The sequence below is a fragment of the Zonotrichia leucophrys genome, chromosome 5 (assembly GCF_028769735.1).
Source record: "Zonotrichia leucophrys gambelii isolate GWCS_2022_RI chromosome 5, RI_Zleu_2.0, whole genome shotgun sequence".
Taxonomy (NCBI): Eukaryota; Metazoa; Chordata; class Aves; order Passeriformes; family Passerellidae; genus Zonotrichia; species Zonotrichia leucophrys.
In genome coordinates, this window is record NC_088175.1 from 11,453,706 (window position 1) to 11,576,433 (window position 122,728).

At 41.8% G+C, this 122,728-nt stretch overlaps 2 protein-coding genes across 5 annotated transcripts in view; both read left to right on the plus strand.

The window, feature by feature from the left end:
- Nucleotides 1–7,224: 7,224 nt before the first annotated feature.
- CCDC88C (coiled-coil domain containing 88C) lies at nucleotides 7,225–104,899 on the plus strand. Of its 3 annotated transcripts, XM_064713710.1 has the most exons (31): nucleotides 7,225–7,675; nucleotides 7,771–7,871; nucleotides 15,011–15,119; nucleotides 45,250–45,319; nucleotides 54,437–54,495; nucleotides 56,099–56,182; nucleotides 57,463–57,603; nucleotides 58,306–58,490; nucleotides 59,008–59,089; nucleotides 59,561–59,719; nucleotides 65,831–65,977; nucleotides 68,893–69,037; nucleotides 71,710–71,891; nucleotides 74,889–75,026; nucleotides 76,456–77,526; nucleotides 79,539–79,666; nucleotides 80,522–80,663; nucleotides 81,305–81,493; nucleotides 81,879–82,040; nucleotides 83,182–83,459; nucleotides 88,105–88,248; nucleotides 90,880–91,066; nucleotides 91,300–91,445; nucleotides 92,636–92,725; nucleotides 93,486–93,727; nucleotides 97,660–97,842; nucleotides 98,205–98,273; nucleotides 99,056–99,124; nucleotides 99,882–100,183; nucleotides 101,154–101,369; nucleotides 102,574–104,899. In XM_064713710.1, exons 1-31 carry the CDS (start codon nucleotides 7,616–7,618, stop codon nucleotides 103,585–103,587), a joined length of 6,294 nt encoding a protein of 2,097 aa, XP_064569780.1. In that variant the 5' UTR covers nucleotides 7,225–7,615; the 3' UTR covers nucleotides 103,588–104,899. The 3 variants fall into 3 exon arrangements, with proteins under 3 accessions (XP_064569780.1, XP_064569782.1, XP_064569781.1); XM_064713712.1 differs by lacking the exon at nucleotides 101,154–101,369; XM_064713711.1 differs by lacking the exon at nucleotides 99,056–99,124.
- A 3,809-nt stretch (nucleotides 104,900–108,708) lies between these two features.
- The window catches only part of GPR68 (G protein-coupled receptor 68), a 23,991-nt gene continuing 9,971 nt past the window's right edge, over nucleotides 108,709–122,728 (plus strand). Inside the window, exons 1-3 of one of the 2 annotated variants that reach the window (XM_064713606.1) lie at nucleotides 108,709–108,806; nucleotides 114,525–114,706; nucleotides 115,490–115,610. The gene's annotated coding sequence lies outside the window, so the exon portion shown is untranslated. Of the gene's footprint in view, nucleotides 108,807–114,524; nucleotides 114,707–115,489; nucleotides 115,611–116,884; nucleotides 116,986–122,728 lie in introns of those variants that run through there. The other variant, XM_064713607.1, reaches the window with a different exon arrangement.

A 122,728-nucleotide genomic window follows, 5' to 3' on the forward strand; every position in this document is an offset into this window, starting at 1 on the left:
TTCTAATGTGTGCAGAGTGTGGCTGCATTCAGGTTAACAGTGCACATAAAAGAGATCTCCTGTATCATGAAGGTGAAAGGATCTAAAACCTGGTGTATCTAAGCAGTGACTTGTTCCTAGAATGTGCTGTCTGTAATGTGCCTGCTTGGCAACAAAGATCAGGCTGTTCATTTATTTATTCATCGCTTATAGCCCACCCAGGTGAGGCATCATGTTCTCATGGAATTGCATGCCAAGTAGGCCCAATCCTTTTAATGTGCTGAGGATGGAACTGTTCAGATTGGGTTTGCCTGTGGTTTTGCATTCCTGCAGAGAGGGTTAATTGGAGCAGTGGTGGGGTGTTCTCATGCTGCTGCTGTGGTGCTGTTAGGCAGGCAGCTGCCTTTGCAGCCCTGCACAGTGAAGTTGGTTGTCTTGCTAAAGGATGTTTGCTGGCATCTGTAGAGTGGCCTCCCAAGTTCAGCCTTACCCCTCTCAACCATTCTACAGCTGCAGAGGCATCCTGGAGCAGTGCTGTGGATGCCAGAGCAGCGCTGCAATTCCCCTGCCAGAGCAGCCCTGCAGTTCAGCTCCCCTGCCAGAGCAGCACTGCAATTCCCCTGCCAGAGCAGCACTGCAATTCCCCTGCCAGAGCAGCACTGCAATTCCCCTGCCAGAGCAGCACTGCAATTCCCCTGCCAGAGCAGCACTGCAGCTCCCCTGCCAGAGTAGCACTGCAATTCCCCTGCCAGAGCAGCACTGCAGCTCCCCTGCCAGAGCAGCACTGCAGCTCCCCTGCCAGAGCAGCACTGCAGCTCCCCTGCCAGAGCAGCCCTGCAGTTCAGTTCCCCTGCCAGAGCAGCCCTGCAGCTCCCCTGCCAGAGCAGCCCTGCAGCTCCCCTGCCAGAGCAGCACTGCAGTTCAGTTCCCCTGCCAGAGCAGCCCTGCAGTTCCCCTGCCAGAGCAGCCCTGCAGCTCAGTTCCTCTCCCCGAGCAGCACTGCAGCTCCCCTGCCTAGAGAACATCATCTCCCATTCCAGGTAAGTTGTGACAGCAGGAGATGAGATGGGTCACCCACAGCCTACGTGTAAAACCGAGCAAGCATTCAAAGAAGAGAAGTTGTCCATGTGCATGTTCTCCACCACTCTGTCTTTTTGGAGTCCAGAAGAAATGAAGGAATATGCAGCTCATAGTTCAGTTCAGAAAGGAGCATGGTGTGCTGCAGATAAATGAAAAACTCCTGTGGGAGGGCCTGTAATGCCCACCTTCAGTCAGAGACATAATTGAATGTCTTAATACATGTGAGGGACACATAGCTTGCTGTATTTTAGGTTTGTCTTGTACAGAGCCAGGAGCTGGATTCAACTCCTGTGGGTCCCTATTACAGTGACCTTAGACGGTCACTGTGGTGAGAGAAGAATGAGAATCTTGTTTCCTGATCAGAAGGCCTGATTTATTTATATAAGATATATAATACATTATAACTATACTAAAAAGAATAAGAAGAGAAGTTGCAGAGAGCTGCTAAGCTAAGAATAGAATAGAAAGAATGCATAACAAAGTTCTGTGTCCAGGGAATCTGTCCCTGAGCTGTTCCTGTGATTGGCCCTTAATGGTACACATGGAAGATGAGCCAATCACAGGGACACCTGCTACATTTCACAGCAGCTGATAACAATTGTTTACATTCTTCTTCTGGGGCTCTGCTTCCCACAAGATGGACAAATGTGAAAGAAAGGATTTCTATGAAAAAATGTCTGCGACAGGTCCCTTCCAACCTGTGATATTCTGTGGTTCTGTTCTAGGTTTCTCTCATGATTTTCATCAGTGCCTGGCTACCTGATGAGCTGGTAGATTTGATTTGATACTGCTCTAGTTGCAACCACATTCACTGGACTATGAATCTTGTGAGGGTTTAATATAAATTAATAGAACAATTGAAAGCTGAAATGAACCCCTGTGGACTGCTGGAATAAAAAGCAATTAAAAAAGGGAGGGGGGAAGATGCCATCTTCTGTATCCAATTGTATGTATGAACAAGGTAAAAATAATATATAAAACAGCAGATAATGTTAAAAAAGCAGAATGCTACTGGCAAATGTTTGAAATAGCCACTGATTTACAGTGATCTCAGATCTATACCCGTGGCCTTGCTGTGCACTGTAGAATGTAGAGTATAAAGACAGGTAGGAGATGTGAATAGCCAAGTTCAAAAATGGGGTTTGAACAGTATTGTCGCCACAGGAGATTCCTTGTGTGCTCTGCAGTGAGTCTGCAGTCACTCCAGCATCTGTGAAATACCAGTGTTACAATGAAAATAACAATTCTCTAAAGCATCTGTAATTAAAAAAGTCTCACTTCTAAGGGAGTAAGTCAAGTCCATGTGATTTAAAGTCAGTTTCTGTCCACACTGACCTTCTCTAAATAACATTAAATTTTTATATAATTCAGCTAGAATTAAAGGCACCTTCTGTGTTTCTGCATTCAGTGCACATGATACATAAAGTACTGACCACCAATTTTTACCATAATCTTGTCAAACAACTATATCTAACTATCACTGGACAGCCTTAGTTTTGTGCCTTCTGTCACAACCCCTCAAAACTGGAGTCTTTCATTAGTTCCTCAAATTCTTTTCTCCACATCTGTGACTCTTGCACACAGAAGTGAATTTGGGGTGCAATTTGAGCAGGTAGCAGGGTCACAAATTTCCTCGCTGCCATATTGTTCACTGTCCCAAGAAATGGCTCTGCTCTTAGTAGGTATCAGAGATGGTGGTCCCAGCCCTGCTGCCATCTACCTTCCTGCTGAGGCTTTGGTAACTTCTCCCTGGAGTGTTTTCCTTCCTTCCAATTTACACTTTCCTTCAACTCTAGCCAGCCCAAGTATCTCCCAAAGCTGCTTATAAAACTTTTGGCTGTGCTTGCCTATTATTTTTACCTCACCCCCAGTGTCATTAATACAGATATTGATACACTCTTGTAAACTAAAGTGACAAAGCAGCAGTCTGAAAACCTAAAATTCCCAGAAGTGCTGGACCTTCAAAATCACATTCTGTTTTTATAAGGATATTTGCTAGTTATGATTGATAGGAATTGATACTTATGATTTCAAATATTTTCATATTAATAAAACATTTCTTCTCTCTCCTTGCAGGCCCATGGGAATTCCTCCACTGCTGTGACACTCATTGCCTTTCTGAAGGGTTCAATTCAAGGAGGTTATGTCACCATTTTGTGTTTGCCTGGGATGTTGAGTACTCCTACCTTGCTTTCAAGTTCATGCAAAGAGCCATAAACTGCTGGTGCCCCTTCATCTCCTCCCCATATCTTTTGCTTGTATTAACTTTATTGTTTGCCATGTGTATTTGAGTCTCTATTTATTTTCTATGGACTCAGAAGTTTATGAGATATTTATTCTGCCCAAACTCTCTCTGTATTTTAGATTCTGTATTATGTTAGTCTCTTCAGGAGCCCAAGCAGCTGGCTTATATTTCAGCACTGAACAAACATGTGCCGAAGGTTAATTCTAGGGGTTTTTTCTGAGAGTTTCTCTCTGAATGCTTCAGATACCAGCCATAGACTGTAAATCACTGGAATCCCACCCCCTGCCCCCGCATTCAGATTGATCCAAGGCACATTAGCAAATACTTCTAGGGGTTTATTTGTGTTTTGGTGGCACGTACAGATTTGTGTCTCATTATTCTCATTCAAATTTCTTTACTGCTTTTCTCTAAACAAACAACATTGAAAACAGCATTTCAGAATCGAATATTGAGAGGACCAAAGCTACCTTCTGACCACCTTCTTTTTCTCCTGGCACACACTGTTTACAGCTCCAGTCTCTACTTAAAGCAAACTTGCTCCATAGCTGAGAAGTTGGTTCATGAACAGTCAAGTCATATTTACAAGAAAGCTGCTTAACGACAGTCCCAAGCAAAGGAGGAGAAAAAGCTCTTTCCTGATTACAATGAGTTTAACTCTTGTATTGTAACCTCATGAATTCTGTTACTCCCATCCCTCAGCAACTTACACTTCAGACAGCAGATGAATGGTGGAGCTTTGTTGATGGTTGTACTCGTTGCTAGGGGACAGTCTCAGGGGGGTGAATCATGCCATTTACAGTCAGCCTAAAGGAACATTTGGAAATGTCTGAGCTTAGAAAGTTCCCTCTCTAGTCTGTCCTTGGAAATCGAGTGCTTGGTGGCCGTGAAAACTGCTTTAGAAATAGACATGATGATAACGAAGGCATTAAACATACTGGTGTCTTTAGTAGCTTGTAACTATGTCGGTATCTTAAATCACAATTCTGGTGCTTTTTAATTGTTTGATAATTATGTTCTTAGTTAAAAGCTGACCATGTGAAATGGTATCAAATCAAAATTATTTCAAGTCACATTAAAATTAAATACTACAAATTTTCATCATTGCTCTACTGTAAGAATGCAATTGCTTGTAAATGTCTGGATCTGAACTTTCTCGGATATATTCATTGGTATTTATTTTATTTTACCTGCTCTGGGAAGGCGGCAGCTTCAGGTACCATCAGAAAGGAGAACTTGACCTGTAGTAGGTGGGTGAGGTTTAACATGATACATCTCCGGTGGAACACAGGTGGGTGAATAAAAGTGCTCCCACTATAAATGCTAAGGCACAGTTTGGAGAGGACGTGGAGGAGGCACACACCCAGCTGGGGCTGACAGGTACGGCACAGAATTACCGAGGGGAAACCCCTCCGCACGCATTCTGGGGCTCGGAGCCAGGGTCAGTGTTTTGCCCAAGGCGGGCAGCCTGCCCTCCGCAGCCCCGCGCTGCTCCCGGCGGAGCTCCGGGCAAGCCTGGGCTCGTCGTGCCCGGGGCAGCGGCGCTCCCCGCCCGCGCCGTGCGGCCCGGGGGGTGCGGGGGGCTCGCAGCCACCCAGCATCTCCCGGCGTGCTCCCCGCGGCCTGCAGCCCTTCGCAGCAGCGCATCCCCCTTGCCCCGTGCGTGTTGAAGCAGTTTATCAGTGTTTTCCAGACTACATCAGCGCTCCCAGCGCGTTTCAAAGCGAGCCAAGTGTCCCTGCCCGCTGCTGCTTCGCTGTCGGCATCCGAGCGGAGCGCGCAGCCGCTTTCGCCGCCAGAGGGCGCCCGGCCCCCGCCCGCCGCGGCCGAGCTGGCGGCATCCGCGTCCCCGACCGCGTTCCCGATCCCGAACCCATGCCCGACCCCGTTCCCCATCCCAACCCCGACCCCATCCCCGTCCCGCTGCTGCTGCTGCACCTCCAGCACCCGCCTCCATACTGCCCCAGGCCAAATGTTTCCTGTAACGCAGGCAGTCACCTTGAATAACGCGCGAGCATGTGGCAGCTAGCAGCATCCCCAGGAACGTTTCCGGGATAAGAAATTTGGGGTTTATGACCGTGCTCCATGATGCGCCCTCCCTTTCAATTGTGTTACTACTGGCAACACCTGGATCGGACTATGCAGCTGTTGCTTCTTTTCAGGAGTCTGTCCTACAAATGAGTTGCATCCAAGTTGTGAAAAGTGGGTAAGCATTCTTGAATCTGTCTTCAGTGAATAGCTCTACATAGTTTTCAAATTCTAAGGTGTTTTGCTTTTGATTCTATTGATTAACACTCACATCTGTCGTAAGCACTGCAATAAATGCTTTGAAAAATTATTTAATAAAATCTTTCCACAAGGCAGGAAATCAAAAGGCTTCAAGAAATTAAAGTATGGCAGTGCATGTCTCTGAAGTGTTGAGAAACTATCAACCATTCTTTTTCTCTCCAAGGCTGTTACACTCAAAAGCATACTTTTTTCTCCATTCAACTGCAACACACGGTTTGCTTGCAAAACTTCCTTATTTTCAGGTCCCGAAATGACTGGAGTACATGACTCACATAGTAAAGGGTTAATTTAACCACTTGTGCCCTCCTGGTACATCCTCTCAAGAAACTGAAAACAAGCTGCAATTCACATGAGCAGGAGTTATCCCTCCTTGTCTACAGGGCTGCCTAAAATGAGGATCCTCATGAAGCAGATCATTAAACCTGATCTTTAGTGGGACAAACAGGCCTCTGCAATGAACACCAGTGTCTATCCCTCAGTAATTGTTTGCTTGCAAACTTCTCTGGTCCCTCAGGCACAACAACAGATGTCTCTCCCTCAGCCAATGCACAAGAACACATGTACCCAGCCCCTTACCAAAAATACATATCGAAGGTAGGTGGTTAATAATAACCAGAACTTCAGATGTCTCGCCTGACTGTGAAAGATCCAAAATTTATTTTGTGAGTTCAGTATGATTGAACAAGAAACAGGCAGAATGCACTAAGAAGTGACTGATGCACAGACTGATAAACGCCAGAGACAAACGATTACATCTGTGAAGAGTAGAGCAAACTGTCAAACAGAAACCCTGACACAACCAAGCCCCACTGTGTGACACCCTGCCTTACACTGTTCAGCTTCACGGCTAAATTATTTCTCTTCAAGTTCTGAGCCTGCGATAAATAAAGCAGCAATCATCCAGATTACGTGTCATTGTTTATTTTCCTAACTAAAGATGGGATAAATTCTGGCAGCCGGTGGGCGCTGTGGCAGACGGACGGACGGCCGGCCGGGGCTGTCGGCCGGGCTCCGCGGGCCCTGTCCCGGCGCGGGCGGGAGCGCCCTCACGGGCACCTGCTGCCGCTTCCTTCCGAGCGGGAGCGCAACAGGCAGCGCCGCTCGCCCTGCTCCGAGTTTCCCTCTTACTTCTTTGAGCTGCGCTAAGGGCTTTACGCGGCACGTCTGGAAGCGCTCCTGTGAATTACTTTGTGGGGAATTAATTTCGTGCTTTTTAAAGCGTAAACTTCGGACCCGCGCGCTCCCGCTCGGCGCTGGCGCCGTTCCCAGCGGAGGAGGGCGCGGCGCCGGACGGCTCCCAGCAGGTACAGCCGCCCCCGGCGCGGCCCCGCGGGCGAGTTTGCTGGCGAGGCCGCGCATCACCCCGGTTACAGCGGGAATGAGGCGCGGCCGCCCCCGGGGCCGCCCCCGCCGGGCGGGCAGAGGCCGCGGCCGCTCTCGCTGCCGCGTGCGGGCGATGCCCCGACCCCACACCGCGGCCCGCCCCCGCGGCCGCCCGGGGCTGCCGCCTATTGGTCGGCACCGGGCCCCTCCGCCCCTGCCATTGGCCGCAGCCGCTGCCCGTCACGCCGCCGCCGCCGCCCGGGTCTAATTGCCGGGGCACGGGCGCGCCCCGCCACAGGTACCGGGGCGGCCGGAGTGGAGCGGCTGCGGGGCTGCTCGGAGCTGTCCCGGCGGGGCTCCGTGCCTTTGCTCCCGGCCCTCGGGCATTCGCCGTGGCGGCTGGGGGGTTGAGCTCTCTCCTTTCCTGGCGTGGCTCGCTCTTGCCTGGGGAACCTCTTCTGCAGCCGCGGAGCGAGCTCGGCGGGGAAGACCGGCCTGTTGCCGTCGGGAGGAAGGACCGCGGCGAGCGGCCCCGCGTGTGCCCCCGGCGCGGGGCGGGGGGGCGATGAGCCGCGCATTGTTTGCCCTGTAGGCAGCGCCCGGCGGGCAGCGGGGCGGCGAGCCATGGGCTCCGCGCCTTTGTCTCCCGAGTGAGCCAGCCCCGCGCCCGCAGCCTCCCACCGCCGCCCGAGCCCCGGCGACATGGACGTGACCGTCTCCGAGCTCCTGGAGCTCTTCCTGCAGAGCCCCTTGGTGACATGGGTGAGCAGGGCGGGGAGCGAGGGGGCAGCCCTGTCCTGCCGCGGGTGGCTGGGTCCGGCCGCCAGCCCCCAACCCTGCTGTCCTTCCTCCGGCAGGTGAAAACCTTCGGAGACCTGGGGAGCGAGGACCAGGACAACCTCGGCGTCTACATGGACCTGGTGGATGGCGTGGTCCTGAACAAGATCATGTTGCAGATGTGAGTGGGGCCGGGGGCAGCAGACGTGAGGGGCAGCGCCGCGGGTGCCGGGCTCCGGCCCCGAGCTTGCCTCAGGCGCGGGGGCGGCCTGGGGCCCGAGCGCTTTTCATTGTGGCTGCTCTTTGAAATTTACAGAAAACAGTGGGGGGGGAAAAAGCCCTGAACTAATCCAGGTCCAGGGCTTTTAAACTTGTTTTTTTAATCTTTTTTTGCTTGGTATGTGTGTGGTTTTCGTATTTTCCTTTTTTTTTTCCTCCCAGGTATCTTAGTCAGTGTTACAGTGGAATGTGTGTGGCAGTAAAAAGAAGGAAATGAAAGTACAGTATCAAATAAAGCTTTACTGGGAGGGTTTCATCTGAACTTTGTATGCTCTTGTGTAAACTTCGATACTAAATACATAATTTAGGAAAACCTTTTAGTGCTGCCTCTTTCCGGCGGCACTGTAAGGCCATGTGTTTAGGAGACTTAGAAATTGGTTAAAAGATGGGGTGCTGAAAATACCCTGACACCCTGAATTGAATTGCCGTTAGGACTTGTGCTGTGTTTGTAACCACATCCTTTCCTGTTGCTGATCTACTGAGCTGCATGCAGAGCCTGCCTGTTTTTACTGTATTTTATTTAAATATTCTGAAATACATCTGAGAGAGAGTTTGTAGGGACAAGTGTCTGGCTTTCAGGGGAGGAGAGTTTGGAAGTCACTCAGTTTTGGCAGTGTGCTCTCTTAAGTGACTGAAATCAATTGAAGCTCGGCCAGTGGTTTCCAGTGCTACTCCTAGCATTTAAATGAAGAATTCATGTGAGAATCCTTTAAAATCTTGAGAAATAACATTAAATCTGACAATCAGTGCCTCACCCACTCAGATTGTGAAATTTTGTTATCTTCTGGTACCTGGCTGCTCCACATGAGAAGGTAATACAATTTTCTTTTGATTTGATGTTACCAGGAGTGAAAATTGTGAAGTGAAGCTGGTGAAAATCCATGATTCAGAACAGAGCCCAGATCAGCCAGCACACGGAGAGATAATAAACTAGTGGTGTAAACTAGCAGGGATAGAAGCCTCTGGTAAAGAGAAGGCATAATTTCCAGAATTTTTAAAGGAATACTTATACTCTAAAAAGATTATTTTCTGCTAATTAGAGCCTCAAGTATGAACGTTTAGGTCCAGGCTTGTAGCTTTCCAAGATGTGAGAAGTTAAATTTTGATTCCTGACCATTGTGTTTGGCACAGAGATGACCAACCTAACTATCAAAGAGCAGCAGCTGAGTTGGCTGCAGGTTTAACTAAACAGCACTGTTATCTAATATGTTTATATTATTATATGTTCAATAGTCGTCTCATTTCAAAACAAAAATTAACCAAGTTGTAGTTAATCATGAATTTATGAAGTGATGTGGCTTTTGAATGACTGTGGCATTGTTAGGAGAGTTTTATTAGGTGGTGTGTGCAAACTGAAATATTTGTAATTGGCCGTTGAACTATATCTAAGGAGTTAAGAGTTGGTAAACTCTTATTTGTTAAACTCAAGGGAGCAGCTCAACAATGATCTGGGGACAAGGAGACAATTCTAAGTTCTCATGGAAATAAGGAAGAGAAGCATACAGGCTGGCTGAGTGCAGTGACAGTAGCTGGCATTTTGTCTGATCTCCTGTGATGGTGAGAGGTGCCCTGCCACGTTTACGAGTTTTAAGCTTCTTTCTTTGTGTTTTCCCCCACAAACATCTCTGGCAGTGGTGCCTCAGAAAGTGAAGTGTTGGAGCCTTTTAGGCAGCTTTAGCAGTGCTTCTAATGGTGACTAAAGAGCTGGAAACCAAGAGCTTTGTACTGAGAGCCAAGATTGTTTAATACAGGAAGGATTGCAGTTTTATTTAGGTCAGTGTATCCTGACCTAGCAAGGTGCTCGGGAAAGGTGCTGACTGACCTTTACTTTTCCTTGATTTTAACTTTTCAAATTGCAATGCAATTACGGCTTACATGCAAGTCAGGCAAGTCTTGCAAGGTGTATTTCTGCCTCACAAAGCTTTCAGAATAATAAAAAAGTGTTTTTAAAAATTCTTCCTCATCACTTTAAGTCCTGGTTCCTGAAGATGGATTTCAGTGCTTGGCTGGAGGTTTCTTCCTGCTAAAAGCTTATTAATGAGGGCCTTTGATAAATCTGGAATTGGATTTGCCGTGCCATGATAGTGTTGATTGCTTGAAAGCACAGATGCAGGCATGCACACACATGTAGAGAGCAGGGGGAGGCATGGTGAAAGAGCTGGGCACTCATGTGGGCAGCTGCCTCATCACTTGTGTGTTTTTCACTTTGAATTTTTTGGTCCTGCTTGCCTGATTATGGGAACAGAAAGAACAGGGGCATGTGAGCTTGCATCTAAACACCAGGTGCGATGCAGTGCTCTGCTGCAAGTCAAGCTGTTTCTTCAGTGAAGATTTTGAAAGCCAGATTCTTGGGAAATTCATTACTAAAAATACAACATTTCTGCCCTGCAGCAAAGCAGAATTTAATTCAGGAGACAATGAAGACAGGTGGATCTGTGAAGAAATCCAGATACACCTGTTGAGTGGGGATTGCTGAGTGAAAGTAAGGCTTCAGCTGCTTGAGTCATGGTGGGGGCTGTAGGAGTTCAGCCAGCCCCTAATTTCTGCTGTAATACTTCAGGTTTTTCCAAAATGCTGTCTGGCAGCTTTGGGTGGAGAAGATCCCAGCTGCTTTGTGTTGCAGTGTCAACGTTTTTTAGATGGTGGGTTCATCTCAGCAAGGCAGCTGTGTCACCAGAGAGATGTGTGACAGCGATCTGCTGCTTTTCCAGCCTGCCAGGTCCCTGCTGGCTTTGTGACAGGAGGTGAAAATAGGGCTGTGCCCTAACTTCATCCTCTTCAGAAATGAGCTGCCCCTGGGAATGGCAGCCCAGAATGAAACGTGCTCTGCTCAGGCTTGCCAAATGTAGCCGTGGCACAAGGGCAGAGGGGGGAACCTGTAGTCAGTGGGACACCGGCTGTTGGGCTTGGCTGGTGATCCCTTTGCTTACTAGGGATCTCTAAACAAGCCAGACTGTTTCTAAGAAAGCTGAGCGCTGTTTGATTCCCAGTAAGGGCACCTGCCTGTTAAATTAATACATTTAGTAGCAAGAGTCAGACAGCAGTGTTTGGCTTCTTCAAATGTATTAGATTTTAAAACAACATTTATTATTTTTCAAATAATTCTGTTGTAAATGAATGCTTTCCTTTGCCTGTGTCCTGCTCAAGTGTATATCCCAACCTGATTGTGCATGAAGGACAATGTTGATTTCTGCAGACTTGCAGTACTGGCTGAATGCATACAAAATATTAATCTTCAAAGTAGAAATGCTGTGTTTCAAGCTTGTGTTGCTGATGGATTTATGTGTACCAGGTTAATGATATTCTCTGCAGACATACTTTAAAGAACTTTTTTCAGATGGCTGTGTGTCACTTCCTGGTATGGAATTAGCACGTGGTGGCACTGCAATGACTGCCTTCAGTGGTACAGTTGCAGCTGTGGCATAACATCTACAAGCATAAGCAAATACTTGCCTCATTTAACTTCCCAAATAAAACTTCCTGTAAGAAATTACGTGGAGGTTTATGCAGGCACATGAGTGTTTTCACTTTGGCTTGTTCTAATTATTCTATTTGAAAATAGACTGTCAGAACATTTAGCAAACAGGAGTGTGTGTTAGGCATACTGCTGATAATGCTATTTGTGTTAAAATCCTGTTATAACCATGCACAGTAATAGGTTTCTCCATTTCAATTGCTGTCATGGTTTGTGGTACCGTTGATGCGTTGTCTTTAATTTGGACCACATGACAGGAACAGCCACATTGTGAGTGCCTGCTCCTCGTGGTTTGTGCAAATGGCACAAATGCCACAAGATGTGTTAGAGATGTGCATCTGCTTAATATAAAATTCTAGAATGCTATGTAGTGGTGCATTCTTCCACCATTTTCTAGGCAATTTAGGAATCTGCCAGCCTTAGTAGCACCATCTCACTTGGTAGGGGAAGGAGTTAGACTAGCCCTGGTGTGGTGCGTTTTTGGTTACCTTGCCTGCAGAGCAAAGTGCCACAGGATGCTGGGCCACTCAGTTCCTTCTGGCATCTCATAACCCTTGGGCCTGGCTTGAGGGCTTTCCCCTTGCTCCTCAAAATGGCTTGTCAGAAACTGTAAGAATTGGATTGGTTTTTTTTATGGTTAGTTTTATGACTTAAGGGATTGCATTATTGTGCACTTGTGTTGGTGGCCTCACGCCCACTGAATTTGTCACTTGATCTGTGTCTCCTGACCCTTCCTTTCCTCTCTGTTCTTAGAAGACTTGAGCATGTACAAACCAGACAACTTCTTTAAAATATTTGGTTATATAGTGAGGTTTGAGTCTTTTTCTGTTTCTTTGGCTTGGGTGGGTTTTTACTGGTTTGTGGAGTACTTCCCTAAGTCACACCTCAGCCATTCTGTCTCAGTCTTATTAGGTAACTTTTTTGATCTTGACAAGTAGGTGGTTTTGACAAAAAAAAAAAATGTAGTTTTCATTATATTTGTGTGTAAGGGAAAGGCCAAACATCAAAGGACTGAAGAGGCATCTGAGGTGGTGTTCAGGGATTTTTTTTTTTTTTAGATAAATCCAGACATGAATTTGTTTTGGTTGCTTGGTTAGTGTTGGAAAAAAAAAAAAAAAAAAAAAACAAAACACCCCTCTCTCTATAATTTTCAGTGTGATCCTTAGAGTTTCTTTCTGTAAAATTCTTGATGAACAAATTTCACCATGCAGGCAAGGGCTATAATGTTCAAAGTGTAGTACCAACAGCCCTGTTGTCTTTAGGGTAGGATTGTCTTTAAGCACAGAAAGAAGAAACGGGATCTTGCTTGTTGAGGGGCATTGTTCCATTTTCCTGTGCAGACAATAAGCTCTGTGGCAGTTTGCAGTGTAGGCTGCACTGGATTTCCACATCTTGTTCAGAGGGTCCTCTCTGAAGTAAGCTGGGGTGCTTTGTGAAGCTGGTTACACAATGTGTTCAGAAAACATGTTTTTGAGCTACATTCTATTTCCAGAAAAGCTTTTCATTTTTTTGTGATGGAGAAGCGGCAGCAGTGCCGAGCTGTGCTGTGCTGCAGCTTGGCTGGAGGTTAAGAGGACCCTGAGGTCAGTGGCATTAAGGGCTCTTGGAGCAATCAATTACCCTTAACGAAGATGATAGGATAAAAGCTCTGGAATTGCTCCTGAGGGCCTGGTCCTGCTGGTGCTTATGTTCTTGTAGCACAGTCCCCGCTGTGCAAGAATGAGCAGGTCTTGTCTAGGAAGTAGCTGTTCTGTGTCTTATGTGCCTTTGAAAACATCCAGGTCCTGCAGTTCCACTGCTGCAGCTGTTGAAGAAACAGCCTCTGCTTTCCTGTGGCTGGTGCCCTCTGTTTAGTGGATTTTTGACCCATTTTTTGCAGTTCTGGGAAGGACTGCAGAGTAGTGACTGCTAGCCAGTCAGATGTCAGTTCCTGGCCACAGAGCTGGGGACGCTGCCAGACAGTGACCAGTGGCGTGGCACTGTGCTGCCTGCATGAGCTTTCACATGGAAATGAAAACTGCAGCCTGACCCTTGTGTTTGGCCAGCTTCTCTTTACTGAGTGCTTCTTCCCTTTTAGCTTCCCACTTTGTTGTCATGGCCTTGCCTAAAAGAGCTGTGTCCAAGAAGAAGCTGCTTCCTTTGAGGCACAGCATCTGCTCAGAGTGCACTGAGGGCAGGGCGCTGCCTGAGCTCAGGCCTGGTGCCGTTTATTCTCCTCCCTCAACGAGGACCCATCCTGTCAGAGTGTTACCAGTGTGGCTTCTGCACTCCTGTGTCTGGGCAGCAGTAGCATGGAATACTTACTACAGATTTTACTTCAAAAGCTTGTTGCAATTGCCTCTTTTTGTTCTCTCTTTAATAATTTATTATAGTATAAATGTGTATACAAAGTCTTTTGCTGCTGGAAAGCTGTGTAGTGTCTTGCTAGTTTATGCCAGTATTGGACATCTGCTGAAATGCATGTACATAAATACCATGTCAGATGTTACCTGCTGTCAAGGCAGTTTTCTCTCATGTCTGGAATGTCTGTGTATTTTTTCATATTTATTCACATAGCACTGCTTTCACTCAAGAGGTTCTCTGGACTGGTTGTGCATTTTAAAAAAAAGTAAACATTTATGTAAACTCTTTGACGTACTTATGTAAATGTTGGCAGATATATTTTAAAAATAAATATTGGATCAGTTCCTCTTATTTCCTTGTCAACGCCTGAGTTCAATAGTTGGCCCTGGAGGAGCTGTGAATGGCTTAATTACCAGCCAAGCAGAGCTCTGGGAGGCAGGTGTTTGGATTGTGTAGGAGTCTGCTGATAAGAGTCATTATTAGAGGAGAGACACAAATCTTTGGTCTGTGCTATTGGCAGATAAAGATTTTCGGGTTCCTTTTTTGTTTCAAAATTGTAGCATGAGTGTATGGAGATGATCTGAAGGTGTACATTTGCATGAAATAGTTTGCAGCTTTTTTTTCTGTCTTATTTTTTATTTTAGAAATAGAATTCCTTTGGGTACAATTTTGATTAGTTTTTAAAATCAAACCAAGAACATAGCATGTATGTTAGAGATCTAGTAAGATGGTATGGGGGTAATAAGTGCGTTATTTTTTTTCCCCTCCAGTTTAGGATACATCTGGTCTTTGAAGTTTTTACAGTGATCACCAATCAAGTATTAATACCCTTTTCTTGTCATAAAACTCCAAAGCTGAGGAAGGCATGATAGTATTTCCTAAACTTGCCTTTATTTGGATAAGGAAAACCCCATCTTATCAGAGACTGCTTTGATCTGTCTTGCACAAACTCTAGATATGCTCTTTTTTCAGGAAAATATGGGTAAGAAGGGAAGCTGACCTGAAATACTGTGTGGGTTGCAGTAGGGTACTTTGTGACATGCAGGAAATATTTCCAACTTACACATAGGTGCAGAGATAATGAGCTTATTCTATCATTAATTAATGCTTATGTACCCTGTATAATTCAGTATATTTAATTAATAAACTTAAATGTGCTATTGAAGTGTTAAGTCTTAACACCAGTTTAATTACTAATATTTTATTTTGTTCCTTTTTAATAGAGATCCTCGACCAACCAACCAGCGTGTCAATAAGCATGTAAATAATGATACCTATCTTCGGGTTCAAAACCTGACCATCTTGATCAGAAACATTAAGACTTACTATCAGGTGAGATTTCTGCTCTCTGCTCATTAATCTGTGGTGACTGCTGTCCTGTTTTAGCTTGTGCAGGGGCTGGGGGCTCAAAGAAGCTTGCTACAGGAAATGGAGAGGAAATTGTGTTTGTGTGAAGTTCTTTCAGCCATGCTTTTTCTTCTGAAAATGACAATATGGTTATCTCCATCTATTCCTCATGGCCAGAGGCTGCTTCCTTGCCTTCCTCTTTTTTTTGAAGAAGTTGTTGTCCTCAAAGACTCTCAGCATTTGGTGATGTAAATACTACAAGGGCTGTTTTGTGGTAGGGTTGTGTATGTGAAGGGGTTTACTGAAATGGAAGTAGTGTTTCTAGGTATAAGACCTTTTAAAAACAGGAAACCTTTTCTTTAAGGGGCTGCTAGAAAATAAAATATTGATGAAGAAATGTTTTTAACACTAATATATATCATGAAATGATAGGAACAATAAATCTTTGCTTAGCTTGAAGGTAGACTTCTTACACTCTGTACTTTGGTGTTGAAGCAGCTGTTTGTTCAGAAGTCCTCTAAGAGAGCCAAGTGCAGGAATGACTGCAGAGTCTCACTCTGCACTTGCTGGGTGTCATTCTTGAGCTGCCAGTGTTCCTCTACTGTAACTGTGCTCCCCTAAAACCAGGCTGGTGACAGCTGAGCACTTTTGCAGAGTTATGAGCATGTTGGCTGCTGCTGGAGAGCCATAGCATGAACTCAGTTACTCTAAATAGAATTTCTGTATGCTCACTGTTGTGTGTATTTCGACTTCTTACTGAGGAGGTAACTGTTCTACTGTTTCTAGGAGTCTTTTGCCAGATTTGAATGCTGTGCAGTATATAAACCAGGCTAAAACCACTTAGGATTGTTAAAATGTTCCTGTGTGTCTCAATCATACAATGAAGAAGCCAGCTAAACTGTAGGAGCTGATGCCAGTGTTTTACCCTGGACCCTTCATCTTTTCTGCATATATAGAAGAGACTATATATTGGTTTTGTCATCAAAATACAGAAGATATGTAGAGTAGTGCCTTTTCATGGCATTCTCTTCCAAAGTTCCATGCCTACTGCTCTTCCATGTGATTGCCACAACTCTGCTCCTGGACTTGCCTAGGGAAGTCTGAGAGAGAGGCACATGTGAAAAGTGACAAAGTCAGATGGGCTGTGTGACTCATCTGTGCAAGTTCCAGCAGCCTGCTAGAAAAACTACCTCAGGTTTGAGATGGTGTAGCAGAGCATATCATATGTTTCTGAAGATAACTGATCTGTGTCTCTTGTTGAGATCTGGAAATGCTGATGCAATGTGATGTCATTGCTGAGACTTGTGATTTCTAAGGGAAATTCCGTTTGGTCATAACTAGAGGCTGAAGTTTAACTGTATATGGAGTCTACAAGAGAGACTGGTCCTAACCTTCTTTCTCCTTGCCACCACAAGATTTGCTGAGAGTCTGGTCCTTCAGGTGTTGAAGCTTTCATGCACAAGCTTTTTTTTTCTTTTTTCTCTTTCTTTTTTTTTCTTCTTTCTTGAAGCTGATACTCTGACCTCTTTTAAAAATACCTGGAGCAAGATCAGAGTCAGGAAAAAAGAAAAGTGATTCAGAGTCATGTGTTATGTTGCTTGTTGACCTAGCTGTTGAGCTAATCCAATAAAGCTAGTAACAAGTAGAATAGTTTAAGACACAGAATTTTCAATGGGAAACAGTAGCTGAGGCTTGCAGTAGCAGCTGTAACAGTGATGTTCCTATTGTAGTCCAGAAATTGAATACTGTGCATCTTGCTGCCTGAGGACTGTATATACAGTATGTAAACAAGGCAGTCAGAGAGAGCTCATCAGTATTTGTGTTGGGTCCTGAAAATGTAATTACAACAAACTTTAAAATAAAATAACTTTTTTTGTGGCAATAAGATTATATAAGAAGCTTATTTTTCCTTGACACAATCATATCTTCAGGGCAGATCCAAGGTCTTGATGCTAATCTGAGATTCCCTTTCATGTGGTGTGTGCAGCCTCCAGCTCTCCATCATCTGGGGGTAGCTGAGGCCATCTATGCTGTAATTGACCTCTGTGTGAGATTGATGGGAGTATAACGTTACATCTGTACTCATGTCTCTGTTGGATGTTTGGAGGTTTTCTTGTTGTTTAGTATATGATTTAAGTAGGTTTTACTAGAGTTTTTTATTACATGCAACCACATAGGTGCTTTGGGATATCAAATATTCTTCTTAATAATTAAATGTTGTTATGCTACTTCTCTCCTGAGTAGTAGAGATTTTTTAAATAGGCTGAAGTTATGGGTGCTGTTTAATGAAGCAGTATAAATATGTTAGCCTAAGTTAAAGTGAGGGTAGTGTCTTACTGGCTGAAAACATGTTTGCAGACTGTGAGGGAGAAGTTCCTGACAAACAAAAGGAACACAAATTTTCTGCTTGCTCAAGAGAAACAAAAGCTCCTAAAAACATATTTGCCTTGACATTTTACATTCCTCTTTGCTTAATGGACTGAAGTCAAGTTTATGGCATAATTGCTGAATTTGGAAGACCAGATCATCTAGAATGAAGTGGCCTTTTCCTTCTCCTTTTTTGAAGGACATTGGTAGGTATGAAAGAATACTTGCCCTTCTCTGTACTGGGCAGGAGCAACCAAGAGTGTGACATAAATTCATGGTACTGTAAACAGTATCTGAGGAAGGTGACATAAGTGCCTACTAAAATTAATGCTGGTATTCAGAAGGTAGTTGACATTTCAGATCATGTAATTGTCTAGTCTGTCTGTGTCTAATATCAGATTTCTTGTATAGCTGTATCGCTGATCTCTTCATTAAAGCAAAATTCTCATTAATACAGGTAATGCTACTTCAGAAAACAAGGACAGGTCTGTTCCAGAAGCACAATTCCAAATATTAGTGTTTTTTCAGCACTTTTCTGATCTCATAAGCTGAGAGTTTCTGCTAGAGATATGTATGAGCAAGCCAGGTTATCGGTGGAATTTGGGTTTGATTTAAGCTTTCAAGATCAGCCCGTGTATGTGCTTCACCAGACACAACTTGGGAGGTGCAACGAAGAGGCCTTTTTTCTGTTTGAATAACCTCTCTATTTTAGAAATTTGCTAACTGAATTTGTTCATTTGCAATTTTCTGAAAAGTTGCCATCTTGCAGCTTTCAACTACATGAGACTTCATTGCTGGTGGCTACTAAGAAAAAGTGTCAGGACTCTTAAAATGGAGGACAACACTGGTTGTTGCTGGCTTTGGTGATTTTTAAATTTTTTTGTTGGTTGTGTAATACATGTTATCGGTGGTACCATGCAACATCTTTGCATTTCCAACTTTCTCAACATTTGTACCTTTGTAGGTTTTATTGTCTTGAGAGGGCCCCTCTTTTGAAACAGAGTGTATGACTCATTTTGCTGTGGGATTTTATGAGTGTTCAAGATAATGTCATTAATTGCATTTAATAACAGTTACACTACTGGTTCACTAGAGAAATGGCTGGTCATAAAACTTCTGGAATTGGTGCCATATCTTGGAAAAGGCTGAACACAGCAGAAAGTTTGCTCATAGTGTGCTGTTTATGTGACTCTTTTTGCTCTGAATTCTAAGGCTTGTCTGTCTTTAAACTGAAAGAAGATGGAAGAATGCTGGAAAATCAGAGGGGTGTTAGCCTCTCCCTTTGCTGTGTTGTAGAGAATGTTTAAATCCAGTAGGTGCTGCTACTTGAAGATTCCATGCAAGAGCAGCACCTGATATCTGCAGTGCTTGGATAATGTGCTCATACCTGTAGAGTTTTGGAAGAAGCCTGAGGCAGGTGGCAGGGGAGGCTTGAACTGGCTTTATTGAGCTTCTTCATGTGTCAATCTTTGGGTTTAGTGCTTTTTTCTAAGGAACAAAAAATCACTTTGATACCAGTAAATAAAAAAGTTTTATCAAAGGGCCTCTTTTGAAAACAGCTGGCTTCCTAACCTTCAAAAATGTGAGTAATCACTCCAACAGTATATAATGCACTCTCAAGCAAAAATTTCTTGCATTTACATGAAAAGCTTGAAGCTGATAAAGAAAAGAATGTGATCATCCCTTGGCTGTGCCTGGATGGGTATTATGGTCACATCTAGAGTATGTGGATGAGAAATGCTGTTGGAAGAAATGCTACAGTGTGCTGCTTATGGCAGTATTTTTGTTGCCTCTATTCCCTGCAGTTGTGGCCACTAAGTACCTAGCAGATTACCTTGTGTTTCTATAAGGTTGGAAATATCTCTTACTTAAGAAATAAGTTGTACTGAGGTGCAGTTCTGGTAAGAGTTGTGACTGTGTGGCATGTGCAACTTGAGTAAGAAACTCATAAAAACCCTTAGTGTTCTCATTAAAGTGAGGGGAATGGGTAAAGGGAATTCACTGAATTCTTACAGACTATATTACCACAAATCCTCCTGTCTCCCCCTAAATCACTTAGCTGGGCCCAGAGATCATGGAGAGCAAGGATGCCTTACTTCTAAGGCATGTTTCTTCAGACACGTGTCCTCCTTTTGCTCCACTGCTCTGTACTTGTGTAAAACAAGTGCAAGCAGCAGAGTTTTTATCAGGTGTGTTAAAGGATGTTAGCTGCCCATGAGTTGCTGAGGCTGTTTCTAACCTTTGGAATAGACAGGAATTTGTTTTCAGGGTGAGGCAAATGCAGTTTTTCCCTGTGGATCAGTGAAGGTCTTGCAATACCAATAGCTTCCAGATCAGTAAACACCTCCCACTTCTGTAGTTGAGGCACTGAGTCAGGTTTAGAGCCCTTAACTGAACTGCAAAGAGAAATTCCAACTTGGAGCTCCAGATTTGGGCACAGCTTAGGGACTGGCAACTGTACTCAAGCTATAAATAAAATTCTGGAAGTAGCAGTGTCCTCTTTTCTGAGCTGGAATCTTTCCCCACTAGGCAGGCTACTTCTAGTGGGCTAGTGATCTAGTCCTTAGCAAAGCAAACAGCAAAACACTAGAAATGCACACACCCTGAAGCCAAAAAAGTATTTTTCTGTTCTTAGGGGAAAGTTTGTACCTGCAGTGGCCTGCTGAAATGAGGTAAAACTGAATTGCTTTTTGCTAGTTTTGTCAGTTTGGTGGGTTAAGCTGTACTGTGCCTGAGTGACTGCTTTCCTTTCCTATTCCCTAGGGAACTGTTTTGGCTTAGGGCCAACCTTTCTTCATCTTGAGCTTTAAATTCCAAAATTATTAACTGAGTTTCAACTTTCTCATGAACAAAGATATCCATACAAAGGTATCCAAAGCTTCAACAGAAACTTTTTAATTCAAATGCTTTGTTGATGCCATGCACTCCTAAGTGCAGTTTTCTCCCTTTTCTGTACAGTTGAGTGGGCTGTGTTCATAGAGTCTCCAAAATTTTCTGCATTGGCAGTTGTGCTGCTGCACCTACCAGAGGCAGCGTTCATGCTCTTGTGGCCTGAAGTTACAGCTGCACAAAGCAACAACAGGGAGCAGCCATGAAGCCTCTGTTTTTCACCAGTCTACAATAAATACACCAAGCCTCTGTTTTTCACCAGGCTACAATAAATAAACCAACTCCTGTGACAAAAAGATATTTGTGAGGTGCTGTTGTAGGGATGGTCTGTGTTTCAGTGAGGCACTGGGCCTTTCAGGACTTGAGATTCTGCCACTGGCACGACCTGGAGTAGAACCTTATTAGCTGTGTGTTTGCTTCTGCTTCTGTTCATTTGACTTCGAGCTAGTTTAAACTTGCTACAGGCACAGACTGTCTACATGTATTTATGCAGTACTTAGCTTAATGAAGCTTTCTTGGTTCTGGAGTGGCAAAAATATTTTGAGTTAGGTTTTCTCTTCTGCTGGAGCATGATCATGAGACATGAAGGTTGCATGTAAGACTGGTACTGTCCACAGTGAATTGTGAAGACATTCACTTACCGTAGTGCTGTGTGCAGGGCAAGGGAGTGTCTGACCTTGGTGCTGCCATTTGGGAAATGCTGAACCAGTGATGTTAGCCTCTGTTTTAGTTCTTCAGCTGAAAATGGGTACCATTCTGCTGCAGTGGAACAGACACAAGAATCACAAAAATCATGATCATTTTGTATAGGTCCTGTTATCAGGTATTTCAGTGGGAAAGAGACAGACAAGTGACTCATCACTAGCAGCCAGACTGTCTGATGCTTTGTTAGTGAAAATGGTCTTGATCATTTCCAGAAGAACTAAACAAACATTTCTGCTTCAGAGTTGAAATAAGTTTCTGCAGAGGTCAGTTTTAAAAGTGTTTCCAGGCTGGTGAGAGGCACCATTCCAAGTGACTTAGTAGCAGGCTGTTGGACACCTGATTGAGATTACTGGGTTTGATCCAGGATGCATTTTGGCTGATAGATTGAGTTCTATCTGGAAGTTCAAGGGAGGACTGATTTTAGAGACCTGTTTTTTTTCCTTGAGGCTCTGTGTGCATTTGATTGCAGAATGAAATACTGACCTCAAACAGATGGAAGAGAATGGTTTGACTTTTAAACTACTTTTCTCCTGGAGCTAGAATATGGGAAAGGGCAGGATAACCTGACATGTGTCTGCAGTTGTGTCTTTGTTTTGCCTAATAGGCTAGAGGGGTGTGAATGTATTGTGCAGACAAATGAAGAAACTGAGCTAAGAGAGGAGCAGTGTCCTAACATACAGTGGCAGATGGAGGAGACCTGTAAAATTTTACAGTATGAAATAGCTGTTTGGTTCCCACACAGCAGCATTTACTTAACCTCTGACATGTTAATTGAGAGCAATTCTTGGGATGTCTGAACTGCAGAACACACCCTCAGTGTCCTTTATATGGCTTAAAAAGAGTAATGTGAGAGTGTGTGTGACTTTGCTTAACCAAAGCCAATGCCTGATGTTAATCTCCTTGACTGTTGCTGTTATTACCAATGCTAAAGCCACAGAGTATTTCAGTCCTCTACCACTTATGTATTTTTGGATATTAGGTTTGACATGTAAGTTGCTGTTCAGACAGCCATGTTCACTCCTGCTGCCTCAACTTTGGGCAAGTGTTCTATTTTTGTTAGCTGAAATTTTGCAAAGGGGTGAATTAAGTTTTGTAGAGCCTACCAATTTTGGGTAAGTTAGAAAACAGCCTGCGTGCTACTTACAGCTGAAAATAGCTTTGAGGTTCATTTTTTGAAATAAAAAATAAAAGCTAAAGATTATAAAAATAAAGATTACTTTATTGCCTGCTTCTGTAATGAGCTCCATATCATTAAAAACTTTTCGTTAAAAAGTCTTTAAAGAGAGAAGATGAATTCCACAAATGTACAAAGTATGATTGCCAAACAGTCCCCTAATTGCATACCAGTTCCCAAAGCAAATAACTTCTCCTTTGTAATGGCAGGTAGTAAAGGAAAGTGATTTATATCCTAATTTTATTGGCATGTTCTGCCTGTAAAAGTGTTACTTAATCCAGTGTCACATTCACTGAAGTTGTCACATTCTGTATTGTGATACACAGGGTTCAGTCCACAGCCTTGATTTCACAGAACTCTGACTCCAGATTGAGGTTTGGTGTCCAGGCTTGTTCCAGGCAGTGATCTGTGGAGCAAGCAAAGGTGTCTCTGTGCCTGGAACTCAGCTGGCCTTGGCTTTCCACTCAACAGCATCCTAGTTCAGCTGTTGGTACAGAGCTCTGACATGAACTTCACTTTTCTGTACACTGCTCTTTTTAGACCTGTAAGCAATTCTTCCGTAGTTCATTTTCATCTCAGGTACTTCAGATGTCTTTTAAAGCAGGCAGTCCTTGTCGTTTTGAAGGAGTATCGGGTTTCAGAAGTGGGTGGGAGATGATGGATCTAAAGCAGAGTTTTATTTACTTCTGAAAGCTTTTGTGGTTTGTGTTGTAGAGGTCTGTTTGAGTTTATGTTGACCTCCAGTATTTTGGCAAATGTGAGTGCTCTTGGGCCAAGAAATGGTGTGAAGGTTGTGGAGACACCTATCCTGGTTAAGAATGATGGGATTTATCCTGCTGAGCAGGTTTCTGCACCAGAGAGAGTCAGACCTAGGGACAGGAGGGAGTTTGTGCTAATTTCTTTGCTAAAGATAGCTCACAGGAAGGGGTGTATTTCCTACTTTACATGGTGCATGGACTTTACACCAATGCAAGTTAAGAAAGGCACCTGTTCATAAATGCACAGAAATTGAAATGCTGTCACTTCCTCATGCATGCATGCATCTCCCATTTGCACATGTTGGCTTTTGAAAAGGACTTAGAAAATGAGCAAACTTGAAGGAGCAAATTAAGCAGAAAATTAAAGTGTGTGCACATTGTATTTTGAGTAAGCAGAATGACTTTTTGAAATAGCTGTTCAATGGCTGTTCAGATGGGCTGTTTGAATATAAGCTGTGTGAGCTTGTGCCTCTGTTTTCCATTATGATTAAGAGATGGAGTTGAAGGAGAAGTGTTTAAATTCTGCTGGGTCCTCATATGGCCAGTAAATGTGCCTAAATAAAAATCTGCTCAGCAGACAGAAATGGCCCCTGTGGAGTTGCCACTGTCTGTTCTCTTTCATAATTAGCATTATTAAAAGTCTCTAGATGTTTGTTTAATTTGTTTTTTAGACCTAAAATGACATCATTTGTGCATGTTAGGTGATCAAGATAACAGTGATAGACATCTGCTCCTTTGGGAGCTGGTAGGAAAGACTTGTCTTGGCACAAAGGAAAAGTATTGTATGAATTCCATTTAAAAATTTTCACTGGACAGGAAGATATTTATTTAGTGGGTTATTAATATTTTTAAACTACAGTATGTGATGCTCTTTCTCTAAAAAAACTTGCCTTTATTTACCTTACATTAATGAACTGACTTCAGAAATGTGTAAGTTGTTTGCTGTATGTTTAAGAAGCAGAAAAGCAAAAGAAGATAAGTTCCCTCTGAAACCTTAGAGTTCTTGGCTGTCTTGGTTTTTTTGATTTTGTGGGGTTTTTTGGGTTTTTTTTTATGGTGCTCCTATTGCAGTATATCCACTGGAACAGTATTTGCAAGGGAGTGGAGCATCAAAATTATATTTCAGTAAGACCTGTTAGGTGTGCAGTGTGTGTTACAGGGGAGGGGAGGTTGGTGCTGAGTTTAATGCCTGGTTCATTTTGGAGCAGCTGTGTTACAGTAAAGCAAAATTACTGGGGTCCCAAGGAAGGCATGAGCATTTACTGGTAGAAACTGGAAGGAGGTCAATTTCTTTTAGAAGTTTTTGATACTATGGGCAGAGCCACTAAGTCTGTTAAAATGGTCATTTGTCAGGATGAAGTTTCTGAAGAAAGTGTCAGTCCTAAGAAGCAGTTACTCTGAAAGTAAAATACACTTCACTTAAAAAAAACCAAAGCCAAGCAAGCATTAAAAAACATAAAATCAAAAATTATGAAGAACCCCAAGCAAAACCAACCAACCAAAAACCAACAACAAAAAAAAATCCATCAAAAACTGCCGTCACCAAAAAAAACCCTACAGTCAAGAATCTTCTAGTTTCACTAGTAACCTGTTTGAGTTAGTTGGAGTCTCTCAAGACTGTGTAGTACTTCAAAGCAAAACAACAATTCATCTACAAGGAGCTGCCCCTTTAAGGTAATAAATGTCTTAAGGCCAGTTCTTCAATGTTGATATTTTAAAAAGTGAAAGAAACCCCCAACAACTAGACCAGAAAAGCCCCACTCTGTGTGTTTGTTCTGTGTTTTCCTGAATATTCAAAAGCTGTGTATCACTATTGAAAGCTTTCTCTTTTTTTCAGAGTTTGTGGCAAATGCTTATCTGAATGGCATGTGGATGTATCTTTACAGTTTTACATGCAGAAGGAATGATTCTGTAGTAGAGGACCACAAAAGCTGCCATTATTAGAAGCCTTGCTTACACTTCAGTGCTCTGGCACTTAAGCTAGCTCCCAGCTTCCAGTCATGCAGAAGGAACTAAACCAGAGTGCTCTAATTCTCAAACTTGGTAGAGCTGTCTCACATTTCTTCCAGCATGCACTGCCTTTGTAGCCTGAGCCAAAATCTTGATTGGAGAGGTGATTTTCATGCCCCTTTTTTCACTTAGCCCATTCTCTTTTTATGAATTGCTAGGTCCAAATTCTGTGCAATTGAGGATTCAGATTTCAAATCATTTGCTGTTGCTTGAAGATTTGTCTTCCCTTAGATGCAGCTGCAGTTTGGCCTTTTGTTTCCTAAAGCATTTCAGTTAACTTGCAATTGTCCTTTCTTTGTGTGGCATAGGACCTGATTTTAAGTGACACTGACTTGATGGACTAGAGGTGCTGAGCATCTTGCATAGCAGGGTCTTCAAACAGTTTTGTTTTGAAACCCTTGGGTATTGTGAAACCAGAGCTGTCTGCCAGATCACAATTTGTTTTGGTTCTTCTTGACATATTGCAACTTTTACCAGTGCAGAGGTATGTATCACACTTGATCAGCACTTAGAGGTTTTGCAGTGTTTATGGCAGCTGCTTGAGTATCCAAAGATACACTGGCTTGCTTTCCAATCTAGAGCTTAGCAGGGCACCTGATTTTGGAGGCTTTGCTCAGCCAAACCTGCTGTAAGAGAGACACACTGAGATGGGAGAGCTGAGTTGGCATGAGAGTAAAAAGCAGTTGTTTTTATAACCCAGTAAATTGCTGTGCTCTTCTAGCACACAGACTTTGCAGTCAGGCTTGTCCTGTCACCCATTTGTAAAGGACAACTCATTTAAAGCTGCTTCTTTTCAGTAGGCTTTTAAACAAGTGGAAAATATACTTATTACCAATAACTCTATATCTACTTAGTTATAACTCTTGAGACTGTGAAGGAATAATCTTAAATACCAAATACATGAAAAACTTCAACAATGAAAAACCCCAAACCCACAAGCCACTTTGATCTTTCTGATACTCATGCAAGTCTCTCCCTTCAGGGTGCATTAATCTTAATTCCCCTAAGTGTTTTGTAAGTTAAGAAAGTTAATGGTGAAGAGTGATTTATTTTTAGTTGGTTAAATGCCTCTGAATGGTGCTTAAAACACAAACAAGTTCCTGAACAGTTGCTTTTTCTGTAATAGGTTAATAGGTAGCATATAATTCCCAGCTCAAAACTTCAGCAGTAACTCAAGTAAAATACTTCAGTCACTTCCACCAGCTATATTTAATATGCAAAGGAGGTGAGAAGCAGATTGGCCTTCAGCACATTTGTTTTAAATAAGCTTTTCTATGTGTGATAATTTTGAATCAGTGAATCTGGGATTTTAAAGCAGCTGTCTGACTAGTGTGCCAAAGGAGGTTACCAGGTCAACACTAGATTTAAGTCATTATAGTTGTGGGGGTTTTCTGTTCTGTGTGTGGGGTTTTTGTTTTTGTTCTGTGTGGGGGTGTGTGTCTCTTTGTTTTTGATATATAGTGTTGCAGTTTGAGTAGTTTGTGTAACTGGTAAAGAGGTGCTGAAAGCTATATCTGCATAGGCAGAGGCTGGGAAATACTCAGTCCTTGTTTATCATCCCCAAAACAAAGCCATATTGAAAATGAAATCTCACACACACTCTCCTCCCTGCCCATAAATTTATAACAAAGACTAGCTTTCTGAACTGTGGGCTTCATTGCATTTGTGTGTGCAGTTTTTGGGGTAGTTGGTTTTATTCTTAAGAAAGAGTAAATGCACACTGCTGGTATGTGCTGTGACCTTGCAGTTGGTTCCCTGTTTATCCTCTCTGGTGCCTGTGGTGGGGAGTGTTTGGCTGCCACAGTGTCCTTTTGTTGGGATGTGTGCAGCCTTTGTCTTTCCTTTGCTGAGATAAGGAATGGGTCCTGCCTGAGCTGGTACCAACAAACTGTGAAAGGGACAAGTGTACAGGTCTGCAGATACATACCTGAAACTCCTTCCTCTCCAGAAATGGAGTTTTCTGGTACTGTCAAGTTAGTCTGAGAGTTACAAGGAAGGATGCTTGAGTGTAAAGAAAGGGAGATTAAACTGCAGAAATGTACAGTTCAATATTTCATACTGGTCAGTTCAGATGTGTTTGAGGTGTCAAATGTAACACTTGTTTAGTATTTCAAACATCTGTTTGATTCCACAGCAACAAAAATTATGTATGAGTTTATAGGATGGATTTTTAAACTATTTTCATGCAGTGTAATAATTTTGTTTTCATTGTTGTCTTACTCCACTTTCAACTAGGGTTCTGTTTTTTAAAAAAAAAACCTTTTTCTACTTTCTTAGCCGTCAGATGAAAGTTTAACTTGTCCCAAATGAAAGATTTCAGGCTGCTTGTAAGAAAAGAGATAGTTTCACAAAATGAGGAAAAGTGGTATTAAAGTACATCTGTGTAACTCAGGTGAGATAAGAACATGAAATAAATTAAATGGAGCAGTGGTCAGAGGAGAAGACCCCAGAATATCTGCACACTAGATATTGATAGATTTACCTGGGAGAGGGGGGACATCTGAGATACAATGCCATTTGTTGGATTTGAACTTTGAAATCTTTGCTTTATTGCCAGGTAGATATGCTGGTGTTGATGGTGACTTTGACTTCCTAAAGCATGAATCTGTACAGACTGAAGGTACAGCTTCCCACATTCTGGGCCCTTGCAGCACAAGCCTTCTGTCAGATAAATGCCATGTTCTAAGGACTGGTTTTCTGTCTGTTGGGTGTGTCGTGACTGTGGAGGGCAGAAAGCCTTTCCAGCTGGGCTCCTGTGGGGCACAGCACAAGAGCTCAGGCACAGGAAGCAGAGACCCCAGTGAGGTACAGGGAGCTCGGTTTGTGTGTGTTCCCTTGGAGTGCTGGCACCCACCTGCCTCTGGAAACCCCAGCTTTGCCATCTTGCAGTACAAAAGGAAGTTCTCACTGAACAGATTTTCCTCCCCTAAGTGCAGTGGTTGAGAATTGCAGCCATGGACATCTGCTTCAACAAGGCATCTCCTCCCCACAAACACTCATGATCCTCAGTTTATCTCAGAATAATCTGGCCCTTTGGTATCAGGCTGGCTGGCATAAGGCATGTCATTTAATTACTCCCTGTCTATGTGAAGCAACATTCAAATGTCATGATGGAAGTGCAGTGCTTTACTAGGTGTTCCAAAGAGTCTCCTAGAGGGATATTCTAGACTCCTTCTGCTAGTTTTAAATTAGGAAAGGATTTTAAAATTTTTGTAAGCTGTGATGCAAATCTTAAGGCCTTAGGGAAGCTGTGTGTTAATAAAAAGTTAGAATTTGGCTCTTGGTGTTAACTGAGATGAGCTCACTGCTCTTACTGGGGGGAGAGGAAGGTTTTTGCACTGTTAGTCAGTTTAAGCACTTCCAGTTTGTTTAATCATCTTTCTCTCTGTGTGATACAGGCCCTTTTGAATTCCACATATTTGGCACACACTGCTGCTGTATCAGAGAAATTATGAATGAACTGGTTTCCTGGCACTTGGGAAGCCATCAAAGTTTGTGCTTAACAGAGCAACCATACTGAGTAATGTAATGCAATATTAAATACACAGGCACCTAAAATAATTTGTTTGCAGAGTGGGGACAAGCCTTTTTTGTTTCTTTTTTTAGCATATCATCAAAACAACTATTAAAAGGGAAAAATAATAATTTTTAAAAATTGTCCTTCCAAGGAGCCAGCTAGAAGAGGGTAGAGTTTAAATACTTCCTCTCACCTTTTTAATGACAAGTCATTAATTTTTCTTTGATATTCAGAGCAAGTCTGTTCCAGTTCCCAAAACATAGGCTGTATGCCCTTGAGGAGTAAAGCATTTAAGAATTACAAGGAGTATTATGCATTGCAGATTTAAGCAACCTGCTGAAATAGTAACCTGCCATGTGCTCCTAAGTCTGTCTGTATGAATCAGGCTTTAAAGTGGTGACTGATACATGAGGAATATGTCATCTTTGAGATTAACAAGACAGCTGCACTTGAGAGGAGGAGCACATTTGTTTTCATGTTCTGTAACACTGACCTTCCTTCATGCAGGAGGATTCAGGCTTGAGTAACCACTTAAACTGCTGCCACAATCCTTGAGATAATATTGCTCTTCTGGTGAGACAAAGCAGGCTACAGATTTAGCTGCACATACTTCATTACACTGCAGCTCTAACACCACAAACTCTCATTTCCTGACTGCATTAACTGCCTGACATTCTTTCTGAGACTTCCTCCATTGCAGAAATGGGCCATTTAAACTAGTCTTGCCTTCTTGGGTAACTTGTCTCTGCAATGTTTTCTCTAGCTTTCTCTCAGTTGGGTAAGTAACCCTGACTCCTAAGATGTTTTATAGGAGTTATAAGATGTATAGCAGTTCCTCCTGGTATGGAGTAGTGTCTCATTCTTGGCCACTGGATTTTATGCAGGCTGGTTTGGGAAGAGCTTGGGAAGGCAGTAATTCACTTTGAAGAACTGCTGTGGATCTGTGTTCCATGTCTGTCTGGATTCAGGAATTCAAACATTGTCTTCTGTATTAACCACTGGACTGCTGTCTTCCTCAATTACATGCATGTGAAGAGCAGAACACTAGATGAGGCAGACGCACTGTAAACACATCAAAGTTTATTAAAACACACATCAGCATTTAATAAAAAAATTGCCTAGTGAAAAAAGTGTTAATTAAAGAATTGGTGAGTATTAAGAGTTCAGAATTTAAAGTTCCTGTTGCTTGGCTGTCAAATCTCACAGAAATAAATTCTATGAAATGTCCATAGAGTAAGAATTTATACATCTGGCTCTATATAACTGAGATATTTTTAGTCCATAATGAGGAGTGGTGTGTTACAAAACAGTCGAAAGCACTTTGCATTGTGTGCATTCATAAAGAGATGCTCATTAAAAATGCACTTTTAGTCACCACCTGTTATTTGTTTAATTTGGTGCTTTACTGCAACGCTGTATTATTTTTGTCATCCTTCTTTTCTGAAGCACATTATTCATCACTTTGAACCATATGGCCAGAAATATATTCTGAACATCTGATTTCTGTACTGGCCATTCCCTAAGGAAAAACCCTCGTGTCCATGTTTATGACCAAGCAGCCAAGCCTTTCCTGTCATCTTTTCATGAGCATTTTTACCTTTTGCATACTAAAGATGCAATTAAGGGACTCACAGCTGTGATACTACAAGGCAGCAAGGGGATTGCACTTGATTAGACAGAAAAGGCCTCTTTGCTCAAATTCATAAATAAAAAACCAAGTATTATGGGAACAAGGGAGAGCTTTTTACAGATCCTATATCTTCCTCTTCCCTTGCTGTTTCCCCATGGCACCGGGCACACATGGCTGGGGGTGGGGTGTGTGCAGCGAGGTGTGCGGTGACCTGGCTGCTGCTTGCTGTGGCAGCCTTTGCTCTTTCCTTGCCTGGGGTCATACCCAAGGGGCTCCCCTGGAAAAAATTCACAGAAACCTGTACAAGTTTGATTCCTCTGGATTGGTGTCATAAAAACCAATATGAAAGATGCCTGTGGAATTGTTGGAGTTCCTGTTCCTTGTCTGCTCCAAATGTTCTGTAATGTGCAAGCATAACTGGGGATAAAGGACCCCATTAAATGTGCTGCAGCCCTGCATTTCAGCACTCTGGCTTTATTGACTGAGCATATCTCCTCTGTTTGGAGATAAGATGTTGGCATGGTGCTGTCTCCCACTTATCTTTGTGATAGCAGTGTGTCCAGTAATGCTTGCATGAGTTATGCACTCTGAACAGGGCATGTGTACAGTGTACAATGAATTTTCCTTTAAACGGAGGGCAAGGGAATGAATAGATGGCAAAGTGTCCTTTTCTTTCAGTCTGGTGTGAAATCTTGTATTTAACATGACTAGTGGGCAGGTTTCATTCTTATTCTTCTGTCCTGAGCACATATCAAAAACCTGCCATACAACCTGGTGTAATCAGCAGTCTGCTCACAGGAGGCCCTAAGTTTGAAACAGCAGGAGTTTTGCAGCTTGGAGCTGAATGGTGTTGGCAGAGCTGTTTGAAGAAGTTTGCTTAGTTCCTGCCTGCATTGTGCTGAGCCAATTTCAAAGGGCCTGTTCCCTCTACCTCGTGAGAATGACTTCCAGTCAAAATTCACAAGGAATCATGTATCTACTAGTCTGAAATGCAGCAAATGCTCTTTTTAGTTTCAGTTGTGCCTGTTTTTGTATTGCTGTTTATAAAGTAACATCAGTGAATACAAATTTAGTTTGGGGGAAATTTTGGTCTTTACTACAGTGTGTTAATCTTCAATTTAGCAGATCATCTGCATATTTCCACTGTCAAAACAAATTGCTTGTTTGGAGGTTCAAACTAAAATGCCTGATTTTAGCACCCAGTATTTACTGAGTATCTTAATGTTGTGAAAATACAAACTGTTTTCTGGGACTTTAAGGAACAGTGGATTTGGGTACTGTAACTGAGGTGCCAGAGTACCTAGACTTGTGTTAAGGTACTGTATTATAACTGCTGGATTTCTCTAATTGCTTCCTCCAGGTCGTAAGCATCTATTTATCCCTTTATAATTTGTGGGAGCTGCATGTTTTCTGAGCAGTGTGAAGTAAGACCATTAGTTTGGATGCCCAGCTTCAAAATGCAGACCATTACTATAGGTTTGCATTTGTTTTACCGTAACATTCTTTTGGTGAGTGACTGCGCCAGTTCCCATAGGGCTCCAGTTTCTGATGGGCCATTCATCACTGAACTAATTCATGGTACTCTGAGACAAACTGGTTTGTCAGAGTAATTCGATGCCTCCACCGAAGTATGTTTAAACAATGATGCAGAGCCATTTTAATAAGTTTTTTGAAAAGCTGCTACTAAACCAGAGGAAGATAGTCCTTATTCCAGCATTTAACATCATTGTCATTCCAGAGTTTCCAGTGGAGCTTGCATGGCTCCTTTTTATGTTTTATAGTGGAACTCCTTGCCAAGGTTCTATGGCAGGTGAAGGGTGTAAACACTGTCTTTGTAGATAAAATACTGCTTGTGCTGCGTTTTTCTGATTGTAGTGTCCCTGAAAATTTCATTGGAAGCTGCTTCTAGGAATCAGACTTCTTCCACACCCCCAAGGAGGTTTCAGCATGCTTTGAGTGCTGCTAGGCTTAGATCTGGTACTCAGTAGATGCAACAACAATATAAACGTTTTTATAACCTATATCTTCTGAAATACTAATAATCTTTATTTCTACAGAGCAGTGCAGCCCAGATGTGCTGGATGGGAGGTGTTGCTGTTCTTTGCAGCCCGAGGCTTGAATTTCTCTTGCCTGGAGCAATTTTTGGGGGGTTACTGTCCCCTCCTCTGCTCCCAGCTCATAAGGTTGCGCTGCTGTTGTTTTGTGATCTGGTTGATAGGGAGCTCCAAGTCACTTGATACTTCATATTGGGTTTCCCTCCATTATGTTGCTTAAATAATAAACCTGAGCTCTGCTGGTGGAGGTAAGGGATATGAGCCACGTGCGAGGCAGCTTGGAAATTGCTGAGAACCATACATGCCTGCCACCTTTGTGTGCCCTTCAAGGACACTGAAAATTAAGTAGTATGGTATAAAAAATGGTACTTGTGATAAAGAAGGGGGGTGGTAGTATGCATAGTTCTACTTTTTCTACCTATAGCCAAGGCATCTCCTTGTGTTTGGGGGCCCTTGCTGACTTTGAGTTTTTTGTGACCATTTTTTATGGTTTTCCTCTGTAAATACAAGGTCTTGAAAGTTGCTTTTTCTTTCAGCTCTAAATGAGACTTTTGTATGATAGATTGACATCAGGAAAATGCTAAACATCACAGCTTAGAAGAAAACTGTATTTTGTTGATATAAAAAAAAATCAGTGGTCAGAAGCCTAAAAACTGGCATAGTGGTGTTAGAAGTTGCTTTATCTGAAATGTTAGTAATAACACAGTGACACAGCTGATGTCTGTTTCTCTCACAGATAGCATAAAGATGCAGCAGTATCCTTTACATTTTTTCTCTTATTGTGGGTATTTCCAGGAAGTTGTATGCTTTGAGTGTGAGCTGTGACTACTGATCAATAATGAAGAAGTATAAAATGTGGGGAAAAGTCTTCTCTTAAAACAGTGTCATTATTTAACTGAGTTTTCTGATACAGAAACTGTCTGCTAGGGCTGTAGTAAAAGAATGCTTAAACTGAGCTCTGTGCTATGAGGCTGGCGGGGGAGCAAGAAGGGTAAAGCTCTGCTGAGTTAATTAATGTTAACAGTTATGAGTTATCTGCAAGATTCACAGCAGATTACACAGATTGTATTAAGCAGGGTTAATCAGTCCTTTCAGATACTTAAAGGAGCACTGTTAAGCTCTGGCAAGACTGAAAGTTCTTCTTGAGAGAATGTTTGCATGAGCAAGTATGCATATATGTGTGAATGCATAGCCTGGATTACCATTGATAAGTAAATTTTGCCTAGCAGCTACCACACAGGGATATTGGCTATTTCCTGTTCTGTGTATAGGTGAAATTGTGGCAGCTGTTGGAAGGGATTTTTTCCTTTTATCTATTTTTGGTTATAACTCTCTTTTTGTGAAGTATTTCCCCTGCTGTGCAGTAAGGAGATCTTTGCTATCCTGTGATGCTAACTGCTCTTTGAATTGTGGACTCAGTGTGGCTTCATGGCTTTTCAGCATTAATTTTTAATGTCTTTCTCTTGCACATCTGTGAAATAGAATGTGGAAGGTGAGTGGGGTTTGTAAGTGTATAGGGGGTGAATTCATCATAAAGAAGAATTTGATGATTGCAGATGTAAAGTTTTGATGTACCACAGCACCTTGTGCTGTGATTTTCCATATTTGTTCGAAGTGTTCATGTGTTCATTTTTTTAAAGCAAGTGTTGTAGCAACTATTTTTTGGTGTGAGTTCTCAGACTTGAGGTAAGTTGGATAACTGACCTCACCATGAAAGACTGACGTTAAATTTTATCAAGTATACAACGTGTCACAGTGTGTTTTTTCGGCCTTTTAGCAGCCTTTAGCGGCCTTTTCAGTGTTGTGTGTTTAGGAAGCCACCTTGTTGCTGCTGTGTGTGTGGGGCAAGATTCCTGATGCTCTTGCTGTTGAGCTGTGGGGACTCCAAATGATTGAATGTGGGGGGACAGTTGCCTACAACAAATTACATGGGGCTTCCAGAAGGGTTTTGCTTGTTACTGGTCTGAGCAGTTAGAATAATACCGGAGTGGTAGGCGGGACAAATAGCAGAAACACATATACACAAAACTCAGTATGTGTACATGTATTCAGATGCATATATGCACATATATATGTATATCCATTTCTTGTTAGAGGACAGTATTTGTGTTACTGTGGGATGCCCGGAAGGCAGGGGCAGCAAGTGAATTTACGTGAGATGGGGATGGCACAGGAGAGGGCAAATCCCCCAGTGTCCTGGGATGGATGTCCTGGAGCTGCCCCAGGTCCCCTCCTGGACCCGCGTGCTTCGGGTGGGTGCTGAGCACTCAGCATCCTGAAGCGCCATCGCTTTTTACCCTGGCAGCCCCAGGCTGGCAGTTTACGAGGGGATCAGATGGCAGCGAGGGGTCTCGGTGGGCTGGGACTGAGGACGGGCCCTCTGTCGCCTCCCCGCTGGCAGCACGGTGGGTCAGCCAGGGAGGCTGCGCTCGGCCCGGCCATTGCCTCTGCTTTGCGCCTGACCTGGCTTTGCCGAGGTGCGAATTGCTGGCAGCAAACTCTGAATAGCCCCGTGTCAACTGCAAATCATGTGTTTGCTCTCCGTAGGTACCGTACCCCCCTCCGAGGGGGACGCAGTAGCTTTCCACATGGAAAGGTTGTTTGCCTTTGAAAACAAATGAACATAGAAAATCTAGAAAGGAAACGATGAGAGCCCAGTGGCTATTTTGAGGACATGGCTTCCTTTTCCTTCCCTCTGGTTTTATTCACTGCTAGATTCCGTGGTAATCTTCCTTTTCCTCCTTTATTTCTTCTATTATTCTATTTTATTTCTCTTTTATTTCTTCTATTTCTTCTATTGCAACTCAGTGCTAATGGTAAAACTGATTATCACAGTAAATGCTAGGAGTGTTTTTCTTCCAAAGGGTGCTTGGTTACCTTGAGAAAGTCACATGAAACTTATTGCAGCTTCTCCACCTGTACAGTGCAAGAAATGTTGACGGTCTTGAAAATTCCCTGCCTGGGGCAATCTACTAGCTACAAAGAGAAACACCACTGTATGTTTGTGCATGGGAGACCCATCTAATCTGCCTTGAAGCTTCTCCCTTAACTTAAAAAAATTGAGATTGTTGCAGCAGTGGCAAAGCACCTGGCAAGGGATGCGTGGGTGTTTGTTGAACTTGTCAGTATTGGGTAAATTAGATTATAGTGATAATGCAGTGATACACTGAAGTAATGATGTGCTGGATATAAATTCTGTTTCAAAGTAGTTGGAAAGCTTATAACATTAACCTGTCGTAATACCTTTTAGAGGTTTTTTAGGAGTATTGGAGAGGGGCATGCCTGAACTGCAAGGACTCTACTCTCTCTGCATTAATGGTACTTAAGTTTTTAGTGCCCTTGGTAACTGGTTGGTAATGGGAGTTTGCCTGCAAGAGACCATCAGGTGGTTGTAGCAGAAAGCACCTAACATAATCAGATGTTTAGCAATTATGGACTCTTTGGTTTCAACTTACAGACCTTCCCAAAAAACCTTCCCCAGTCACCTCATTTGTCCCATAGCACCATACTGTTGGATCAGGCATCCTTGTAGGATAGAACAGCTTGTTCCCTGTACCCTCTCCTCTTCAGACCAGCTGAAAACTTCCCTCTTCTGTAAATCCAGCATGGGTTTTTGCATGGTCACCTGCAGATGCTTCATGGACCCCTCTTGCCCAGGCTGCATTCTCTGTTGCAGTTACATTATAAGCTGATGGCACAGTGACTGTGTGCATGCTTCCTGAAACATTAATTTGTTGTCCAATACTAGGTTGCATGTAAGCTGCCCAAGCACAAGTTTCAAGCTTGTGTGGAGACTCATGGTTAAAAATCTTTAAATTAGCTTTTGGAAATTAGTCGGTATAATTTAAACTTAATTGATTTTTTCCCTTTCATATTTATAAACATGCTGGGTGGGAAAAGTAGGACAAGTGCTGTCACACCAGTTGCTCAGTTCTCTGACAGGTATTCTTCAGGCACTGTCACAACCGTTTTCTTCACTGGAAGAAAAAAATTGTTCTGGAAACACTGAGTTTCCTGAGTTAGAGACAAAGATTTTCATGCAGTTCAAAGTGATCTTAGCAATAACCTAAATGTTTATCCCATAAAATTCCCGTTGGTCATCACTTCATGAATACTGTCCATGTGTTTAGAGTTTTTCAGTTTCTAGGTGTCATTTTCTGTGTTTCTCCGGTGCTACCCATTTGGGTCTCTGAAAATGGTTTACCAGTGTAACATTAATTAAATCTTGTTTGTTCAGGGAGCATTATCCTGGGAAGACCAAGCATGTTTGTGCTTGTTTCTGAGCCTTTAACTGCCTTATATTTGAGCAGCTCTGAGGATGTTTGGATGTAGTGAAGGCAAAGCATGGAGCCTTTTGCTAACAAATATTTTTCTCTGTGAGCTCTGACCCCATGGCAGGCAAGATGGCTGAGACAGTGGGATGTTACTCAGCATTAGTAAGAGTGGCAGGGTAAAGCAGCTTGTTTTGTTTGGTGACTGAGAGGTAGATCAAAGGTTTTTCATGAGTTCCTGCTTCAAACAGGACATAAGAGTATCAGATTGGTAACAGTCAACTTTGATGTTTGTTTTACTTCTATTACCCTTAGTCACTGATGAAATTTGACTCATACATTCACCTTATAGTTGTTTGCATCTGTTAGGCCTTCTGTTTGCTACTAAAATGTTTTTCATAATACTAGAAATAATGAAATTATCCCATTTTTTTGTCCCCTCTCTGCTTTATTAATTTTTTCTAGTTTGACAGATTTGTTTTCATATTTTAACTTCAGCTTTGATTTGGCTTTTCAATATTTTTACTAGAGAAACATCAAAATTATTCCTGTTACACATGCCCCTGTGCCCTCACAGGAGTAACAGTTTGTTTTAGGGTTTTCCCCAAGAAAACACGTTCTTTTTAAAGCAATATTTGTACTAATAAATTACAAAAAGTATACGTTTGTGCTACCTAGCTCCTGCTCATTATTTATCTTTGGGAAAGTATTATTGCTATAATGTGTAGCTAGTATTCCTACATCTTCCCATCTTTGACTCCTTTTTTCCTTTACTTTTGGCTGCTGCTTTTTCAGGAGTTGTGTCATAATTGTCAGTTTGGTGGTTGCTGCTTCTTTAGAGTCTTGGCACATTTTCAAAGCCTGGACCCCCACTGCAGTGTTGAAGTTGCTGTACAGATCTTTAGTTCTGAACCTCTCTAAGTAAGCCTCACAACTTGCCATATAGTTGCCTTGCGTTGAATAAATTTGGTCTTCTTCATGGCATATAGCAATTGTGTTAAGAAATCCAGTGTATTTTATGTGAACTGCTATCATGTGCCCAGTTAGGTGTTTGCTGTGTATGTTTTATATAAACACATAAGCCTCCCAAGATTTAGAAATGCTTGTGATAGGAAAAATGGCAAAATGTAATAGGAGAAATGGTAAAAAACAGATCTTACACATAGTCTTCCTTAGAGAAGCTTTTATTGTGTTGGTGTTTGTTGCTTGATAACAAGCTGTATTATAATATAATTGTTTTCACTCCAGTGATCAAGGGCAGTGGAGCAGAGTTTGTACCTCAGAGCTCTGCATGGCTGATGTGTTTGTGTTTTGGTATCAAGCTTCAGTGTTAAGCTTAAATACAGTTGCTCACTTTTAGAGTTTGATATGAAACTTCTTGATTATCCCAATAAAATATGTCCAGAGTATGGGAAAAACTGACTTCCTTTTAAAACAAGTGAGTGTGCTGGGTGCTGAGTTTCAGGGAATTCAGTGGTGCTTTAAGTCTATTCTGATGGCCTGTGGTGGTTTTTTACTGTATTAAGGTGAATTTGGTCCTTAGAGACCACTGTAGATTAGCTGGAAGTGTGTTCAACAGATGGGGTTGCATTTTAGCTGGTTAGATTTGTAATGTCAAGTGACAAGCCTTTAACACAGAACATTGCATGCTCCCTGTTACTGCATAAACCACCTCAGGACAAATCTAAGATGAAATAAAATACAAGTCAAGAGTAATTTGTCAGGACACTATTACAAACATGTGTAGTCACTTGCACATGATTGGAAAGAGAAGTTGAGGATAAATCAAATAGGCTGTTTATTTGCAGCAAAAGTAGATAAATTAGTCAAAGGTGCTGTTGGCAATAAAAGCAGGAAAGCACAGTGCTCCACAATTGGATTTTCTACTCTCTGGGTCAAATCAATATTGCCACTAGCCACAACCATAGGGCTGTATGTTTTATTAACAGAGATGATTCAGCCTGGAGTTAGTGAAACTAGGATAAAAAATCCACTGCTATACATGTCATTGTACAGAAGTAAATGAATGTTTTTGTATTTAGATTGATTAAAAAATAAAATTTGTGTGACTGATGTGTGTTAGCTTCTCCATTATTTATTCCACTAAACCAGAAGTAAAACTGTGTCCTATAAAAGTACCTTTATTTAAATACACATAGATTTTTTTGTGATGTGAACAATGTTCATTGTGAACAATTTCATCTTAAAGCAAAATGTGTTTGTCAGGACTTGTTTTGCTTCCCATGCCCTCTGATATTTGGAGAGATGTAGTTCCCTCCAGCCAGTTCATAAAGCAGTGAGAATGTACATGGTGAATCATATTATAGCCACAGAATCTTATTTTCATTTCCTTCCTCCATTGCTTGTTACTTTCCCCCCCACCCTTGTTAGTAGTTTACTGATACTTGGGTAGATATAACAAGTTCTTTGTCCCAGGGATGCCTCACTGTTTGTACAGCTCCAGTGAATGAGATTTTGCTCCTGGATGGGACCTCTGCACTACTTGAATACAAATAACAAAACCTGAGCAGTGAATAGGGTGGATGGTTATGCCTGGGTCCTTCTGGGTATTTTGAGAGGTTTTATGTGATAGTCTATTATATGCCATCCAAATCTCGTATGTGTAATTGTTAAAAATAAAATCTGTTCTTACATGGTGTACTTACACACTGATAACAGTTTTGTCATTTAGTTGGCTGTCTGCACCCTGCACAGACTGAGCATAATGAAGACTAGGTATGATTCCTTCACATTCCCTCCCACTGAGATTCCAGTCTACAATTGTCAGAACGGATTATTTTCAGCAGATGAGGCCACAGTTATTTTAGTGGCTTTTGGGTTTCCACTTGAAGGGTCTTTAGAAATGTGCTTTGTAATTTGCTGGTTTTCAGAAGGAAAAAAAATCCATTTAAAGACAGCTAATCCTCTAGTCCATCACATAACGAGTACAATTGTTGCAGAGATGAGCAAAGTTCTTAATCAAATTTTGTCATGTATATAATGTGTTGGCAGGGAAACAGTACTGAGTCACATACATGGTGTCATCAGGCCTGCTTGCATGGTAAGATGTACATGAAAAACATGTCAATAAACCATTTGTGTTTTACTTCCTTGTAATTTCTGGCAACAACTTGTTTCATCTTGTCTAATCTTCTGTAAGACCCTGCCATACAGCTCACAGAATCTTGCTGTGATTTCTCTGTCACCATTAATAACTCCTCAGATAATTACAGCAACCCCCCCAAACTTTATGAAGTTTACATCTATTGGAAGACAAATATATTTTTTGTCTAAAATATAATGTCTTTGTAGGCTGAAAATAGCTTTTCATTATTATTTTAATACAAAACTGGGAACTTTGGGGAAAAAAAAGCAACCCTTGTGTCACAAATTGCTGTTTAAAATGTGTTTTATTTTCAAGCTTGTTTGTTAGCATGTTTGCTCTTCCTTAGAATTTTGATTCCAGAAAAAAAATTTAGGTTTAATTGTCCCTTGGAGTGCACTTTGCCTGGGAAATGCAGCTCCCAGCCTGTTTTTGTGGCAGCATCCAAAGGGCCCTTAAAATGTGCAGGGGCAAAGCTGGCACCCCATCCTGCTGCTAGGAGGTGTTGGGCTGGTGCAGATGGCCACTGACTCCTGCTGAGACCTTCTCTGAGGATTGAGTGCTTCACCAAATGTTTCCCACTCCAGGGATGTTTGTGAGATCAGATCCATACCGAGGTTATCAGAGTAAGGTGTTGCCTGTGCTGCACAGATAGGACTCTTCTTTCCTCCTCTGTTGGCCTGAGTTGCAGATAAAATGTGAGCCAGATTCCCTGGCTAGGTACTGTTTGCCTTTGCTGGTATAAATAAAGCTGATGATGGTTTTTCCTCATGGGCATTTTAAGTAGGAAAGCACCATTTGGCTCCCAGTCAGCTGGGCAATTAGCATTTTATAGCTAAGCAATATACTTAAATGGAATTGCTTGGCTTGAGCATTGAATTACAATGACTGTTAGACTGCCTCTGTCCTTACATAATTTATTTAGTACTGCTTCTTGTTTAGGATTCAGGCAGAGGTTAATTTAATTCTGCATGAGAAACTAGTAGTTACTCTACATTAATGCTGGGCTGTATGGTAATGCAGGGAAAGGTTTTTTTGTAAAGCTTGTGTTTGCTGGGTCTCAGCCATGAAAAGGACAATTTTACCTACTCCTTTCCTAGTAATTCATTCATTGCAAGATCTGTTGGCACACTTAAATTGGGACTACAAAAGTGCATCCAAGAATAATACCTTAAGACCATTTTATTCCATGCTGTTGTTGCATGTGTATTTTTAAGAAGCAAATATGTATTGAAGTACAGTATGGGCCAAGGAGACTTTGTTCCTGCAAAATTACAAGAGGCCCACTTAGCCTGTTACAGGTAAATAGAATGTTGGTATGTGACCATGGAGACTGAGAGGCAGAGCTTCCGCTGCATCTCTGCTGAGGATCTGAGGCAAAGAGCAAACATCCGGTGTGGGTGATCTTGGAGGGATAAGAAGAGGATGTAGAATATGCCTCAGCACTCCAGGAATGATTAGAAACTTTCAGATGGAGGGAATGAATGTGTTTATTCATGCATTTAGTAAGCCTAAATGCTTAATTTGGTGCTTAGAATTTTATCCTTAATCTTGTATGTGTCTTGATTTTTCCTAAGGCCCTTGACTGTGTGAATCAATGTGGAGGAATTTTGGCTTTATTTTGTCTTAAGCTTCTTTTTAAAAAAGTGATTGCAAAGAGCTTGCAAATGTCAAGCAAGTTCATAGCAGGGGCTCAGACAGCAGAAGGCTGCTGAGAGAAACAGAGCATTAATATTTGTTTAACCTTAGGATTTCTAGGTAACTCACTGATACTTCTTGGTGTACCACTCCTAGATGCTTTCAGCAAAGCTTACCTCTGGCTTGGCAGTGTCCCTCTTGTTCCTGGGGCACCGCAAATGTCCCAGCCAGCTTCAGGCTCCATGTCTGTGTGAGCAAGCACAGCAGTCGAGGTCTGAACACACAGTGTGACCTTCCTTGAAAAGCCCTCCCTGGCTGTACAGGGCCATGTAACTGATTGCTCAGACCTTTGTGGGCTTTATCTACTGAGTTTGGGTGCCTGGCTCAAGGAGTGTAAGACTTGGCTGCTGATCCTTATATTTTGTGATCGTGGTGTTGGATGTCCTACCTAGAAGTCTCCATTCTTGCAACCGTTACTGCTGTCAAAAGATATTGGACAAATCTCCTCAAGCTTAAAATATTCTGATCTTTGGGTGAGGAGCATTTCAGAAACCTACAGGCACTGCACTGAGCACTGACAGGGCTTTGTTTTGATTCCTTAAATAACCCTTCTGATACCAACATTATTTTTTCCCAAACTGTAGTCCGAGGGAGGTGGTTGCTGACTTGCAGTAGCTGGCTTCTGAGTTGGTTAAGCTGTAAACCTGGCAACTCAGTTTGGAATGGTTTTAATAATCTGGGACATTTTTACCATGTGTTGTTGTAACCTTTACTGTTTTAACCAAGCTTTAGTTGTGCTGTAAAAATGATTACAAGGCTTCTCACTGGAGGAATTAGACTTTTTGCTTGTACAGTTGCTCTCCAGGGTGCTCTGGATTGCTGTGGGCTGTTTAAAATGTGTGAAAACCCTGCTTCCCTCTCCAGCAGCTCCTGCCTGGATGTGTTGCCCCTAGCCATGCTGGTTGCCTGAGGCAGAAGGATTTGCACACACCATTTGTGCCTCTGCTGCAGTCTTACAGCTGTGTTTGATTTCAAGCATAACATTTATATGTAATACAATAATACAGCTTGCTGCCCCTGTGGGGAAATGGGCCATTTTATCTACTGTTTCTTTTTTTGTCCAGGTTAAGCCAATGCCCAGGGTAGCTGTACCCTGGGAGATGGTTGGGTCCATGGGGCCCTTTGACTCTTAGTGCCAGCTCACCGGCTGGAAACAGCCCAGCTCCCTGCCTCAAGCCACAGTTTGAATTCATGGGGTCTTCAAGGAGGAATTATAAGATCTGAGGGGAGCTGAGAGGCCAGGCTGAGGCACAGCATTTTACTTGTGTAAAATGTTTTTATTGTGTAATAATCTGTGTTATTACTGCTTCAGAGAAAGAAAACAAGAAAACATTGATAAATTATAGAAGTTGAGGAATTCCTGATTTGCTTTTAGGTGAGGAGGATGTTAGTTCTATTTCCAGATGTGGGATCTTGGGCAATCAATCTGACACGTGGTCACATCATCTTTGAGTGTCAGCTGAGCTTCACTGACTTTCTGGGGTTTCAATCTGGATAAAATCTGAGTTAAATTCATCAGTGTGGAGCTTTCCCTTGGCATGTTCTATCTCAGGCTTGTGATTGTGTGAGTGGATGGTTCACTGGTACATTGGTTCACAGATGATAATTTATTAAACTGAAGTAACTGTGTTTCTGACTTGCTTTCCTGAGTTTGAAAATAGACAGCAGGGGCACTGACCTTCCTGTATAAAGTGTTGAGCTCTGCTGGTGAGCTGCACTGTAAGTCAGGTGTTATCATCACAAGCACTAATCTGAAGGCAAAAGCTTTTAGAATAATACACATAATTATCTGTTTAAATATTTTACTTTAAAAATAAACGGGCCAGAGTATCACATCTTGCAACAATCAGAATCTTTCAATCTGAATTAACAAATCACTCTTCCAGGCTTGGGGCCATTTCAGCTTCTATTCAGTGACTGTCAGAATCTTGCCAGAAGATACTGAGCTCAGACAATTATGAGGGAGTTCAGTCATGGTTGTGTTGGGTGGTATACTCAAATAATTTTGCAGGAGGAGCTCATGGGAATGTTGACAGCATAAAGGTTAGCAGCAATGTCTTTAGTGTCTGCCAGTTAAAAAGCTAGAGATCTGATGGCTACACAAAGACAACGCAAATTCCTTATGCATTCCTGCCTCAGTGCTGCTCCACGTGCTGGGTGACTGGAAGCAGAATTCTTTCTGCTCTTTTTTGCCATGGAAATTGCTGGTTAAAGCTCTAAACTTCAGTATATGCAAAGTCTGATTTTGTTTTTTTTTTTTTTTTTTTTTGTTTTTTTTTTTTGTTTAAAGCCTCGGGGCCATGCTGTGTTGTCATAGCACATGTTGCAGTCCAGCCATGTGCTCTTACATCCAATAGATTTTGCACCTGTTACAGTAAACAAACTTTGTTTAATGTGTCTCAAATGCCCAAAATAGAAAATGCATTTGGCTAATGAGTCAGCGAATGTTTGGTCTGCAGTAGCCAAGCTTTACATTACATAAAGGACTATAGAATCTTTTTCCTTAACAGCTCCAGAAATCCTATTAGCTGTGACACAGATATTTCTACTTTTTCTGACAAGGAGTGTGTTTTGGTATGGATCAGAAGAAAAAAAATGAAATGTGTTCTGTCCAAAACATTTTTTTCAAATATGCACTCTGATTGCTTATCAAAGGCTGCAGGCTCTCTGAATGATTTCCTCCTTCAATCAGGCTTAATTTTGCTCCTGCGGTATAACTTTAAAAGCAGAGAAATAACAATGGGTAGCTGGGAGGGGAAGTGTCAGGGTGAATGGGTGATTGTTTCAGGAAGTGTGTTACTTTGCTGCGCTGTGGTGCTTTTCCCCCTGGTCTGAATGCTTTGCAAGTATCAATGCTGTGCCCTTCCAGTGGCCTGGGGGTAGTCTGGGAAGTGGAGACAAGCCGGAAGAAGGCACCTGCCAAACATTTGGTTGAGCTGTATCTGTGAACTTTTGTTTCCTGGATCTCAGCACAGTGTTTCAGTCACACAACTGTTTTCCTCCCCGGCTTTTTATGTGAAATAAAAACCCACCTGCAAAATGTTTTATCCAGATCATCACAAGTGGGGGTGCTGGTAACTGCAAATGAAGGCTAACAACTGTACTGCTCTGCTCTTTGTTCCTGGGCTGCATGGCTGGTTGTATTACTGTACAGAATCCCCTTTGCAATGTGTTTATTTGAACAACTTCAGACATTTTACCTGCCCCAGGACTTGTAGCCTTTCTTCCCCCTTAAACCATTCTGTGATTTCAGAGCAGCTTCAGACAGATGCTCATTCAGATGTTCAACCTGATGTACATCTCCCTTCTGTCATCTCCCCCAAAATAAAATGACCCTTAATTATGTAGTGAACATAATTTAATTCTGTTTTACTCCTGATTAAAAACAATGCAAATAAATCTAGAACTTTATATCCAGCTTCTCTGGGCAGTGCTAGATGCCTGGTCGAGTGCTTTTCCCTACACCCACTTCCCCAGTCCATCCTTAAATTTTCAGACCCATGGAATAATGTGACCAATTATTTGAGTTACTTAGACTTCACAGAGTGGCTTAGGTATGTTTGAACCAGCTGCATTTATATGCCCTGAGCCATGGCAGCAGCTGTATGTTGCACATCAGATGAATACAGGTCATGCCTGGGGTAAAGGCATGAATGATTGGTGTGCCTGGCATGGTCATGCATTTATCCTGATTAGTGCCATGGGACCCTTTAAGTTCCATATTAGCCATTGTTAAAAGAAGTGATTAGTGTATGTTAGCTCTGCAACCTGATGCTATCTTCAAATAGTGATTCCTCTCTCAAGTGGGGCTTCCTTTTGTGACCTCTGACCTAGCAGTATGTTAAAAGCTTTGTAACTGATGGAGCTTTGTATTCTTTGTGGTGGGATTGATTTGGATTCCTTCACACTGAACTTTGTCTGTTGCTCTCTTTTGTTTAGGAGGTCCTTCAGCAGCTGATTGTAATGAATTTACCAAATGTTTTAATGATTGGCAAAGATCCTCTTTCTGGTGAGTAGTTCATTGGGTTCTCCATCCTCCTCCTCTGTACTAAAGTCTGTATTTTTTTGTTGTCTTTTTAAATAATTCTGTAATTCTGTTCTAACTAAGTAGGAAAACACTTTCAAGAGTGCAGCCCTTAACACTAAACTATGTCCCTAAGCACCACAAATGTGTCTTTCAAATACTTCCAGAGATGGTGATTTAACCACTTCCCCAGGCATCCTGTTCCAATCCTTGACCACTGTTTCAGTTAGGAATTTTTCCTAGTATCCATAAGAGTATTCTTAAGCCTTCCCTGATGTAACTTGAGGCCATTTCCTCTTGACCTTTTGCTTGCTATGTGGGTGAAGAAACCAACCCCCACCTTGCTACAACATCCTCTCAGGTAGTTGTAGAGAGCAATAATGTCCCTCAGAGCTTCCTTTTCTCCAAGCTAAATACCCCCAGCTCCCTCAGCAACTCCATGTCAGACTAATGCTCCAGACCCTTCCCCAGCTCCATTGCCCTTCTCTGGACACACTTCAGCCCCTCAATGTCTCTCTTGTGCTGAGGGGCCCAGAACTGAGCACAGGATTTGAGGTGTGACCTCAGCAGGGCCAAGGTGGTGTACAAGTACAGGGGGACAATCCGTGTCCTGGTCCTGCTGGCCACACCATTGCTGGCACAGGCCAGGATGCCATTGGCCTTCTTGGCCACCTGGGCACGGCTGGCTCATGTTCAGCTGCTGTCAGAGGGCACCCCCAGCTCCTTTTGCACTTTCTAAGCACTGTCCCCCGCCTGTAGCGATGCCTGGGATTGCTGTTGATCCAAGGGCAGGACCTTTTTACTGCTTGCAACCCCCTACCACTGCCTCAGCCCATGGATCCAGCCTGTCCAGATCCCTCTGCAGAGCCTTCCTGCCCTCCAGCAGATCAACACTCCCACCTAATCTGGTGTCATCTGCAAACTGACTGATGGTGCCCTTGATCCCCTTGTCCAGATCATTGATAAAGACATTAAACAGGGCTGGCCTGAATACTGGGCACTGGGGAACCCCACCTGTGACTGGCCACCAGCTGGATTTAACTGTTTGGACTGAGAGTTGCTCCTAAGGGATTCTGGCAGTCAGTCTCCTAAACTGGCCGTAATACAAACATGATTTTTAATAAACTGTATGTATTTGTAGGTAAACTACCAATATCTGAACATCTCTGAATCTCACAACTTTATGTATCTAGAATGTAACACTGAGGTATACATATAAATATGTGTATTTCCATGTGATGCATATGTATGTGTGATGAGTGAGTTCTTGCCAAAGCCAGAAGAGCAGCTGTTTGTTTAAAAGTTGTGTCCCTTCACCCCTTACTGCAAGTGGCCCAGGATGTAGTCTGCCACAGCACAAAGATGTGCTGTCCTCCAGGTGTTCTGTCTGCCTGTATAATGAGTTTAGTTCTTGCTGTATATATGCACACCAGAGTCTTGCAGAATTGCCATAAGGTGTGAAGGAAATGTTGCAAATGAAATGTGAGAAGAATAATTAATGAGAACGGAGAGAAAAATACATATATGGAAAAACCAGGAAAAAGTGAGGAAGAGACTGGACAAAAAGAAAAACATTTGTCTGACCGTGTTGTTTAGACAGTGATATGTTGCACCAAGTATCACATCAGAAGTAAGGTGGAAGCCAGTAAGCTCATGTCCAGAGTCCAGTGCTTTTGGTGAGACAAAAGAAAGCAAAAACCTGAAAATTGAGTTGACTTCTTTGAAGCACATGTCCGAAATGGAAAGTTTTGTTGCTGTGTTTCTTACTTTTTTTTTCTTTTTGCATGCCCATTCTTTCTCTCCCTAAGTCCAGTGCTAGTGCCAAGGACATTGTATTTGTTTTTACCAAAGAAGGTAAACTGAATGAACCCTGTCAGCAGTGATGGAGAATGACATGCTAATCAGCATCTCCAGAATAAACAAATGGCAGAAACCTTGGCAGAAGATTCTATTTTGCTGCTCTTAGGAGCTGTAGAGTGCATATGTACAAAAAAGCATTTGTCAGAAAAGAATATTAGCCAATGTTGAATCACTGAATCTCATAGTCTTGGTACTTCTGTGTAAAAATCAAACTGAGAGTAAGAAATCCACTTCTTCAGCAAGCAGAATAAAGTCTGCAAGTGTTAATTGGGCTGCACAGGCTACTGTTATGGGCAGAGAAGAAAGTCAAAAGACAAGAGCTTTGTTCTTGTCAGTCATATGGGCACTGGGCTCCTTAGCATCTGGAGTGCTTCTGAATAGGAGTGTCTGGGCCAGCAAGGCAGTATCTCTGCTGGCTAAGTGTCAGTGGGAAAGGCTGGCTGCTTTCTTGTCACAGCCATTCCTGAGTGACAGCTGGCAGGAGACTCATGATGTGGTAAATACAGTTTTGGTTCCTGGGAAAATGCACATTTGAAAGCTGTCCTGTATTCAGCTCTAATTTGCTATCATTGGCCTGCTGGCTTTTGTCAGCACCTCAGATCTCTCTTTGAGGAAAGTACCTGTGTCTCTTGTAGGAAAGACACTTAGTCATACATGTGTTGCTGTCTTCTGGTTCCTTTAATTACAACCAGAAAACTTTCTTCTCTTTCTGAGATCTTTTAAAAAGTGGTGGTTTGGGTTTTTTTTTTTTTGTTGTTCAGGGGGTTTTTTTGTTGGGTTTTTTTTTTTTTTTTAGGGAAGGTATATTTGGTTTTTTTTTTAAACATGATCTTTCAAAATTTAATTTCCCCATTGCTGACTTATCACTGGCATTATTTGGACAGAACATGAGAAGAAAGGATAAAAAATGTAAAAATGTAACTTCTGGATTGTAATGTCTAAAACTGGTGGGGTATGTGTACCAAAAAACCCCAAATTTCTTGTCATATTATATAATAATGTGGAGAACCAGTCCCAGCTTAGACACAACAGACCAGGTGGTGAGCAAAGGAAGACACCAGATGTATTTGCTTTAAAGAATGTACTTAAGGAGGAGAGTGTCTGAAAAGCTCATCTTAATCTTAGTGTTGGGTAGGCATTCACTGGTAAGATGTGCAGGGGACATGGTCAGAGAAGTACAGGACTGGAACTTCCCTCAGGAAGAAGAACCTGGCTGAGAGCTAATGGGAAGCTCGGAAAGGGGGAACAAGAATGAGGTGGCTGAGGCAGAGGGAGTAAAGCTGATGCAAAAAGCTGAATGGAGGAATAGGCTGTGATGAGCAGTGTGAGTGATGTCTTTGTTACTGTCTGTGCAGAGAGGAGTCAGAAGAAGGCAGGAACGCTTGGGAGGGGAAAACACAAGCAAAACAAAGATATTCTCTCTTTCTTAGTGAGGCAGTGATGAAATCCCAGTTTTGCCTTCCGAGTCCTGTAGCTAAGTTATCTCACAGAAGGGTCCCTCTTGATCAGAGGAAGAAGAACCAATCCCATGGTCACATTCCTGGAACAAATCCAGTATTGCTTTGTACTGTTTCAGCTGGCAAGTCTCTTAATGACTGTATTGTCTCCACAGGTCCAAGACCAGAGAGCCATTAGATGTGATGCACTGTGTAAAATTTCAGTGACTGACTTCTTGTAACAAGCCTGTGTGATGTTTTGCTATGCACACTTTTCAGGAATTTTACTTTTGCCTTCTATAACATAGCCAAAAGGGTGTTACAGGCATTAAATGATAAACTGAACAGCTCTGAGGCTGTGAATGCTGTTCTTACCATTTAGCTTCCATTTGGCACTCACCAGTTGGGACTACTGAGGGCTTCTGCAGCTCTGCTTTGAACATGAGATTATTGGAAAAACAGAGCTGCCATCACAAAAAGTGCAGCAGCACTTGGGCTTTTGCATAGGAAAAGGTACGTGTCTGCTGGGTTTGTGAGCTTTATTTACTTGCTTTCATGTCCTCTAAACAGTTCCAGGTCATGGCAAATTTGCCTGCTTTATTTGTCTAAGGGCATAAAAATAGCAGAAATATTTGTTAGAAGATTAAGGCTTGACTCTGTCTAGAATGTAGGGAGCTAAAAATAAACTTGAAAGTTTAATTAAAGGATTTAAAAAATTTTTCCCAGCAATTTGACTTGCAGAATGATGCAGCTGATGTCAGAGGATTTATTCTCTTCACTGCACTGTGTGGTAGGCAGCTACTACCATTAAATTTCCTCTTAATTTCTGTCTCTCCTCAATTCTTTTTCTTGCTGAACAGCTTTTTCAATTCATTACTGCACCACAAATCCCCCTGTGTTCAATAAGAGAATCATCAACCTACTTATCATCTATGACATTGCTGTAATCACTTCTTCCATATTGTGTCTGGTTTTAGCATGCCTTATAAATGGCCCCTCATTCATGTGGCCACATGGGGAATATCAGTAATGGTTGGGAACCTCAATTTAGATAGATTTTAAAAATTCTCCATTTCTGGACATTCTTAATTTTACACAGCTAGTGAGTGTACTTGGAAATGTGTGGCAGTTAATCTTTTGGAACAGACATAATCATGAGAGGGGAGAGATTTTAGCTTGTTTAAGATCAAGGATGGAAATGAGGTTTTACTTGCCTAAAATAGGCTCATTTCTGTCCCTTCAGAGAACTTTGCTATTTATATGCACTTTTCAAATCACATGTTAAGTTTGTGAATGAGAGGACCCCAAAGTCCCTGCTAACAAGTGCCTATAGAAATCTAGTTTTCATTAATATTGTAAAAGTCTACTCTTGCTTGGGTATGTTTCATGTATGGTTTCCTTCCTCATTTTGTTTCACAGTCCTCCAGAGGCACAGTGGTTCATAAAATACCAAGTTTATAACAAAACACTGCCTCAATAGTGTAAATTTAGCATTCAAACTTTTCTCACTGAGGATCTTGCTGGAGTGGGGAAAAACAGCCCTTGCATGTTTCACCCTCCCCACATTCTCTGCACACCCTCCAGTTGCTGCATGTGGCACTCCCTCTCCTGCACTGGATGGAGTAACATCAGAGTAGAAATATGGAGAAACTGGCAGCACATGTCCAAAATTGCATTTACTTAGACTCCCTTGTTCCCATTTCCTCTGATATCTTCCCATCCCCCCCTCATTTTTATCATTGTTTGTGTTCTCTCTGTACCTTGATCCTCCTTTTTTTGTTGTTGCATCTCCTAATCCCTGTGCCCGCCTTCTCCCTGAGTGCTGCCATCTGTTTCCCAGCCTCCAGCCCCATGAGAGCAGAGGGATCTTGTGGCTCTGGCACAGGGAGGCTCCCAGGCTGCACAAGTGGTGTCTGGGCTTTCCCTGCCTTTATTTTCCAGGAAACCTGCTGGCCCTCCCTCTCTCACGGCTGGGAGCACATGGGCTTTCTGCAAATGCTCCGGGTGCCTGGCTGGCTCCCTTGCGGCACAGACACAGGGTCTGAGAGCAACTGCCCTGGAATTTTAAGAAAAGGAATAAAAAAACCTGTTTATTTCTTAATTAGCACTTTTCTGTGTAAGAGATAGTTTGACTCTTGTCCCTTTTTATTGTGAGCACCTCTCTGCAAGGAGCTACCCTAGACCAAAGTGTTTGTGTCCCAGGAGGACAGTGTCATGGTAATATCAGCTGATAAGCACAAGTAGACTCAGACTTCTTCCCAGCTGTCTGGGAAGGATTTGTGGCATCCCAGCAAGCCAGCAGAGGGGAGACAGCACATTCCTGCTTATGAGATTGCACAAGGAACTTTACCCTCTTATAAATGGGCACAAATCACGCTTTTTGAAAAATATGAGAAGTGTTTAGAAGGCATGATTGAATCAGGGATGAAGGTCACCTGTCTTTCTTTAGCATTCATTGCAGGACAGAGGCACTGTCTGGAGTGTAGAATTTCAGTCCAGCACTCTGTAATACTCCTAGAAGTGCTTCTGACTCACTTTGTCCACCTGGGCATTCCACTGAAGTGTGTGGTAGCTCAGCTCTCCTGTGGATGAGATGAAAGGGTAGAGGGGTAATTAATCCCTTCCTGGCTTGTTTTGAAGTTTAATTGAAAACTCTCTCTAAAGCACTTTAGGTTGGTAGAGAGGTTTTTCATACTCGTACCCTATTTTTGCTAAGAATCTTCTGTAAATAGTGTTATTCTACAAGGCTTTAAAATGTTCTTCAAACCTAGCTTGAAAATGAGTGATCTGGGAGTGCCTTTATGTCAACAAACTGTCTCCTCCCCATGGGAAACAACTTCTGAATGAAAGCCCAAGGAATGGAACTTTCAATCACGCATGATCTTCTGAAACACTTGTGTGGCCTTAGAAGTGCTTCTAGTGGGTAGTACAGACTCACTTTTATTACATGATGTAGCTTGTCTGCCAAGCATAGAAAAATTTATTGGATAGGAAACCTTGGAATAATCCTGACTGTTAAATTTTCGCTGCAAGCTGCCAGGGGAGAGAGCAGACTGCCAAATGCTATGTTTAAAGCATTAAGAAACTAGTAATTAATGATTATCTCAAGTCTTAACTTCTCACTCTTTTCTATAAAAGAGCTTGTCCAAACTTTCCAGATTGTCCATCCCTGCCATGGATTGCCATGTCTGCTTCCACTTAACTTCCTCATGGGAGGACTGGAGTGGGGTAAGGTCTTGCTCAAAGTGACCTCACTATTTCCAGGCAAGGTCTGTCCCTGTTGGGAGACCAGGGCTGACCTTGGTAAGTTACTTTGCTGTAATAGCCAAAGGTGTTTCACCTCACAGGGTCATGCAGCAACACCAATGCCCATCTGTTACCTCTCTGAGAAAATAGCAGAGCCTTGGTGCAGAGTTTGAATGGCTTTAAGCAGCTCACTTGTCTTTAGGATGGTATAGGTGCTGTCACAGTTGGGAAGATGCCCTGGTGTTTCCTAAAATGGGTGATTTCATGTCATTGTGCTCACCCCAAGGAGAATTGGGATGCTGTGGTGCACACGTTGGAATTTGTGGTTGACAGATGAAGGTGCCCAGAGTGCACAAGGGTTAGATCTCGTGTCTGGCATGATCCAGAGCAAGCAGTCTGACTCCTTCAGTCTCTCCATGGAGATGTTCTGCCTGAGTAAGTTTAGGTCAGTGAGAGACATGCTCACATCACTTGGTCTCCATAACTTAATGACTTGATTTTGTGTCCCACAGGCATGCTCTGCATTTAGTACCTGGTCTGTATTGCTTCAAAGCTGATGTAGAATGAAACCCAGTACTGACAACTAATGACAACTCAGTTTCTTGAAAAAATACCTTCTGACCGAACTAATAGTCTCCCAGTAGGGCCCTCAAAGGAATTGTTCATGAAGTAACTTTTTTTTTTTTTTTGCTGTTGGTGAAGGATTTGTGTCATTGTCTATGCTTAAGATTGTGTTATTGAGATTCCTACAGAACAATCAGACTTTCACAGACTGAAATGGAATTTGTAAATTAAATTGTAACTTTCCAGGAAAGAGGAGGCCTTGTGTGCTGCTGCATGTAGGGAGAAGAGTAAGAATGATTGTATGTCTTTCAAAACCAGCTTTTAAATATTCTGCAGGGGAATAAGCTCATATTTACAGGGTGGAGTGTGAGCTAGCATGTCTTAAAGATGGCTGTTCCTGTTGGAGAGAAGAGTTTCTGCTTGCAGAATCTTAATGGTTACTAATGCAGGACCTGGGTATTGAGAATTGTAGTGTTTATGCATACAGTCTACTGATGATTTTTGTAGGGCATTCTTGAGTCATTTTAAAGCTCAACATACATTAAAGTTATTGAAAATTTTGTAGGTATGTGTAAAGACTGGTTTAGAAGGTTTGTGTGCCTGGAAATCAGGAAACAAGTTACTTCCTAAGCTGCCTGCACGTGGCTGTGCTGGCTTGCAAGGTTGTGGGAATGGCAGAGCCCCTGTGGTAATTTAGGTCAGTGCCTTTGTGCAGCTGTGGGGCTGTGGCAGCTCAGTTGATGAGTCAGATTAACTCCCCTTCCCTGGCCTTGGGTCCTGCACATGCCTCTGACTTTCTGCCAGGGCAGCCTCACAAGGGCATGGTGTTGGTGGAGGAGCACAGTTGCACTCAGAAATTAGTATCTATTTAGTGATAGGAGCAATTGAGTACCCAATTAAATCAGGGTATAAAATGACAGCGTTAGTCCCACAATTACACACTCAAAAAGAATGCAAATATGTAGGGATGAGAGAAATGTGTATGTGGCCTGTTTGGTTTCTTTGTTTCTCTTTTCTCATCTTCCCCCAGTGTTGATGAGGACAGGCTTTTTCTGAACCTAGCTCTGTAAAGATGTTTTATTTTCTCATTGAAACTCCTTGCCTTCCTTTTGGCCTCTTTGTCTTGCCCTTTGTCTAACCTTGACATACATAATTTCCTTCACCATCCAACAATCCACTTAAATTTTGTTGAAACAAGCTGGTTCTAAGCTGCACCCGTTCCCCATGAGGAAGTTGAGGCTTTCCCTCTGCTAACAGTGGGAAATGGCAGGCAGGGCTGCTGCTCCCAGCAGGATTCCCTGCAGCAGCAGCAGGGCTGTGGCTGCTCTCCCCAGGGCTCCCAGCATATGGTCAGTGTCCCTCAGCCATCCCTCATTCTCTGCCCTCCTGCCACATGGGGTTTAGCTTCAAAGTGTGAACAGCCTTTGATGCACAACGGGCAGAACTCATTTGCTGCAACATCTATCTCTCAGCGAGAATTTATATGCACAGAATGGTATTCAGCTTCGGGAAGTCTGAGTGGCAACTGTTTCACAGAAGAATTTAGGGCAAGTTCTTTGTGAGTAACCCTCCTTTGCCTCGCCCATGGTGTTTTTGTTTTATTTTGATGGGGTTTTTTGGAGGGGGGAGAGCTGTTGGGGTTTGTTGGGGTTTTTGCACAGTTGTTAATCACAGCACAAGAGACAAGCACTGGTCAAATGCATTGAACTATTTAAAGGAAATTTTTTTGTGATATATTGATCAGAAAGGCCTTAGAAAACTATGGGTGAGGATAGCATATCAAGTGAAAAGAGTCTTGCTGGATTTGGGATTTTAAACTAATCCATAAGAACTGTACTGTTGTGTAGAAAATATGGTAACTTTGTAACAGGCGTATATATGTTGTTCAGGCACTTGTTCAAAGGTCTTTTTGTTTTAGGCACATATTTTGGAGAGGATTATTTGCAAGTACTTATCTGTTACACACATGTACTGATGACTTTTTTTTCCTCTCCAGGTAAAAGTATGGATGAAATCAAGAAGCTGCTGTTGTTGGTTCTGGGATGTGCTGTGCAGGTGATAATTCACGGAAATTAAGATTTTTTTCTAATCTCTTTTTTTTCCTGGAATGAGAAAATCTACCCAAAGATCAGTACTGTATGAACAAATCCTGAGCTCAAGATGGCTTGTGAGCTAAATTGTGAGAAACACAGTATGTGAAGGAAAGAAATGCAGGGGAGAGGAAGCACATTGTGTGATAGCAGTAGCCTCAATTTGTTGCCAGTGCTTAATCAGACACAGGATGTGTACTTTTAAACTTCCATAACACAGTGGGACAAGATAAGTTTTGAACAGTGTTCTTGATATCAAGATTGTTGTTGGTTTATTTTCTTACTGTTTTAAAATATGAAGTGGAACAGTACATGTTAAAGCCAAACAAATAGTTTAACAAGTCTAAACATTTGTTTAATGAATCATGATTTTATTTGCACAATATTTAGATTTAATATTATGTGTCAAAAATACCAGATTAATAGATACTTTGTATATTAGTGTGGGGATCTTGATGTGACATTTGTTTAAATAAATAGAGAGACAATGTATATGGGAAACTGAAGAAATGCACAGCAGTCACCAGATAAAGAAATCAGTGTTCTGCACACTAAACCTCTGAGGCAGTAAACAATGGCCTGGTTGCAGGCAGGCCTTTGCTGATAATTGACCTTGTTTGTGGGTCTGCCTTGTGGTTCTGCCCTGCCTTGGGACACTTACCCTGCTCAGCTGTGTCAGCTCGATTATGTCAGGGTAAAGCTGTCTGTGTATTGCTGCTCTGAACTATGTTAGTGTTGCATTGCAGCACAAAGAATTGTTCTGGCTGCTGAGCATCCTCAGTCCTCATTTGCTGGTCTGAGGTTCTCCCCAAGAAAGTAAATGGTTGAGTCTCTCAACTAGGCCCAGAAGGACGCTGTAAATGAGTTTAAAAACACCCTTTTAAATACTCCTTAAGTTCTTCACAGTGCCCTGTTGTTACTAGGAGGCAATAATATTCTTAGTGCACAATCACAGATATAGAGATAGCAGATGTCTGCTTCTTCTAAAGCCTTAAGTAAAAGATTTACTAAAATCTGTTTGTCTGAAATGTCACTCATTTTTATCCAGAATGTTTCTTGTTTTTTTATCTAAAGCATATGTTTATTTATTCCAACAAACAAAACTGAGTGTTGATGTAAATAGTACCTAAAGTGATGCATCTCTTTTCATTGCCAAAACCAAACAAAATGCAAACAGCAAGGCAGACAGGTTAAATGATGCAGTGTAAATGAAGGTTTACATTTGTGCAGCTCCATTAATGAAGCTGTGATGATTTCCTCTGGCTGTTTCCCCACCTCTTGATCACGTTGCATGTTGAACTTGTTTTTAAGAGCCAAATCAGCCATTTAACTTAGCCTTGATTGTACTGATTAAAAAGTTTAAATAATTTAATGCATAATTTGGTTCATGTTCCATATGGAGCAGTGAAGTGTTATACCTTCTAGTGTGACAAAGTGTAGATCTTGAACAATTTTTTATTAGCAGTGTAGGTTGTTTGAGTTTGGTGGATTTTTTAAATTTGAATGAAAAATGAAGCAATAACTTCAGGGTATGGAGCACTGTTTCAGGATGTGCTTTCTTTTAACAGTGTGAAAGAAAAGAAGAGTTTATTGACAGAATAAAACAACTGGATATTGAAACCCAAGCTGCCATTGTGTCACACATTCAAGAGGTAGGATTCTTAGTGATGTCTATTTTGGTGTTGTATCTCTCTCTCCATTAACAGGATTTTTTTGCTATAAGATGTTAAAGCTTGGAGTTTCATAGTGGATACATAAACTTCACAAAAAAGAAAATTAAATATACTGCTGCACTCAAACTGTAAGATGAAAATGATTAGTGTTGGGATCATTACTTGGCTCAGTGGTCTTTCAAAGAGATGCAGTGGTAAATGCCTTGCTTGCTACTTGTGGGTTATGCAGGAGCTGTTGTAAGGATCCATGTGCAATAGTGACAAAATGTATGTGTGTTTTAGAAGCTGCACATTCCCCAAGCCCTGTGGGAGGTGGCACAGCCTGCCCAGTGACTTGCTTCAGACAGTGGCCTCTGAGCTAGATGATTTCGAAGACCTGAAATTGGACATATGCTCTGTTTAAAAAGGTGTTTGATCCAATGACAAACATTCTTGGGTTTCTAAGAATGTTTCTAAGGCTTCAGAAGAAGGAATGACTTAGCAAAGACTACAGAAGGTCTCTTTGGTGAGCCAAGTGGAAGTGCCCCTCACTGGGAATGTGTGCTGACTGTTCCCAGGTGTCAGTGCATGCAGTTGTAGAAAGCCTGGTACATTCAAATTTGAGGAACAAATAGGGAAAGTCTTAAGACAGGAACTTTTTTCTTAACATTTAAAAAATAGTTCATTTTTTAGGAAAGTAAAAAAATCGTGATGAGCTAAGCACATGGTTGTAATAAAAGCTGGAACAGTCATTAACTGAGCTTGAGAGACATGCCTGATGTTTCTGCTACATGATTCAGAGTAAATCAATTTAGGTAGGGTAACAGTTGAAAGATACACTGCTGGCAGCAACCAGAGGTATTTCTGCAGCTGATACAGCTCCTCCCAGCTGTATCAGCTGCAAATTGCAAATTCATTGATAACAGAGATTTTTTTCAGTAATGTTCAGTGGGGAATACGTCCCTTTGGTGTGGAAATCACCTCTGGGTCAGTAAGTCAGCTGCACACTTCTTATATGTGAGCGCACATACCATTGATCATAATACTTATCTGATCACTTTTAAAAATCAGATATAATAATTATAAAAAATGCAAATACCAAAAATTTCTGGGTAGTGTTACAGTTAAAATAGTTGCATTTATTATTTTCAACCTGCATGTGGTAAAATGGATATGTTTTTTAATTTATGGGTAGAAGAACTGGGAGGATGCTGCATATATGGTGAACAAATTCTCAGCTCAACCAGTGGAAAGACATACTTTTTTGTTCCTATTCCTAGGTGACTCACAATCAGGAGAATGTCTTTGACTTGCAGTGGCTGGAGCTCCCAGATATGGCCCCAGAAGAACTAGAGTCTCTCTCCAGGAATATGGTGTTCCACCTCAGGAGGCTCATTGATGAGAGAGATGAATGCACAGAAGTATGAGGACATATCTCTCCCATATAGAGCTTATGAGAAGCAGCAGTTATGGGCTCCATTCCTTCTCTTGTCTCTTGTTTGTGCACTTGGTTTCTATTTCTTCTGGACCTTTCTACTACACCTCTGAAAATGTGTAGAAAGATTTTGGCCTTTTCATTGCTTCTTGTGTAAGCACTAAGATGTGGTGAAATGATTGGTAAAGAGCAGTTGAGCAGTGTCTCCATGAAGTGGAGACCAAATGTCTCTGCATGTCTGTCCAGTCATTCAGGCAGTGCTTGCTAGTCTCTCCATTGGCATCCAGCCTTTGGGCTCCATTGACTTCTCTAGTTTTTGTGATTCATCAATTCCTTTCCCTTCAGTTCTCTGGAGAAGCCTTCTCCTCTTCTTTAGCCTGTTAATCTTCTGTCATGCTTTTGACTGTAATTGTTTTAGATAAAACTTAGTTCTTACAGGTTTGTATGAATTCTTCAAGGGAAACAGACTACTTATTTTGAGCTTTGGAAGGGGATCGTTTTAGTCATTGGAGCATAGTGAAGATTCCTTTCCTCTTCTGTGAAACCTTTACTCCTGGCTGTCCCTTGAATTCTGTATCATGCCAGATGAGTAATTTCCCAAATCTAAAAATAATTTTTAGGTACTTTTAAAACAATGTATAAGTACACTATTTATCTCTTGGAATTACATAGTCTTCTGTATTTCCAGGTCATTGTAGATCTCACTCAAGAAAGAGATTATCTGCAGTCTCAGCAACCACCAAGCCCTCTGAAAGTACCAAGTCCAGATTCTTCCCCAAATCCTGCAAACCCTCTTTCTAATGAAGAAAAGCAGCACCTTGCAGTAGAGCTGGCAGACACAAAGGCTAAATTGAGAAGAATCCGTCAGGAGCTGTAAGTCACCATTATTTTGTGCTTCTAGAGAGACTTGCATATTAAGTCTTGTACATCCTGAAAAGGCTCCAATACTCAGGCTTCCATAGGAGCTCTCAGAATCACACCTTTCAAGTCAGAGCAGTAGGAAGCTAGTAGTGTGTTCCATCTTTTCTTCTTTCATAATTTGCCTTTAAATGTAGAGTGAAGGCTACTTCCAATCTTCTTTTTGTGTCTCATCTCTCTCTTCCCCCCCCTTCAAAATACCAGCTGCTAGCTTTGCTTTTTAACTTGAAGTGGAAGCTATCACAGCCTGTGCACCAGTGAGATTTGAACACAGGAACTTAGTATAAAAACGGGGTTGCAAATTCGGATCCATGATATGTGTATAGTACCATGAGAAAATGATGAAGCTGTCATAACAAAGAATATGCTGGGAGATTTTTCTCTTCCTTTACAGATTCCTGGCAGTGTCTATGTAATCAATATTGTTTTAGGAAAGAAAAAAAATTACTAAGATTTTTCTAATCCTTTTCAGGGAAGAGAAGTCTGAGCAGCTTGCAGATTCTAAACACGAAGTTGAGCAGCTCACCCTAGAGCTGCAAAAAATAAAGCAAGAGGTGAGATGGGCTCGTTTTACTGTAACAATTTTCCCTATTTAAAAAAAAAAAAAAAACAAAACTGTTTCAGTAGGCTAAAATTACTACTATGTCTGGTTTATAATGAAGAAATCAACTTAGTCCAGCAAGCTGTTTAAAGATTATGGTTGTGACATAGCAGTGCTATGATTCCCACTTAACTGTTGAGAGCAGTCTCCTCTGTTCAGCTTGCCAAGTAGCCTAGTAGTGCCTGAATGCTTATGCAGCATCAGGTGTGCTGCATCAGGCATAGTAATGTCAGAGGTCCAACAGGCTGAAAAACCTCTCTGTCTTGTAAAGAATTTGCTGGCTACTAGGAGAATTCTTACTCCTTAACCAGAGGAATACTGTTTGTATTTACTTACTGATTGTAAGCATAAACAAAAAAATAAAGTTTAAAGTACATGCTAACAAGTATTAAGTTAGGTTTCTGTCCCTGCTTATCTCTCACAGAACACACACCTTGCCTCAGATGCTCGCTCTGCCCGAGCCTACAGGGATGAGCTGGATTCCCTGAGAGAGAGGGCAAACCGCGTGGAGAGGCTGGAGATGGAGCTGGTTCGCTGCAAAGAGAAACTTCACGATGTGGAGTTCTACAAAGCCCGCATGGAGGCAAGTGAAAATTAGGAGAAAGATCAGAGCAAGTAGAAGTTTCATAACATACATTGTAGCCATTGACTGAGCATTATTAAAACATCTTTCAGTAGACGAAGTACTTGGTGCACACAAAATAAATGCACATTAGTTTTCAAGGACTCTGCTTAGTTCAGCATTATGTGGCTAAACAGGATGCTATATTCTGGATGCTATTTCTGGAGTCCAGATCTTTAGTTTAGCTTTAGGTAAATTCCCTCTGTTTCAAAGTTGTTCCTCAGACGAACATTTTAAATAGCATTTATAACTTAAGTGAATGTCTGGGTGTTTTTCCTTAGGGTTTTGGAGCAGATGCAACTGTCAAGATTTTTAAGGATGGTCTTAGATGACAAATTCTAGCAACCCCTTTTTGCAACTGTTACTTGTGGTAGAAAGGAGAAAAAATTTGGATCCTCCTTAGTGTCATAAGTGGGGTATGTCAATGAGAAGTGTGTGGTTTTGTTCCAGTAGTAATGTCAGTTGCTTAAGTCACCTGCAGCTATGCCCATCCTGGAATTATTAATTGAATTAGGTTGCAAAAGACCTTAGAGATCATCTAGCCAAACTCATTGACTCAGCATGGCTGATGTTAAATTTTGGTAGGACTGCTCCTACTTTCTATTCTTTCAGTTCTTTGAGGAATTCACACCAGAACTGCCAGTATTCCACATACAAAACACTTCAGCTGAGGTCAGATAAATATCCAGGCTGCTGAACCAAATGGAGGTTCAGTAATTGACAGCCTCACTATAATTAGATAAAATTCCAAGTCTGAGGTAGAAGAGTGATATTGCCAGGCCTCTGGCTGAGAGCACAGACCTTATTTTTCTGCTCTATAAACTCTACTTTGTAGGTTATTTTTTTCCCTTCTTTAACCTAAGGGGGCAGCTAGCTGCTGCTTCTTATGAATAGGTTCACTAGAATGGATGGTTATTAAATGTAGTAATGGACTACAAAAGCCTGTCCTGCCTCTCAGTAATTCCCAGTTTGCATTAGGAAGAATGAAGCTCTGCCTCTCTCTGTTTTCCTCCCTCAAGCTGGCAAATCAGTCATGCTCTGCCCTGGCACACTGGCTATCAGTGAGCCATCCTGGTGTTCCCCTTCTGGCTGTGCGCTGGAGGTGCTTAGCTGTACCTGCTGCTCAGATAATGTACCTGGAGCTCAGAGAGGAGATGTTGTGTCCCCTTCATTTGAGATCAAGGCAGTAGCTTTCTTGGTTGTCCCAGAGCCAGCAGTTTCCTGGACTGCTGTGTTCATGTCCTGCACTGCTAATCTTGCTTAACATAGCGTTCAGTTAAGAGACCTTCATGTTAGTTTCAAATTTCTTCTAACTCTCCTTGCTCTCTCTTCCATCCTGTCAGTTTTTGGTGGAACTGGAGAATGTCAGAGATTAGTGCTGGCTCTCCAGGGATACCTCCCTGCAATACTGTTATGGTTTAACCCCAGCCAGCAGCCAGGCCCCTTGCAGCCACTAATTCACTCCCCACCAGTGAGATTGGAGGGTGACTTGGAAGGGTAAATGCTGGAAAACTCATGGGTTTAGATAAAGACAGTTTAGTAGGGAAAGCAAAAAGCACACCAAGGAATTAAGTCACTGCTTCCCATGGGCAGGCAGGTGTTCAGCCATCTCCAGGAGAGCAGAGCCCCATCACATGTAATGGTGACTTGGAAAGTGAGTGAAACACAATCACTCCAAATGTCCTCCCTTTCCTTTTTCTTCCCACTTTATATACTGACCATGATGCTGTGTGGTCTGGAATATCCCTTTGGTCAGTTTGAGTCACCTGTCCTGGCTGTGTCTCCCCCCAGTCTCCCATGCATCCCCAACTTCCTTGCCATCATGGCAGCACAGAAAGCAAAAAAGGCCTTTGCTCTGTGTGAGCTCTACTCAGCAATGACAAAAAATTCTCTATTAACACTGTGCTCAGCCAAATGTAAAACACAGCCCCATAGTAGCCTACCCCAGCCAAAACCAGCACAAATACAGTAGTGAGACCAGGAGTATTTCCCACTGATCTGGTACATGTCTAATTTGGAGCCACAGTGTGACCTTTAGCAAAAGTCACTTTTGTAGGAGCTGAGCTTTTCTAACAGGCAACAGGATTGCACAGCTGTGTGCAGGGTGCTGTGTGGTTTAGAATAGACATCGAGTTTCACATTCTCACCACTCCCTCTGGCATCATTGATCAAGTTTTGAATCCAACCGTGGACTGACAGCATTGAGCAGCAGGCAAACTCCATTGGTCTCAGGCTGGTGCATTCAGAGGATTCCACAGGGCCCTATTCTGTGTTTTTATGGTCACAGAGTAGCAGAAAGACTGTGCATGCTAGCCAGTGTCCAGCTTTCCATGGGGCCTCAGTTTTCTGTCAAATCTGACTCAAGTCCTCTGCACCTCTGAAAGAAGAATTAATGTCTGGGGTCAGTGTAGTCTCTGCTTAGATTTGTTCAGGGATATAACATGGTAGAGATTTTTACCTCTAGATAGTACAGTGGTTATTCATTTCATGGCATTTACTGGTTGCCAGTGGCTTGCTAAGCTCTAACCCTTAAGACCTGAACAAATCATCCAGAGCATGCAGTGAAAATGTAGGTGTGTTCAGCATCAGCTGCTTTTCTGTGGTAATGTGATCCTTAGGGCTCATAGGGTCTTGACAGGGTTGTTAATAAGCAGTGCCAGATTGGTAGGTGAGAAGAAAAAGAGGATTTAATGTTGTGCATCAATGCAGAAAGCTATTAAATGAGCTCTTCAAATCTTTTCCTTCCTGTTATTGCAGGAGGAGTGCAAAAGGTTGAAATCTGTATGCCAATGTAACTCATTTAAAGCTTGTGTGGTGTTCTCCTTCTCTCTGTGTCTCTCTGTGTCTTGGCAAATTGTTCAGGAGTGACATTTTAATTGAACCATCATTCAAGGAACATGAATGTCCTCTGGAGCCTTCCTGCTGGGGTTGATTAACGAGGTCACAACTGTGAATGTGAGGGAGCAGCTCAGTGCTGGGTTTCCTCCATGGAGGTGCTTCTCTGCAGTGCAGAGCTCCCTTCCAGGATCATCTCCACTGAAGCTTTTGTTGTTCCATGAGATGAGATTATTTTCTAAGGCCAAGCAGTATGCCTTGCCCAGTTTTTCTCCTTATAATCAAATTTCTGTGCAGGATGAAAAGCATGTCTTGTATGTTGTCATATGAGTGTTCAATGTTTGATTGTCACAAGATGTTAACTGTTATGGCTCAGTAACAACAGCTTCTGAACTGCCTGAAGGCAAGGGTTTGAATTGGACCAGAAGCATGTGAAAATTCTTTTTTTTAAAGATTTAAACACTCTCATTGCTACTTTAGTTTCTGAAAATGTTTCCCAGTGACAACACACCCTGATTGTGCAACCACTTATCCCCAGAGTTAATTATAACCATCTGAATGCACAGTGCACATTGTTAAAGCTATTTCAAGTTACAGTTGATAGGGCATCAAACCACAATATGCAATTCATTTTAGAAAGGGCAAAAGCTGAGTTATAGCCAGTGTATTAAAATCCACAGCCAAATGTTTTTGTTGCTGATTTTAAAATAACCTTATAGTTTTAAAATAATGTTGGTTGTTTTTTATATTTGAATTATACATTTGGTTATTTTTATATTTGAATTTGTTAATTTGATTTAAAAGGAACTTTAATTCCAGTGGAAGCAGCACCACCCCATGACCACCACCTGCTGACTGTCTAACAAGTGTGATTTGTAGCCAGTTAGATTTTTAGGTCAGCTGTGTTATTCCAGCAACTTCTGGGAGATGTTAGTGCTGACATGTGTTAGTTAGGACAGCTTTTCTTCCCATGGAAAGCTCCCATGGACTAATTATTTAAATTATATGAACTTTTCACTATTAAGACAACATCAGATCTGAGAGTGAGCAATGTCTACCTCATCACAGCAGGCATTTCCACTTGGTTATTAATTTAATATTTCATCAGAACTACTTTGAACTGGCATGACTGCCCATCCTGGGTGCTCAATGGAAAGTGCTTCAGTTTTCCATATAGTGCAGCTCCCACTGGTTTGTGGTTTGTACCAGAGCCTGCATATGTGTATGTACTTGGCACATAGTTTGGCTCTTGATGAGACACTAAAATAACTAGTTCTTGCTTGGTAGGCAGTTTTAAGGATAGTTATGAGGTCATGTCTTTGAGGTCAGACACCACTTCAGTTCTTGGGGCTGTGGTCCAGATTGAGTGTGGTGATCTAGCAAAGTAAACTCTGGGCACATTGCTGTTTCATTACAGATATTCTGGCAGCTTCCATAACACCCAGCAGTTTTTGTGCCATGTACTTCTGGTCTGTCATCTGTTCAGTGTCAGCCTTTTAAGTTTGCCCACCCTGAAATGACCCTGTTAGATCAGACTTGGCCCAAAATGCAGGTTCTGTAACCTTAGTGTTTCAGTATTATTGTTATTTTAGTTACTCGCATACTCAGACATTTTAATTGAAGATGAACCTCTTCACAAACACTGACATATTTGTCCTTTTAATGCTACTGTAGTAGGGAAATTTTTTCTCTCATGATTTTCAAGTTGGTAGCTGACCCACTGAGAGATCAAGGGCAGCATGGTACTGCATGAGGTAGAGTTTCCATATTATGCCATATACAGTCGACTGCAACAAACAACTCTGATTTGAAAGGTTTTTAAATGATGGCCCCTGTAGTACCAAAAGGCAGGGGGAGTGGCTGTCATCAGACACTCTTAACTCATGCTTTACAGCTGTCTGTCTTTTTTTCCTTCTTTTCTGTTTGCTTTTTAAATAAATGAGCTTATATAAGGCTTCTTAAGGCTGATTACACCCCAAAAAGGAGAAGCCTAGTAACTGATTAAGTTGTGAAAGTGATTTGCTCATGCCTTGTGATCTTTCAGGAATCTCCTTGGTTTGGATGTTTGTGGTCTGAGAGACCAGACATGAACACTGTGTCAGCAGAGACATCACATTTGGAGTCAGTTATCCAGGAATAAACTTGTCTAGCAGTTTGTCCTGTTTGCACATTTTCTGGTTTTGTATATTTCATTGGAACAGCAGAGTGGATGGGGAGAGAATGATGAAGTTTCTGTAGAGAATCAATCTGCTTCCTGCCCAGTTGTAACTCATCTGGGGAAAATTCCTTACTATATCCATTTAATTTTCAAATGCTGATGAATTTCTGCCATAGAACATATGTCTCAGACTCAAGACTTATCTGAAGATCAACTCAAGTAAAAGCTAGCAGTAAGGTATTGTAACTTAAAATGAGACCTTTTTGATAAATGTGTTTAAAATATGACCAACATTTCATGGCCAGATTTCATGCTTTGGATATTTCATGTTTCCAGAATAAGATACTTGAATGAACAGAGTTTCATTTGATTTGCTGTTTGCAAGGAGCAGTTGCAGTGCAGTGTAATTCACCTGTTTCTAATGCTGTGGCTACAACAAAAGAATAAATTAAACTTCTACTCAGTAAAACCAGATTCAGAAGCTCTAATGAGTAAGTGACATGGCTTGTGCAGTTCATGCTCATGTGTTTAGTGGGGGAGTGGCAGGGAGTGTTAAGTGATAAATATAAAACAACTTCTGCTGTTTAAGTGAATTAAAATTCTGTTAATCAGAGAGAGACAAACTTTATTAAACAGACATTTGCACATGAGTGTACTGAAACAGGAATGTGGATCTTGAATGTATTGATGGATACTGTTCCCCATCCCTTGAAAGTAAATAATGTGTTTTGAAGCTGGGAAAACAAGGAACTATGATGAATTGGTAAAGGAATTATAACAGTGGAATTGAACAGTTGTTCTTTTGTGTGCACCTCTTGATCTAGCCTCATATAAAGCAAAAGAAACTCTGTTAATCTTGTAAAATTCAGGAAAAAAACCCTAAGAAAAATTAGATTTACTTGTATAGTGACTCAAAGGTAATAAAAAAATACTATCATCTCTCATTAAAATATTAAGTAAAAGTCTTTCTATGAAACATGTCAAATTTCCTTCTTGTTTTTTTGCAGTGTCACTTTATTAAAATCACTTGGTTGATGAAAAGTCAGTAAGAAATTAATAATGTTACTTTTTTTCCCTAGGAATTAAGAGAAGACAACATTGTATTAATTGAAACAAAAGCCATGCTAGAAGAACAGCTAACCATGGCAAGAGCTCGTGGTGATAAGCTGCATGAATTAGAGAAGGAAAATCTGCAGTTGAAATCCAAACTTCATGATGTAGAGCTGGTATGCACTTTCTTTTTCATTATGCTAATTTCTTAAACTTCTGTTTTTATCTTTGCGTTACAAAATCAAGTCACAGAAACTGGTAGAGACAGGCAAATAAATCAATAGTGCTTTAGAAGAGGTTTTTAGATTGAACTTTCTGCACATGAATTCTTGAAATAGTGTAATGTTAACAGAGTAGTTATTGCCAGTGCTACTTTGTATGAGACTGAAGGTTTTTTATGCAGAAGGTATATCACAATTTTATAATACAGTCTGCTTTCACACATTTTGTTAATGGAGATATTAAAATCTGTTTAAGTAGAAGTCTCTTAGATCAGGAAATTAAATCTACTCTAGCTAATAGTCTTTCTTGTTGGAAACAAAATCCCCACCCATTGCAGAGTCTTTAAGAATCCATTACCACTGTAAAAGACACAAAATTCTAGAATTGCTTTATGTGTAAATTGGAGATATGTTTTATTGCTTCATAAATAAGGAAAGGTAATAAGTGGGAAACTATTGTCTACAAACAAAGAGCAACACTGGACTTCAGAAACCCACTAGAAATAATAACTACTCTTTTATCTCTTGTATTTTACTTAACAGTCCTCCTCTTATCCCACCATGATTTGAATTCTTAGTTTATCTATAGAGGATTTTCAACAGGTTCTGTTGGAAATAAAAGTGTGGAGGATGCTGCATGGGATGACTGAATCTTCATGTATATCAGTGACAAGGGTGTCCCTCAGGGATCCATACTGGGACCAGTGTTACCTAATGTCTTTGTCATTTATGACATTGTCAAAGCAGTCAAGTGCACTGTCAGTGGATTTGCGGGTGACACCAAGCAGAGTGGTGTGGTTGACACACCTGAAGATGGGATGGCCATCCAGAGGGACCTGGACAAGCTCAAGCAGTGGGCCCATGGGGATCTCCTGTGGTTGAACAAGATCTAGTTCAAGGTGCAGCACCTGGGTCAGGCAGCCCCTGGTATCAACAAGGGCTGGGCATGAGCAGATCAGAGCAGCCCTGCTGAGAAGGACTTGGTGGGTGAGAGGCTGGACATGACCCAGCCGTGGGCACGCACAGCCCAGAGAGCCAAATGTGCCCTGGGCTGCATCCACAGCAGCATGATCAGCAGAGTGAGGGAGGGGATTCTGGCCCTCCGTTCTGCTCTGCTGTGCTGCATCCAGCTCTGGGGTCCCAGCACAGCAAGGACATGCACCTATTGGAACAAGTCCAGAGCAGGATCTCCCAGATGATCAGAGGGATGGGACACCTGTCCTGTGAGGAAAGGCTGAGAGAATTGGGATATTCCAGCCTGGAGAAGAGGGGGTTCCAGGGTGACCTAATTGCTACCTTGCAGTACCTGGAGGGAACCTAAAAGCAAGATGGTGGAAGACATTTTACAAGGGCATGTGGTGATATGAGAAGAGAGAATGGCTTCAAAGTAAGAGAGAATAAGTATGGATTAGATAGTAGGAAGAAGAAATTCTTTACTGTGAGGTGTTGAGACACTGAAAGAGGTTTCCTGGAGAAGCTGTGGGTGCTTCATCCCTAGAAGTGTTAAAGGCCAGGCTGGATGGGGCTTTGAGCAACCTGGTCTAGTGGGAAGTGTCCCTTCCCTTGGTAAGAACTGCATAACCTTTAGTGTCCCTTCCATCCCAAACCATTTTATGATTCTATGATTCAGGATATTGTAAAGATCATGTAATGCTCAACTTCTCCAAAGTTGCTGAAGATTTTGCATGCTTTTCTGGTGACTTGATGAATTTTTGAGTTTTGGTTTCTGAAAAGCTGGGAACCACTTGAGGCAGCATTTCAGTTCCCACAAAAGCAAATGGCCCAAATAGTCACAAGAAGCAGCAATAGATTCATTCTCCAGGTCTGTTTTCAGGAGTTAGGATTCAAATTATGAGGCAGGTGTTACTTGCTTATCCATATGACTGTGTCCAAGTTTGATGTGATGAGTTGAAGCTCTGCAGAATTCAAGGTTCTATCTGAAGAATTTCCAGTGTGTCAGAGCATGATGCTGCATGTTTTTGAGGAGCTTATCAATCCAGTCTGCCATGCTAGTCCTGGCTTGCAGTGGTCCTGTCATCACCCAGTGAGTTCTCAGTGCCATTCCCCTCTCTCCAAGTGTATCATGGACCAGAGCTGGTGCTAAACAGGGCCAGTTGGGCTTTGCTTTCTGTGGCCCACTATTGGAATAAGAATCCCAATATAACCAGTTAGATTGTGCCTGGGTCAGTGTGACCCTCGCTGCTGAGCCAAAGGCGGCACTGTGGTGCTTTACCCCAGAGATACCTTGGCTGCTGGAGATTGCAGCGGGGCACTGGTGCAAGTCCAGGCTTGTCAGGGACTCCGTTTACCTCAGGAGAGAGAGCTCCTGGCGATGGTGAAGAGAAGAAGGAGAGGATTCTGCTGGAGGGTTATATCCAGATGTTTATTCCATGGTTACAGAGGTCTGAAGCGGGGCAACTCCTCCAACAGAATAGAGGCCGCATGGTCTGATTAACCTTATAAGCTCGGGGACAGGGGAAGGGGAGGGGACAGGTGAGCTACCAACCAGGTGAAAGGGGCAGGGTCTCAAGGGACTAGGGACACCTATACGGGCCAATGTCCCCCAGGCCTGAGGAGCATCCTTTGAAATAGACCAACCATACGACGCCTTGCTGGTATGTTAGCCTGATTGACAGGGCACACTCAGCAAGGGGCGAGGGGGAAGGGAATATTGGCACACCTGAGAAAGGGACCCGGAAGCTAAAAGCACACCACAACAGCCCACTGCAGACGTGTAATGCTGAAGATGTATTTCATTATAAAACCCCACTGTTCAAGGAGATTCTTCTACCCTCAGCATGCACTGTGCTTGCAGCAGCTCAGCCTGCAGTCTTAGAGATCACCCTTTCATTCACGTGTGTCTTGCACAGGACCGGGACACGGACAAGAAGAGAATTGAGGAGCTGCTGGAGGAGAACATGGTCTTGGAGATTGCACAGAAACAGAGCATGAACGAGTCTGCACACCTAGGCTGGGAACTGGAACAGCTGTCTAAAAGCACTGACCTTGCAGATAGTGAGTACCACCTGGGGTAGTTGTGGTGTTTGTGGTCTGTTTCAGAATAAACAGATTGGTTGACTGGGAACAGAAGTTGAATCCAAGATTGGAAAGCTTCTCTCATTCAGCCACTTGACTTTGACCTTCATTTTCTTGAACTTCTAAAATGTATTCCTCTTCCTTTCGTTCTCTTTTGAAAGCATCAAAATGTTTTCCTTTTGTTATGTTCATCACTGAGAGAATGACTTTTAAGTATTACACTTTAATAAAAATTAAAAAATAAAGAAAGCTTTGCAAATGACACAGCAGAAATGTCACATTGAATATTTCTAACTGAATGGTTGGGTGGAGTCTGTGATCTTTAGTATTCTTTAGTACAGTTAATACAGACAGTTATGTGGTCTTTAAGTCCCAGGAAGTAATGTATGCTGAAGTCATTTATTTTTACAAGATACTGAAAAATGTGTGCAGTTAAAATAACTGGCTGATTTTTTTTCTTTGAGTGGTTTATTTGATTTCCGTAGCTATCACAAACATAGCCTATTCTTTCTTCACTAGACAGGTTTTAGCTTTGGTTCCTGTGTTTAGCATTTCTTCTGTCTATTACAGCAGCCTAAATAACAATTCTAAGTGGAACTGGGGAAATATAAGCTATTTCCTCTAATTCAACATGCAACTTTGAGTATTGAGTATTCACCTTATTCTGCTAAGATTTGCATGTTTGGCTTTGTGAGCCAGGAACAGTTGAACTTGAAGAAAAAGGAATAAATTAGAGTAAGCAGATGTTAAGTTTTCAGTGAAACTGTCTAGAATAGCTTTGTTTTGTAAAACAGCTGTGTTGTGTGGCTGACACCAATTCTGAAATCTTCTTGCTGTCTAGGATCTGAGTTTTCTTCACTAAGATTAATGGCTAGTTAATTGTTACTTCTAAATAATAATCTTGCAAAGCAGGTTATATTAGCATGAGAAATGAATGTCACTCTATTACTCCTTCTGTGAAATCAACAATATTGCTCATTGTGTTAGTGGGGGGAAAAACACAGTTCTCTCCAAACTTAAAAATTTTGATCAAGAGTATTTCAGGAAAATATAAAAATACCTAAATTTTATGGCCCGTTTGAAATACCAAGTTTTGTTCCCTTCCTGATTTGCTTTCACTGTTGATGTAATCGGAGGAGGAATTCTAGTTACCTCTTAACTAATTTCTATAAAACATAACTTGAAAAATTTGCTTGAGTGATTTAGCACTGCACTGATGTGTAGCATTTTAGCACTGGAGCTTCAGAAGCTCTCTGATTAACCAAAGAAAAAGAATGAGGAACTGAGAACATCCATAAGTTTGTATTCAGTAGGAAAATAAAATGGTGAAGGAGGTGGATTTTTTTTTAAAGAACATTTAACTTTGGACTTTTATTTAATGGAAGTGCTGTTCTGACTCTACAGTAATTCTCTGTAAGAAGTTTTATTTCAATCCATGTTGCTGTTCTGAATGCAGCTTGTTTGTACAAATAGAGTCAGACTGCAAAACTCGTCTGGAAAATCTTCCATTCCTGGCTATCAAGTAGAGTCTGCAAGGGTGGCGGATAGAAGATTTTACCAGCTAGTTTGGTATTTTTTATTAAAAATAATTTAAAAAATAAGCATGAGAAAAAGTAATTTAGGTGGACTTCACTTCAGAACAGAAGTCAACTGGAGTATTTAGTTAGTAAATGTTAAGTATTTGAGTCTTCACTTGACCAAAGCTTTCCAGGTGATGCTCTGCAAAAGAGACAAACAGAATTTTACCAATCTCAGAAAGCTACCAGCTTAAAGTACTCAGTATGCTGTAGTGCTTATTTAGAAGGAGTTACTAATTTTCTTAGGTTTAAAGACAGTGTTAAAGTCAATTTCATATGAAATGTGATTTTGAGATGATGGGTAGCAATTATTTCATGTGTACAAGAAGGTTGCTCTTGTAATTATTCAAATGCTGGGCAGAGAAATTAACAGAGCAGTGAGGCTCAGGTGATGGATTTGAGGCTGAGAGGTAGTGAGACTTTTGATCTACTACATTGAGTAAAACAACATCTCTGTTGTAAGACTTGAATAGATTTAGTTCTGAGATTTCAACTTCAGACACTTCTCAGATCAGCATTCTGATGGGTGTCCCGTGCCTGGATACCTAGGAGTAAATTATTCTCTGTGCTTCAGCATAATCTTGATGAAGAAACTATAAAGATAAGCACTGGAATTCTCTTTTGTAAGAATTTTTTCTATAACTGAATGTGATTGAATACCTGAGTTTTCAGTAGCTCTTGGAAGTGCACCACCTTGCTGTTTTAGCAAAAACTTGGCAGAGGTTTACTTTCTGCCTCAGTTTATTTCTGTGATGAAAGTATGAGATGGTATCACAGTATATTTTGTTACTAACATTAGGCACACTCCCAACATGACTAAAGCAAATTTAAGATGAATTAAGAAAGTAAGCAACTTTATAGATGGCTGGCTGTTCAGATAGTACTCTATTTATTGAAGGTATTAATGGTTGTCTGTGAAAATGAGTTCTGTTTTTAACCAAGTATTTACTTAGCAGTCAAGCTGAAATTGTAAGACTCCCAGCAATAATCTTCATCCAAGTGGATCTTGTGCACCTCAGAAGGAAACATTGGTGAATTGATTAGTGCCACCTTCTGCTTCTCATGTTTCAACAGCCAGAAAGTCCTTTGTGTTTGAGTTGAATGAATGTGCTTCGAGTCGAATACTGAAGCTGGAGAAGGATAATCAGAGCTTGCAGAACACAATCCAAGAGCTGAGAGATGCCTCCTTGACCTCCAGAGAGAGCAGCCTAAAGTTTGTGGAACTGGAAAAGGAAAATCAGCAGCTTAGCAAAAAGGTAATTTGCTCACAGGAGCAAATGGAGCTCCTAGTTTTTTTAAACACAGTGCACAAAGGGCTCAGAAGATTCCTGAATGATGAGAGTTTTCAGGGAGTTCACTCGTGATCCCCATAAGACTGACCATTATTTTCGTCCTGTCTATTTAATTGCATTCTAATGCAATTAAATTCTAATAATTTTATTCAATGCCTTCTACTTCACTGCCTGCTTATGTGCATCATAGTAAGAAAAAGTGACTGTTCCTGTTAAATAAAAACTGGTTTTCAGTGCCTCTTTGCCCCTGTCAGATTGTGTCCCTCTCTGTTGTCTCACAGAAAGGAAGCCATGGTCACATTGAACTATTTTTGTTTTTTGAAAGTTAAATAATTTTTACATGTAAATCAAATAAATTACACAGGTGAATTCAGGTTAGTATATTCTAAATGTCTTTCTTGCAGTCCAGAGTCCTGGGCCTGCTTTTTCTTGTCCTCTTAGCTGTTATGAATTCTTTAGTGTTTCTCTCTGTCTTTAAAGACCTCAGCTCTTTCCATCTTTGTAACAAACATGTAGGTCATCATTTTTTAATTTTACTTACATGTACTTGTGTTGCACTCTGTTATTAACTTTGATTACATTTAGCTCAAATGCCACCTCAGTCCTTGTCCTTGTGAAATACACTGCTCAGTTCACCTCCAACTATCAGCCTTATTTTTGTCTGACTAGTTACTTGATTCCTCAGTTCTGATGAATTGAGCCAAATGCTGCTGGGGAAAAAAGGATGCTTCCTACTCTGTAGTATAAAACATTTTCATGTTGGATTTTTCCACATTCCTACCATTCATAAATTATCCACAATCTAAGCCACATTTCTCCTTTTCCCATTACTTCTGTAACCTGTGTTTGTGAGACATTGATGCAATGATTTCAGTTCTGTTTGGTTTGCCTGTGAGCTAGCTGAATCCCTTAAGGAACAAGGGAGGGAAGCACCTACATATGAAATGCTGCTTGTGGATTCCTAGACTGTAACAAGCCCATTTCTCTGCTAGGGAGAGCAGTATCCAGCACTGGATCATTCCATCTTCTGCAGAGATTCATTTGCTAAGCTGAGATCAGTTCTGCTTTTTTTTTCTTTTGTTTGTGAAAAAGGAATACTGCAAAGATTCTGTTTACTCTAATTTTCCTTCCACGCTTCTATTTATGACCCGTTGTGTATAAGTAATTCAATCCAGCTCTAATTTACATGCCTAAAACTGGAGATGGAGGCACAGAAAGCACTCAGCAGATACCTGTGGTGTACTGCAATTTAAGTCACTTGAACAACTGTGATCAGCCTCTGGCTTTGCCCCAGGCAGATTCCTGTGGGCACCTCCTGTTATGGCAACTGTATTGGTGCCAACAGTTGTGATTCCCTTCAATTAGAATACAGTGAGGTGTGCCAGGGGAAATAATAGGCCAAGTCTCAGATTTGTTGCAAAATGTTTGCTGCAGTGGGCAGGGGAGAGTGCAAGAGCTCTGGAGGAATGTTAAAGTCAAGCATGTGTAAGTCAGAGGGCAAGAGATGAAGAAGCATTTTTCTCAAATGTTCTATGTCTTTGGGGTTCTTTTGGTAACTTTCCTGAGATATCCATAGTAAAATCCTGTCTCCCTAAGGTTGTTTAACTGAGCTGAGATTCCATCCGCTGTCTGAGACTTTCAAAAATTGTTGTTTGAATATGCTTGTTTATCTAGTGATTGGTGGGATCATGTAGCTGAAACAAGATTATTCTAGTAGTACCAGAGGAGGTGCTATAAAAAGTAGTTATGTACATTTTTTTTTTCCTGTTTTACAAGATTTTCAGAGGAGCTGGTAGTAGAAAACTCTCCTTTCAGGCACACTCAAGTAGTAGCAGTCCAAGTACCTTTCTGTTGTCTCTGCCTTTCTGACTTACTGAAAGGAGCTGTAAATAGTCATGTCTTACTTGCCTCCAGTTTTCTGGGAAGTGCAGATGAAGATCAGCTATTGCTGAGCCACTGAGTTCGTTGCAGCTTTCTGTGAACAGCTCCTTTGAACCTCCACATGGTTACATTTCTGGCTGCTGAGCCCTCCTTATCTCCAATCTGGGCTGCCCCTGCTTGTTTAAACACTTCCTGTAATGAGGGGCATGTTGACATAGGCAGAGCCCAGCCTCCAGCTATTTCCCACTTGGAAGAATTAGGTTTAATACCCCTTTCATTGACATTTTCACTGTTGGCAGAGTTGATAATACCAAAACAAAAATGAGCTGATACTTGTGCAGAGCTGTAGGTGCTCACAGTACTTTGCAAGTTTGAAAAGGAATTATTTCCTGACTTGGGAAGTACAGTTCCCAGAACCTCTTGGTTCTAAGTACTGAAGAGCTACTGCTTTTCTGTTCTACATGCATTACAAGTACAGCTTTCAAAATAAATAAGTGAGAAAACTTTGTTGTAGGACTGGAGCCTTATTCACGAATCTTTCAAATGTGGTGTTGTCACCTGCTGGGGAAAAGAGAACAGAACACGGAGTGGGAGCGTGAACTTGGTCACCCCAGTGCTTTAGTGTTTTTCCTCTGCTACTGTTTTAGGTTGTTGTTTGGTCTTCTAGTGCTGTTGCTCACTGAAGTGTCTTAATAACTGCCTGCATTAACTGATAGAGTAAGACCATCAGTGATGGAGAGGCTAGGAGGAGGCAAGTTCCTCAGGAAGGGGAGCAGCAGAAACTTAATTCCTGTTGACAGGAGCACAACAGGGCATTCAGCAGGCAGGTGAACTAAGCATTTCTTACTGCTGTGCCTTATATGCTCTGATCTTTAAAGGCATGCAGAAGAAGATTCTTAGCACTGTGAGAAAAACAAGACCATTTCCTCCTCTGAGAATGGTAACTGCGGGAGAGAGGGATTTAATCTTTTAGCCATAGTTCCCATCTCATTTGTCTCTGATCTTCAAAATGACTTAAAGTGCAGACAGTCCTTGTGTCCAGCTGTGGTTGATGTGTTTTGCTGTGTTCTCTTCACACAGATTGAGAAGTTGCAAAATCAAATTGAAAAAGAGAAGCAAAGCAATCAAGATTTGGAAACCCTGAGTGAGGAGCTGATAAAAGATAAAGAGCAGCTGCAAGGTGTCATGGAGACTCTAAAAGCCGACAAAGACAGACAGGTGCGAATTTCTCAAATGTAATACAACAACGTGCTCAGTAATGCGAATTCAGTGATGCCATTTACAGCATCTGGTTCTCTCAGGGAGATGAGGCAATTTGAGAGCTACTAAGTGCAGTTGAACTTGATCAAATCTGGGTTAAAATCTTCTGCAAGTGTAAAAGCTGAGCATGTTTTGTTGATTGCTGCCCTTGTTACCATAAGGGGATCTTTAGGCTATTATATGAACAGACATTCCCCCTTGAGTGAAAAAAGCCCTTGGATCTTACTAAATGGAATACCAACTGGTTTTAGGATGTGCTAAAAAATCCCCATTTTGTTGCTGAAGGTTGATCTTCTATCACCTGTATGGCATGATTGGTTTGGTTGAGGTTCTTTAGCCACTCAGCCTTTTTGCTCTATTTAAAAGAGATGCTGAGAAAGTATTTATGTTTTCTGGATTGACATTTGAGTTGCCCTTCAGCTTAAACACTGTGCTGCAGTTCATGTGGAATGCTTGAAAACTCTTATTACAGGTTTGTGCAAGTATCATCTGCACTGATTTGGCAAATTAAAAAAAAATACAGACACAGATCATTAGAGACTGGTCTGAATATTCTCAATCTGTATTAAAATATACTCTTAAGTTTTTGTGAGGTGAAAATTAAATAGCAAAATGTCTAATTTGTGTAGTTCTTTTCATCTTGAAGAATTTTTACCCAGACTTCTCCCTGGGAAAATGCACTTTACCAACAAAGTCTTATATTTTAGTTAGAACAAATACAGACTCTTTGTGGCAGGAATTAATAGATGGTTTGAAGGTAGGGCAGGAAGTGAAACCAGAAATATTCCCAGTTGTTAAAAAAGAGTAGTTTGTGGTTTTTTCAGGTCTAGGCACTTTTGATTTGTGTGGATGTTGTCTAGTATAAAAATCAAATGCAAATTGCAGTCTAAATTACAATTGCATCAGCTGAAATTTGACCAGTGGGGTAAGTGTACTGTCCTTAAGGAAGTGTGTCTTTAATGACATCTGTAACTGCTCTACATTTTCAAGTATTGTGAGGTTCCTGGCACCTTACCAGAGATAATTTCAGTCTTCAGGTCCCCAAGATGAAGGTAAACCTAGATTGAAAGATACCATCTATTAAGAATGATTTGTAACAAAGCATCTTCTCCAAGGTGTTCTCTGAAGGTCCTCTGTCTGCTTTCTCCTTCTGCCCCTGCCTTCTTGGATGGTAGCAGGAATGTAGCACAGTTTTTAATTTATTAAAATAAATTTTTTAAGAGTTTGGGTTCTTGGTTACCAAGTCAATAATTTGCTGAGAAATTTGTCTTGGATTAAATTGATTTTGATATGATATGATTTTGTTAACAGTCATCTCTCTGCTTTAGGACTAATTTGTACCACACTTGTAAGTAGATGAATAACATTTGCACAACTGTTTATGTAGATAAAGGACCTTAAACAAGAAAATGATCACCTTAATCAAGTTGTCCTATCCCTGAGAGAAAGATCACAAGTGAGCAGCGAGGCAAGAGTGAAAGATATTGAAAAAGAGAACAAAATCCTTCATGAAACGGTAACTGAGACAAGTAGCAAACTGAGCAAGCTGGAATTTGAGAAGAAACAATTGCAAAAGGATTTTGACCAGGTTAGAGAAAAAGTGGAAAGAGTGGAAGAAATGGAAAAAGAGCTCCACCGGCTGGAGAGGGAAAATGAACAGCTCACAAAAAAGGCAGCAGTGATGAAAATAGTGACAGAAAAAGTGGAAGTTCTTGAGCAAGAGAATGGTGATCTGGAAGTGGAAAATAGGAAATTAAGGAAATCGTTGGACACATTACAAAATATTTCCATCCGTCTTGGTGACCTGGAAAGGGACAACAAGCAATTGGATGAAGAAAATCTGGAGCTTAGAAGAGTGGTAGAGACCATGAGATTTACTAGCACAAAAATGGCACAAATAGAAGCAGAAAATAAAGATTTGGAGAGGGAGAAAGAGGACTTAAGAAAGAATGTGGAAATGTTAAAAGCAATGAACAAGAAATCAGAGAGGCTGGAGCTAAGCTATCAGAGTATCAGTTCTGAAAACCAGAGACTTCAGCAAATTGTGGAGAACAGCAGTAAAAAGATCCAGGAATTAGAAAAAGAAATTGAAGGAATGGAGAGTGAAAATCAGGTCCTCCAGAGGAACCTTGAAGAGCTAAAGGTTTCTGCCAAACGGCTAGAGAGCTTAGAAAAGGAAAATAAAGCCCTAGAACAAGGAATGTCTCAGCTAGAAAAAGACAAAAAAATGCTAGAGAAAGAAACAAAACGGCTTTGGCAGCAAGTGGAAATGAAAGATGCTATTTTGGATGACAGTACAGTAAAGCTAGCAGTCGCTGAGAAGGAAAACAAGACACTAGAAAAGGAAATTGCTCGATTCAGAGAGTCATCTTGTAAACTGAAAGAGTTTGAAAAAGACAATAAAGACCTCCTAAAGCAAGTTACAATTGATAAGAGAACACTAGCTACACTGAGAGAGGTAAGCAAGTTAATTCTGCTGGGTTCTATGCTGCTATTTTTTGTTTTTTCAGCTCAGTGAACTACTGAAGGGATATATCTCTGTCCCACAGGAGATCTTCACAGCCTTAACAGAGCCTTTACAGTCATTTGGAAGTGTTGCCTTGGAAAGTGGAACAGGCCAAGAACTACACTTTGTGCAATTGTGCAGTGTCCACTTTGTGTCCACAATGCAGTCTCTAAATTACATCTTTTTTCATGCAGAATAAAATTTTACAGCAGCTCTTATGTGGTGCCTGTTAACCAAAGACTTTGATACTTTCCTCTAACTGTGGCTACAAAAGTTTTTGCTAACTTGAGAGCTCCAGTGGGGGAGATTGACTCTCAGGCCTAGAAATGTCTGGCACTTATTGAGGTCACATAGCCATGCCTGTTCTGAGACAAAACCATCCCAAATGAGCAACCTAAACCGGCTGCACCAAGGTTTTGCTTTACAGCTACCTTACAGCATCTTTCCCCAAATGTTTCCCTGCTGGATGAGAGCATGCTAAGCAGCAGTGATCTCTCCCTGTGCCAAGCATTAGGACATTGGCAATCTGAGGATGTGTGTGCTAGAGCCTGACACTCTTACAAGAGGCCTATGAGCAGATTCAGGTTATTGCAGTTTGCTCTCATTGCCTGTCCTGCCTGCTGCTGTCCTGCCAGCACCAGATTTCCTGTGAAGGACTATTAAAATGAAAAAGGATTGTGCTGCAGTAGCTCAGTGAAATAGATAAATTTAGCAAGATTAATACAGTAAGCAGTTGCTTACTTCAAGGTTTAGTTTTATTTCAGTTTAGAAGCATTAGTGTAATTTTGAGGAGGAGAAATAAAGTCTGTCAGAAACACTTGACAGAGGCCCAAGTTATGTTTCTCTCCAACTTTCCTTAAAAATTATTAAAACAATATAATTTCTGAGAAGGCTTCTCTATGATCTTTCCATTCTCAGATTTTGCAGATTTCCAGTGGTGCACACCCATCTTCTTTTCTTTAGTTATTTTCTATAGATCCTGCAGAAGGAGTTAATGGATGTTAAAGGGACCTCTTTACAGATCCCTGGACTGGCACTGACCTTAACCATATTTTTACCTTGCTGTGTGAATGAATTCATGGCTGAATTTGTGATGTCAGAGTACTATTGAATACCTACAGTTTGACAAAGTATTTTTATAAAATTTTATTCTTGATTCTGTTTAACATGCAGGATAATTTTTTTAAATTTAAAGTTCTTCAGTAGCTTTTTTGTTCTTTCTTCATGTGTTGTTTAAGAAAACTTTTAGCAGAAACGCAAGCAACGTAGATCTCTATGGTGCATTTGTATTTCAGAGAGTTTTGAATGGTAGGTATCTTCACACTTAGCTATGCACCAGAAGTAATCTGTCCTTTTTAGAAATGCAGGTGGCACTACATCTACCCAGGCCATTTCCACACAGACCACTTCACTGGCATAACAGTAAAGCATTTACCATATGTGAGAAACTCAGTGCATTATTCATGCTGACCCTGTTCCCAAGTCCCTTGGTAATAACATCACAGCCACGATACCTCAGGAGACTCCCATACTGAAGTCCTGTTGCTCCTGTGTGTGTACCAGTGCTGGCAGGGCTTTCTGTCCTAGCTGAGAGATGGAAACTCCCCCTGCTGGCGTCCCCTGCCCTGCACAGTCCTTGTGTGGCACGGGGATGGGGTGGTGTCTCCTGGCCTGCACATTCCCTCCTTCAGCAGGCAGGCACAAAGCCGCTGTTGGCAGAAGTAGTTCAGTACAGTGAGTGAAACAAAGGCCAAAAGAAGCATTCTGCAGATTTATTTCAAGTGACCTATAAATAAAACCAATCAGTTTAATTCTGCACTCAGCTGTCACTGAGAATTTTAACTGACCTACTTGAAACTAGGATTTTGTCCAATGAATTTTTCAGTACACTTAAAAACATGTATAGTGCTGGATAATTACCACCACCCTTTGCATAGCAACTAATTGTGTTAATGCTGTTTCAGGATTTGGTCTTGGAGAAGCTGAAGAGTCAAAAGTTGTCTAGTGAGCTGGACAAACTGAGCCAGGAACTGGAGAAGATGGGATTGAACAAAGAGCTGCTGCTGGAGGATGATAATGGCAATGGTGACACGTAAGGAAACTGAGCTCTTCCAGACATTCTTTTGACTCAGCCTAACTGAAGCCCTTTGCCTTTCTTTTTGGTTCTCATCTGCCTCCTTGCCATTACCCTTAACAGTTTTGGACATAAACCACATTTTTATGAGGCAAGCTTGGCAGGATACTGTAAGTTTTACAAAACATTTTCTTGGGTGGAAGGAAGAAATGCCACTTTGTCCCCATGCTAACAGTGCCTCTGTATTCCCCAGCAGAGTAACTGAGTAGCTATTTCAGTGTGTATTTCTCTTCATGTAGAATGTCTGTTAAACAGTGTCTGTCATTACTTCATATAATTGATGGTCTAGATACCTGTTTGTATAAACATATATCTGAAATTTCTGATGGCAAGGAATTTCTTTGTAAGTCCTGTAGTAATGAACAGAAAATCCCAACAACCTGTGTGTATATGGGCTTCTTGGTAAGACCTACTTATAGAAACCTACCCATCTTGTAGGAACCTTTAAAATGTGGATCTTCCTCCTTGTTAAGAATCTACAAAAGAGCCATAAGAAGAGTTTTCTGTAGTGTAATCATGGGAAAAAGAAAGAAACTTATTTTCTTTCAAGTCATGTAACTCTTTGATATTTCTGTAGAACCATGCTGGAGTTAATCTCTGTTAAAATGGATTGGATTTTCCATGAGTGAATTCTCTAACTATAATATATCAGTAGTAATCCGCAGCAGTAGAGGAAATAATTTTCCTGAAGAAGCAGGCATGTATAATTTAAGATGTAGTGGGATTGGGAACAGGTAAAGGTGAAGTCTGCTGTTTAGATGGTGGCTCATATCCTGGTGGCAGACATCAGAAAGCTATTATCATATTTTTCAGAAAATACAAGGTTCTGGAAAGCAAAACTGAATCAGCACTAAAATCAACTCTAGCTGTGAAAGAGGAGAAGATTGCAATGCTGGAAGCTCAAGTGAAAGACTTTCTGAACTTGAACCAGCAGTTACAGAATGATCTAAATATGGTAAGAGCTTAAGTGAATTTTAATTTTTCACATTGCAGTTCTGCACATTCACATGTTCAGGGATTTTTTGGTTTGAGGTTTGATTTTTTTTTTTTTTTTAATTGAATAGCAGGTTTGTTCTTCTCATTGCCCCTCCCAATACACATCCTTTCTAAGAACCTTTTTTTCACTAGACTGCCTTTTTTTTGTCCTTTTGTATGTAATGACACAAAATTCATAAAAAAATTTTGGGCTAGGAGGGGTTTTCTTGGATAACTGCTCTTTGTAGATCTGTTTTCCCATGGTTTTTTTTTTCATTGGCATGGCTGTGTTTTTCTGCCTTGTTTAGTGGAAACAACTAAACAAGGCAGAATGCCCCAGTCTTCCATGGGCTGAGGAAGACTGCTGTTGGAACATCTCCCCTAAGAACAGCCTGTTTGTTAGGTGACTGAGCTTGAGTCTAAAGGCACCTGGCATGAGGGCAAGAGACGTGGATTCTTCCATGTGTCTGTGTCTCAGCTTCCCTGTCTGTGAAGTGAGGTGATGGTTGTTCAATCTCTGAAAGTCTGTACAGTGCAAGAGAGGAGTGACATATCCCATCATTATTAATGCATTATTCCAGTTCCTTCAGTGTTGAAGGTTGTTGCTTGTTGATTGTGTAGGTGAAGAAGGACTTTGATGCACTCAGGCAGACTCAGCAGGATGGGCAGTATGCTCAGAAGTCCCTGAGGAATTCAGCAGAGAAGCTCATTGCCAACCAGCAAATGAATGAGAAATTGGAAGCAGGGCACCAAGAGGCCACCACAGAGCTGCTGAAACTGAAGGACAGGGCCATTGAACTGGAAAGGAATGTAAGCCTTCTCCTGTGTCCTCTTAGCTCATAGACTTCTCTTGTACTCTTGAGTGGGTTGGTGGAAACTGGATTTTTGAGCTTAAAGCAATCTGATAGGTTTTCTGGGGCACCCAAGTCTACCAGATTCCTTGGGTGTCCCTTGGGACTGCGCAGGACCTAAGTGCTTCATGTGTCTTGTGTCCATCTTGTCCCATCTTTGCAAGGATTGATCCTGTGTGTTAACATCTGTCTTACCTGCATTTAATGTTGCAAAGAGGTTTTTTTATGCCTTTGTTGCAGAATGATCATCATTAATTGGTTCTCATCTTTGAAAAGACTCCATATAATCAGAACAGCTGTTTTCTTTTCTTCCTGTCACCCCTTCAATGCCATCTCTCTTTCAGAATGCAGCCCTGCATACAGAGAAGCAGCTGCTTAAGGAGCAGCTAAAGCATTTGGAAACACAGAATGTCTCCTTCAACAATCAGATCTTGACACTACAGAAGCAAAATGTCTTCCTTCAAGAGCATAACACTGCCCTGCAGACACAGACAGCCAAGCTCCAGGTCAGAACATCCTTCTGTCTCTGTGCCAGGAGGTTGGATTAGATTACTGTAGTGTGGAGGACATGACAATAATGAAATGTTTGTGTTGCTAGGCTGATGTGATGATGGAAAGATGAAGCCTAGGAGGTGGAGCTTTGTTTGGGGTCTGACTTTCTCCAAGCTAGAAGGGAAATTGGGTCTGTAGCTAATGTCTGGTAGCTACCTTCAGCAAGAAGGTGGTTATTTACAGAGAATAAATTAAAATTAGTACAGCAAAATCCAGATGTGTTATTCCAGAAGCTACACTTCAGAAATAAAAGAAAAGCTTTTCTTTTTTGTGTTAATGCTGTGCCTGTGAAAGAGCTCAGCAGAAATGGAAAGAGGGTACAAGTCAGCTCCCCATAGGTGTTGTAGCAATGAGCTCCAATCACAGTTTTCAGACTTTCAGACAAAATGTCAAAGTTGCCAGTGGAAAACTTACTCTTAAAAATTACTTGATTTAAAAAAAAAAAAACTTACTTTGAGAAGAAGGCCAGTTTCAAAGGACAGCATTGGATTAACTCTATTTCTCTTGCATGACTTTCACTTTTCAAGGTCTTCCTCTTGCATGTTCAGAGATGGAGAGATGGGTTTCTTTGTTCTCATTAATTGTTTCCCATCTGTAATTGATTTACATAAAATCAGTGCACCATCTCTCTACTGAAACCAGACTTGTTAGGAGTAATGCTCACATACACAGTGTTAGGAGTGTTGTCCACATACAGTGGTGCAGTTAATGTTTCTGAGTTTGGGTGAACTTGAATTTCATTACTTATACACAAATACAGGGTAACTTTTGACTCTGATCATGATTGTCAGAGATGCAGTTGAGTTGTGAGTATTCCAGATCATCTTGGTCTTTGGGCTCAAGAGCTTCTGGTAAAGCTTCTGGTAAAAAAAATTTCAGTTTAGAGGTTATTGTGATAATTTTCCTACTACTGTGGTGCACACTGCCAGCAGTAATCCCAAAATTATGCCAAATTGTACATAGATGTCTTAAGTCAACAAGGCAGCGTAGGCATTCTTGACTAACTCTATATGGATGTAAGCGGCTACAAAATCTTTGTTGTATGTACCAGTAGATGTGGATAAGTAATACTTACTTTTACTTGCAAAACTTTAGGTAGAAAATTCAACTCTCAGCTCCCAGAGTGCTTCACTGACGGCCCAGAATGCTTTACTGCAAAATCAGCAGACAGCCAAGGAGAACGAGAATGAAAATCTGCTGAAACAGAAGGAGCAGCTGAAAGCTGAGTATGAGTCATTGCTTCAGGACCATGAACACCTTACTTCACTGCATGAACGGCAGTCTGCAGAGTATGAGAGGCTAATAAATCAGCACAGCTGCCTAAAAACATTACACAAAACCCTGGATCTGGAGCACAAAGGTCTGCGTGAGAGGTACGCTCGCTGCTCAGGGGCATTGTGTAGCAAGAATGTGCCTGTGTTACAATTTTAGCCTTAAATGTTGTCTCCAATTACAAACAGAAATTACAAAGTTGTTGCCCTGAAAAAGTGTCTAGTCATTCCTATTGTCATTGGGACATTAGATGAAAATATTTGCAAAGCTCTAGATTTTAGATCTCTAAAGCTGGCAGAACAGAGGTGACTGATGATACTCAGCAAACATGGCTTCGATCTCAGATGCTTTGTCAGACATAACATAAATTCTTCTACTACATTTAAGGATTTGTGGTATAACATCACACAGCCTTAAAAACATTCTCCAGTTCTACTGTGTGGAGTCTCTCTCCTAACCATAAAGTCTGCAGGTCACCTATATGTGAGTAGGGTGTATCTTGAGAAATTTCAGTCATTGAACCTTGTGGCATCTGTGTCATGTCAGAGGAGGCTCTATGAAGAAAGCTGTATTGACCTATGAGGTAATGATGTATTATTAATTTTCTTGTAGTTCTCATAATCTATAGCTTTTGCTTCAGGCCCTTCAGCTGAATTAGGAAATGACTAAACTGTTAATTGCTTAGTCTCTAGTCACTGTCATTTTCTGACAATTATGCATGAATTGAACAATACACATAATGTATTGCTACAAAAGTGCTGCTCTGCTTACCTCTCAGATGTCTCTTATATTTTTCAGAGATTTTCCTCAAAACACTTTTATTTAGATTTCATTTCTGTGCAAGATGATGAGTTGGGTTCAGAGCAGCTTGGTGGGGATACTTGTTGGTGGACTGCAAACTGGTGCTAAACTTTTCTTCCTGAAAGACTAAGGAGCTGGCAAATACAATGTGTGGTAGATTTTTATGAAGTACAGAAGTAAACTGTTGTGATTAAAATATCTACTGGGGCTGTGTGACAGGACAGCTGCTTGGCTGTCAACTAAATGAACTGTAAGTGATTACCCAGACACTGTTCCTGCTTACCAAGTCTTTCTCAGACTGATTAATGGCTCTCATTGATTCAGGCTTTGCTTGAGATTACTACACTGCAGTGTGTTAAGGCAATTTGCTGTGTTCTTTCTTTGCTTGATGAGTACCAAACACTAAGCAACTCTAGCCTGAGGAAAAAGTGTTTTTTAAAGAAGTTATCTATAGAGGGTCACCACTGTGATCATTAACAGTTTAGACTCTCTTTCTGAGATGTGACTCCCAGTGAGAGGCGTTGCAGGGGAGCAGATTGTGGCCTTCTCTGTATTCAAAGCAAGTTGAGTTTGGCAGTACTAAGAGTGCAGCATCCTCCTCAGCAGATCAGTCTTAAAAGGTAATTATCAAGGTGATTTGTGCAAGGACCCCATTTGGCTGTCAGGAAAAAAGCCACAAGCTACTTTTTTAGTGCATGTTTTGTTCTCCCTCCATCATGTGCTGCTGAGGGAGCAGAAGGGAGAAAGAGTAGCATAAAAAGAGTTGTCTTACACCTCTTCTTTTTAACTAAGGTCTGTGACTGCTAAGATGGAATATTTCAATTTCAAGTTCAACTAGAATGTGCCACCTGCTAAGTTTTCCCCAGAGCAGCTCAGTGCAACCAAGAAGTTTTCTGATGTGGTGTTTAGGAGATGGGTTTTGCATGTCACAACTCCAAGGTGATTGGTTTTCCTCAGCTGTTGGCAGCTCTGTAATCAGAGTTCTGTTGCTTAAGGCAGGATTACACTTCCACACAAACCTATGATTGCAGCTGGTCTAGGAAGATCCACAGCAACTTCAGTTAGCTTGTGCACATCCAACAACATGTACAGCCAAGGTCCCAAAGGTTTGTGTAGTTCACTCTGCAGCATTCTAACCACAGAATATTTTCTGCACCTGAGTAAACTTCAATAAACCAGTTTTGGTTCTTTCTGCACATATTAACACTGCAGTGGGGATTTAATAATGGGTTGTTTGTAACTGCAGTGAAATGGCCTGTCATAGCCCAGGAAACCACAGATGTGTGGGTTTGGCTCAGCAAGAAGAGGAGAATTAGTATGTTAGGGTCATTTACCATTAATAGCAGTTGTTTGACTTTGAGGTGTCTGTCTGATGGTCTCAGTGAGCACACAGGCTGGCTTCTTCTGCATTTTTGAAACTGCTTTACATATTGCATATTACTAAGGGAAGGTAATAATTTTGTAGCTACAGATGATTAACAGATCCCTGAGCATTTCTTTGTGGCTTAGTTTGGAGAAGTCTAATCCTGCAGAGACACTGGGAAAAGAATCTCTGCTTTGCAGGGTTACATATAGCAGGGAGTTGTATTATTATGTTACCGGTGCTGCCTGGTAGTTATTTTTCTGGGTTCCTTTTGTCACACTTTTTATCATATCTGAGCATTTTCAAAATTGTCTCATTCACGAATATCTACCCATAGTATTTCTCCTCAAAAAGCAGCAGAAAGAATAAAAGCCAAAAGGAGTAAAGAGGACTACATTTCCTCAGTCCTGGGAATAGATTGTGTCAGAGCCAAAATGAATTCTATACTCATGTATGAGAAAATCTTTTTGAAACTCTTCTAAGAGCCTGATGCTTTAAAAAGTGAAATGAGCATGAGTGTTGAATAGTCTCCAGGAAGGGTGACCTGGTCCCTGGTGGTAGAGCTTGTCAGGTTGCACAGATTGTGCTCAAATTGTAGACTCCAGGCTGAATCTCTACTACAAGAAGATTTTGCCTGAGGATTTCATTCGGGCTCCAGACACGAACAGTCATTTCCATTTTTGCAGACAGTCTCTCTCCTCTTTCTTACCTTTCACCTAACAACTAGGGGAGCAGCTGTGGTCTGCCTCAGGCTCAATGTGGCAGCCTGTGGTGCTGGGCCTGGCTGGCAATGCTGGACCAGTATTCTGCTTCTCTCTAAGGAGCCCTCTTTAAAACATAGAGGGCTTGGATAAAAATGAACAAAGTAGCCCTATCATACAGAGTCAGCAAAAGAATTTACAGTGCAATTTCTGCAGAGACAGCCATGGTAATCTCTGCCAAAGGACTGACTGGAGTTTGTGTTCTCAGTCTCTGCATTGGCACACAGTTTGTCTAAAATGCTTCTTGGAGCTGGATGTGAAACCTTCCTCTGCTTTCAGGTTCTTCCATTTATTGTATGGACATTGAATTTGAAATGTCCCAGAGCTGAATGGAGCAAGAAAACAAATAAATAAGGTTAATTAAACTCTACTGCTGTTACTGGGAATGAGTAGCATAAAGCAGCTTTTGTCTGGGAGACAGGTACTTTCCTGTGTGGCCCTTCAATGGACTGGAATTTGGGACAGGCTGTAATTTGACCCTGGGATGAATGGAATGGTAGCCTGAAAGAAAAACAAGTTGGCAGGAGTCAGTGTATTTGGTGCTGTCTGCTGGTTTTGGTTTTGTTTTGAAGTTTTCATGACTGCAGAGTAACTGTGCTCTGCATTCATCTCTGCTGGCATGAGAGTCACAGAAAGATACTTGTTCTCTTTAGCTTTTTAAGCAATGCTGCATCTTCCACTTAGATTCTCTTTTAAAAGTACTTGGAAAAGTATTTCTCCATTTTTGACACAGATGTATGTGATAGATAGTATGCACTGTAAATTTTATTACAGTGACCAAAATTGTGCTGATGACTTTTGACATTGACTGTGCTAATGGCCCCAGTGGCCTCTGATGGTGTTGTGTGGCCACAGATTCTGACAGAAGCCACCAGAGGGGAAAAAATACCTGGGAACAGCTTGCTGCCTTGTGAAGTGATGTCAGTCCACCCCGTTCTTCTCAGAGTTTTCTGGATGCAGGTAGTGAAGCACCTCAGGGAGGCTGAGCCTGCCTAATCCATGTGCCAAATATCAGGGAAGTTGTTCCACACCTTGGTTAGTTTAGCATTCCAGAGATCAGAATTAAAGAGAGGGCTGATGCCTTCAGCCCCCTCTCTCTCGCCATCTCCCTGCCCTGAATGGTTTATGCGCAAGTTACATAAACCAAGTAATAGTGGAGGCCTGGATGTGAATACTGGTTTTGCTCTTGGTTTTTTCACTAATGAAAACTCAAGCGGATGAGTCAGTCTCTGCTTAAAGGTGTTTTGCTGTCAGCTCACAGATAGCTCATCATCTGTCTGGAACATGCAGGAGATGAGTAGATGTGCAGGATGCTATTACCCATGCATATAACCTAGTATGGACTAGGTGGCTCCCTAGCAAACTCTTGCTCACTGCACTGTTTTCCTGTTGCCTTTTGGGAGCTGCTTTCTAGTCAGGTTTTGAACTCTTGCCACTCTGTTATTTGTGACTGGGATTCCAGTTCAGTGGTGCAGTTTCCACTCATTTTGCAGAATCTCATGCTCTTACTAAATTACCAGAATCTGAAATTGAAGTAAGATTCTGGCAGTTGTGTACCTGTTTCCTTAAAAAATGCTTTGTTTTTTCTTTCTCTTTTCCCAAAGTCTTGTCTGCTGACTTGTATACTAAGTTGAATTTTCATGCATAGTGTTGAATTCTTCAGCTTTGATAGAAGTTTAACCACATAAATGTGGATGAAATAAATAAAGTCAGAAAAAAATTGCTTTCTAATCATTGTGTTATTACCTATTAAAAATATTAACCCAGAGGAAGAAAAATGTTTCAATGAAAGCTGAGTGTATGCTGTTCTTCCTTTTGCAGATACAATAGTTTAACGAAACACAAAGCAGAATTGGAAGAGTTGGAATTAGTTTTAAAAAATGAGAGAGAGGTTCTGCAACAAGAGAGAAGATCAAATGCAATAACCACTGGGGAAAATCAGAAGCTGAGGGAGGAACTGGACAGGTATGGTTGCTTTGCTAAATTGTTAAATATATCAATTAAAAGTCAATTATGCAAAACATGGATGTGTTGCATTAGCTCTGAAGTACCTTCATATAACGTGTCTGTTCTTTTTTCTTTATTTTGCTGTTGTTAATTTGGTAATTTTTACTTGTTAAAGTTTGTCAGCTTCATGAATACTGTCAACTGATACTGTTATTTGGTGCTTCAGACCTGGAACCTTTGCTCATACAAAATAGGCTTGGTTGGTTCAGTTCAATAGCATTTTCTGCAGTGAATTGTTTCCAAGCACTTGCCTTTAGGCAGAACTACAAATGCCCAAGCCCCCAAATTATACTGGCTTTTTTCCCCTTGAGGAGCACTGGTCTGTGGTTTTTACACAGTATGATTTTAGCTCTAGGAGTTACCACTGTTTATTTTCTGCTGCCCAGAGAAAATTGCCATTCCTGTTATTAAAAGCTGTCTTAGAAACTCTTGATCAGTGGGTAGCTGTTAACTTGGGGCAGAGCCCCTTTTGAGAGCCTCACCCACAAACATCCCTGTAGCCCTGTTCATACTACAAAGGTGTTCTGAGAATCTCTTTGGTGCAAATGAGGGGCCAAGACCACATCAAGTTAAAGCAATGTCAGGTTGAATAATATTTTAAAATCACATTTTAAGTTGAGCTATAATTGTACCAGTGTACTTTAGAACAGTATTGAGCTCTTGAGAGGTTTTCTCAAGTTTGCTGCCCCTAATTCATTTTCTTAGGGACAAAGATGTTGCATAATGTTGATTGCAGGGCTGGCAGAACCAGGCTTATCTGTCAGCAGATACAGAAATTTATCTGTTCATCTAGTTATTTAATGTTGTGCCTTCCTGATTTGTAGGCATTTTTAGATTTACCTCAAAGTGTAAAAGAATGCTACAGTATCTTCTTACAACACCACTGTGTTTCACACTTAAATGTTCATATTTCATGCATCAGGATAAAAAAATAACATGTGAGTTTTCTTTATTTGTGCCAAATAGATCTGCCTTTATATCCCAATGCTCTTAAATACATTGGGCCTCAGAAGTTTGTGGTGTGTTTCTTACATATTGAAGAAATAGCAGTTTTATTTTTCATGTATTTTTCCTTTCAGTTATTTTGTAAATTTGATTTTTTTTGTCATGTGTCATGGTTTGAGCCTGGCACAGAGCCAGTGCCCCCATGAAAATGCCTCACCCTGGTGTCTGCTGTGAGATGTGACCAGGAATAAGCAAAACAGGCTCTAACTTAAACATAAAGACCACTTTATTACTTAAACTACAGGGAAATAGGGAGAGACTATAAAGAAAAGAAAAAAAAAATTGAAAACCTTACAAAACCACTTTTCCTCCTCCCCACTCCCTGACTTTCCCAATCCAATACATTCTCTCAAAAATACCAACTGCCCAGCCCGGCACGACACTTTAGTATACTCAAACTGCAGTTCATGAAGAGGAAAAGGAGTCCTTCTTGTTCCATAGGCTTCTGGAAACACACTGAAATCCCGGATGCTTCCTTGTCACTTCGGCACCGCCCGGAAAGTCCATTTGCCGCTTGTGACATGTTCCTTCCATGCTCAGTGCTCTCACCACCGAGACATGGCCAGAGCTGCTTTTAGGGTGGTCTTTCAAGGATGCCTTGTCTCACTCCAAAAAGGCACAGTCTCTGCTTTTGGGACAACTGTCCCCCCCATATTTTTCCAACCCCCTGGGGCCGGGGGGTCCTCACAAATGAACCCTCCTGGTTTTGAGGCACTGCCTCCCCCTAAAATGCAGTCTGTGTCACAGGAACAACTGAGTCCATGGCTACAAGAAAAAGTCCAGCCAAAAGGCCACTCCAAATCATCTCTCCCCATCCAATCATCTCCACAATCTCCGGGCCAAGTCATCTCATCTCTCATCTCCCTTCTTATTCAGCTTCGAGGAGGATTAGCATTTTTGTAAGGCCCCAATCATGCAAGAAAGGGTTAAAAGTTTTCAGTCTCTGTCTGTCGGTCCCGGAATGGCTCCCACGCACGCTGCCCACACGCTGCCGCTGCGGCCGGGCAGTCTTCCTCCCCCTTCTCGCTGGCTGCTCTCCTGGGGGGGAAGGGGGGGGGAGAGGGGGGGCTGGCTGCCCGAGGGCTGACTCTCTGGGACCTTCTACCCTTCCATCCTCGAAGCCCCCCCGAAGCCCCCTCTGTCCAGGCCCCGGGCCTACCACGTGGCTGGCCCCTCCCCCGCCCAGCAGCAGCGGGCCGGGCGGGAGAGAGATCTGAACTCCTCGCCCGACGATGTCCAAAGAGGAAGTGCCAGGGCAGTGCCCTGCTTTTAACCCCTGTGTATTCTCGGAGGTGTGTCCAAACCCCACTGGCTACATCAGGTGTCAGTATGAAACCCAAAACCTTCATTGGTTTGACCACAGCTTCCCAGAATTCCCACTTCTTCCTGGTCAAACCATGACATCATGTTACCACTAAAATTCTTAAAATTTTATGAAATGCTTAGAATAAAAATGTCCTTAGGAGTTACTCTTTGGAACTGTGTTTGATTTAGTGAGAGCTGCAAACTGATGGTGTGGTCTTTGAATGTGAGGTCATTTCTGTGAAGTGTCCTTCATAAGCCTGCTGTCTTCTTCGTGTTTAGGGTGAATTTCTTGCACAACCAGCTAAAGGCAGAATATGAAGGGCTCCATTCACACACTAAAGAGCTGAAAACTTCCTTGAACAACTCTCAGCTGGAGTTGAATCGTTGGCAAGCTCGCTATGATGAGCTGAAAGAACAGCACCAATCCATGGATATCTCTCTGACCAAGCTGGATAACCACTGTGAGGTGAGAGGCTGTGAATACCCAGCTACTGCTGCTTTTGGGTTAGAGGGCTGCCACACATGGTGTGAAGCTTTGGACATGCTGTATACAGAAGGTCAAACTATGAAACAACACACACACATAGTTTGAAGTGTATAGTTTTTATCTTAGGGTGCCATGCTGTTGTGTTACCTTGATTATGGTGCACTCCAGGGAAGCCAGATGGAGAGGAAAGATGAATTTGTCTTGTTTCATAGCTCCTGTCCCGGCTAAAGGGAAATCTGGAAGAAGAAAACCATCATCTCCTGAGCCAGATTCAGATGCTGAGCCAGCAGAATCAGATGTTATTGGAGCAGAACATGGAGAGCAAGGAGCAGTATCATGAAGAACAGAAACAGTACATGTAAGAAAAAATAGATTTGAATTGTGAAACCTTAAGTAATCTAGACAAATATAGAAAACAAATGATCTGTCAGGATTAGAAGAGCAGGCAGTGAAATGATAGGTCTTCTTGATATGTGTTGGAAAAGGGGATGTTTGGTAGGAGATAACTGTAATGGAAGAAAGCACAAAATGTTTCTGCATTGCCTTACTGCAAAGGGTTGTTCACAAAACACCTGGGCAGCTCTTTTCAAATAATACAGATGAACCTATGTGGAAAATACAATTAGAAAAGATGGAATGCTAAGCCCAGTGGTACTTCTCAAAGAAGAGGAGGTTGGGAAAGAGTTTTAAGGTTTTGGGAAACAGCCAAGTTGCAACAAAAATACAGTCTTATGAGTGTTATTTTGTATTTAGGTTCCTTAAGAATAGCAAATATTCATACTTGTCATGCTTTTTTTTTCATTTGTATTTCAAGAAATACCTGCTTTGATGTTGTTTTTAAGGATACAGTCATCAACATACATTGCTGTGTCCTTCATGCTCAGGTTGACACGTTGAAATGAAATACCCTGTTTAAAGATACTATGTATTTACAAAGAATCCTGTTTTCACGGCAGTGAATTTCTCATATAGGTATGAGAGAAGGAAGAAAAATGTTCTTAATCCCAAGAATTTTAGTTTAAACACATCAGGATGATGTGGGTGTTACTGAGTTGAGTTTTATAGCAGTACTGGCTTATATGGTTGAAGTGTTAGAAATTGCTGAAATATGGTTGAATACAGTTCAGATGTTCTCTGATCTGTTTATCCTGGTGTCTGACTGTTCTGTCGTGGAGGTGCATTTGCCTTACTACTTGAATGAAAATAAGATTTGCCAACTTCCCTGTGTAGGTTAACAAAATAATCAGTAAAAACCACAGTTATTCTTAACACCCTCCAAACAAAATGTGCCTGAGATATTAGTTAGTAATCTTGCACCACCATCTACTGTTGTTCTTTCACCTTTCGTGCTTTGTTGCACAAAAATCACCCATCAGCATGGTTGGTAGGCTTTTGCATTTGCCCTCTCCAAACAGACTGGGAATCCTGAAGGTTCAGGATAGGAATATATTTCAGTCTCTTTCTTCTCTTGGTGGCTTTTGGTCTTCAGTTTTTTGATTATGCTTAATTTCATACAGATGACTCAGAATATGTTTTCCACCCTCACAGTGATAAATTGAATGCCTTAAGAAGACATAAGGAAAAACTTGAAGAGAAGATAATGGACCAGTACAAGTTCTATGATCCTGCTCCAAAAAAGTAAGTTCCACATGGATTCATTCTGCTGTACAGATCAGTGAGGGCAAGAAAAAGCTTTCCATAACTGGGGATAACAGAAAATTCATCTGAATTATGGGTGGTGTCATCTCCACTTGTCTCTTCCCTCTCACTCTGCAAGATACTCCCTGAAGCAGCAGGTTGAGTTAATGTAGAGTACAGGGCCTCATGTGGGGCCCTCTGTATTAATACAAGAATCTGAAACTCCCGAAATAATTGGGAAAGAACCACTTTGCTCCCAGTATGTGACCAAGCAGCACTAGGAGCTTTCAGAGCTGCTCTTTCAAAGCAAGGCATAACCAGTCTGTTAGAGAGAAGGACTTAAAAATTATACTAAAAAAACGAAAAAAGAGCCAAATTAATTCCACTGTACATAACCTTATAACCTTAGCAAAGAGGCTTCAAAGCAGCTTTCATTTTTCCTCTTCAGTCTGTTCCTGTAGTGGAGTTTGTCACACTATAAGAATGTCTTATGAGGCCCATATGTGTAGTTTAGATTTCTAGCAGAGGGAACAGTTGTCTTTCTCACATTTCTCGTGCTGAAGAAATATTTCTGTAAAAGTAATTTTGACTTCAGTAGGGAAATGGATCTCAAATGCTGTGAAATTCATGGTGCATTTTTTGAACCAATTCATGACAGTAAACAAAAAATGTAGGATGGCTTTAGCACAGCTGTAAACTTCTTTGGGGAGTATTTCTTGTAGCATTTTCTGGATTCCATTCACAAAACCTGCTTTATCAGGAAAAACCCCTGGATTGGAGCCAGAGCCTTAGTGAAATTTATCAAGCCAAAGAAGGAGACCTCAAGGGAGCGGTTGAAACCAGCAGCAGAAAGCTCCACATGGCATTGTGAATCCCCAGAGATGGTAAACTCTCCATCTGCCTCCCAAAAATTGAAACATCAACACGAGGCTCAGGAGAACACCTCTCCAGGGTCAAACCCTATGGAAGAGAGAGAGAGCCCTGGGTGTTCTTCAAACAAAGGTAAGGAATGCCCAGCCTAAATTCATGAGCTGAATTAAAAAAAAATAAATTAATATCTAGGATATGTTAATGCCCAATCACATTATATTTTATGTCCTTTTTTGTTTGTTTTAGGGTTTTTTGGTGGGTTTTTTTTTTTTTTTGTTAGTTGTTTGGTTTTGGGCTGTTTGTTTGGATTTTTTTTTAGTACAATAGAAGTTTTAGTATGCATAAAACCCTAAGCTAGAAATTTGAGTAAACTCTAGAAGATAATAGGTTTGTTTTTGTTTTAGTTTGTCTTCTTCCTTTTATCTTCTACTTCTCCCTTCAGTCTCTGTTTGCCCAGATGTATTGCATAATACATTGTTACTGAATAAGTTGGTTCTAATACTTCATTTACTGGGGTTTTGCAGCAAAGCATTTAAAGCTGGATTATGGAGTAGTGTGTGGTTCAGGCTCTTTGAGGGGCATGAGCTGGCTGACAGCCACTGCCAGCAGGTGGTGCACGTGCAGAACAAATAACCCATTTATTGTAAATAACCAATTCATAATGCGGGATTTTGGAAACAATACCATGTTTTGATTTAGAATTAAACTAGGAGTTTTTTCATGTAAAATGATGAAATTATATTTTTAGCACTTAAGGAATATGTAAGGAAGATGGAATGATTTTCTGTTAAGTTAGTTTATACATTAAATCAGATGTTCCTAATTATGGGAAATTTAAAAGAAAGTTTCTCAAAATAAATACTTCTCATCCTTATTAAAGGTAATATATATGTCCCAAGCTCTGTTTATTCCATTGAGATAACTTCTATCAGCTTGTATACATAGATTGTCATACTCCAGGAATACTTTCCAAGAAGCAATTTTGAAATTGATATTTGAATAATAATGCCTGTCTTCCAACTGTGGGGGGTGGGAAACAGAAGGGGAGGAGCTGAGAAAAGAACTCTTATTATAAACTACTGCAAGTACCTGTGTCTGAAGCTTTTGTTTTGATTGGGTAAAATTCTTCCTCTAATTCTTTGAGGTCATTTATTCACTTAAAGTAAAAAGAGATGTTTTATGGAATAAGATCATCCATATGATTCCAGGTGTTTGACATGCATCCTAAGTTCAGCATGGGAAGCTGGGCTTGGGTTGCCACAGAACAAGGCCCTTGCAGAGTGCCAGAGACAACAGAAGGTCTCTGGGGCTTCATTCATTGTGATGCTACATGAAACACACTTAAGTGGAGATGAGGGTTACCAGTACTAAAGCCTAGGAGACCTCTAGGAAATTTGAGTGTGTTATCACTGAGTGACATGTACACCAATTTAATTTTATATTATAAAGCAAAAACATTTTGAATGATCTAACAGTACTTTCTTAGTGGACTTGCTTAAATATTGTATATATGTGTTAATCTATGCCTTAATCTGAGTCAGATTAGATATGTTTAGCTATTCATTCATCAGTCCTCCATTATAGGTGTTGGTCATTGTATTAGCCTTTTCTGTTTTTACTGATTGTGTAGTCTTTAATCTGTGTTAAGTCATTTAAGTTTTATTTATAAGGCTTTTTTTTTTTACTTTTTTTTTTTCTTCTTCTTTTTGGGATACCTGGGTGATAACAATTTAGCTGCACAGCGCAAAAAGATTGCCTTTTTGAGAAGCAAAAGCAAGGATAAAGAAAAGTCTCCTAAGTCTCCATCGAATCATCAGTCTTTCTCTAATCGGCTCCGGTTCTGGTCTTCTTCCGACATCCCATCCTCTCCTAATGAAATTCTTTCTTTCCCGGAACTGGGAGTTTTCTAACACCTTCTCTGTATCATTTATCTTCATTTATTTCTGACAAATATTAAAAAAAAAAAATTAAAAAAAAATCCCCCATGCCATAAAAGAACACGCACATTGATAGAGACACTCAGCGTGTCTATACAATACTCTAAATACAAGCAAAGATTAGTGAACATGGACTTAATTTTTCCTGTAGAAGATGAATCACTCTTGCACACTGTGGATCATTTCTTCAATGCAGCACACTTTAGGGGACCCCATGGCATTCAGTTTGCGTATGTATATTGGCTGTGGTGCATGTTGTCAGTAAGTGAAGTTGCTCTTCGCTTCAGTATTTTCTTGCAGTCATGTACTTGCATTGTGTCCAGTTAAAGTGTTGAACTGGTTTGCTGTTGCTATGCTTTCTACAGTGTGGTAGTCCTACTAAAATAAAAATACAGTCTCAAGCTCCAGAGATTTTTCCAATAGTCTGTGCTACTAAATGATTTCAAAAAGGAAGGTTTTATAACACCTTTTTCTGCTTTTGAGTAGTCTAGCTTTGAATGGAAGCTACTGGAAAAATTATTCTCAGCCAAGTGTCTTGATGCTCATATTCAGACCTGATATTTAGCAAGGTTTTGTCCTAATTAAGAAAATTCATCTTGAATTGAGATGACGTTTCAGTTTCTTCTGCTTCAGTTTCAACAGATTTTTTTGGAAGAAGAATGTAGATTTGTTCTCTTGAGGTTGGGAATAACCTTCATTAATCCATTGCCCAGAATTCTTGTTGCCTAATATTCATGACCTAGTGGCTTCTGAAATGAATGTGCAGGTCCAGTCCCCACCTGTTAGAGAATTGGATGCAGTATGGGCGGCGTGCCACCCAGGGCTCAGCAGAGAGGCCAGATCTTGTTTCCCTTCTCACTCAGAACTGTCCCCAGTGGCACAATCAGGGACTCTGGCAGAGCAGCCTGGTTTTTGTTGCCCATCTGGGGATTTGTGCAGAGTGTTAGTCTCCAGGGCAATTAATTTTTTGGCATCCATGGAAGGTGTTAAGTGTATCTAGGAAGTCAATTAGAAATACAGATCTGCATGTGAACCTTTAGCCAGTAGTTGCCCCTGCAGGCATGGCATATGTTTCAATTCTCAGAGCAAGTGCTGGCCCAGTCTGTGGAGCCCATGCAGACCTAGGGAGAAAGTACTGTTCCTGAATAAAGTCAGCTTCCAGGAGCCACCTAAGATAACAGCACATTGGTCCAGTCCTCTAATACAACTTCACAGCTGCTCTGTGCTTTGAACTGTCTGTCCATTGTTCTGCAAGTTGCTTATTTTGACTGCTGCACTCTGTTGCATTTTCAGCATATAGTTTCTGTTACTTAATCAAGTATTCCATAGAAATATATAAAATCTAGAATCTTGGATCTCATTAGGTGTGTTTTCTGCAGTAAATAGTTTTAAATTTTGTTCTAGGTGTGCCTTGAAGCATTACATTGACATTACAAGAAATTAATTAACCTGCTTTTTCAGTAGAAAATAATTTTTCAGGTTCTTAATCTAAATTACATTCTAGCAGAGTTTTTGTTATTTTCCTGCTAAGATCCCAGGAACTTCACTTAAAAATCATTGCACCAGGACATTGTAAGAGCAGAGTTTCAGTCTTGTAAAGACTGAGCTCTTATCCACAGCAAAGATATAGACCTGAAAGCAGTTAGCTTAGTGCACAGATCATGATAGATAATTTTCAAATCAGCATTATTTTTCTTTGAGTAAGAGCATGACTACTGTCACTCTTTCCGTATTCTATTTTATTACCGAAGTAAGTTCTTATAAAATGCACCTGCGAGGAATAATGTTGTGGGAATTTCACACCTCACTTATCTTTTCTGGATTCATGTCTTTGATCCTTTTCTTCCTCCTTTCACAGTAATTGTTGCATGTATAATATCAACCCTCCCACTGGCACTAAGCAGCCCTTGTCACTCCCACACTTTACAGAGAGCACACATGATTGACAAGCTGGTGGCAGAAATTTCCTATCCACTATTGCACTGTTTATGGAAAAGCTTGCCAAATTAGCGCCTCTGTTGTGCAGTTTCTTTGTGCCTGTTTGTCATGTTTGTATGGGCAGATAAATACAAATCCCCTAATGCTATTTTTCATTGAGTCTTATTCATTTACTTCTCTCCCCACCAGTGCTAATGGACCTAAAGCAAAAGAGGAATTCCCATCACGGAGGCAGCAATGATAATGCTGAAATCTCAGCAGACTCTGCAGCAAAAGCCAGCTGTGTGGAAATGGGTCCCAGGACTTACTCAAGCTCAGCCATTCACGTGCACACTTCCACCCCCATCTCCCGGCTCCAGAGCAGGCCAAAAGGTGTGTGTGCATTCGGTACAGCAGCTGCTAGTGCCAGGCAGGCTGCTCCACAGTCCCTGCAAGGCTGCTAGTGGCATTCAAGTACAAGAGCAGAGCACTGATACTTTCACTCCTGCTTTCTCTGCTGAATGGTTTAATTGATGGGGTGTGGGGTTTAAACGCTCTTGTAGTGTCATCAACTTGGCAGAGCGTATTTGAGAGTCAGTTCTTCAGTGGTTCCCTGCACAGTGCTTAGAAGATGGGCCTATAAAACCCTCTTGATCACCTCAGTCTTCTACACAGCTAGAATGTGTTGGAGACAGACCTGAAGGATTAACCTTTCTGTGTTCAATTGGCCTTTTAAGTTTCATGTTCTTTACCAGGCTATAATTCAGAAGATAACCTGTGTGAGCAGTCCCCAGATGTGGAGTTTGCAAGCACCAGACGGCACGGTAAGCTTGTAACATGTGTGAGTGCTCCAAACATCTGCATTAAGACTTGTTTCATTGCATCCACATGAGCTGTCCTGGAGTGGTTTAGTTGCATTTATGTTACAGAAAGAGGTATAGTGATTCAGCACCATTTTGGGAATGGGATTCTAACTGCTTCTGGTTTTCTGTTGAAGCTTTTAATGGATATTTTGCCAAAATGAATTTTCAAAGCAATGCTGGCATTGAGGCAAGTTGCCTTCCACCACCAACAGACCTTTTAATGCATGTCCTGCAGGTTAGTTGTTGATTTTTCTGGAGAATGTTTGATTCCTTACTTAAGGGAGTGAATCAGCAGTAAGAGAAATTTGCTGTGGGGCTTGTGGATGCACAGTGGGAATGCTGTTGAAGCAGCAGCACTGCCTGCTTAGAGAAAACTGAATTTGCGGAAAACTGAATTTGCAAGCTGGCCACCAGCTCCTTCCAAAGAAAACTGAAAAAGAGACAGCAACTTATTCTTGAACTTTTTCAGTATCTGCATTACTTTATAGTTACTGTAAAAACCTAGAATGTGTTTCTTTGTGCAAAAAATGAGATAAACAAGATGGATCCTAAACAACTTGAAAAATGAAGGTGTTTTCTACTCTGTCCTGATCTTGGCATCCTGTGTTTATTATGCTGTTAATGTTTTCAAAGTGACTTAGTTGCACAGGTCCTATTTTCAGAAGGGAGACTGTAGCCAAGTCTTTTAGAGAATCAGAGGAACTTGAGATCTGTTTGTTCAATGCTTGATTTGTGTTTTTCAGTGTCCAGGCCAAACAGTTTAGAGAGCAGTAGGAACGCTTCCAGCAGTAGTTCACCTCTCAATTTGAAAGGTAAAGCTTTTACAGCTGAGTTGTGACAAACAGGAAGTGAAATTCCATGAAACTGTGTGTAAAATGCCATTTTCCTTCCAATTAATTTGGAAGACTTGTTTTGAAATGGTAATGATTATGCAATCTGGACATGGCTGTCTTGGGAATCAAAACTGCTGGCAAGAAGTGCTTTTCTAAGATTGATTCTGGCAAGGGGTGGCTTTTAAGGCAGACAGTCGAGTTTTGCTTCAGTCTGACTGGCATCGTATTGTGGGAAATATCAGCCACTCTTAGACTCTTTCACAAGAGATCTCTGTGGTTCTTACTCTGCACACAGCTTGTGCAGGGAATCAGTGTGCTCTCGAGATTTGCTTTTGCAAATTGTGCATCCTTGAATGACGCCAAGAGACCTGATACTGTGGAAAAATCCGCTTTCTGCTTTTCCACTGTCAGGTTCTAACTCTCAGATCACACAGCCAGGACTGAGAGATGGTTCAATGACAGCTTGTAAAGAGGCACCCCAACATTATCTTACTAATATAAGGCTTTTATTAGCCTCCAGTGCTATTTTTATTCTCTGGTGGAGTAATTGTGCTTGTTTAAGGTGCTGTAAGATATTTAGTAGTCCTGATTTTTCAAAGCTCTGAAAAAATGAAGGTAAAAAATGCTACCCAGTCTGTGTGGAAACATCCCTGGATGATAAGTTCCCACCTGAGTGTGAAATCTACTGAAATTGTGTCAGAGCAGTGTCATTAATGGTATTTATGCTTCTCCTCAGGTTCCTTAGACCATATCCATGGTAGAACTGAGAGCCTCAGCAGTGAAGATATGGTGCCAAGCAGAGAGGCACCAGTCTTGCTCCGAGATACGTATTCCCTTCACTCTGCTGCTGCTTTCTTTAGCCCTGGCAGCAGGCATGAGTCCTCCTCGCACAGGAGTGGTTTGATGTCCTGTGATATACCTCAGAGGAGCAATCCATCCCAGTGTCACACAGGCAGGCAGCGATCTGCCTCGCCTGGCAGTGAGATGGTAACTTTGGAAGAGTTCTTGGAAGAGAGCAACAGGCTGTCTCTACCAAGTGTAAGTAAATAGAGCTAGATAGCCCATTTCAGATGTCAAAAAACTGTTCAAAGCTGATTTAGGAGGATGAGGGCATAGGGAAACAGAGAGAGGCAAGATGATCCTTGTTCATATACATAAGTACTATTGAATCTTGCAAAACAAATTAGACCGTTTCAATAACTAAGGTAAAATTAGCTTTCATATAAAATTAGCTTTCTGTTCATATAGCACTCTGCTAATTCATTTTTGTTTATCAGCTATGGCAAATCAGATAATTCACTGCAAGTACTTTTGCTAGCAAATAATTGCAGTCAAGGTTTCGTATCATCAGTTCTCAGCTCCAGGTATCTTTATTTATAAACTGGTACGTTTTCTGAGTAATTTTCAGCTGCTAAATCTAAAATTAGGAATGAAACCTAGAATAATTTTCAGTTAAAGTGCAAAATATGCAGTTGTTAAAACCATCTCATAATCTGAAAATATCAGTGTGTTTGAGAAAGGTTCTTCTCGCAAAAGGAAGTTTTTGATACTTTCACCATGTTTGTGTGTTGACTGACACTGCCCTGTTGGTTCAGTGACTGCAAGAATATGTCACTCATTGAAGTGCCTTTTTCAAGAACTAAATGTTTGTTTTCAAGATGATATTTGTCTTTCATTGCTCAGACATGCTGTACAATAGTGAGGCAGTGCACTATTGAACAGGTTAGTATCTTAAAAACAGTTAATTAATAGTCTAAGTGAATGGAGATTTCTGTTTTATAAATGCCTTGGTAAAAGTATTGAAATCAGCAGAGCTGTGCCATTTTGTTGCATCAGTAAATTCTGGTCCTTGAATTTTCACAGAAATGTTGAAATATACCTCCTATTCCCTCATTACCCTAAGTACAATTCTTAGCTTTTCGAGATGTTTAAAATTATTACTTTTGTGTGTCTGTAACTACCTGACCATGTCCATTTTCATTCTTTCTGTCATCCTGTTCCTTTTCAGCATCGGCGCAGTTTAAATGAGAGTGAAATGATTTCATTACACCAGTTTCTGTTAGAAGCTGATGCCCTGTATCCCTCTTGCTACTCCCTATGTCCTTCCATTCATCAGGAACATTCGCAGTCTCTCGAGTCGGTCCTCAGTGTTTCATATCCCAGCAGCATGAGGCACAGAACAGGCAGGGGAAATAGGAGATCTGCTTCATTCTATATCCCCAGGGTATCCATTGTTCTTATTATGAAGGCAACAGCTCCTGACTTACCACAGCTTTTGCTAGCATATTAATGCCTATAGAAGCATACTGTAACTCCTAGTTGTTACTTTAAAGGCTGCCAGATCACTTGCATTAATTGCTCATGAAGCATTTGCAGCGTTTGTTCGTACACATGCGTGCTTTCGGTGGACTCGTCATTCTGTAATGCTAATGTCCATAACAGCTGTTTAAGTAAAGTTAAAAATAACCTTAACACTTTAACACTTAGTTGAGCTTAGAAATTTTCACACTGCACTATTGCCGTTGATGGTGTTTGCTTACGGAAAATGAGGTTTTTGACTGGAAGAAATATTTGGAACACTAGTGAAATAAGTGTCTTAAGTTTTAAACATGCTCCCTAGAGAAGAGTAAAGAAGTAAATTTCATGAGCTTGTTTATCATTGTTGTTTGTAATGACAGCATGTCCCTTAACTGTTTTGAGCATGTCTTTTACTAATAGTACAGTGACAGCTGTTCAAACATCACCGTTTTTTGATTGCATGGACCATCCCCATGAAATACTCACTGTATATTTTCTTTTACCGCCAGGTTAATTGTCTGACATGAAATTTGTAAGTTCATTGTAGGCAAACAATTTTTGTAATGATTTTTGTACATTTCATTGTATTGTACATGCAGCTCTTAACATACATCGCATGTTGAATGGGAGAGGGGAAGGGAATCGATGAAGAAGGAATTAAATTTTTTTGTAGTGCTAGCAGATCTCCTCAAGGTATTGACTTCTGTTACATTCCTGAAGTTACAGTAGAGTTATCCAGATAAATTATATTCTGGAATATGACAGATATAATTGATATCTGCTGATACTAATGTCTGATGTCATCAATATGATATTGATGTTAAAGTGACAGTGGCTGATGTGAAAGGAAGCAAAAGAGCTGCTGTCCCGGTTGCAACCAAAATTATTTTAAAATTATGACAATTAACCTGGCAAGCAAGGTTGTCACAATCTAATTACAATAAGCACATTGTTCCTTGGGTTGGATTTATACCCATTTTAAGCATTCTTCTGTTTCCACTATGTAAAATCTATTATTGTGTTTGATTTAAGTTAAGTGGGAAGGGAGATTTTGTTAATACAGTGTTCTGCATGATTCTTTAAACAAAATGTGTTGTCTTTAATGTGACATGCATATTTTCTCACACCAGGACACCTCCACAAACAGAGATGACTTGCTCAGTGATTATTTTAGGAAAGCAAATGAGCCTTCAGCTGCTGGAAACTTGCTGGTTCAGCCATCCAGAAAGGAGGCTGCTAAGATGCCCACTAGTCTTGTTGCTCCAACTGTGAAGATGGCTGTGGCTGGTGAAGAAGGAAGAACGGCTAAGCCTGACAATTACATGAAGCCAAACCTGAGACAAGTTGAACCTGATGCTCTGGCAAACCCCCAAGGGTCCCTTAAGCTCCCTCACCCGGCACATCAGCAGTGTGCCAGCGGGGTGCGGCAGATGGCGCAGCCTCAGCAGCCCGGGAGCACGAGCAGGAGGAGCACGTCGCTGAACAGGGCATTCAGCTTGGCCTCTGCAGACCTCCTCAGGGCTGCTGGCCCAGAGGCCTACAGGCAGGAGAGCCCTCAGAAGTCAGGAGCAGAGCTGCATGGGGGCAAGGACACTGTCTGCCAGAGCACCAGGGCCTCTGTGCCAACGAGCTCCCAGGCACCCTCGAGGGAGAGGCCGCAGTCCGCAAAGGCGGCGGGTTCCGTGCAAGGTGCGGATTCCCGCAGTCGGCAGCTCGAAGCGAGGCGCCTTTCCCTGCTCCCACCTAAAGATGAGAGGCCGCTCTCCTTCCATCAGTTCTCTGCCTCACCCACTGCATCCAGCAGCAGTCTGAATGTTCAGCAGCAAGAGCGTGTGAACACCGGGCAACACTACTCATCTGCATCCCATACTCCCTCCAAAGTCAAACCCAAGTCAGCGCCTCGTACTGAGGAGGTGGCCACAGTGGCCCCTGCCAGAGCTGTTTGCAGCAGCACTGAGGCAAATACTTCCCCAGGACAAGGCCAGGGTGATGCCCTCCTTACCAAGTGCCAGGGTAAGCTGTTGGAAAGCAGCTCTGGGGCTGTGGAGGAGCCTGTGAGAGGAAACAGCTCCAGCAGCACTCCTGGGTCTCCTGACCCCCAGGGGGATCAGCAGACGGTTTGGTATGAGTATGGCTGTGTGTAAGCCACAGTGTAGCTGTAACGTGTGTTTGGTATGGCTGATGTCCAGGTACCATTTATCTAGACAGTCAGGTCTTAAAAGGCATCACCTGTAGGTTGCTCTGAGTTTTCTCTGGGTACTGTTTCCTAGTTGGACAAAGTGTGATAAAGAGAATCAAGGAGCAAAACCCCAGTCCTTCTGACACTGTTGTGCCTAAAACAAAGTGGAAGCCTCACCTATCTCACAGCAAACTTGGCACCTGATTCTTACAGGTTCTGAGCATTCCCCAGTCCAGCAGAAGCTTAGCAGGGTCTCCTGTCATTGCTGCACTATGCACTCTTTCTGCATGCATTAAAGAAAAGTTTCACAGGTCCTGTGTGTGCTAAACTCAGCCCCACCATTGGTAAATAACCATACAGAAAAGGTCATATGAAAGCCAGACTTCTCCCCCAAAGACAGAATCTACTTAAGTAGCATAGAAGAGATGAAGAGCAAAAGTGTGTGGCTTTAGCCATGGATCTGCTAAAATCTGTTTTTCTAGCCACAGACACATCTTGTAGAAGGTATTGTATAGACTATCTTAACCTTTCCCACTTGGGCTGTGTAAACACAGAAGCCAGCAGAATTACCCCACTGCCTTCACTGCCTTCACTGCTATAGCTGCAGCTCAGTGGATCCTTGACTCTGCAGAGTGGTGCTGCCTTTTGAAACTTGTTTATCTTTTATACAAACACTGGAACTAATGCAGCCTTTCAGGGGAGGTGCCATTCCAATTGCAAAGGTGGCATCTCATGTACAAAAGTGTCTTGTAAGTATGTATATAAGAAGCTCAAGTACTGTATAAGAATGCTGTGTAAATTGTATTATTACATTCTTTTGTGCATGACAGCCCACACACATCCTGTGTGGGCTTTTGTCTCTTAGAAGTCCTTGTTTGTCTCCCAGAACTTTTCTCAGTATAGAAGCAAAATAATTTTGTACACATGTGAAAGAAATATACTTTTAAAAATCTATTTATGTGCAAAGAAATTCTTTGTATGTTTCTGTCCAGAGTGTCATCAGCTGCTTATGTATATATGATCAAATGTGTATCTTTAATTCCATGTTTGTAAAGCTGTTCTTCTTGCAATAGACTAAATCCTTAAAAAAATCCTTCTTTTGCTGGTTCTGATTTAATTTAGTAAAAGATAAAACTGATTCATTTGATGTTTTTGTTATCTAATATGTAGCAATCCCATTCTGAAAACTACAGAATTGTTTATAATAAAGACTAAAATAGAACAGATTGGTGTTCTACTTTTTGTCCTTGGAAAAATAAAAACCCCCAAAAATGTGAGTGACTGTGCTGGAGGTCTGTCTGCAACAGCTCTTCACAAGCCTTAGTATTGATCTTCATGTCTATGTGGTGAAGTTGGGTTTGTTTTTATAACATAGAAGGTGTACCAGGAGTCTTTTTGTTTGATTGTCACCCTCTTACTGAAGACTACAGGAGGGTTGAACGTACAATAATAAGTGAGTTACAATTCACTCTAGAATTGGACTGTTTGATTTTTATGCTTCTCCGACCACTTTGGACAAGGGCAAACATGCTGACAATTTTGACCAAGCTTGCATCTTATATAGTCTGTTTTGTACTTAACTCTCAGGATGCCATATAAAAATGAGAAATTATTTATCTTTCAACATGGAGAGAATGGCAAAAAACCCTTTCTGCCTTCTCTACTATTTTAATTGCAAACTATAGCTTTGCAACGAATTTAAACTTAATGAGTGCTATATGGCAATTTTAGAACATAGTGCATGTTCTTAGTAAACTGAAATTCTTCTTCTATAAATTTTATCTCAAAATGGATTCTTGGCCAGACCACTAAAGGTTTGAGACTGGAGTTTCTCCCTTGTTTCAGCTCCTTTTTGGAGGACACCTGCAGGCTGGGCTGCTGAGGAAGTGATCTGTGACTGGTTAGTTACTGTAGATCTGCTGTTGCTATAAATACCTGCCCAGTGGCACACCTTAGTTGACAGTTTCTGAGTTATTTACCATTATTTCTCAGTTCTACTGAGCTTGAATTAAAAAGTACTGAATACCTTTGCAGTACCATTCAGATGTGGGATAATTCTAAATACAGAGGTTATCCCATGGAACAGCTGTTGAAGCACACAGTGCTGTCTGTGGCCCTCGGGCCTCCCTGGGGATGTTAGGGTTGTTTTTGGTAGCGGTCCCTGCCCTGCCGTGGCAGGTGCGGTGATTTTGCCATCTGCTCGGTTCACCGATGCTCGGCTGTTCCTGGGCCTGCCCTCAGCCCGGGGCTGCTGCGCTCCGGCCTCCTCAGGCCAGCCCAGAGCGGCACAAAACGCGCTTTGGTGCCTGACGGGGAGAAAGCGATTGTGTTCAGAGAGACACGGATCGGCAAATCCTCCGGAGCTGCGCAGGTGGAGGTGCCGTGAGGTGGCGGAACTGTGGGGAGAGGTGTTCTGGGGGGTAAAGGATGGCGCGGAGCTGCCCGACCCGCGCTCGATGCCTCCCAAGAAGTGCGGATGAAATGGCAGCGGTTTCAATCTGCAGCTTGTGCGGCCCGGCCCGGCTGCGGGAGGGGCACGGCGAGCTGGCTGAGGCGGCCACAGCTGCCGCCGCCGCCTTTGGACGCCGGGGAAAGGATCTGCGGGCGCCACGGGCCTCGGCACGCTGCCTTGGCCCATACTGAAAAGGTCCTGATATTTCCTGACAGGAGGGAAGGGTGTGCTCTCCGAAGGTTGCTAATTGTGTGCTAAGTGCTGCTGGAGTGGTTCTGGAGTCAACGCTTCGAGCCGTTCAGTGGCTCATTAATTCTCGAGATGGAGTTTTTGTTCAAGGAGGGTTTTTGAGGAGGATCCGTCCCGAGCAGGGCGCTGAGCTGGCAGCAGTGTCCCAGGAAAGCCGAAGGGCTGCGGCTGTGGCAGCGCCCGCTCCCCGCAGTGGGCCCAGACTCTGAGGTCAGTGAAGCTGTTTGACTCAAGGAAACAAATGATGGTGTGTGTTTGAAGTGAAAGAAATGGCTGCTGTGGGAATAGGTGCCGGGGCTGCGTGCTCTGCAGTGACAGAATATCCTTTGCCAGAAATCTGAGGTCATTTACAATGGTAGCGTGTCACGAAACCTCTTTCCCGTTAGATGTTCTTCCACTGTTCTTGGACTTGGGACCTGATTGTGAAGTGAGCAGACCTTTTCTTATTTCAGTTAATTGAGTTCAGAAGTTAAAACCACCAGAAGAAGAATTTGAAAAAATAGAATTTACTTTTTTTCGTTCTATAAGTGTTAAGGGTATTGTAAAGATAACTAGTGCTGAGCTTAGGAAAACCGTGCATCAGCATGTGGTCAGAAATTATTTCGGATTGTCCAGACATTTGGGGACATACTAGCTCAGCTACAGGTAAATGACATTTAAGACAGACCATGAAAGACATTTACACATAAATTGTTAGTTCATGTGAAAGGATTACAGCCTGGATATTAAATGAATGTACAAAGAACAACACAATTTCATTTCTTTTTCTGGTTGAACATGAACCCAGCTGTCCAGAGAGCATTTGATTATGGTTTTGCATTTTTATATGAAGAGGGAAGGTGGAGTGTGGAATCAGTTGTAGATTTCACATTAAAAAATTGTCCTAAAATTTGCTTCCCTGCCCATCACAATAATGGAATATCAGATCCCAACGGCACTGGAAATGTTTAAGACAAGGTGGAAAATTTGTGGATATTTTTACAAATCACCGGTAGCAGGCAGAATTAACCTGATGTAACAGTGCAGAGTGAGATAATTCAGTTACTGGAAATAACAAATGAAGTTACTGTTTTGAAGAGCTGCTAGACTGGAGAATTAGGCTGGGCTGTGAAGGTCTTTGTTGAAGGTTGGTGCTAGAGGCTGCCATATGAACTAGGAGAGAATGGCATCAGGTGGAAAAGGGTGAAAAAAATTACAATTTAACAGAGTACTGACAGGAGTTTAAAGTTACTGGGAGAAGCTATGGCAAGTCTTGCAAAACTAAATGGTGTTTTTCCAGTTACAAGGAATTTTTCAAAAGTATGAAGAGAACAGTAGAAAATAAAGGGCTGCTGTTCAATAGCTTCTCAAATAGGAAAGTCCTTAAAAGGCTAACCTGTGCCCTAAAGACCAAAATGTGAGTTGGTGAAGTGCTGCAGAAAGCTGAGGTTAGTTCAGATTTGAAGGATTGTGAAGAATCCCATTAAAGAGAGCATGGATGAGTAAGGGGCCCCAGTGGAAGAGTACTTGTGCTTCTCTCAGCTGAAACATGGAAGAGACACTTTATTTGGTGACTCTTGTGGGGGGTTAGGGTGTCATGCTAGGGAAGCAAAACTGCTTTTCTCCTGGGAAAAGGATGATGAAGTTGTGGCTATTCTACAGAAACTAGGAATGTAAAACATGTCCAAAACATAACACAGAATGCCATGGAAACTGTCAGCTCATCATTCCCAGATGTTCTAATCAGTTCTTGTTAAAATACTTGAACATTTTTATCCAAAGATTATCATAACTGAAGATTATGTGGCTCTGATGGTGAGACCATGCCAAAGTGTGTGATGTGTGTGTTGCATACCAGAACAAAAAAGAGCAGCAGATCTGAGCATTGACAGCAGCCTGTGAGAAGCTGGATTGCATGAGGGAGACCAAAAGCAGCCCAGCTCCCTCTGCAGTGAGTGATGCTCTATGGTTGATCTGAAACTCTGCTAAAGGAGAGTTCTTAGGAAAGGGAAAATGAGGCTGTTGGTGAGAGTCGTTGTACCAGGCTCTAATAAAATGAAATAGATTAATAGAATATCATAGTGTTAGAATGATTTTGAGTTACCATATAAGAGAGCTTAACAGCCTCTGCTTTAAGTAAACATCATCAGATAAAAGTATAAAATCCTCCTGCTTCCTCTCCAACATCATGTGCTGGCTGCCTTTGAATTCCACACTTGGAACAGAAAGCACTCTCTCCATGTAAAAAACCCTGAAATTTACAAGTCAGACATCACCTCACCTTTTGTAGTTGTTGAGTGGTCTGGAAGTGCAAGATGCACTAATGGCAAGAAAAGCACAGTTTTTGTTTGGGAACACACTGCTAAGCATGAGAGTTTGAGAAGGATATTCCAGATGGAGAAGCACAACTTGCCAGTGGACTGCTGAGGCAACTCTAGAGATTTGCATTGGAGAGAAGAGGGAGTTTTCTGCAAGAAGTGGAAAAGTATGTCTGAAGAACTGAGGTGAGTGTTTCACAGGGCTACTACTGTGATTGTTTTACCATTTGGCAGGGGATTTTGGAGGTTTTATGATTTGGAAGCCTATGTTCCCTTATCTCTAACCAAAATTATCCCATTCTTGTTAAACCCATGAAACATTTCTTCCTTGCACCTTTGCAAGACAATTTTTTTTCTCTAGTTATGCAAAACTTGGACTTGCATTTGTGTGCACTGAGAGCCCACAAAATGCCTAATCCACAGAAAAATGTGTTTTACAGTCCTGGGGGTGTTCAGCTGCAGTATCTCAGCTTCTACAGGATGGAAAACTTCCAATCAGTTTAAATGCCCCTGTAGGACCCTTATGGCCATTTACAAGTGAAAGTAGAAGAAATCATGCAAATCAGGGAAATTTATGTGAAGGAAAAATCTTGTGACCTTTTTTACACCTGCAATCCTCTGAACAAGGACTGCTTGCTCTTTGGAGTGTAAAAGCCTGTCAGGGTTCAAGGAGCATCTGGATGCTCTTAGTCATGTGACTGAGTGTTAGATAGTCCTGCAAGGAGCAGGGAGTTGGACTCAATTCCTTATGAGTCTCTTCCAATCCAGGATATTCTGTGATTCTCTGAAAAGGCAGATGGAGAAAACAGGCACAAACCTGTATGGGATAGACCTTGTATCAGTTTAGTTGGGATTTAACTAAAATTAAGCTGAAGTTGGTAACCTTAAATTATCTCAGTCTCTTAAGCTTGCTCACAGCATTTTTGGTCCTTCAGTAAATGATGTAAAGGGGTAGAATGTTTAGGAAGCTGTATTAACAGCATTGTGTAAGCAGGACTGTGCAGTTTGTGTACTCTGTTTCCATCATGCCTCCCAGCTTTCTGAGACAGTTGTTCCTTCTCCATGCAGAGTAGCTTCAGATCAGTTAGAGCACAAAAGGTTTAGAGCAGCATCCAGTGAGGGGACCATTGTGCACTCTAGAACTCAGCTTTGGTACCTTTGCTGGCAGGAGGATCCCTCTGCTCTTGCTATTTTGTCTTGTGTTTCCACACAGTGGCATCTTGCTCCTGCATAGCTGGGGCTTAAAGGAGGTGGGGTTATGTATGTTTGATGGGGAACAGCATATTTTTGGTGTTTTGGTATGCTCTTAAAACTACTTCTTCCAACAACAACCACATGGTGTGTTGGTAGAAAATTCTTTGCATGAAGTGTTTGAAGGAGCCTTCTTGCTAGATCCTGTCCTACAGCTCAGATAGTGCAACCAGCTACAGGCTGGCCAAGCCCATTTCACTTCCAGCAAATTTCCTTCCTTTGTGACTTCTCCTTGACAGCACCAGACATCTTTCTGTTCTTCACCCCAGAGTATTATCTTTATTCTCCATGGGAACTAGCTAACACTTAAAAACACTCATAGAATGATACATTTAAGAAGATCCGTGTCACTGTTTGCATATTGAGGCAATATTGTTTCTATTTAGTCTTCAGTATTTTTAACAGTACAAGTTTCCACATCATTTTCATTGTTTTAGAATTTCCTTCCTTGCTTATTTTGGCTTCTTTAATTGAAAAAACCTTGGAATTCCTGAAGCCCAGTTCTATTACCTACATTTAGCTGCTGTGAACACAGATCCTTTTCCTTGTTTATTTAACCAGCCATATCAATGGTAACAGAGTCCCATTTGGCAGCTCCTGAATTCCCACCCTGCCCTATATGAACACGTGCTTGTTCTCTCCTTATGCAATGGAGCAAATCAATGAAAGCAGGTACCAACAAGACTTTATTGCATCAAATTTCATCCACATGAATTTTTATAAGTAAAATCAGAAGAAATGTTCCCTTCACATGGTAAACTCTCAGGTTATATCTGTTTCACGGGGTTTATCTGGAAAAGGACAATATGCTTAGAAGGGAATCTAAAATTGAATGTGAGAAGGAAAGCAAAAAGTGAACTCAGTGACCCCTGTCTATTGTTTTTAGCATGATGTCTGTAGCAGTGTTTTATGGCAAACACCATTAGCTGAGGAACTATGAACATTCATACTTTGATAGAAGACTGGGCACTATTTTGTCTTTGAAGCACTGGTTGAAGGGCATTTAGGCCTCATCTTCCTCACTGCATTGGGGCACTGGTGTATGGACTACCTTATGACTACAGTTCTTCTCAAGCTAGAATTCCCAAATCCACATTAACAGGGGGAAGAGAGCACAGGAGATCAAGTCCACATGGCTGTCCCTCTTGGTGAACTCCACTTACCTGTGACCAGCCTTCTTTTCCATAGCTGAATGGAAGTTCATGCATACATTTATAGTGTACCAACACATCCAAAATCATCCATGGGTCCTTGTAACCAAAGCCTGTGTCCCTAGGGGCACCATAACTGTGGAAGAATTCATTCAGTCTGTTCTGTAGATAACAAGAGCAGAGGTGTTTTACCTGGATTCTGGAGTAGCTGTAATGGCTACCAATAATTTCACTGCCCTTGATGCCAAGATTTTGAAAAACCTTTTTTATTCATTCGGATAGTCTTGGCATAGAAATTGCAGCATTCTCCACTTCCTTTGTGTCTGTGTCTGTGCTGTTGAGTGTTGCCAACAGAAACAGGCAGAGCTGCTGGATAGCTGTGTGGTGCTCACACCACCTCACTCTTCACTGCTCTGTAAGAGTGAGGCCTTTCTGCCTTCACAGGCAAAGGGAAGAACTGGGTGCTTGCAGCTGCACCACAGAGCACTCCAGGACAGGCCAGCTGATCCTCTACAGGTCCTTAATCCTCTGCAGATGACTGCTAATCCACATGTAGCCACCATACTTGGTATTGGTTGCCAAGTTCACCCCTATGAAGCCCGTTTCTAGTGTGCAAAATGAAGTTTCTGTGTTGGATATTTGCAGTCTAGGTGCAAAAGATTGTTAAATTGCATTTTCAGTGTCAATGAAACATTTAGAGAGGCATATGTTACCTGGGAAAAACCCCAACCCTGTGGGGATGGCTTGCTGCCTCTATCTAGCTTATTGAGTCCTTGCTGCCCTTCCAGGCTCCTGCCTCTGCTGAGGTGGGCAAAAGTAGGGCATTTTGAGTGCTTTGAATTTAAATTTTGAAGGAGCTTGGAAAACACCAGCATAGCGAGGACAGAGGGAATTTCCTGCTGGTCACATGTTCCTGTGAACAACCTGTTACCCTTCTAACTTTTGGGAAAGGTTAAAAATAGCACATGGTGCAATGCAGATGGGAACAGCAGCAGAAGCAAAGGAAAATAGGAGAAGAACAGCTGGATAAAGCAAAATGCCTGGCTGCAGTGAAACCTCTGAAACCAGTGTTTTACTGCACAGCCACACAGTGTAAAAGCTGGCCCAGCAGTGATTCTAGGGTGGCACCAGGAAGAGCATTAACAAGCTTTTGTTACTCAGCTGTAGAAAATGGGAATAGCTCTGTGGCTTGTCACTGCAAAAGAGAGAAGTTACTTGTTTTCCTCTTTTCCTCACCAAAAGTAGGTGCTTGAAAGGATTTAAATCAAATTTCATCAGAAAGTTGACCCTCATAGGCAAGGCATAGATCAGGTACTTGGAATCAATGCTGACACTGCCAGAAAGGGCCTCTGCTGGAATGTGCTTAAGGAGGGATGCTGATGACTGGAAATGAGACCAGGGTGGGTGAGCAGAGGCCTGGAAAACATGATCTACAAAAACACTGGAAAAGTTTTTGGGTTGCTTAATATGCTAAAATCTAAGAGGGACAGCATGATTAATCCTCAGACATTTAAATGACTGATACTGAGAAAGGTAGCAATAGTCTTTTTTTCATGTACATTCATAGAAGGGTAATAAAAGCATAAATTAATTGGAAACATGTAAGGTAAAGATTTTTATATTAGTGCAAGCTTCTTAAGAACAGCCCTGGCCATGGAATGGAGACATTGCAAGAGGTGAGGCAGAATCTTCCTTCATGGCAATTTAAGAGAATCTGAAGCTCTAGAGGAGCTAGTCTAGCTTTCCTCAGTGGGTAAGGGAATGTCTAGATTACCTCCTTCCTGCTGCATTTCCATGACATTTATACCAGTTTAGCTCCATTCTTTTTGAATCTTGCTGCTTCTGGTTTTGACATACACAAGCCAGGAGCAATTCAATCCAAGTGTTACTTAATCATCACACACATTAAAATGATTTGACCAAAGTGAGCAAAAAGCTGGAAGTGCTACTTGCAGCGAGTAATAGCTGTTTGTCAGCCTTAATAACTACTGTATAATTCATGGACATAAAAGGCTACAAAAAATGTAATTTCTTTTCATTTTGAGAGTTTTAAATATTGCCAGCAGGCTGTGGCTGTGTGTGATGGAAGAGGCAACACATGGCTCTGCCTCCTTGGAAGTGATGAGGGCAGACAGCCCAGGTCCCTGAATCCCATTATTTTAGTTACCTGCTTTACAGCACCTGCATGCTGAGACAAAGAAAATAGAATGTCTGGATGAAAAAGAAATAAACCCAGGATTTTTCTGGAGTTTATTAATTTTCTGAGAGGGAGGTTTGTGGAAGTCATTGTTTCTGCTCCACTTGCAAGGTGTAGTTTACCAGCTGCATGGGTCAGCCTGCTCTGATAGACCTGTATTGTGTCTGATGAGCAAGGTCCAGGCTTGGCAATATCCAGTGCTTTCTGGAAATCCTGTCCACCTGTATCCAGCATTGGTGTAGCACATCTGTGAGCATGTACACACATCAGCATGACAAGACAACTGCAGCCAAGGTGGGAACCAGGAAAGAGACACTGCCCACAGTGTTACCTCTGCCAGCATCTCTGCTTTCCCTGTCTGTGGGTCTTCTCAGGGCTTGTTCCCTCCCTGCAGCCTGGACCCTGCAGAAGGTGGAATTCTTTCCCTGCAGCCCCCAGTGAGAACTGGGTACCACATGAGCTCTGCCCTGGACAGCCTCTCAGGGAAGGCAAGCTGCCCACTATAATGCCCTGTAGAACAGTGCACATACTTCTAAGGAAGTTACTGCATTTCATTTTCTTAATGCCATCTTTTATAAATTCTTCAATAAAAGTGTTGCAGTATCCAAGGGCACATAATTTTGGATTAAGAGGTATTGAAACAAATGTTTTATTTCATTTCCTGAAAGGTCCCAGTTTGGGTGATTTTCTTAATAAATGTTATATATGTATTTAAAAAATAAATAATAAAGATTAAATGAGTACCAAAAAAATTTAAACCACAAACAACAACAACAAGTAATCAGAAGAGGGAGTATTCTCAGTACTCCTAATAAATTTGACACCAACCATTCATATTTCTTAATATTGCAGAGGGTGTTCAGCCTCTGGCTGTGCCTTGCCTGTTCAGCCAGGTGTCCTGCCTGACCTCTGACATGCTCCAAGCAGCATGGTGAGCCTGTCGAGGACAGTTCTCTGCTTGCTGCAGCCTTTCATGACCATATCCAAGAACTTCCTATTTTTTTTTTTTGCTGCTTCCCTCCTCAGAAACTCAGAGATGTTTCTTAACAGTGCAGGTAATTTTAGGTCTCTGATCTGCCAGAGGCCCTGACAGAGGAAGGGCTCTGCTGTTTGGTAGCCTGTTGTACCCTAAGAGCCCTTTGCCTGTGTTTGGAATGGGGAGTTATTTTTGATACTGTTTCTGATGTTGGCCATGGGTACTCCTGGAGTATTTCCAAGTTCTCTAAATATTCTTGTGTCTTCTCCCTGTTTTGGTTCATTTTTTCTAATTTTTTTCTGCGCTTATGTCACTCTGCTTTCCACCAGGATGGACATGGACAACACATCTTGGAGTTGCCTGTACAAGATGCTGTTTCCAGACTCTGTGCCTGGCCGTCCTCAGGGCCCTGTTGCCCATTGCAGTGAGCAGAAGGGAGCTGTGGCTGGGAGCTGCTCTGACCAGGCAGTGCCACTGTGTCCCTACAGCTGCATGGCAGAGCGTGCATCAGGTGAGTTACACATCAGTTTAGAGCCTGAGCTTGTAACAGCTTTTGTTTCCAGCTTCAATGGTGAAATTTGTATTTATCTGTGTTTTTAAAAGTAGTGTGTTTCAGTTTGAGTGAGACAATTTAAACATATCCCACAGAGCAGCTTTCACTGCTGTGGGAGTAGGGCTGTGAGTGAGCAGGAGGTCAGCTTTTTCATCTGCTACACCCTTCCTGGATGACCTTGGGCAAGCTCTTCAGTCTGTCTGTGCCTCTGTGGTCTGTCTGGCTGTGCAGACAAGAGAGGAAGGCACTGCCCCCCCTCACAGCCCTTGCTCTTTCACAGTGAGAGGAGATACTTCCTTGTGCAGTGATCCCCTTCTGCTGTGTTTGGATGTAATGGACTGATCTCCTCCAGCTCTAGAAACAAGTTCCTGTAAATGATACTAATAACAATACTAACACTGTATACTTTTCAATAGCCTGCATGAGGCAACATCTGGGTTTGTTTAGATAAGCTGGGAGCAGCTGGGTTTGGCCTCTGCACCAGCTGCTGTGATCACAGTGCAGCTCTCTGCTGGCCAGTGTGTGCTGGGGGGACGGCTGGGAGCACCACCCACACTTTGCAATCTCTGTGTTCAGTGCCAGCTTTTGGCACTCTCATCTCTGTCTCTTATGAATGAGGGGCTGAGGGAGGAGAGGGCAGGGCTGGGCTGGGCTGGGCTGACTCCTTCTCAGATGAACCATAAAGAGCACGGGAGCTGAAACACAATCTCCTCCTCCTTTCCTGCGCTGGTTCACGGACAGGCTTGCTCACAGCTGGGAGGAGGACAAGCTTCACCAGCAGGCTGAGCAGGAGTGAGGAGAAGGGAAGTTTTGTGCTCTTCACATTGCAGGCAAAACCTCTTTGCATAAACTCTGCTAACAGGTGAGTTTCATTTTTATGTATTCATTCTTGAAAGCAAGTTAATTTTCCATCACTGAGCAGGTCTCACCCCTGGAGAGGTGGTGAGAGTTTTCTAGCTGAGTTGTTAAAACAAAACAACAAGGTGCTCCAAGGACTCAATCAAAGCAATGTGTCCAAAAAAATTCACAACTTCAAAATTAATTTCCTTGGCAAAGTTCCTACTAACAAGAATTTTGAATAAAATTCTTTCTTGAGTTCCAATTAGACACAAGGAGAGCTGAATGTTCAAGTTGTATTGATGAAAGGAAATTGTTAAGATAAACTGAGAAACTGTTTGTTGTTTGTAGAAAGAAATCAGAGCAGTAGCATGTAGATAAGTTCCTGGGGTAATTTTCAGAGCACTTACTAGTACTGTGTAAGTTGGATAGATACAAGATATTTTGAAGGACAAGTAAGTGACTTTATTTCCCCTGAGAACACAAGCCAAAAGTTACACCTAACATGAAACTGCTAAACCACATACCTTGATGTGTGGGTGCTCTGTGTACACCTATATAGTTTTGTCTTTGTAAATCAAATGTATATCATTACTATATTTTCCAAACACCAAGCCACTTTTCTTCCTGTTGTTCAGAATCTGGCTTGGAAAACCTGAAATGTGAGGGCTTGTTTAGAGAAGTGAAATTCATCAGGTGAGAAATTAATCTTTTTTTTTTTAATAGGATAAAAAACTTTTGTTCATGACTGTAGCTTGTCCTTGTTATGAGAACGTTTTTCCTGTTCTTGTCAGTCTTTGTAAAGAAACAAGAAAAGCAATTCACTGAGTGATGCTTTCTTCTTTGTGTGTTGCATGGGGGGGAAAGCTGAGAAATAGAGAGTTTAGAAGAATATAACAGCTTGTCCTGTTCTGTTCAAAACACATACAGATATTTATTAATAAAAATATAAGGGAACTTAACCGTAAAGTAAGCAAAAATGGCTACACGTTGGCTCACAAGATGTGACAGTGTCACTGTGAGCATTATGGGACTTTCTGAGCAGTCTGTTAGTCAGTACCCACTGTGACTTTTTCCACATTAGCACCCTGCATTCACACTGGTCCCAGAAGAGCAACGTGCCTAACCACTTCTTCTTTGAAGTTTTTTTTAATCAAGAGACCAGTAAAAGGTAGTCAGTCCTGTGTATTTAACATCCACTCTTTCATTTCTTCTTTGAGGAAACAAAATTTTCTCCCCTATCCTTTCTGCCTCCCCATCTTGCTGCTGCTGCTTGTTGTTGTTCCCCCATATCAGGCTGCTCCTGCTCATGCTCCCAAAAAGCCTTTCTGTTACACGAGTGAAGAGGCAGAAGAATGCTGTTTCCAGTTTGTTTAACATTCAGTGCTACACAGCTGTAGGTAAGGTGATAACGTGGAAAGTACATGCCCAATTTTTAAAGTCTTTACAGGGTCTAGGAAGAATACTGTAAGAAAATGTTGGGTTTATAGGATCAGACAAGTACGTTGTTCTTTGAGAGCAGAGGTGAAAATGTCTACATCACAGCATTGTGATTTGAATATCACAATTTTAAATGAAGAAAGATTTGGTGGTTCCAATATTTCATTTAAAAAACTTCTTTCATTTGACACTTTCAGTGAGAGGTATTTCTTTTACTTTGTGGTTGGTGGACAAAAATTGGCTCCCTTTGCTCTGGATGTGAGGACTGGAAGCAATCTTATAGCAGCAGGAAAAGAGAGAAGTGGGGTATGGGGAAAGGGAAGAGAAGGGAGGGAAGTGAGTCTGCAGAGCTAGGGGTACACAGGTGTCATTGCCCTAGATGTCATTGATTAGGGTGAGCCTGAGGCTGCTGGTGAGGTCAGACAGACAGGAAGCCTCTTCCTGTGCCTGAGCACAGTTGCACAGGGCCAGGTGCCCAAGGGTGGGGGCATTCAAGTAAATTCTCCTCCCCTATCCAGCCTTGTGGATGGTGTCACTCAGATTAACCAGCTGATGCTCTAAATGTGAGTTATTGTGGCATCCCAGTGAACAGTGCATGGAGAAGAAAATTTTTTCCCTTCCAGTTTTTCTATCCTGACCTGAGGGTGCATTCATGGTGCCCTGGGGCTTCACTGCTGATGGCTGTATTGTGTCAGCGTGGTGGTAACTAAAGAAAGTTATGTCCCCTCATGAGGACATTTACACAACTTGGTAATTATTTGTAAGGGAAGAACTGTGGAAAGAGAGCTCCAGACATGGCAGCCTTGTGAGGCTCATTACCTTATAACTAGCTGTTTGTCTCCTCTAATATGTTTGGTTTTCCTATAAAGCTTATTCAGAGTGCTTTTGTTGCTTGTTATGAATTATTCTGCCAGATGAAGCATTTGCAGAGCTGCTGACCCTGACAGCTGGTGGCAATTGTTTTTGAAAAGACACAGAACAGCTTTAATGTTTAGAAGAAACTGACCAATAATTTTAACTAAAGGTATTAGTAAGCAACAGCAGCAGCTGCTAAGAAAAACATTGCAGTTTATTCTCTAAGGGATACATCCACTGTAACACTTTTTCTCCACTAGAAACACATTCTGAACTCTGTTATTAGGGTAGGGAAACAAGAGCTTTTTAGGCACTTTGTCTGGAAGCTGTAGCTAATTTTTATGAAAAAGAGAAAAAGAGTAGACAATAGGTTTAAAACCCTGTTAGAGGCAGAGTGAGAAACACCTGGAAGTATATTCTCTGTTCCTCTCCACGGAGCACTCTTGCCAGAAACTGTTTCTGTGGCAACAAACTTCTTTCTAGCTGGGTTGTCTTGGAGTTTGATCTGGGATTGCTTAGGCTCAGATCTGTCACCATGCCAGAATCGAATAGAAATGCAAAACGGATGTGACCTACCTGTGACAGAGAGGGCACTCTGCTGCTGTTCCTGCTGCTCCACAGGAGCTGTCCTCCTGACATTCTCCATTTTGGTATTGCTACAGGCAGCTGTTGCTGCTGGGATGAGCCTGGCCTTTCCTTTCTGAACACTGTAGCTTTAGTCAGCAAGGCTTCAAGCTTCCTTTCTCTTCTTGTGTCCTATGGCCAGCAGTAAAGACACAAAGCCTTGAAGAGAGGCTGAGTTGCCAACAGAGGGAGATCAATAACGAATTAATTACAAAAGCAAATGTAATTGAACTGTCAAAGTTCAGTCACTTTAATGACACCTGAATAAAATGCTGAAGTATCAGTAGGGAAGAATGGAAATATTTCCAAGATCTCTTGGTTTGGCTTTCTTTTAACTCAGTATTTTAGTAACCATTAGAATGTTTTCATTTTATATCTGGAAACATTTCATCTTCCTTCTGCCAAGGAAGGAGAGCTTTTTCTCTGTGATGGATAATGATTTAGTGTCTACTCACATCTAATTAGAGGGTGTATCTGGTTTATGCTCCATGTTTAAGAACTGTTCAGACATAGCTTTTAAAATAGCAATTGTCTTTTAAACTTACAAGAGGCTTAAACTAAAATCCCTGAGACTATCATGTCAGAATATTATTATTTGGAATTTAAAACTATGTCCAAATTTCAGAGCTGGTTTTACACCTCCACCCCAGAGCAGGACCTGGATTTCTGAACAGCTCTCAATTTGGAATCTCACATCTCCTGTGCCAGCTTTTCCGTCTCCTCATGAGCTCATCAGAGCTCCCCTGTAACAAGCTCTTGATTCTCTCCCTTTTCTCTGGTCAGAAGCATGTTTGGAAGTGTGAATGGTTTACAGCAAGGGTGTTGCTTTTGCTGTGAATTGCTTCTTTGATACTATTAAAGAAGGGGTGGGGGTGGGTTGCATTTCTATGAGGTCATGCCTCTCCAACTATTTTTCTCAATTTTCGTGTTGAACCTCTTTTATCCAGAAATGGAAAATCAGGAAACAGTAATGTAAGCAAACCTGCAGATACAGATGCCAGCACTTTATTTAAATAATCCACTGGGAACTAGGTTGCTGGAGTCCTGTACCCTTAAGTGAAAAAAAAAAAGGACAATAGTCATCTAGGGAGCAAGAACAGCAGCAAGGGAAAGCGCACAGAGGAAAACCTTCTGCAGGGCACTCTGCTTCTCGTGAGAACACTGAGAAATAACAATGGAGGAACATGTCTTCCATGTGCATATTGACTCAGTTCTACAGGAAACTTGGTTAACCTCCAGAAGGGAAACTGAAAAAAAGAGAAGAAATTTAATTAAAGATAGCAATAAGGGATAGTTTAGTAGAGTTATGTTTCTACCAACTAAATGGGGACTATTTGAAGACATGCACAAATACATATGCATAATGCACCCCACACACCACCCCTCCAGTTCTGTATCCAAGGAAGAAATACAGAAATACAATACAAGAGCCAAAAAGACAATTGAGCCCGAAAGGAAATGAGCTGAGCTAAACAGAAGTGCGTGGAAGGGCGGATGGTGTGCTAGACTGGGAAGAATTGGATCTAGAACAGAAACATGTCTGAAGTGCACAGTGGTGATCAGTGTAAACTGGAAACACAAACAGTACAAAGGTACAAAAGAATGATTTTAGTTTTTTAGATGGCAACAGTGCACACAGTGTTAGGTGCTTCAGTTGAACAGGCTCCTATCCCGTGATGAATTTATTCTCTTTTATTAAGATAAATCCAAACAGAGGAAAAATAATTAAGTCAAAGAAAAATGAGGAGTGGAAGGGAAAAGTCTTCAAATATTGTAAGCAGCTTTTCATTTTACCATGTGTTAAAACTTTTACAGCACAAAATGAATCATATACTGAATCATATATGCAGAAAATGGCATTTTGAAAAGAGATTACTTTATTGAATGTATCATTATTTGCTGATGCATGAAATAATGAAAATGCTAACATTCTCCTTAAACAGGAGATCTGCTCAATCTCTTTAGACATGCCAGAGTTTCAACCACATTTCACTTAGACCTAGCAATTTTTCTAGCAGACAGCCTTTGCTGGTTGTCAAGTGCTATTAGTCAGGCATTGATTATGGATGTCCCAAGCTTATCAGCAGCACTGTGCAATAAGTGCTGTCCATTGAATTTTCAGCAAACAGAGAGAAAAAATTGTATAGATGGGTGTTTGATTGCTTTCCAAATGACTTTTAGTTAATGAGATAGTTTTGTTTGGAGGGTATGATGTTCTGGTCCTTGGGTTCTGAGTGGCATTACAAAAGATGCAAGCAGAAAGATCATCTAAACCCTGCTTCATTCTCTAATTTGCCAGTTTTTGAACAAGTTTTCCCTTGAGTGAAGCTGGGGAAGCTTGACAGAAGGGACTGCCGTGCATGTTGCTGGTATTCTGTTCCCTTTCTGGGTGAGCGTGTGGGTACAGAGAGCAAATTGTTCTCAATACACTCAAGGTAGAGGCTGAGAGCCAGTTCTTCACTCGGCCTTGGTGTGTGCTGCCCAGGATGGGGTGCACTGCCCAGGACGGGGTGCTCTGCCCAGGATGGGGTGCTCTGGCCAGAACGGGGTGCTCTGGCCAGGATGGGGTGCACTCCCAGGTTGGGGTGCTCTGGCCAGGACGGGGTGCACTCCCAGGACGGGGTGCTCTGCCCAGACGGGGTGCTCTGCCCAGGATGGGGTGCTCTGCCCAGGACGGGGTGCACTCCCAGGACGGGGTGCTCTGGCCAGGATGGGGTGCTCTGCCCAGGATGGGGTGCACTCCCAGGATGGGGTGCACTCCCAGGATGGGGTGCACTCCCAGGATGGGGTGCTGGCAGTGTGCTATGGCCCAGGGTATGTGATGGATGGCCCATGGTCAAGCAGCAGAGAAATGTGTGGGTGACTCCCATGGCTCCCTTTGGGTAGCCTCTCTGAAACAGGGGCTGTGTGGCAGTCCTGAGGCTGCAGGGACACACTGGCAATCCAAGAAAGACAAAAGTCATTGAAATTATATGAATTAAATACTGATATGAATTCAACCTGAAGTCACTGACTTCAGTGCAAGATATCTAGCATTGCCTGATGTAGCACTGTGCTGTTGTCAGAGCAGGCTGCAGCATCAAAAGAGGCAATAATACAGTTTAGGAAAATGAATCAGAAGGATGATTTTCCCCAAGGCTGTAAATGGTAAAATGAATCAGAGCTCATTTAACTCAGAAGGGTGAAGTTCCTATATCTCAGTCCTAGGCTACAACAGTTGTTCTAGTCATTGTTCCTTAGTAATCTTGTATATTGATCATGGCTTTTGTGTCTTCTAATAAGCAAGACCTGTGTAATCTTGGCTTTTCTTGCATTGTTCTGTTCAATGAGGATCAGTGTACAAGTTTGGAATTATAATCAGTTCTGTTGTCTATGTCTGATTATTACTTGCCTGCTGCTTCTTCAACAGAGGCAGGATGGTTTTTTGGCTTTTGTGTCAAGGAGGATTGTGGGGGAGAGGGACACTGACCTGGTTGAATTTTATTTCAGGGGAAAGGAAGATCTGGAGATTTTTCTCTGAGTAATAGAGTGATTTAAGATGTCTGCAGGAAGTGGTGTGATGTGTTTTCCTCCACCCACTGTTCTGTACTCGAGCAAGTCATACCCGAAGCTTCAACATGTGCCCTGTGGGTGGGATCTAGTCATAGTAACTCAGCAGTGAGATACTTGGAGGGTCATGTTGTCCACTTGGTTGATCTTTAACAGCAGGAAGTGGGGGGCAAATGAGGGTCATTTTTTAAGGCTTTGAGGCAGCTATAGCATGAGTAATTTCAGCTGTGATTCACCTCCCTGATACTACTTGGACTGCTTGCCTGAAATTACACATTGCATGAACTTCTTATTACCATAAATAGGGATTTTCCAAAGATTTTTTTTCAGCACTTTCTTGTGCTTAACCAGTTGTTCAGACCTCACATGAGGTAAAAAGACCCTAATCCTAGATAAAGACTAAGTAGTAGTGTGAGATAGTGAGTAGTCTGAGGGAACAGGCAGATGTATTTGCCAGGCTACTGTCCATGATACTTGAGAAGTCATGGCAGTCAGAAGTCCCAGGTGACTGGAAAAACAGAAACATTGTACCCATCTTTTAAAAGAATAGAATGGCAGCCCCCACCTCTGTGTCTGGGGAGGATCACAGGACAGACCCTCCTAAATCACAGAACAGACACTCTGCTAAGGCACATCAGGGACAGGAGGTGACTTGGGACAGCCAGCAGGGCTTTA

Coding starts and splice junctions, on each gene's coding strand:
- CCDC88C (XM_064713710.1), top strand. CDS start 7,616: ATGGACGTGACCGTCTCCGAGCTCCTGGAGCTCTTCCTGCAGAGCCCC. Junction 69,038..71,709: donor AAGCACTGACCTTGCAGATA/GTGAGTACCACC, acceptor ATGTTTCAACAG/CCAGAAAGTCCTTTGTGTTT. Junction 77,527..79,538: donor CACTAGCTACACTGAGAGAG/GTAAGCAAGTTA, acceptor ATGCTGTTTCAG/GATTTGGTCTTGGAGAAGCT.